The sequence below is a fragment of the Diplotaxodon limnothrissa genome, linkage group LG4 (assembly GCF_057381915.1).
Source record: "Diplotaxodon limnothrissa isolate DT_005_m linkage group LG4, D_limnothrissa_male_GT1.1, whole genome shotgun sequence".
Lineage (NCBI taxonomy): Eukaryota > Metazoa > Chordata > Actinopteri > Cichliformes > Cichlidae > Diplotaxodon > Diplotaxodon limnothrissa.
In genome coordinates this window covers 8,514,602-8,656,544 of record NC_140599.1, presented here as the reverse complement: position 1 = coordinate 8,656,544, position 141,943 = coordinate 8,514,602, and the positions used below count along the sequence as shown (strand labels likewise).

The following is a 141,943-nucleotide window of genomic DNA, read 5'->3' as shown; positions in this document are numbered from 1 at the left end:
ATAGTAATCCCTTACTCCAAAGTAAGTAAGTAATCCCTTACTCCACAGAAAGTAAGTAATCCCTTCCTCCACAGTAACGCGGTACTGCCCATCTCTGATCCTAATACTAATTAATTAAAACAGTTGTTAAAAATGTTTCTAAATTAACTTAAAATTGAGCTATGTGTATTGTTTATTTTTCCTGTAAACATGGATGTTTTAACATTAGAGTTTATGGGAATTCAACTGCTTTTAGTGCCAGCCTTGAGTGGAGTTGGTGTTTCTTAATATTAGAGTTTTGTTGGTATGAGAAAAACAACACATCTGTTACTCCAAGAAATACACTGCTGCATTTGTAAAATACATAGTGTAGTCATGTACACATTTGCCCAGCATTTAAAGCTCGCTTTTGGAAGGAGATCCAAATTCCTTTAGGGTTGTGTCAGTAAGGGCATAAAAATGAAATATGTGGAGCTACCCACTCTGGTAATCTCTTCTGAATAAGAGAGCTGCTGAAAGTAGCTTTTATTAATTGATCCTCCTATTAAACAAGTTATACTTGTTTAATCCTGTTCCTTTATTTCCATTTTTTATTTCTACTACATGGATCTTTGTCTGGTAAAGATCCCTCAGTCTGTTGGCATTATTATTAACCTTTTTCGATATGAATTAGCTGAAAGCTGAAAGATTTTTTTCATATGTGGAGATTTATTGTTTAGTCAAGAATTGCGAGTGAATTATAAATGTGACACGTGTACTGTGCAAAATCAGAAAACTTTGACAGACATAGCAACAGTATCCAAGTGGGGAAGGGAGTACTGGGCAGTCATTTTGGGTCAGGAGAATTAATCGGCCCTGAGAAACCCTGATATAAACTGAAGGCAGAGCTGTAAAGCAGGGTGAATGGGATCTTCACAAAGGGGGGAAGAAAATGAAGGTTAGTGTATTACTGCTCCCTCCTGAATGATTTAATTACTCCTTAGAATAGACGAACAAGGCCCTGGTGCCACTTCCGTGTGATGCAAGTATTCTAACAAATGTTTATCAAGTGAACCCTAAGTCCACTTCAGTGCCACTTTATTGTCATTACTGAGCCGCCTGCTGCCGCCAACATCGCCCTACCCCTTCCTCCATGGCAACACAGACAGACAGACAAACAGGAAGCAGCTGTTGCCAGGGAAACAGCCAGAAGGTCTGCAGTGCTACAGTGTGGCAGAGAGTGTTAGTGAGGTAAGAAAAGAAGAAAAAACTGTGGAGAGAGGAAAAGCATTGCTGTGGTGGTGGAATCTAATTAGTCTATGACAGAGGACAAAAAACAGAATATTTCCCTCTTCCAGCTTGTGTTGATGGAGTGAGAAAGAGTGTTTTTTGTGTGCTTCTTGTGTGTGTGTAAATATACTCACATTTGCGCAAATACTGTGGGCTACCTGCGTCTGAGTCTGGGAATAGGCTGACTGACGCACGGAATGACAGACAAGCTTCAGAGTCCTGGCAACCCTGCTATTTCTCCCACACCTCCCCTCCACATCACCCCCCATCACCCACCCCCACACCTCCTCCTTCATCTCCCATCCCTCTGCCTCCTCTCCACCATCTCTCCTCCACGTCTGTCTTCTCCCTTGGCATAAAGTGATTGCATATGGATCGTCACATAATCCGATTCTGTCACTGAGAATAGCTTTGCCTCCGCAGCCCTCCCATTTCATCCACAACGGGAATTCAGAGCACTTATCCACAGAAGTTAATGTGGACGAACCTTAGCATTCACCGTGTTAACAACAACAACAACAATAGAACTTTATTAATCCCTCGGGTGGGTTCCTCTGGGAAATTCGATTTCCAAAAAAGCACAGCACCGACAGAAGTTACAGAGTTATACACACACACATATATATAAATACAGAGACAATATAAATAAAATATACAAAGGGGATAAATAGAATAAATAGGAATAAAAATAAAAATACAAGTGAATTGCACATTTCAAGTATTGAGTCTATTGCACCGTTGACTATTTACAAAAGTATTGCACAGTGAGGTGAAGAGGCACTACAGCTTAGTTGTTCCCTCCTTTGTCCTCCTGTTTCCCCTCCCTCTCCCCTCCAGAGAGGAGTTAAACAGTCTGATGGCGTGTGGGACAAAGGAGTTTTTAAGTCTGTTAGTTCTTGTCTTTGGGAGAAGCAACCTGTCACTGAACAGACTCTTCTGGTTGTTTATGGCCGTGTGCAGAGGATGCCCAGCATTGTCCATAATGTCCATCAGTTTCTTTAATGTCCTTTTCTCTGCCACTGTCACCAGAGTGTCCAGCTTCATGCCGACCACAGAGCTAGCCCTCCTGATCAGTTTCTCCAGCCTGGATGAGTCCTTCTTTGCTGTGCTGCTCCCCCAGCACACCACAGCATAGAAAAGTACTCCAGCAACCACCAACTGGTAAAACATCCTCAGGAGCTTCCTGCAGATGTTAAAAGACCTCAGCCTCCTGAGGAAGTACAGTCGGCTTTGGGCTTTTTTATACAGGTACTCTGTGTTGCATGACCAGTCCAGTTTATTGTCCACCCACAGCCCGAGGTACTTGTACTTGTTGACCACCTCCACCTCCTCCCCCTCTATCTGAACCGGCAGTGGACCTGCTCTAGACCTCCCGAAGTCCACAACCAGTTCCTTAGTCTTTGAGGTGTTGAGTTGCAGGTGGTTTGTGTGACTCCATGCGACAAAGTTCCTCACCAGACTTCTGTACTCCTCTTCCTGATCATCCCAGATACACCCCATGATGGCTGTGTCGTCTGCAAACTTCTGAATGTGGCATAATTCAGAGTTGTAGCAGAAGTCAGAGGTGTACAGGGTGAAGAGAAGAGGGGACAGCACAGTTCCCTGTGGTGCTCCTGTGCTGCTGACCACTGTGTCAGACGTGATGTCCTTCAGCCTGACGTACTGTGGTCTGTCGGTGAGGTAGTCGGAGATCCAAGCCACCAGGCAGGGGTCCACCTCCATCCTGTTCAGTTTTTCTTGAAGCATACAGGGCCGGATGGTATTAAAGGCACTGGAAAAGTCAAGAAACAGGATCCTGACCGTGCCTTTTCCCCCATCCAGGTGTGAGTGGGCTCTGTGTAGGAGGTACAGGATGGCATCCTCCACTCCGACACCCGCCTTGTATGCAAACTGTAGTGGGTCCTGGGCATGTTGTACCTGTGGTCGGAGGAGGTTGAGGAAGAGCCGCTCTAGAGTCTTCATAAGATGTGACGTCAGTGCCACCGGTCGGAAGTCATTCAGCTCATTGGGCCGGTTCTTTTTGGGGACCGGGACGATGCAGGATGTCTTCCATAGGGCGGGCACTCTCCCCAGTCGCAGACTGAGGTTGAAGACTCGTTGTAGCGGCTCCCCAAGTTCAGCAGCACACGCCTTTAGCATCCTAGGACACACCTTGTCTGGGCCTGCTGCCTTTCTGGGGCGAAGCTTCCTCAGTTGTCTCCTGACCTGATCCACTGTGACACTGGGAGATGTTTGGGAAGAGGGGAGGGGGGGAGATGTCTTGCTGCTGAGAGAGGGATTGGAGGAGGGGGGTGTCATGGTGTCAGGAAGGGCTCGCTGTGGTAATTAGTTTCGTGGAGGCTGACACGGCTTTCACCTGTGAAATGGTGCTACAGAGCGGAAAGGCTGGTTTTTGGATCGACATTAAAGGGCTCACTCTCCTCTCTCACCGGTGACATACAATACAAACCCCTCAGAGCTAATATTAAGGCTACCTGACCTTGATCTCGTGCCGAGAAAACAAACAGGAGTCTATCAAAAGCACTTTAAAGCTTTGGGTTTATACACACACACACACACGAACATAAGAACATGAGATGTGAGAATCAGGTAGCATGGAAAGGAATCTCAAACAACATCATTTCTCATGTGATCTCCGTATCACCATGTCATGTATTACTGTATATAGTATCACTGATTCACAAAGGACTTCAATCAAAAGCATTTTTTTTCTTGCCCTTGGGAGCCGAGCGCTGCTTCAAACCACACAGGAACAGAGCTCAAGGATTTTTCCCCTTCTACTGGCAAATACCCTTTTTTTCCTGTCTTTGTATTTTTCCGTCTTTCTCTCAAACAGCAGCCGAACCATACTTTCATTTTTCCTCGCCCGGTCAGACTCCCCAAAGCTTTCACAATGGATTTACGAGAAAGGCCCCGAAAGCAGCAGCTCCCGTGGCAGGATGCCGAGCTCAATTCACTCCCGCTGCCACTTCAGCAAAGGCGACTGCAGCATGCTCCAAGGCGAAAACATTTTGGTGTGAACAGAGTTAACAGAGTTGTGTAGATGGCAGGACAAAACAGAAATAATTCACCTGACAGTAACACAACCTAACGCACCATCGGCACAGACTCTGTCAGCGGTGTGGCTGATGGTCAAGCAGATTTTATCAGTGGGGTGTTGAAGGCTCTGTTTAAATATATGTTCATCTTTTATTTTGAAAATAAATTATGTCTATCTGGGATGGGGTTTCAAGCTTTTTAACAGTTTGCTGAAAATGATAGCATGTCGAAGAAAAGCCACAAGATTTAGCAGAGAGATATCAAATTTATTTCACATTGTGGTTCACATACTTTCACTTTGTCTTTAAAAGGGGCCTGATCAGTAAAACCCACGTTTCTGTCAGTGTAAATAAGCTTAACTACACATTGAAACCCTGCGATAGCTTCATATAAGAAAAGAGAGCTGCAGTTTCAGCACTACGTCTTAGTTTTTCTACAAAATAGAGAAGTGCTGTTGTGATAAATTGAGGAAATCTTTTTTGAAATAGATGAATTAAAATCACAGAAAAAAATTCTGGCTGTCAGATTTTTGTCAAATCACAAAAAAATCTGCTTTTGTTTCATTTAATTATTTTTATTTATTCATTTATTTTATTGTTTTACTGTGGATATACTAGAATTTTCCATTGCAGACGGTGAAAAACAGGAACTACAGTTAAACGTTTCTCTGTTACTTAGCTACTGCAGCATAGTATGAATCACCATAATGGTCGTCTCAATCAGTAAGAAAAGCTGTACAACTCAAAAATATAGTTGGACGTCCAACATCTTTGCCCCTTTCAGTGGGCCAGATTGGAGTCTTTGGCGGGCCAAATCTGCCCCCTGAGCCTCATGTTTGTCACTTGTAATTTAACATGACAGCATGCTAACATCTCCTTATTAGTGATAAAACCATAGCATCAAATGATATGAAGCATATTTGTAAAGCATTCTTCAAATTCCAAAAGGAATTTCTGGGGAGGTGGAGCAAAAACATAGTTAGGGTGCACTGTAGAAAACGGGGATATCAGAAACAAAAACCAACCACCCACGTGGAAATTGGTTTAATATTCAGGAAGATGTAATGATTATGTTTTGACGTGACCTCAAAGTCCGTTCCGGCTCAATAACCCTCCAATGTGGCCGAATTAAAACATTTCTGCAGAGAAGAGTGAGCCAATTTCCTCCACAGCCATGTCAAAGACTCACTGCCAGTTCCTGCTGCCAAGGGTGGAACAACCAGTTATTAGCTTTAGGAAGCAATTACTTTTTCACATAGGGCCAGGTAGTTTAGATAGCTCCCCCCCCGATAAATTAAATAGTCATTTAAAAACTGGATTTTGTATTTACTCTGTTTATCTTTGACTAATATTAGAATTTGCTTGGTGATCTGAAACATGTAAGTGTGACGAATACGGTACGGCAGCATTTTTCCCCAGAAGAACCATATCTAGACCATCTTTTCTAATGCTTGTCATTTCTACCCATAGTTGCACTGATGTGACAATGATGATGTCACTGCCACTGTTATGATCATAGTTAATGATTTTTTTAGCTTCTTTTCCTCCACTACCAAGAATTTCACTATCTCCTCCTGATTAAATCCTTTGCGATGCGCTGCTGGACTTGACACAGGCACACCAGAATTTTTCAGTAGTCGAGTCATCACAGTTAAAGATATCTGCGTCAATGAACATTGTTGCTCAATCATTTCAGAAACCACAACCGATGGAAGTCGTGACCTCACCCTCGTTCAGGTTCGGGCAAACTAGTAGAGGAAGAGAGCTTTAAGAGTCACGGTACAAAGTTAAGTGTAGCGTAAATGTTTCCGTTTAGAAAGGAGAGCAAGGTTTAGCCTCCCGTTATAATCATCAGGCTGCTGAGACGTATTTTTCCAAGAGAAAAGAGTGGCACTAGGCACGTAGTCATAGACTGCAAATGATGGGAACTTTCTTAATCACATATTTACAGTTTTGTATTTTGCCTAAAAATGTGTGCACACAGCCTGGCGTTGTGTAAATCATGCGGCCACTGTACTTCAGAAGAAAATGACTCCAGATTACTTAATTACTGATACAGTAGGTGTGGCATGATCTCTTGGGGGTTTTTTTGTTTGTTTTTTTGTTGTTGTTTCTTTTTTTTGGGGGGGGGGGGGGGGTGACAAAAATACAACACAGCAATGACTTAATAAAAAGATTATAAACCATTCGATCATCTTAGCGCACCAACCGCTATTCAGCACGCGAAGATCATGGGTGCATCTGACCATAACAAAGTTATTTTTGGTGTATTCCATGACCGAGTCTGCTAATAATAAACACAAAGGGAAGTGATATCTTTCCTATTCTCAGCACCAACGTCAATACAAAGAGAAGGTCACCCATGTCATATGTCTTCCACCCTTTCTTTAAAGAGTCAAATAGTAAATGAATTATGAGGAGCCACCTCTTAGTTTTAATCTGAATCTACAACTCTTCTAAAGAGTTACGGGGTGACCGTGGCTCAAGGGGGTTGGGAAGCGTATCTGTAACCGGAAGGTCGCCGGTTCGATCCCTGGGCTCTCTGTCCTGGTCGTTGTGTCCTTGGGCAAGACACTTTACCCTATCGCCTACTGGTGTTGGCCAGAGGGGCCAATGGCGCGATATGGCAGCCTCGCTTCTGTCAGTCTGCCCCAGGGCAGCTGTGGCTACAACTGTAGCTTGCCTCCACCAGTGTGTGAATGTGAGAGTGAATGAATAGTGGCATTGTAAAGCGCTTTGGGTGCCTTGAAAAGCGCTATATAAATCCAATCCATTATTATTATTAAAGTAAACCTGCTGACAAGTGTTAAAGGGGTCCTATTATTGCTGATTTCCAGCTGTGTATCTTTAATCTGAGAACCATACTAATACAGCTTGGCATGATTGACAATTCACAAAGATCCATACTTGGAAATTAACCGTAATCAAAGACTTACACCAAGTCAGAGACAATATTGCAGGTGAACTAGTTTGCTGTGTACTGTATGACTTGGGTTTATGGGGTAAATATTTGTTTATAAGGAAAATAATAATCATAATAAATATGGTAACATGGTCAAAAAGGAGTAGGAAGAAGGATTAGCTCATTTAATCCCACCCCTTTTTGATATTTGGTAACTAATAATCATCTTCCTGTTAATGCTTTATCCAATCATAAATCCTCCCTTATAATTCTTTACATATAGTTGGTTTTATAACCCCAGTAACACACCCAGAGACGCATATTTACAGATATATATATATATACATACACATACATACACTTGTATGCTTACATAGTGTTTACCTTGCAAAAAAAAAACAACATATCTTTGAACAACATTTTTAACTGAGTCATGCTGATGTCAGTCTGTTCCACAGCTTCACTTTACACATACAGAGATACTTAAAGTGCTTAAAGGGCCTCAGTCATTACAGAAATGCTAATGTTATGTATGCAAGTTATCTTGCAGCTGTAGATACAAGATAACTTGTGGACTCGTGTAGCTACTGTACCGCCATTACCACTGTGGCTTTTATTTTAGCTTTCGCTATGAGAGGCATAAATATTCATCTTCCTAGATAACAAACTTGGGCAACACAGGTGAAAGCCCCTGTCTCTTTCTGTACGTGTGCTCTGTGAGCCAGTTAATGTCTGTCTTTTTCCTTCGCTGACCTGGAGGACCACCAGATGTCAGACCACCAGATGTTGACAGTATCTTGTTTTCTGAATAGCTGCCACTAGCAAACAGAAGGTTGGGGATGATGTGCTCACAGCCACACCTGTGTTCCTGAGATGACTCCTCATTGACATTACAGAAAGCCAACATTAGAAAAAGAAGAAAAGAGTAAATCCTGAAACGTAACCATTGTACCACTGGAAGGGTGTATGACAAAGGGAGAAACATATTAGAGGTGCTTCAATGACTCCTGCCTACTTTCTTAATCAATACAGCCTCTGAACAGATGGCAACACCTTCTAAATGTCAGCAGGTATGATTGCTTCTTTGCCTACTGACCCATCACCAATCAGACCGGCTGCTTTTCAGTTCAGCCCTCAGCGTTTTTTCTTCTTCTTTCTTTTCTTTAACGATACAAACATTAACAAGAAAAGAAAAACATATGAAAAATTAAGCAATGCATGGTTTCCAGTCGCTTTCAAAACACTCAACATTCAACAGCAGATGTGCTCCAAGTGTGTAAAGCAGTGAGAGCTGCAAAGTTAGTCTCCAGGTTATATTCTCAGTACACATCTTCTGAGTTATAAACCTTAATAAAAAAAAAATGCTGTTTTTAAACTCCCATAAGCATTTGTTACCAGTTTCACACATATCACACAAATCTAGAAAGATTTGATATAACATACTAAGTGTACTTTCAAGACACTCCTTTTGTCAGTAGCTTTGTCATCTTATCGTAGTCGAAATCAGTAGCGGCTGAGTGTTTATATTTCTCAATAGTTTGCTCTTTTTCCCAATTTTCTCAAGAAATGCTGCAATGAGTGACTGATTAAAAAAAAAAAAAAAAGTCCTTAACATTATGACCGACATGTCTTGCTGCCTTGTGGTGCAGTTTGTGGTTATACACTTGTGTCTTATCTCGTTTTGCTGTCTTTTTCTTTGTAATCTTTCTATCTATGCAAGATCTTACCATGCTTTGGGTGTTGCACAAATAAAGTTATTGACTTACTGATTGATGCTTCATATTTGAATGTTCTTCCATGATCTGGATGGTTGCCTGCAAATGGTGTTTGCAGAAAGCTGCTGGTTTCAGTTCATGCCAGAACAGTATATGCAAATCTACTGGCATAGATTTGAAACTTGTAGCAACCAGTCTGTCACATCTATTCATGCACCTAAACCTATATATTCACTGTGAGGAAATAGAACTGGAAGCGCAGACATGGAGTTGAACCCGAGCAGCTTTGAATCTTCTTCTGCTGAATTCCTCAAGACTGATTAAAGCAAACAAGATGCAAATGACCACAATTAGGAGTGTGAAAGCAAAGGGGGCTTTGAACAAAAAAATGCCAGTTCTATTCATTTGAAAATAAGTTTACACATCTATGAGATGTGCGTGAAACCAAAGGAATCTGAATACTTTTTGAAGTGGCTGGTATTAAGTTTTACATATAACTAACATGTTTTGTTTTGGCATGTTTTGTTCCTAATGTCCTTTTAAAATGATTCAGACTAGCTTACATCATCCAAAGCATTCAAACACTGTAATAAAAGCATTTTTCAGGGTCATCAGTGCACCTCTTGTCTGGGCGCACAAATATGCTGTTTATCTTCTTAGAACAGCACAGAGATATTCTAGGTCAAAAATAATGGGGATATTGTATATTTCAAGAGATTGTGTTTTGTTCTGTTTGTTGTTCATGGTCCTCTTTTTCCTCTTCTTTTGCCAACCGGCTGTCCCTCGCTGAGCCCAGTTCTGCCCAAGGTCTCTCACTGTTCAAGTGGAGTTCTTCCTTCCCACTGCTTAAAGGTGTTTGTTCATGGGGGATCATGTTATTTTATTGACATAAACGGAACTGTACTGAAAATAAAAGGATGCAGTGATATAGCTGCAGTATTGGGGGATTCTGTTTTCCTTAAGCTCGAATGTGTCATTGTTGGGAAAAAAAACTAAAATGCTCAGTAACACCTGCAAAACCCCAGGCTTAAAGCATTAAGGACGCTTGGAAGCGTTTATAATGCAGTTTATCATCGGTTATCGTGGCAATTTTCCTCTTGTAATCAAGAGAGTAAATACCAGCCATAAAAAGGTGAGTCAGCCATGTTGTTAAACCTGTTCTGAAAATCTGTGCAGCTCCACCAAATTTCATGCAACAGAAATGAATCACTGCAAGTCTTACATCCATCTTATAGTGGTAGCAGTGGTAGGTAGTCTCTTGAGTGAAAGTCCTATGCTTGACAACCTTCCAAAATTATCCCAAATGCCAAATCTTCTTGTTTACCAGATGCAGCTCCATGGATGAACTTGTTTGTGCAGCACATCCCACAGATGCTCGATTGGATTGCGATCTGGGGAATTTGGAGGTCAACTCAACACCTCAAACTTGTTGTTGTGCTCCTCAAACCATTCCTGAACTATCTTTGCTTTGTTGCAGGGTCCATTATCATGCTGAAAGAGGCCACAGCCATCAGGAAATACAGATTCCATGAAAGAGTGTACATGATCTGCAGCAGTGCTTAGCTAGGTGGTACGTGTTAAGGTACATGTCAAAGTAACATTCACATGGATGGCAGGACCGAAGGTTTCCCAGCAGAAGATTGTCAAACGCATCACAATTTCTCATAATGCATCCAGGTGTTCTCCAGGTAAATTATGCACACATAGCCCGTCATCCACATGATGTAAGAGAAAATGTGATTCATCAGACCAGGTCACCTTCTTCCATTGCTCCATGGTCCTTTTCTGATGATCACATACCCATCTTTGGTGCTTTTGATGGTGGATGGGGTCAGCATGAGCACACAGACTGGTCTGCGGCTATACAGCCGCATACACAACAAACTGTGATGTTCTGTCTATTTTGACACCTTTCTGTCAGAACCAGCATTAAATCTTTCAGCAGTTTAAGCTACATTAGCTCGTCTGTTGGATTGGACCTTCACTCGACCCATTACCCTGTCACTGGTTCATCACCGTTCCTTCCTTGACCACTTTGGATAAATACTGACCACTGGAGACCAGGAACACCCCACCACAAGAACAAAAATATATATATTTTTTTTCTTATTGTGTTCAAATATGCCATTGACTTGACTGCAGGGCCCTCTGATACCCTACGATGTAATCTATGCCATACAAGGAAAAATGTCCCAACTTTTTTATTCGTTTCTATTGTGGCTGACATAGCATATACATCATCACAGCCACAAGGTAATCAGCACCACAAGCATTAATGCTGGCAACAATATCGGCCACAGCTCTTCAAGATTAAGTCTAAAGCAGCCATAAGGGCGAGCCCAGACACCCTTCAGAGGAAGCTCATTTGTGTTGCTTGTATATGCAGTCTCATTCTTCGGTCACTGTCCCAAAGTTCATCAAAATAGATGATGGTCAGAACTTGTTCCCAACCTGGAGTAAGCACTTCAGCCTCTTTCCACTCTGCCACTCATGTCCTCAGACTTGGAGGTGCTCATTTTTTCCTAACCTAAAACCACCCCAGTGCAAGCTGGAGGTCACTGTTGACAGAAGTGCATCATCTGCAAAAAGCAAAGATGAGATCTTGAGAGCTTGAAAAGAAGACAACTGGACTTCTTGAGATTATCGAGGATGCATCGCCTCTCATCCAACAGGCTTCTACAGTGCTAGAACAACTGGTGGAGAGTCCCGGGTAATAAATCACTAGTTGGGGCTGTCCCAGATGCTCCTGAGGGTCGTCAACCCACTATCGATAATATGAGTTCTCACATGAGACAAGGTGTGAAAAAGGATGCAGATCATTCCCGTCACCCGGACTAATAGGTGATACCTCTGTGACACATTGCCCCACCCACCCTTATGTGAGCAAATAAGAGATCCTGAACCCATCACCCTCCAGCTGTGGAGGAGTTAAACACTCAGTGAGGACAAGCCTGACCCAGCAACACGAACTAAGGCCTTGCTGTGATTATACAGGGCCCAGGTGACTTTTTATGATATAGGCCATGCACTTAATGCTGTTTAGTAGCCAGAGCTCAATACAAGCTCTTAATCAGGTCCATCTAGTTTCAAAATAAAAATCTGGATTTTTCTCAAATTTCAAGTATCTGCAGTTTGAGTTGTATGACCTGAAGGCTCTGGACGTTGTAGGGCTGTCCTGGTTGACACGCCTCTGCAATGTTGCGTGGAGATCAGGGGCAGTACCTGTGGACTGGCAGACCGGGGTGGTGGTCCCCATCTTCAAGAAAGGGGACCGGAGGGTGTGTTCCAACTACAGGGGGATCACACTCCTCAGCCTCCCTGGGAAAGTCTATGCCAGGGTGCTGGAAAGGAGAGTTCGTCCGTTAGTCGAACCTCGGATACAGGAGGAACAATGCGGTTTTCGTCCTGGTCGCGGAACACTGGACCAGCTCTTTATCCTCTCCAGGATACTTGAGGGTGCATGGGAGTTTGCCCAACCAGTCTACATGTGTTTTGTGGACTTGGAGAAGGCATTCGACCGTGTCCCTCGGGGTGTCCTGTGGGAGGTGTTGCGGGAATATGGGGTGTCTGGCCCATTGCTACGGGCCATTCGATCCCTATACAACCGTTGCAAGAGCTTGGTTCGCATTGCCGGCAATAAGTCGGACTCGTTCCCGGTGGGTGATGGGCTCCGCCAGGGCTGCCCTTTGTCTCCGGTTCTGTTCATAATTTTTATGGACAGGATTTCTAGGCGCAGCCAAGTGGCGGAGGGCTTTCGCTTTGGTGGCCTCAGAATCTCATCTCTGATTTTTGCAGATGATGTGGTTCTGTTGGCTTCATCGGGTGAGGGCCTCCAGCTCGCACTGGAGCGGTTCGCAGCCGAGTGTGAAGCAGCGGGAATGAGGATCAGCACCTCCAAATCTGAGGCCATGGTTCTCAGCCGGAAAAGGGTGGAGTGCCCACTCCGGGTCGGGGATGAGTTCCTGCCCCAAGTGGAGGAGTTCAAGTATCTCGGGGTCTTGTTCGCGAGTGATGGGAGAAGGGAGCCGGAGATCGACAGACGGATTGGGGCTGCAGCTGCAGTAATGCGGACGCTGCACCGGTCCGTCGTGGTGAAGAGGGAGCTGAGTGTAAAAGCGAAGCTCTCAATTTACCGGTCGATCTACGTCCCTACCCTCACCTATGGCCACGAGCTGTGGGTAGTGACCGAAAGAACGAGATCGCGGATACAAGCGGCAGAAATGAGCTTCCTCCGAAGGGTGGCTGGCCTCTCCCTTAGCGATAGGGTGAGAAGTTCGGCCATCCGGGAGGAGCTCAGAGTAGAGCAGCTGCTGCTCCACATCGAAAGGAGCCAGCTGAGGTGGTTCGGGCATCTGACAAGGATGCCCCCTGGGCGCCTCCTGGGTGAGGTGTTCCAGGCATGTCCCACCGGGAGGAGGCCCCGGGGCAGACCCAGGACACGCTGGAGAGATTATATCTCTCGGCTGGCCTGGGAACGCCTTGGTATTCCCCCGGATAAGCTGGAGGAGGTGGCTGGGGAGAGGGAGGTCTGGGCCTCTTTGCTTAGGCTGCTGCCCCCGCGACCCGGCCCCGGACAAAGCGGATGAAAATGGATGGATGGATGGAGTTGTATGACATCAAAAGGTTAAAAAGCCTTAATCGTTACAGAATGTAAAGTAAGCATGTTATTCGTATCTACAGATCATACTTACTCTACCACAGCTACAACTGTGGCTTTTATTTTAGCTTTCACTCTGAGAGGCATAAATATTCTTCTTCCTAGATAACAGGTGAAAACCCCTCTCTCTTTCTCTTTCTGTATGTGTGCTCTGTGAGCCAGTCAGTGTCTGCCTTCTCCCTTTGCTGACCTGGTGGATCACATGGCTGTCTGACCACCGCAGTGTTAATGTCAGACCACCAGAGATGGTGAAGAGAAACAGGAAAAAAAAAACTTAATGGGAAAATAAAGAGGTGAAAAAAAAGTGCAGAGGGAGAGAAGTGCTTCATTCAGTTGATTTTTAACTGAAAATCGGCCATGTGGAGAGAAGCTGACTGTGCACATTTAAAAAGTAGATACTGTCCAATGAAATGGGACTGACCCAGCTTTTAATGTTGCACACCACCGAACAAAGTGGTTAACCAGGCTGAAAGCAGTGGCTTGAGTTGAGATAGTGATGAAGATAGCATGCCAAATAAAGGAATTGTTCTGTGTGCAGTTCTTTTAGTTTTGATGGCAGACCTGCAACAAACATTTACGATTTTCTCCATTAATCACTGACTGTCGCTGTGTTGGATCACAAAAACTGATATCACTATGAAGACTCACATCCATATTTTGTGTGTATTTATATAATTTTGTTTGCATATGTACATACATAACATGCAATATTAGCTTTACCCCTTATTTGAATATGCAAGATTATGTGTTTGAATCTGGGATGAGTCGAGCGATGTGGGTCCGTGTGAGTGAGTCGCAGTGAGTCATGGGTGAAAACCCAGAGTCCCCTATCATACGAGGTGGCTAACCCGCTGCTTTTTGAACAGGATATTGGAGAGTTGGAATTGTTCCTCTGGAATCTGTCTGCTCTCTATTTATGGCAACCCGCTGCACTTCCTCTCCTGGCACTAACCTGACTCACATGGATGCACCGGATTATGCTTACTGATCAGTCTCGGAGTTGAATGTACGTGATGATTGTTACAGGATGAGAGCCCTGCTTAGTTTAGTTACTGCTATGACACATGATAATGGTTTGGGGGGGAATTATTCCGCTCAGTTAACAAAGGCATGCTTTTCACTGTTAGCTGATGATTATTGAAGATGCTATCAGGGCAAGTGAGAAATGTTGCTAATAGATTTTATCAGCTCTGGCTAGGTACCATAAGCTAAGACCGACTTTCAGTTGCCTAAAATAGCACTTCACAGAACTGCTGTGCTAACCTAAGCCAACCAATATATTGACTGATCACAGCTCATCGCAAATAGTTTTCATGTATATCCCATATTAATAAAAACGTTTTTAAATTTAGAAATAGGGTCGTCACACAGTTTACCTTGAACTCCAATACCAACTATATTCTCAGCACAGTCTGCAGCACATGTAGAAGATTAACATCAAAACATGTTGTGGTGTCTGGACAAAGATGTTACCAACAGATTCTTCAAGTCCTGTAAGTTGTGAGATACTGAGCACTGCAGACTGGGAACTCCCCACAAGAGCTCCAGTTTTGGGGAAGCTCCCACTCAGATGTCTAGTCATCACAATTCACATTTTTCCTGCTTCTGACACATCAACTTTGAGGATTTTTTTTTCTTTGCTCCATAATATATCCCACCCTCTAACAGGTGCCATGATGAAGAGATAAGCAGTGTTATTCACATCACCTGTCAGTGGTCATAATGTTATGCCTGATCAGTATATATTGCTAGAAGTGACTTGTTGCGTCACAAAAATACTGTCATTTAAAAGGAATCTGTTACATACCTTTGCATTTAGCTGGTGCAGCCTGGTTATCTTGTGCAAAGGGTGTGTAGCCTACCTTTTCCCTGATAGCCCTGACTTTATGTTATTGCATAGCAAACTGATATTGGTAGCAAATTCCCAACAACAAAATGATTAATTTCTCTCAAAGTGACAGCTTTAACTAAAAACTAGCTCTTGCAGTTTTGAAAATTTGGCATCAGCATTATTCTTCTTTTCATCAAGCTTCTGGAATTATCAAAATATAAAATAGAGCTCCTTAACAGCTGACAGCATCACTCCAACACAAAATAATGTAAATACCACTGTCTGACCTTAACATGCTGACTGACACACCCACGGGATTGAATATATTTCACCACTGCAGCAACAGTTTAATAGAAACAGATGGTGTTTTGTATAAAGGCATTTGTTACACGATTACTAAAAATGAATTGTTACAAGTTAACAGGACTGGTTCTACTCTACCTGAGCACTCAAGCACCTTTTCTATGCTTTAGTGATTTCTATCTAACATTCACACTTTAATGCATCAGAGAGAAACTTGGGGTTAGCATCTTGCCTGAGGATATTTGGCAGACTCGAGCACCAACCTTCCAATTAGCAGAGATTAATAGTTGATCTGCTCTACCTCCTGAGCTACAGCCATCACTTCCTCCACAAGGAAAAAGTAATCTGATGGTACACTCTGCTTTGTAACAGATAACACTAAATACTGGAACTGACCCATTCCTTCTCTCTTTACTGTAAATCCAGACTACTCCCAGAGGACATGAAGGATATCGCTGTATATGATAATATCATGAATTTATACTTCATAAAAATAGTTTCAGCATCAGCCCAGAAAACACTCTATTAGTTGGTCCATTACTGTCGGTTCTATCACGACAAATATCATGTTATAAGCATAGGTATGTTACCATTTATCAGATGTCTTTTTGATATAATAAGAAATAAGACACAGTTGCTGAAATCTTTGAAAACCTAAAGCTTGACAGCTTTGCTGTGCCTGGTTACTGTTACTAGGATATAATCGGACAGCCCCTGTTTTGGGGAGAGGTTTAACAAATGATCCCATCTACATGGACAATTTACATTTCTCTTTTTCTCTCTCCTTTTTGTGTACAGTAAAGACACAGCGGTGGTTGCCAGAGAGAGAGAGAGATTGTGTGTGTGTGTGTGTGTGTGTGTGTGCGTGCGTGCGTGCGTGCGTGCGTGCGTGCGTGCTCATGTGGTAGCTGTGAACCTTTCGAGAGAGGAAGGAAGAGATTTTTAAAAAAAGACATCTGATTGGAGAGGATGGATAAACACGAACAGATAAGACTTTATAATTCCCTAGAGGAAATGCAGGCAGAGCCGTATGAGATTTAAAGAGTAAAGACTTCCTTTGGAAATGCCTTTTTACAGTCTTCATGTTCCCTACTGTTAAATCACAAGGCTCTACATTAATGACCTACACATGCACAGATATTACAATCATTATGGCAATCATGTGGCGTGCCCTCCTTCTCTCTTTCTTCCTCTCTCTCGTCCTCTGAATCAGCCACTCCAGGCCGCAGCTGCCAGCTTTTAATGGCTTCCAGATCTCCTTTTCTTCCTCCTTCCATTACTATTTGCTGTCTCTCTGCTTTTCTGCAGCGTCTCAGATGAACGGGCCAAAGTGGAAGTGGAAATCTGCTGTAGTTGAGCCAGTGAGTCAGCTTACAACGCACCCGTTTGAAGGGAAACCACAGAAAAGGTTGTTGTTGTTTTTTTACATATATATAAATATATTGTATATATTTCAAACGGAAAGTCTTGATGAGTGTATTTGTTAAATATGTGTGTTTATGCATAAGAACACTCATTCAAAGAAATGCTGTTGAGGTTATTTACATTTACTGGAAACTGATGGAAGATCGTGAGTAACTGCTGTGGGACAGGATTTGTGCAGACTTACAAACTGTGACATAAAGAGAACCTTATCTAAATTATTTCTACTAAAATAAGTTTATTTTTCACAGGGTGAGTATGGTGTCTAGTTACAGAAACCCAGAAGCACCTCTCTGCTTTCTTTTGGAGATGACATGGGATTTTTTGGCTTCATCAGAACATGACCTCTGGCATGCACTGTGGCGGTTTCTAGCTGAGTGTGAAGAGGCCAGCATGAGCGTCAGCACCTCCAAGTTTGAGGTCATTGTTCGCTGCCAAAAAAACATTGGATTGCTCCTTTTCGGTTGTCAGAGAGTTGCTGTCTCCAGGCCTCTTGGGGTCTTGTTCTCTGGTGATGGTAAAAGAATTAATGGATGGTTGTGGTGAAGAGAGAGCTGGGCTGAAGCGAAAAGATTCCAATTTACCAGTCAGTCTATGTTCAAGGAGCTCTGGGTAAAATCCGTAAGGATGAGACGGCTAAGGCCTCACAGAGCAACCACTGGTCCCTTTGGTACTTTTACTCCCCAATCAGTTGGAGAGTGGTTGCTCACCTTCAAAGTAAAAGTTGTGGCTTACTGTACAGGGAGAATACATCTGATTGGATCCCTTCCAAACTCATCCCGCCTTTCTACACAAATGAATTAGTTCTGATTGGATATTATCTTTCCAGAACATTTTCATCTAGTTTTTATTCACTGAGATTCATTGGGTGAATACATTTCATCATAGTTTTTGTCCTCGCCCATTAGTTTTTACATAGTTATAACTTATCGTCTTGTTTTCATCAGGAAAAAAGGTTGTTCGCAAAAATGATTGATCAACAAAATAAACACTCCCTTCTAAAAACCAAAGAAATCGCATGGAGGTTTTTCAGTGCAACACCCTACCAGTTTCAACTGCCAGCAACCACTTACCAAACGGTCGAGATATTTTACTTAGCGACCTGATCAATAATAGTTTGAGGTGTTTCGATATCTGACTGGAGGTCAGAGTTAGTTTCAGGAGTTTCAGAAATCTGGGGTGCTTTGTCAGTGCCTTCTTTTTAAGGTTTTCCAGTGAGCATGGACATTCAATCACAGCCCCAGATCCTACTGGAAGGATCAAACTGCCAGCGTTTGGGGACTGCCCAGGGGGAACTGTTGCCAGGATGGAAGTCTTAGGCTGGTACCATGTGTGTGTAAAGGGTATTTTTTTATGTCTGTTTATTATAACTTCTCTGAAGTGGATACACTGGAGAGGGAGAGGGGATTTTGAAGCTGGGGCACCATATAAGCTGTTGTTATGAATACAGTGTGTTATTGGGACTGATGATGGACAAACTCCCCATGACAACAACTGGCATGTCTGCTAATGGAACCCGACAGGTGACACAAAGCCAATAAGACCAACATGTCACATCTAAACCGGCTAACATAGAGCACACACACACACATGTTCAGATTTCAGGCCACATATTTTGCCTGTGCGCACGTAGTGCTTTTAACTAACTGCACAGACACAACACAAACAGCCTGGCAGCATACCACAACTGACAAAGGCGATAGACGCTTATCCGCAAGCACAAACACGGCCTTATATCAAGTGTTTGATGACATTTTGATGGTAACAACCATCTTTGTGAGGCAGGCCAGTTTCTACGACTGTTTTGATTACTCACTCTTAGTCATCGGCAGCAGCAGCAGCACCGGCAGCGGCAGCAGCACCGGCAGCGGCAGCAGCAGCGCTGAGGCCCCATGTGCCACATACCATGACAACCACAGCAGCACAAAGAGCCCTAGTAAGTAGGACTGAGGCCTATCAATCACGTGAGGTCACTGCGGTCCAGCTGAGAGGAGAGTGGGGCAGTCACCCTTTTGTTGTACGTTGTTGTGTTGCGGCTGGTGACATCATCTTTTGTGAAGTCTGTCATTAAAGAGTGATAAATGTCCTTTTATGTGTGTGTGTGTGTGTGTGTGTGTGTGTGTGTGTGTGTGTGTGTGTGTGTGTGTGTGTGTAACGAGTGGAGGGGAGAGAGGAGCTTGGTCCCTCGCGCTAAAGGGCCCCTAATAGAAGGTTTTGAGGGTGTTATTGTGCGGTGTGCAGGGGGCCAGCTGGGGAGAGTCCCCAACCACAAAATGATGTCGACGATCAGTTAGTGGGAAAGAGGGCTTTGATGATGACTGAGTGGTCACACAAAAGGGATAAATAAAAAAATAGGAGAAGAGAGTAGCGCAATAAAAGCTGTGGTTTTCTCCACAAGATTTTTTTCACTACTTTCCATTATGGTGCGCTCCTGAAACTGCTGCAAAAGCTCCTATTTTTAAGCACTGTCATCATTTTTACAAGCCTTCATCAGCATGTTATTGTCACACAAGATGAAGTTAAGCGAGTAATAAACTCTGTGCACGGTCAGACACATCCACTGACTCATCTCACCCACTGCATTTGACCCGATCGCTTAAAAACCTCCCGAACACACTCACACGCGCACGCCCACAAGAACAGGAACGCGCGTTAGAGCGAGCACAGGTTCAAGTTCTTGCTTGTATCATTTATTTTTTTTAACATTCTTTTTCCTAGCACTGTAAGCCTCGTTATCTCCTCGGGTTTCAAAGCGAGGCATCCGCCGGCGCCGACAAAGAGCTCTCGCGTTGGTTGACAGCCGTGCCGACAGCTGCAGCCCCCTACCAGAAGCGTACAATATGAGGCACTTGTCAAAACTTAAGAGGGGAGTCATTCAAAGCATGATGGGCCAATCTGCCGTGGAGGTATTCAAACTCCGCGGTGCGATGCCAAATGGGGGAAGAGTCGGCAGAAAAGAAAAAGTGATGACTCACCAAACTTCCCAAAATCCCCCTCTCCCTCCCCCTTCCTGGTTTACTGGAAATGGAATGCTGCTTTTTTGTTTTTTTTTTCCCTCCAGTCTCAGACGTTCATCTTCTTGACAAGCTGCGTGGTCAGGGCCTGGGTTAATGTTTGTCTGTGGGACTGTTTCATCCCTCTCGGTAGGGGCAAATCCGGCAAACGTGTTTAATTATGTGAGGCAGACGTGAAAGTTTGTTAGCGGTGCGGGGGAGGGCTTGAGTAGCTGGAGTGCTCATTTGTGAAACAGATAAGTCTTTGTGCCTCATCATAACCGGGCCTTTTATACCAGTGATTTATGCTGGTGAGGGTTTGGATTTACCAACTGCCGCATTAATTCACTGTTAATCTAAACCGGATAAGTGGGATCAGCTGAAACGAGCTGCTTAGTTTTATGTTTCCTAAAGAGATTTCAATAGACCTGACTGTTTTAAACCACTTTGGCAACTTTATAAGCCTTTTTGTTTGACCTCTATAGCATTTGCAGACATTTCTGATGCCTCGAGGCACAAACACACTGTTTACAAAGCACTTAAACGGTTATTTGAGATTCCAAATATAGAACAGCATACTTTCGAGGCGTACTTTCGAGCTTTTTAGAGCTTTCAACCACATCTCACTGCTATCATCAGCAAATAATGCAAGTGCAGGTGGCATTATTTTCCCCAAGTTCAATTTATTTTCATTTAAAAAGAAACATTAAACCTAACAGTTATCTCAGGGCACTGTGATATTAGGAAAAGAACGGTTGAAGATGCCTTGGGAGCAAGCATTTGGTGACAGTAGGGATGAAGAACTCCATTTTCAAAGGAGAGCTCCTGCTGAAGCAGACTCGGGGACAGTTGGGGGAACGTGTAGATTTCCATCTACACGTTCCCCCAACTTGCCTATGACTCGATTGGTCAGTGGCGTGAAAACGTCCTTCCTGGTCTTCCTTCAGTAGTGAACTTTGACCTGAATTTCCTGGATGCTGCCAGCAGTGTTTTTTCCTGCTGTTTTTGCTAATGTTTTGTTTCCCACAGATGCTTCATGAAGTTATTGTGATCTCATCCACCACTCAGTCATCCTCTCTGTGGCAATTTTGTCTTCAGCGTGCATGGGGTTGTTCTTTCAGATGTGCAGTGGTTTCTTTGCTTCTTTTAATTTCATAATGGCATTTTTCCAGCAAGTTTAATTTCACATCACCTATTACACAGCAAAATCTCCAGTGTTAAATTAACACTAGAGAGTGTCTATATGGGTCCACACCTCTGAGTGTTAAATAAAACACTGTTGAGTGTTAAATTAACACTTTTGACAGTGTTATATGTTTAAAAGTAACCTAGTCAGTTTTGAAGATTAACAATGGCTAACACTGAGCAGTGCTGATTTTCTAACACTGGAAAATAACTCAAAATGTTAGAAATATTCCAGTGTTAGAAAATCAGCACTGCTCAGTGTTAGTCTTTGTTAATCTTAACTACATTTTTTGTACCTCGATTTAAACAGATGAATATTTGGACATTGCTTGAGCTCTACATCCATTCTGTTCCAAAGTTTCACTCCACACACAGACACACACAAACTTTTCCTGGTAGTTCTAACTATCTGCCTTTTAAAGTTATTACATCCCCTCAAATTGTAACCTCCTTTATGTGTAAAGAGCTTTTGGATATTTTCTGGCAGTATACCCTTATTTGCCTTAAATAGGAGTTGAGCAGTCGAGAATTCAACTAAATCAATCAATTTTAATAGTTTTGACTGCAAAAACAAAATATTAGTGTGACTATAATATCCTACCTTATACATTATTCTTATAGCACATTTTTGTAGTATAGCCAGGTGATGCAGAGAACTTTTGTAATTATTGCCCCACACCTCTACACAATAAGTCAAGTATGGTAGGACTAGTACACAGTATAACAAAAACATTGCATGGCATTAAGAAGAACTTGGCTCTATTTATGATTGAGATACTTTTGGACACTTTATTTTGTATATGTCTGATGTGTGATTTCCAGCATAATTTGCTATCAATCATTACTCCCAAGAATTTTATTTCTGATACTACGTCTATGACTACACCATCTATTTTTATTACAGTATCTTCATTTACATTGTAATTCCCAAAGAACATTACCTTGGTTTTGCTCAAATTTATAGATAATTTGTTAACATCCATCCATATTTTTAATTTCCTTAACTCATTGTTAATGTTAAGTACTAGGTCACTATGGTCGTCGTTAGAATAAAAAATATTGGTGTCATCAGCAAATATAACTAATTTTAATAACTTTGATACATTAAATATGTCGTTTATATAAAGGTTAAATAGAGTTGGTCCCAGAACTGATTCTTGTGGCACTCCACAGCTAATGCCCAAATACCCCGATTCAAACTCGCCCATCTTCACATACTGCTGTCATAGTGGGTCCATTCTTCATCAATCGTAACCTCAAGGCCACTGGATATTTGAAATTGCTACATGATGATGTGTTTCCCTCTGTATGCACTGAAGCTGGCACGTTCCCTAAGTTTTTCCAGCAAGATGGTGTGCCAGGTCCGAGCATTCCTAGATGAACAGTTTCCTGGAAAGTGGATTGGTCGTCGTGGGCCAGTTGAATGGCCCCCAAGGTCTCCCGATCTGACCCCCTTAGACTTTTATCTTTGGAGTCATCTGAAGGCAATTGTCTATGGTGTGGAGATAAGAGATGTGCAGCACCTGAAACTACGGATACTGGATACCTGTGCTGGCATTTCTCCTGCGGTGTTGCTATCAGTGTGTGAAGAGTGGGAGAAGAGGGTTGCATTGACAACCCAAGACAATGGGTAGCACATTGAACACATTTTATAAGTGGTCAGAACCTTGTAAATAACTCATGAAAGAATAAAGTTACGTTGAAACCCTCTTCCTATTGGCCCACCCTGTGTGTGTGTGTGTGTGTGTGTGTGTATATATATATATATATATATATATATATATATATATATATATATATATATATATATATATATATATATATATATATATATATATATATATATATAAATAACGATACACATATATAAATAACGATACACAAAATTCACGGTTTGGTTCGATACTTTGGTGTCACGGTTTGATATTTTTTCGATACAAAAAAATGCTCATGCTTTTTTAATTTGTCATTTATTAAAATTACAAATAAATATTTTAACTCAAAAGTGCAGTTTTTAAATTTAAACAACAAATGCTGAAACAACAAAGTAATAAAAAAAATAAATCTATCTGATCCAGAAATCACTCATCTTTATTACAGAGAAATGGCTCTTTCCAAAATAAAAGCTATACGCTTCTTCTGGGCTATATTCTCAGCAGCATATTAAACATATCAGGTCCCCATAAGGAGAATCATGTGCTAACGGCTGTCTAAATGACTCAGGTAAAGTTTGTAGCATGCGTGCTTGTTGTTTTGTCTGCTTCCACTTGTCTTTGCACTAGGATGATGTCGGCGTAACTTCTGTCTTGCTAGCTTGTGCTGCACTCAGTGGATCTGCTCTCGACAGTGCAGCCTAGGCGGAGTAGTCGAACGCAGATCCACTGAGCTCTCAACACAGACAGCATCGTCAGAAGAAAAGTTGATAAAATAAATTAAATGTTTTGTATTGTTCGATACATGTGCATACCGAACCAAAAGCACTGTATCGAACGGTTCAATATCAATACGAGTATCGTTGCACCCCTAATATATATATATATATATATATATATATATATATATATATATATATATATATAATATAAAAACACCCAGCACGCCCCTGCGGGCGGTTTATCCTTCAAGCTCGGGTCCTCTACCAGAGGCCTGGGAGCTTGAGGGTCCTGCGCAGTATCTTAGCTGTTCCCAGGACTGCGCTCTTCTGGACAGAGATCTCCGATGTTGTTCCCGGGATCTGCTGGAGCCACTCGCCTAGCTTGGGAGTCACCGCACCTAGGGCTCCGATTACCACGGGGACCACCGTTACCTTCACCCTCCACATCCTCTCGAGCTCTTCTCTGAGCCCTTGGTATTTCTCCAGCTTCTCGTGTTCCTTCTTCCTGATATTGCTGTCATTCGGAACCGCTACATCGATCACTACGGCCGTCTTCTTCTGTTTGTCTACCACCACTATGTCCGGTTGGTTAGCCACCACCATTTTGTCCGTCTGTATCTGGAAGTCCCACAGGATCTTAGCTCGGTCATTCTCCACCACCCTTGGGGGCATCTCCCATTTTGACCTCGGGACTTCCAGGTTATACTCGGCACAGATGTTCCTGTACACTATGCTGGCCACTTGGTTATGGCGTTCCATGTATGCCTTGCCTGCTAGCATCTTGCACATATATATATATATATATATATATATATATATATATATATATAGATAGGTAGGTAGGTAGATAGATAGATAGGTAGGTAGGTAGGTAGGTAGGTAGGTAGGTAGATAGATAGGTGTGTGTGTGTGTATATATATGAATTATGGAATGCCGTTTAAGAAAATATTATTTATATTACAAAATTTCATCAGATGAACTATGTCAGTACTTTGTAGAGCTTTGTTTTTTGTGACAACTATTTTGCAATAGCTGTTAAAACTACAAATGGTACAAATAATTTGGATTCTGCATTGCGTCAATTTGAAGATCATATATTCATTCAGCAAAATTTCTATTGCTTATGAATAATGTTCAACAAAATGTTTCTGGGAGGAGATTATGCAAAATTCTTGAGGGAATTTATCAATCACTGATGGAGATGTCAACTGAGAGAACACTTCAAGCAGAAGCTGAAGCACATGGTATGGGTCATTATACCATTTTACATCTCAAAGAGGAAGGCCAAGATAAGAGATAAAAACACATTTCATTTTCACTAAGTATATTAAGAAGATATATGTGCAAGTTTCATTTTATATATGCAAGTTTCATTTTATATATTTAAGTTTCATGCTATATCTGCAAACATTGCCACTTTTTGTTTCCCGCCCACCACCGTGATGCCTTTAAAAGCTTCACACTGTCGTATTAATTGACCGAGAGGTTCAATATAGGGCAAAAAGGAAGGAAGGGAGAGATCGGGCAGCCCTGCCTTGTTCCCCTCTCCAGGATGAAAGAATCCGAAAGATCCCCATTTATCTTTATGCAGGCGCTTGTCTTGTTGTACAGAGTCTTTATTAAAATTATAAAATTGGGCTTGAAACCAAATTTTTCCAGTGCTTTGTAAAGAAATCACCATCTAACTGAGTCGAAAGCCTTCTCAGCATCTAAGCCCACAACCATAGCCTTGATTTTGTCCCTAGCTGTTTGTTCTAGTGCATGTAGTGATCTTCTTATATTCTCAAAAGTTTGTCTTTGCTGAATAAAACCAGTTTGGTCTTTGCTTACCTTTAATGTAGACAGTGCCAAAGAGACTTGTAAAACCAAAGAAACCAAGTCTCCAAAGCCTGAAAGCCTGTGAGCAGTCATTCAAACCAAAGGTCTGAAGCAACGGCACCATGATGCTATCCACCTACCTTCTCTGCCATCCACCAAAAATGTCGACCAACAGGTATGAGATGAGGTATGATTTTAGAAAAGCTTGCCATTACAAAATTGTGTTATTTAAAGTAACTAGTGTGTCATACTTTGAAAAAAAGAGGCTGCTAGAAAGAATTTGAGGAATTTGTAACCAGATCTTTGAAATTTTGTGATCATGGTAGCATATTTTACAATAAAAAACAATATAGTGCTGTAGTCAATCAGTAAACAATATATATAGTCTACAGTGATAAGGTAGTTCCAAGTATGTCTAAAGCAAATTTCTGTCATAATTGCCACTATAACAGGAACACGTACCTTCTCCCTTCCTTTCTCAGCCCTTAAAGGATGTGATGTCAACCCCTCCTCTCCCCAGATGGCTGTTTCCCATACAGCGGGACCCTACCTTCAAATGTCAACTTCACGAGTACATCAGTACTGACCTCGACAGTCAAGCTGTGATTTTGCAGTGTGATGATGATGCAGTATTTCTAACTGTGAAGCAGTGGGAAAATATCCAGTGCAAGCTGCTATGCATCCCCTTCTTTGCACGCTACAGACTATGGAAACCCTTCGATGTCTGGCACAAAAATGTTTGTGCCAAAAAGATAACTTTGGCCATGGAGTCACTATAAAAAAAATTGTGTTTTGTATTTCTATTTTCAGATGCATTGAAAAATTGTCAGATTTTTGGATATGATTGAACTATTCTGGTTATGTTGAATTTTAATTTGAAATTAACATGGGATTTTATTTGTATATTTGTATGTTTTTATATGTGTCTGGAAGGCATATATAAATAGGCAATAAATATGAAAACGCACCCTCTTTGAAAGTCAACCTAAAAAATGACGTCTACCTGCAAAGTATCAAGCAAAGCATCCGGGTGGTTTTACTGCATTGTTTTCCTTAGATGCCTGACAGCTTTGAATTGCCCTGATGTATTTTTCTCCTTCAAAAACCATTCCAGATTGTATTTGCTGCTGCGAACGTGTACTCACACATGTTTGAGCACTTTCTGAGAATCTATAAGGAGAATGAAAGTTTGGATTTGGATGCAGTGCTTATTAACTTATTACTTATTCCATTGAAATTTAAATTTTTTGTCATTATTGTTTTGTTTTTTGTTGTTTTTTTCCTACATTTTACTGTGGATTGTTTTTGGAAATTTGGAAAGTTTTTGACCATAAAATGTGATTTAAGGTCATCAGTCACACGCTCACCCAACTCGCTAAGAGGAAAGCTGAGGCCATAATCACTGACGTTCGTGAGGCCAAAGTTGAAGGACAGATCAGTCCCTCTACTACAGCTCAGCTGGTTGACTTTCTCACATTTCTGGATGAGATTGAGGAGACGGTGAGATGTTCCTGTTTAACAATTAAATGTGATAAACCAACAAAACACAGCAGCTTGTTTTCTTTTTCCTCAGCTTTCTTTTTCTGATTTACTCAACTCCATATTTCCATTTCTCGTTTTGCTAACAAAGAGCTGAAATCAGTATGCAAAATGTACGATCTGATCAACGTGCACTCAGTCCCCACACCACCAGAAATTCTTGCCATGCTTAAACTCTGTGATGACTTGTTAGATGATATCATGTGAAAGGAAGCGGAAGAATGGGATGCTACTATGAAAAGGTTTTGCAGCTACCTGAAGAAGGATATAAAGGAACTCAAACAGGAGAACATGGAAATCCGGTTTAAATTGCAGGTATGAGAAGATGATTGTTTTATTTTTAATTTTGTTGTTCTATTTCTATTTAGTAATTTTAACTAAAGCATAATTAAACTATATTTGGTATAATTAAAAGCTCGTGCATTTTAATGTGCAGGATCCACAAATTTTAGACATCAGTGCTGATTCATCACAAGTGCATCTGCTGTTGGGGGAGATCCAGATTTCCATAGAAAAGCCACAGGCCAAAGCTTCCTCCTGCACATCCTACCAGAAGAAATTCAAAGTACTCTAATTCTTTCAATGTAAACATATTTCATAGAAACTAGATCAAGCCATAAAAGTTTCGATGTGTGCTAAAAAAGTGATACAAAAGAGAACTGCAATTCGATTTGCATGCCATTTGGTGAAATAAATATTTGATCTCCTACACTCAGCCAAACTACTGGTTTCTATTGATTGACTGTGTGCACTAAGATTGCAATCAATCACAGATACTCCTAATCTCAACTCGTAATGTGCATAAAGCCCACCTGTCCACAGAATCAATGTCTTCCATTCAAACCTCTCCACCACCACTGCAGCTATCAAGGGAGATCAGGGAAAAGACTGTAGACCTGCACAAGACTGGAAGAAGCTTGGTGAGAAGATGGAAGAAATATCAAATGACCATGTGTGGAGCTCCATGAGAGCTCTTGGAGTGATGATAATCATGAGAAAGCTATTATCCCAAAACTACATGGGAGGAGTTTACTAATGATCTGAAGGCAGATGGGACTACCGTCACCAAGAACAGCACTGGTAACACACTACACCATAACATATTGAAATCTTGCACGTCCCCCTGATCAAGAAGGTCTTAAGCATGTCTCTGAACATCTAAATAATTCAGATAAGACCTGGAAGAAATTGTTGTGGTCAGATAAAAGCAACATCAAGCACGGGCATTAACTCAACCTGCCATGTTTGGAGGAAGTGAAATTCTGAGTATGACGCAAAGAACACCAACCCCAGGTAGAAACATTAAGCTTTGGGCTGTTTTTCTGTAAAGACAGGATGACATCACCGCATTGAGATGCCAAGGACAGGGGCATTTACACAAAATCTCTGGAATCTCTTTCCCTCAGCCATAACACTGAACAACACTGTGGATGGATCATCCACCATGACAATGACCCAAAACATACCGCCAAGGCAACAATGGAGTGGCTAAATAGGAAGCACATTAAGGCTACTGAGTGGCCTATCCAGCCTCCAGACCTTAATCCCAATAGAAACTCTATGGAAGGACCTGAAACTTTTAGTTCTCATACAACAGTCAAGAAACCTCTAAATCTCTAGAGGATTAGAGAGTTTCTGTAAGGAGAAGTGAGCCAAAATCTCTCCTGTGTGCAAACCTGTTGACCAATTACAAGAAAAAAAATTTCATGGATATTTGGATGATATTCTGTCTCTCTCCATTAAAATGAAACTACCATGAAAACAAGAGACTGTTCATCTCTTTGTAAGTGAGCCAATTTACAAATTCAAAAGGGAATTAAATTATTATTTCCTCCACTGTATAGCAAGTATATCCATACTATAAACTAAATGAAAATGTACTTTTCATTTTACCCATCGCTAGAGCACACTTCAACAACTGGACATGGAGCAGTTTAGTGCACAAGTCAACAAATGCAGCAAGTATTTCAACCAGCTTGAGAAGGGCCTGCCACGTAACAATATAGTTCCCTGTCTGAAGAACAAGGTGAACGTGATGATGCACAGAGTGGGTAGAAAAAAGTGTTATGAAATATCTGATATTTTTTGTGGCATACAGTAGATAATGTTGTCAGCAGTCTCTTTTTAAAATGATACCATATTACAATATGGGCTGAAAGTAATTCATTATTTTTGTGACTGCTCAAGTGTTATTTATGTGTTCTTTCTTTAGCTGCCTGTGATCGCTGATCTTCATTACCCATGTCTGAAACCAAAACATTGGAAGACCTTGGAGTCTTTGGTGGGGACTTCCCTCAATGTGGATAAACTTACCATAGCTGGTTTAGAGGAACTCAGTTTTTCATACGGCAAAGAGGATAAGGGTACTACTGACTGAGCACACAACAGATCCTAACACCTAATAAAAGTTACAGATTGATTAGAGGTCCAAAATCATATTTATCGGCTCATCATTAAATTGCAACTAGAGTTATTAAAATGCAAACTCCTTAGGAAAAAAACAAAAACAAAAAAAAACATCTAACACAATAAATAACTTTTAGGTTTCAGGACAAGCTTCAGAAGAGGCTTCAGTGGAGACCACATCTCAAAGGTATGTGGATTACATATAAATATTTATACAGATATTATATCTCAGTAAAAGTACTACAATAAAAATGACACTTACATATCTCTCTATTTAATATTATATCCCTCATTTTATACCCAAATATGAGTCAAAGTCACTCCAATGTTACTTGATTTCAGAGAAATCAAAGATAATCTATTCGTGTAAAAGGAAAGACACAGTTAGCTACATGTGCTTAAGCATCAGTGTGACATCAGATCAGATTTGCTGGGTGTAGGTGTTGGGCGTGGCTCGACACGCCAGGGTGCAAGGGCCCTCTCAACGCTGCTTGCAGCTTTAATTGTGTTTGTAACTCAGCTGTAATGCTGTAACTTCTAATATCTTGCCCATATGTTTCCAAACATATGGGCGAAGATCCAGCTGAATTTTCACCTCTTTAACACCTCTTACACCTTTGCACTTAAATCTTTGCAAAGACAGATTTTATGACCAACCACTGAGACTTCAGTACTAAACAAACAGGTAGTACATGACAGTGTTACCAAGAAAGCACTTTTTCCTTCGTCTGTAATCGAATATTGAATTTTAATTTGATTTGCTGTACATCAGGTGCCGGCACCAAGTGCTGAAAATTACGCTGTTTTCAATTTAACATTTTCATCTGGGTAATTTATGTGGATGCTTGTGGCGTGCATGTCTGTGCATGTGTGCAGCCTAATTTGTTGCCTTGCTTGTATGACTGAATCCGCTCTGATGTGGAGGAGGAAGGACAAAGCTTGGGGGATAAGCTTCCCTTCTTCTCTGCTCCCCCCTCCCCCAGTTCTCCGTTTCTCTCAGCAGTGATGAGGTTTACAGTGGAGTTACAGTCAGCCCGTACGCAGCAGTGTTGATTGTGGTGGACAGGTCCAGTAAACATTGCCTGCGTGATGCTGAGTCAAGTAAATTGTCACTGTGGGTGAGGAGCCAGGGCTTCACTCAAGCCGCACTTGTTGACAACCTCTATCTCTTTGCCCTCGAAGGCCGGCTGTGTAATTTAGGCTGGCAGGGCATCAATTAAGTTAGGCTGGCTGCAGAACACAGAGTGAGGGACAGAAGGGTGAGGATCGTTTGGGCGTGTTTGCTGGGAGTGTGTGCAGCAGAAGAATAGGGAAGTTGTGCAAGGTCGAAGGTGTGGTTGACATTTTTGGCGTGCATTCACAACCCATTAGGATCTGGTCTCACACCCAGCAAACGGTCAAGAATCGTGGTTTTTGAGATCAGTGCTAATAAAGTTGATAGGTTCTTATTTATTGTGGTCAATACTAAAACGGTGCTAACATGCAATTTAAAACATTTGTTGTTCCTGCTGTCTGTACTGCAAGTGGAGTGCACAACTTGATCTGCAACTAAGCAGTCTGCAAATTGAAGGATCACCACTTGATTTGAGCATTAAATTCAGTCAATTGTGCTGTCACTAAAATTGCATTCATTCTGTTTTATTTTTTTCAGGAAATGATGGAGAGGAGAAACAACTTTTGGTGCGTGTGAGGGTGTGTGAGCGTTTTTCTGTTTTCATTTTATTTAAGGAAATTTAAAAATGTAAGCCAGACCTTAAATCCTGATCTTGCAAAGCACTCGATCCAAACACAAATAAACCTTGGTAATAACTTCTCTAATTCTCTGGATTATTGACACTGATTGTCAGCTTTACTGGCATAACAGGACTTGCAGCAGGCGCAGTCTTGTTAACCACACACCCTTCCAATGTCAGTCCAGACAGCCTCCACCTGCATGACCGCTCCACCGAGTCCACACGCAGCATCCCTGTAGGACACACTATTTTGCTAAAGGGTGTGTGAAAAGGGTGTTTGTAAAAAGCAAACATGGTGTAGGAAAGGCTTGGCTGGTGTCAAAGAGGTGAAGAGTACTGCACGTTCTGCTATTGTTACAGTTCATCGTGGGTACACGAGGTGTGTTGGCAGGTTTGTGATCATGTGATGGGAGGAGCAGGCTTAAGAAGTGTTCCTCTAACCTGTTATTAGTCCAGGACGGTTATTATTGCACTTACGACCGCAAAATAACACCGTATTCAAACTCCTTTTAGCCACACTCCAAGATGGAATAATAGCTGTTTTTATATAGAACACATCTGATGACAGCAATGTGATGTTGGTCCTTGTAAGCAGTGAAATAGACGTGCAAATTTGCTGGCCTAAAAATTTGTGTATAAGAACAGCTGATGTTTAAAAGTGAGCAAAGCAGCTGTCGTCTGTAATTGAAACAGTAACGCAACACGGACTTTGACAAATACAACAACAGGGACTCATCACAGCTACAAGTGTATATTTCCAACACAGCTCAAAACCAAACTCAGACTATACGGTCATTTATTTTTATTCATGCTAGTACTATGAATGAATGAAATTCCCAGGAAATGGTGTATTGCCATTTGTGTTCCCCAGAGGATGAACCCTAATGACTTTGGCACCATCCGAGCTTTAACACTTCTGCCTAGACAGATAGATTTTTTTTTTTTTTTTTTTTTTTTTATTGCCTTTCTAACCTTCCATTTTATACATTTTGGCTATTCTAAAGTATCAAAACACTTGCAGGACTTCTGACTGACAAGTCATAAGTTTTACAGTCAGATCCCGCTTTTATACTGTCTGGTTCTAACCAGTGGCGGAGCGGGGGGGTGGCTTACTGGGCTTAAGCCCGGGTTGTTTTTCAGAAGCCCAGGGTCTTTTGGAGTGTAATTTTTTCATAGTTAGACGCCTGGCTGACAACTGTATAAAACAAAAACTACACACAATATTCGAAGCACATAGTGCACACTGTGGGAATTTACCACTGTGCGTAAATCCCCCCTTATATTGGTATGATCCGAGCTCAGGCACTAAGCGGGGCGGGGCAGCTGCTGCCTGCGAGTGCGCAGCCAGGCAGACAGAGGAGAACTGAAGTTCGACCAGGTACCAAAGCAAATCATTCGTACTGTACAAATAATGTAAATATGATGATGCATCGCGAAAGATTGATATCAAACTGATCACTTGACCCATATTACCTTACTTGCTCTTCCAGTGAATCAACAAATGGTGAAATGAAAAGCCGAACAACAACAATGCTGTTTCTTTAGAGAGTCTTAGCTTACATGTATGTTTATTTCATATTTTCAGTTGCTACCCTCCACGGCTAAATAAATGGGTTTCAGTAATGCACTGATATACAAGAATGGACATAAGGAGCTTCTTTCAAAGAAAACCTCTGGTAGTATTTTATATATTATGCTTTGTATGTTGTTCAGTATATTTCTATGCAAAACAAGTGGAATTTCAATACAATATTTATTAAGTTATGCAGGCTTGTTTGCAAAACAAGGCTAAATAATTATATAAACTTTTCTCAATCTAAATAGTGTTCTTTGATAGAATTAAAAAATTAGTGTAGTGCAGGTCTATGATGATTTTTTAGTGCTACTATCATCTAGTTCTGATTCTGGTTCTGTCTTGGTTAAGTCCTCAGTAGTCCTGATTTTGAACTGTTGTAGTCCTGTTTTAATTCCGGATCAGTTCTTGGTCTGCTTGAATTGGGGTTTAGTCCCTGTGTCTTGATACAGCCCTGATTTTGTTCTGCCTTGCTGCTTAATTAAAAACCTAGCTTAAGGTGTCCTGCATATGTGATATATTTTTTTCCTATATGAAGTCATTCTTTTTTGAACAAAACTCAAAACAGAGCCTATTAATCTTTCAGTCATTTCTACCCCCCCCCCCAAAAAAAAAAAAATCCCATATGCATACTACCCTTTAGGGCTAAGCCCCGGGTGTTTCAAATGTCTGGCTCCGCCTCTGGTTCTAACTAGCAAATATTAGCATGCTAATGCTACAATTTATAGATAGCAAACCCACTGCATGTTGATTCACAACAGTGTTAGCATTTTGGCCAATGCAATGTTGGTTTTCTGGTGCAAGAACAGATCATATGCAGAAGAGCTGAAGCCTTGGTTAGCGAGCTGTATTCATAAATATATTTATGTGTCTTCAGAGACTCAGACGACTGCAAATTAGTGCTATGTAAGCAAAAACTACATTTTCAAACCAAATCTAGACAACCACATCTTATTTACTATACACCAGCCCATATTATCTATTATTTATTAAATCATTTCATTAAAAAACACAAAATGCAACAAATAGTGTGATACAAATAATGTAGCAAGGTAAGGCTTAATAGACAGCAGCTAGCTACAGCTGCTGGTGTTTATCACTCAGGCTGTCATCCTTTAGTAAAAACCAAACAAGTGCTTAAAAAATCCCCTTATATTTTTATTGTAGGGGAAATTATCTACAGAGGCTAAATCAACTTTTGGTTTTTAAAACATACAAGTTACAAAGTTGAAGTTGGGTATTTTAATGTGGTGGTTTATGGGGACTTTAAAGGAGAAGGAGGAAGAGGAGGGAAGGATATTTGGCACCTTTGCAATGGCTTCATTTTTCAGGTTGCCACTAGGGTAAAGATCACACCTGCTAAAGCCACAGAACATTTTCATCGTAATAGTGAGAATATCAACATCTGTCTATGTCTGCGAGCTCACAGAGCTGGAGGTCCACAACTGCACCCAGTATGTTTTAGTGTGTGCTAATACTAGTGCTAGACACAGATTTTAAGAACCCACTAACCCACTATCCGTTTCTGCTGGTTTCAATGGAGTGCAAGTTGCTGTCTCATCCTTCAAGTGCATTGTGAACTTGCAAACAATGGAACCAGGTCTCACGTTGCCCAGGAGGAGCTGCGCACCTGATCCCCTCCAGGGGATTGGCCCTAATCACAGGGACACATGGAGGGACTCTCCCTGTGAGGAGGCACTTGTTGCCAGTCCACTATGACTCACTCACGCTGGCCATGTGCTGCCTGTTCGTGTGTGCGTGTGTATGTGTGTGTGAGGGAGAGGGTGAGGCTTGGAAACAGAAAGCGAGACTGAGAGAGGGACTTTTTAGAAACACAAGAAGGGAGCAAATCAAAAATTAATAGCACAGGCAGAGCAAAAGCAAGCAGAGCACACCTGTTTTACAGATACAGTGCAGGACTGTGAAGGGTCTCTGCTACCACACCACGGCTGATGCCTCCTCCTCGGAGCTTGACATTTACAGTGGGGCAAACTTGAAAAGAACAGAGTGGGGTTGCAGTCCCTGCAGTTGTAATGAGTCACGTTAACATTCAAGTGTGGAGGTCATTTTAGAGGCTGTTGCATAACATGAGTGAAAATTAGCTGCTTTTAAGCGGCACCAGCATAACAATCACTCAATCACCTGAGAGCTGAGCTGACAAGCTGTGTATTTTGGAGAAATGTGTTATTTCAAGAGTGGCTTATCAAAGCAGACACGTTTTAATGGTTCAACAGCCAGAGTTTATTCCCATGCAAGTGTTTTGAAATTTACACTCCCTACCGTGCTCCTGAGGCGAGTCTATTATTGAGTGGCTGCCTTTACCAAAGACATAAATCTGTGGTTAAAGACCGAGGGAGGAGACAGCTGATAAAGCAGGGAGGGATATAAATCTCTATTTTTTTTCCTTCTCTCTCTCTCTCCTCCAGTTTTACATGTCCTGGCAGCACGTACCTATATGGGTGACCTCATGTCTAGAGAGGGGCTTTTCTAATCAAACTCTGCACACCCTCTGTTATATCCGAGGCCTGTCCATCTGTGTTCCGCGGTTTTGTTGTTTTCCTCTCCATGTAGCACCTGGAAAAGCTGCAGGGGAAATCAAGTGCTGCCAACACATTCCAACACATTCCTGCTCTAAATGCCTGGGCACAGCCGCAAATTGCTGGCATTCTCCGATTTAAAGGTGCAGCAGTTTTCTTTGTCTCGCCACACAACATACAACGTGTTCTCATGTAGGCATGGGTGTTCACAATTTATCAGTAACTTAATGGCTAATGTATGACATGGAAGTGTATCCCAAATGTTAGGCCCTTATAATCGCCTTCACTTTATGATTTACAACACACGTGACACTTCCAGTTGTAATTTTACATTTTTTTCCTTATGTACAAGGTCTTGAATAATCAGACCCTATATTATCTTAGATGCGGCATATCACATCAATAAAGAGGAAAACTAGAATGGGAGATAAAGCCTTCTGCTTTCAGGCCACAATTCTGTACAACCAGCTTCCAGTTTGAATTTGGGAGACAGACATCCTCTCTGCTTTTAAGTTTAGGCTTAAAACTTATCTTTTGGATAAAGCTTGTAGTTGGGGCGTGACCATGAACCCTCACTTGGTTGCAATGCAATAGACCGAGGCTGCTGGGGGGTTTCCCATGTTGCACAGAGTTTTTCTTCTTCACTCACCTTTTTCACTCTCTGTGTTTATACACCACTCTGCAATTAATCATTAGTTATCAATACTCTCTGGCTTTCTTCAACAGTGTGTCTTTTGTCCTGCCTCCCTTCAGTTACCCCAGCAGATGGCTGACCCCTTCCTGAGCCTGGTTCTGTCGGAGGTTTCTTCCTGTTAAAAGGGAGTTTTTCCTTCCCATTGTTGCCAAGCGCTTATTCATCTGATTTTGGGGGTTTTCTCCCTAATGTTTTCTCCTAATATATAAGGATTTCTCCTTACATTTTAAGCACCTTGACACAAGTAAAATTGAATGTAAGTGAATTAAATGAAATGCAGCTTTTCCACAAATATTTGAATTACAATCTCAGTATAGTACACCCTTTTGTTTATTTTACATGATGAGTTTTTCAATCTCAGCTGTCAAAAAACTGTCAAAAATTGTTTTGGCTTGGATATTCCTTAGCATTTCTGAACATAACAAAACCATCAGAAAGATGTCCATTATTTCAGCTGGACATGGGGTTTACCGTCAATGAGTCATCGGCACTAAGCCTGTAAGGACTACTCTGGGGGATTAATTAAAGAACTGTTGCTGGGGTTGTTGTTGTTGTTGTTGTTGTTTTTTTTGGGGGGGGGGGGGTACAGAAGGTTGATAGAAAGGTATTTGTACTCCTTATGGATGTGCATATACGCTGAGGGGCCACTTTGTTCAACTATTCATTAGCATAAATGTGTAATCATCCAATCACTTTCCAGCAACGCAACGTGGCATCCTCTAAACAATCTGCTGAAGTTCAAAGTGAGCATCTGAATGGGAAAGAAATGTTATTTAAGTGACTTTGAATATGGCGCGGCTGTTGTTCTCTAGGTGGTTTGATCTGAGTATTTCAAAATAACTGCTGATCTGCTGGGATTTTCCCACACAACCATCTCCAGGGTTTATAGAGAATGGTCTGAAAAAGAGAAAATATCCTCTGAGCAACTGGTCTCTGGGTGAAAATGCGTTATTGGTGCCAGAGATCAGAGGAGAGTGGCCAGATAGGAAGGCAACAGTAACTTAAACAACCCTCATTAAAACCAGTCCATGCAGAAGCATCTCTAAAACCACAATACATCAAGCCTTGAAACACATGGGCTACAGCAGCAGAAGACCACATCTGATGCCACTCTTGTCAGCTAAGAAAAAGGAAACTGAGACTATGATTTGCACAGTTGCAGTAAAATTGAACAATGGAAGGTTGCAAAAATGTTGTCTGGTCTGATGAATCTCAATTATCTCAAACTGGTTTGAGATAATTGATAATTAAACTCGATCCAGTAGAGCGACTTTGAGATTTGATGAAACAGGAGATTCACATCATGGATATGCAGCCAAAACTCAGCACCGGCTATGTTATGCCACGTGTTAATATGGAACAAAATCTCTGAGGAATAGTTGTATTATGAGACAAAACAGTATTTCTTCACATGACAAAAATATATTTTTACTACTATAGCGATTTCTGTTCTAAGACTTAACTGTAACAACTTATTATTTGCAGGTGATAAACTATTTGACCATATTTTTTGTTATGACAGAGATGTGCCATATATTTCATTATGATGTATATTTTTGTTCCTGTTTTTTTAATTGTTGATTGTCGATTGGCTGATTAGACTCCTCAGCGGGTTGTTTACTACTAGCAGGGTCCTGGTGTTGATTTGTTGGGGGTCACACCCACAAATGTCTCAGACATGCATCTGTTTCTGCTGTGCAACAATAAATTTCCTATACACAATGTAATTATGTTCTGCTGCTGATTTGGTGATAAATGTGCTATTGTAAAGAACTGCTGTACAGAGTAGGTTTAGGGGCTCTAGAAATGCGTATTTTGTTAACCTGAATATTAATATATTTTTTTCTCACATTTGCATTTTAACGATTTAATATCAAGATAAACTTTTCCACACACATTGTCCACTCTGTGTTTTGAGCACTGGCGCTTGATTTGCAGTGCTAAATTAAGTTGGACATGTTGTCAGTTGAATTTGGAAAATAACCTTCTCGTGCAAACTCTCCCCCCACACACACACACACACACACACGTATACATCATTCTGAACGAAACAGGCAAAAGATCAAACCATCAAACAATAAGCAATAACTGACAGCGGAAATATGAAACAACTGTTGTTTCGATCTGCAATTCATAAGAAATTGAGATAACTGTCTTAGCAACGTCGTAAATTGTTTAATCATTGCACTTTAAGACTTTTTTTCTTTTTCTTTTTTTTAAAAGAGGAACTATCCTCATTTTTTTTTCCAAACAACAAAACCACAAACTTCAAAAAAAGAAATAATTACTCAATCTTAGCTGCTGGTCCTCCCACCTCCACCCTCCCAGTTCCCCCCAGAGGGAAGCAAGTGCGTCAATGGAGGGTTGGAAAAGAAGAGAAGTAAAGCCTTTTGACTTTCAGGAAGGAAACACATCTGGGGAATAAGGAAAGAGAGAACGGGTGAAAAGAGGAATTAGCATGGAGGAAGAGCAGCTGGCCAAAAATAGTCAGCCTCTGTTTGAGCCTTGCTTTGCCAGAGCCCCTACCACACCTCCTGCCACTTAAACATTAGTCAGCCCTGAACAAGCCTTCGGTGGGTGACTAACTTCTCCACTGAACCCCCCTCAAGTCATGGACTGCACTTCCTCCCAGGTGTCTTAATCCAGCCCAGGGTTGCTCAACTTGAGACCCCCGGTCCTGTCTTTTTTGTCCTATCTTCATCTTCCTTTGAAGTAAAAACACAAGTGCTCTTATAGGACTCAACTGAAGGGTGTGTGGGACTGGAGATACAGATCACTGTGGGCGGCCGGGAATAAGGTAAACAGTGATGTAAACCAGTGACATGATGCTTTACAAAATACATAAACAAAACAAAACCATGAAAAACTGAGATAACAGGAGTTAATATGATTGAGATTTAAGTTATTTTAAGAGAAGCCAGGGGAAGGGAATGAGTAAACATGTGCATTCCTATGGGCAGAAACCCATCTTTAAAAACAGGAACTCTGGTCAAGCAAATATGGTAAAGCCAGATGTAAGGCGGTGTTGTGACCAGACTGGTTTTGGATGGGAAGGACCGGATGTTTGACAGACATTTCATCTCGTCGCAGGTGTTCAAGTAGCACGGTGGACTTATTACACAGTAACTCACTAGGTTTGCCAAAGCAAACAGGAAGCAGTGGCAGAGTTTCACTGTGATTGGTCACTTAAGTTTGATTTGTGACGATGACTAAGAATGCAGGAAGGAGACGGAAAGGGACTGGGTGAATTTCAGAGTACCAAGGAGAGGGTGTACGTGAGTGACAGCATGGTAATGATACCAGAAGGAGACTTCACCTGCTTATGAACGACTAGAAACAACCATGACATTCCCACTCTTTAGCAAAACAAAAACAGAGGAATACCTGTACACGCTCCCAAAGGCTGGATCAAAAGTCAACAGGCTATATATAAAGAATTGAGCTACCATTATCCTGCTATTTTAAAATATGTGTGTTCATTACTTAGAAAGCATGTCTTATTGGATACATTTTGTATTAGAGCAGTCATGCAGCGTGGATTGTAGGCTGTGGCGTTGCCAGTTGGGCAACAAGCTGTTCTCTATGGCTATTTGTCAACTAGAGCCATCCAGTGGTGCTTTGAGGTAATCTGAATAGTACAAAAAAAAAAATCAGCGGGGCTTTCAGCAGAGACGCTGGACAGCCACTGCTGGAATTTTTTTAATGAAATGCAGCCGCTAACAATGAATAAATAAGCTGTTGCTAGTAAAATATGCCAACATATTGCTAATTAGTGCACCAGATAACTTCCCATTACAGGTAAACTTGTTTACAAGTGGATACAAGTACTACAGTTTCAGCATTACATCCTAAGACAAAGTCAACAACACTTGGCCTTGTCTGACCCTGTAAAAGTTGACTTTAGACATCTGAAATTAACCAGGAGCTTCTTTGTACAATAATAGTAGTAGTACATTTATGTGGTTGCCAATGTGGATGGACCCACATGTTTGATTTGGCACATAGGATGCCCCCTCCCCCTCCCGTTTATCTGGGCTCAGGCCCAGCACTAGGAGTATATTAGCTTTTCTTGAATTGGGATCTTTCATATGTAAGACCAATGTGTTAACAACAATAGAAGTAGTAGGAGATGTAGTGCTTTTGCATCAGTCTCAGTCCTTGGATGGAGTCCTGCCACCCATCCTCACTTCTCAACAAACTCTTTGCCTTGGCTTTTAGAAGCTCCTTGCCAACAGCAGTAGCCATAACTGGGATGCACTGGTTGGATCACAAGTTAAACTAGTTGAGAGTAAAGCACTGAGACTCTGGGGTTTATGTATTAGACAAAAGAACATGGTTATGTTGATTATATGGGACAACTAATTTATTTATATAGTTAAATAGTGGTGCCTGAAATTACAGTCGTGCTAGCATGTGAGTGCCAAGCAAAGGATAAAGAGCCGTCATGGAAAGGCTCTGAAGACATTGTGGCCATCTATGGCCCTAAATTTGCAAATTTGAGATCCCTTCTATAGCAGTTTGATAGGATCCAACACAGTTTTCCATGTGCAAGCAATTGAAAACAATTGGTTGATGGAATTTCTTAAATTAAAAGCTCCAGAAGGACAAACACATTTTGGTGCTTGTAAATGAAATAATACAAATAATATGCATAAATCTCAAAATGCAAAATGCATTCTTGCCTTTAAATGCTTGTGAATCTCAGTCCAAGTAGTAAAGGGGTGATCTCTTTCTATTTTTAAAATGTTAAGATACACACTAATATCAGAAAGAAGGGGGAAAGCGCTCATTTAGAAAAATAGGAGTGTGGTTATATAGAAAACAGAAAACAGTGTAAAAAATCAATGAAGTAAAATTTAAATGGAGAGCATAATAAGTATATTCTTGCAAATTAAGTAAGTTTGAGGGTACTGAAATATTTTTTGACACAGTTGGAAATTATGAGTCTTAACATCACTAGTACACTAGTTACTTAAAAAAAATTCTAATATATTTTCTGTATCATGTCTATCTAGCTACCTTGACCTGAACCCTACTTTAAAAGCTAATTCGTCAGCTCACTAGCATCCCCCGGCTGAATAAAGGGTAAATAAATTACACTCGGAGATGGTCAGCATTTAAGCAACATCATTATAGCAGATTAAAAGAAAAACAGCGTATTATCGCGATAATTACTATTTTTGACTGCGACTAGACAAGCTGACCCAAAATATAATCCATCGTCTTGGAAACGCTCTAATACGGAAGCTCGCGAGGCCCACAGGAGCCGAAACGCGAAGGTTGTCAGGAGCAGCAGGAGGAGGCCACGGCTGGACAGTGTCTGACGTGGAAAGTGTCAGCACTGAGTAAGAAACTTCGGGCCAAAACAAGCCTCGAGAACAAAATCCCCCCAGTTCTCTGTAAGCTCCTGCGGGTTTCACAGAGGACAGCACAATGAGTCTGGATAAGGCGAAGCTGTGTGATTCACTGTTAACCTGGGTAAGTTTGACAGTAGCAACATTTCGAGCAAGGCTAACCGCCGGCTAAGAGGTGTCAGCAGGTGTTAGCAAATGTGGAGAATTACGGCTTTACTTTTGGAAGTTGTGGGCTCACGTAATCGATAAGGGGCATCTTTACTGACTTGGTCAATTAAACGCTTGGTGTTTTAAGTTGTAAGCTAACTGTCACTAGCCAGCCGAGCTAATTGGCTTTGTGAACACATTGGAGGTTTGCTCCTGGTGGTCTGCTTTATCTCTTATCCATGTTAGCAAACTGACTGCATTGTCAGCAAATTAACTGCCAGAAAAACAAACCCAAATAGCTTAGTGTAAGCTGAGAGGCCTAAGGAGTAATGTTAGGCTATCCAACACAGCCACGTTATTTTCAAAGCTCAGAGCAAATCCACCTGTTTGGCTCCTTTCTACAAAGAGGTGTGAAGACTTGGACTGAACTAAGACACCAACTAATAATAGCATACTAAGCAGGGCTGTAATCCCCCATTGCTGCTTAGTATTTTTTTTTTTTTAATTTAAGTTATGTTTAGAAAGCTTGAGCAGCTTTACACAAAATCCCCAAATACATAAATCCCCCTTCTTTCTTTAAATTGGAAAGTTTTTAAAAATGATCTTGAGCAATTGTTCTTTAGACTTTCTGAAGGTCTTTCAAAGTTTCTTTTAACATCGGCTACTTTTTTACTCATTGTCCAGTCCAGTCCTCGTATCTGACCATTCTCAAAGAAATGTTTTTGTGTTTTTAAGCCACTCAACACTGACCTATGAATTATTCAAGCATAAAAAGACACCCAACTCAACGGATGAGCTAGTGTTGTCTACACAGACAAAATAGAGAACCAGTTTTAAATTGTATCTTTAGGCTTTACTAGCAGCAATATAACTTGTTCCTATTCCCAGTGATAACACAGGTTGACAGGCATAAAATGGTATTTATATAAAGAAGGTGATTCACTAAGAGCTGTTGGCTGAAAACTTCACATCTCAGCATGGTGTGCAGTGTGTCCTTAAAAATGTAAGGAAACTGAACAGGTCGCGGACAAAAGATGTATCAAGGATCAAAGAAGACTATATACAGCAGAGGAGCAGAATATAAAATCGTGGCCTTAAACAATAGAAAAAATTAGATGCATCAAGTTGACCCATCTACTGATTACTGATCAGAAATAGTCTCAGTGGAAATGTGGAGGTCAAGAAGCCATTCTTAAGGGAAGAAGGCAAGGACAGAAGGCTGAGCTATGCCAAAGTGGAACTGAATTTAAAATGGGTGGTAACAGATCTGGTGGAGTGAGTTAGAAAGCAGTAAAAATTCATTCTTTTTACTGCTTTTTTTTTTTTTTTTTTTTTTTTTAAATACTGTAAAAATTCAGCCTAAATCTGAACAAAATTTTGTTCAGATTTAGGCTGCTCTACAGAGGAGATCAGGAGAGAGTACAACAGTGAGACTCTACAGTCATCTGTAAAACACAAGGAAGGCTCTGTATGGTATGGTGTTGGCTTTCAGTCAATATTTTTGGGATCTTTTCAAAATTGATGGAACTATGAATGCAGAAAAGTGTAATACCATCTGGGAACCATCTAATTGGTAATCATTCTATTTATCAGTATGACAGTGATCTCAAACACCCTGGCAATGCAATGAAAGCATACCCAAATAGAAAAACACACAAGACAACACCATCAGTCATGGATTGGCTTCCCTAGAGTCCAGTCACCAAACATTAAAGCATTGTTCTGTTCAAGATGATTCCACAAATGGCAAATACCAAATATGTATTTTCAAGTTTGTTAGAATTGTATAAATCACGTTTTCCCCAATTTACATTTATGTTTGTCGACGTTTCAATAAATCACTGCACCCATTTTCCTAATGATTCAAGATTTTTGCACAGTGCTGTTTAGAATGGGGATATTAGATTCATTTATTTAATATAGTAATGTTTTCACCCTGGTTTAGTTTAATGTAATGTTGCTGTACATTAAATGTCAAAACATTGAAAGGTTTCTTTCTTTAATGACCAGCTCTTTAATGTCTTCACTCTCAGTTACAGACATTTCAGGTGCCATCGTGCAACAGCAAGCACGACCTGACAAGCGGAGTGGCCATTGCACATGTACTGCACAGAATGTAAGCACAAGCAGTATGTCACCAGTGTTGTTTCCACTAACTGCACGATTGTCTTCTGGAGATTCATTCAGAACTTACTCACTGAAATTTGCTTATCTGTATAATTTTGGATTGCCATTAAGTCCATTATCTATGCAAAATGTAGCCAGTTAAACAGTAAATGTTACCCAGACATGGCTCTGAATACCTCAGGCATCGGTGTGATTTTGTTTTTTTTTTAAATAAATAAAGTGATGTGTGCAGGCTTAATCACATCAACCAATTATTGGAAAATACACATTTGGAAAACAGATTTTTAATCAACCTATTTTAGCTGTAGCTGCTTCCCATGCTGTGTAGCTTTTAATGAATAGTTTTACTCTGTCATTGTGCCTGAAGGGACAGAAACACAGGGTCTCACTGCCCTGTGGTCTTGTTATCAATCTCAGTATCCAGAGATGTCGTCGTTACAATTCTCTTGTGCTCTCATTAACAGAGACCCTTCTTGGTTTAATGAGACATGGCTAGGCAGGATCAAGGAGGAGAGCGGGGCCAACTGGCGCCTCAAGGTAATTTGTGAAACAGCATGATATGACAGAACACCCTGTAGTTATCTAGAATGACTAAAATCAAAGATCTTTTTTTAAATTCTTCTGCTTGATTAATGAAAGTGTTACGATTGTAACCCCGTTTCATTCTTTCAGGTCAGCAATTTGAAAAAGATTCTGAAAAGCATGATGGAATATTATCACGATGTAAGAAACTTTTGCTGATTTGGCCTTCATTTTTCATGTGCTGCTTGACTCGAGCCTACCAGCTCACTTTTCTGTTTCGTGAACAGGTGCTCGGTCACCAGGTGTCTGATGAGCATATGCCAGACGTGAACCTGATAGGAGAGATGGGAGATGTCACAGAACTGGGAAAGCTGGTACAGCTCGTGTTGGGTTGTGCAGTCAGCTGCGAGAAGAAACAAGGTAGGCCTGTACACAAGTACATTTCTTCTGCTTTCATTTAGGAATAAATGCCTCATAATCACTGCTGAGAAGATATTTGTCAGCATGAAAACACAAAAACGCAATTCAGTGATCTCAAGTCATTTAGAAATGCTCACACGGACGGCAACTTTATTTAGACAACAGCTGTATTTAGCAGCTGGCCACTCACTTTATACCCAACTGCTTGCAAAGCATAATATGACATGACATACTATCATGGTGGCCAGATGGCCTTGTTTTCCTCCTCCATCCTTGAATAGACACTTTCTGGATTTTTTTTTCATAAATTTTTGCAAATGTTTAAAAAAAAAAATGGACTGACCTCTTGCCAACATAAACATTCATTAGGGGATTAGGAGCAACATTAGGAGACGTGGCTGCTGGTTAACTGCTATATATGGCAACTGTGTTGAAGCACAAGATTAAAAGGTGCTAGAATCAGCATTCTTGTTATTATAGTAAATACATTTTATTCTGCTGAGTTGTAGAAGTAAAGAAGATGTCTCACACTTGTGGGTTTGCTTTTCAATAGCTGGGAAAGGCAGTGACTAAACTGCTATGAGATCTAGAAGAAGGGAGGGGGAAACAAATTTTTCAAATGTGGAAATTAATTGCTGCACAACTATGCCAGTAATTGGCACAGAGTGTGCAAGTGTGAGCACCTCCTGAAAGTTTTCTGGTCTGCAGCATTTGGATGTGTGTTAACACAATACCACAGTCTTTCCAGTGTGAACATCCTATCAAATTCACCCCAAGGACAGACTGTTCAGCACTCAGAGAAACGGCAAATAACCGAAGATCTACATCTCAGACACTACAGAACTCAGTCAACATGTTAAATGTTGATGTTCAAGACAGCGCAATTAGAAAAAGACTAAAGGAGTATGGCTTGTTTGCAAGGGTTGCAGCAGAGAGCCTCCTTCATCTAAAAGGAACATGGCAACACAGCTCAGGTTTCCAAAGCTGCATCTGAAAAAGCCTTAACGATGTCCTTTGGACAGATGAGACCAAAGTGGAAATGTTTGGCTATAATGCACAACACCACATGTGGCGAATAGCAACAACCGCCTCACACCAGCTGATAGCACGGTGGTGGAGGGGTAAATGTTTGGACGTGTTTTACAGCCACAAGACGTGGTTAACTCAGTCATTGAGCTGACCATGAACTCCTCTGTATACCAAAATATTCTAGAGTCAAATGTGAAGCTTTTGACAGCTAAAGCTTAGCTGAAATTAGGTCATGCAACAGGACTCTGGTCCCAGACAATCTACAACAGAATGACTGAAAAGGCAACAACAACAAAAAAAATCAAGGTGCTGCAATGATCCAAAGTCCAGAGTTCAACCTGATTGAAATTCTGTGGCAGGACCTTAAGAGCTGTGCATAAATGAAATGCTCAATGAAATGAAATGAAGCAACACTGTAAAGAAGAGTAGGACAAAATTCATCCACAGTGATGAGAGTGATAAAGTCATACCAGAACTAATTGCTTCAAATTATTGATGTTAAAGGCTATTCAAGCTACTGCAGGATGGAGTGTATTAAGTGTTTGGCATAGACTGCTGCATAGAGTACTAACATAAGAAGACTCATTTAATCATACATGCATATACTGCAGGGGTGGGGGAACTCCAGGCCTCAAGGGCAAATTCTAGATCTGTCCTTGATCCAAAACAGCTTGTTTAAATGGCTAAATAACCTCCTCATCGTGTCTTAAAGTTCTCCAGAGGCCTGGTAATGAACTACTCATTTGACTCAGGGTGAGATCTAAAACCTGCTAGACCCTCGAGGCCTGGAGTTCCCAACCCCTGGTATACTAGATTGTTGGCTTAAGGTGGTTCATTAGTTATAAAGCTTTCCTTTGAAAATGAATATTTTTTTGTTCCTCATTTCACAAATGGCAGAAAGATCGACCCATCCAGATGTGCACTCTTTTTACTTCCTTCCTGTGAAATAAGCAGTGTTGGACATTTTGCATCTTGCATACAGAAATACACATTTATTAAACTGGTGATAATGATGGAGACATGTTGGCATTCTCAAAAAAAAATAAGGTGTATGCGGTGCTCTTTCTTCTTTGGAGAGGTAAATGTTGGTGGCTTGAAACAGAAAAAGTTGGAACAGTTGTTTTTCTCTCAGTTATGGTCTGATCAATTTGTTGACAAGCTGTTTTCCCGTTACTGATAACAGCTCATGAGACAAAAAATGGTCAGGTCAGTTTCACAGAAAATTGACTGTAAAGCTGAGTTGATTTTTACAGCAGTGGTTTGACTTTCATGGGAGCGTGTGTGTGTGTGTGTGTGTTAATCTGTATTTGGCTGAGACTTCACTGGCCTTTGTTGTCTTCTAAACGCAGAGCAAATCCAGCAGATAATGACACTCGAGGAATCTGTCCAGCATGTTGTGATGACTGCCATTCAGGAAGTGAGTGAGCCTCTTTTTCTTTCCTCTTGGTTTACCCTGATTTGCATTAATCCAATTCTTAGTCACGGTTAATTCAAAATCAAAGAAGTCTGGATAAACATAAGACTAAAGAGCATCCCACAGACCCCTACTCTATGCTATTTACAAAGATGCGTTTACTGTTATCACCACCAAAGGGACTGTAAAAACCTGGATCATCTTCCAAGGTTTTTACCAAACAAGGTTATTCAGAGAACCAGATAAATCTGCCTTTGGCAAAAGACTGTTATTTTATTTTCCCTGTGGTTGCATTCATTGACTCACTTTCCTGTTTTGTTTTAGCTCTTATCGAAGGAGCCGTCATCTGAACCGGGAAGCCCAGAGACCTACGGGGATTTTGACTATCAGGTAAAAACCCACAACATATTCATTCCCCTACTTGTTTTTTACTTAGATTTGCTACATCCTGTGTTTGTGTTTACTCCCCACTGCTTTGATCAGTGTCAAATATCCTCTGTCTGCACGTCTTTTATTCGCAGTCCAGAAAGTATTATTTTCTGAGTGAGGAGGCAGACGAGAAGGAGGACCTGAGCCAGCGCTGTCGACACCTTGAACATCAGGTTGGTTTACTAAACACGGTTTTGATCATACTTGGCAAACATTTGCTGAGACTTTAAAGATATAATCCTAAGATTTCACTTCAGGTCAATTTGGCAATCAAGTCGGTGGAAACTGAAGAGACACTCTTTGAGCACACATTGGTTCAACAAATGGTTTTGTTGCACAAGCATCATCTGATTAAGGCCAGTGCTTTTCACACAAGACACAGTAGAGTTACAGCAGTATGTCAGCAGTGCTGGCAAGTTTCTGTGCAACCCTGCTAAAAGTGCTTTAAATCTATCATTTTGGTCCTTCATGTCTTTTTCCTGTGAGTACTTGAGTATAAATTCCACTTTTGTTTAGTTTGAACTCGTTTAACAGGAGATGGAGCAATAAGCATGATTGAGTACAGAAGTACGCTATAAAAACACTGAGACAAAAACCATACAACACTAATGTTGCAGTCCACCTATACATGGCCTACATTTATTGGTTAAATTTGATGGGTGTACCAAGTTTGGATGGTTCCCACCTTGGCCGGAGGGGTGTACTATAAAGCAAGATTATTGGATTATTCAGGTTAAAATCAGCGTTTTCAATGTCTGGAAAGTGGCTCCCTTTTCCCTGGCTACAATACTCTGGTAACTTATGTTAAACATACAACCTGGTCCAGAGCACATTATGTTCCTAGTTGAAAGCGCCACATTTTTACTTATTCCAGCATGCTTTAAGTGGGATAGAAAATGGTATGTTACAGGTTGACAAATTGCATCTATAAACCCTAACACAGTGGTGTCCAAACCTTTACTGTTTAAATGTATAAGGTTTACAGTTTCAGAGTTGTGTGCAGCTCTCACGTTAGAAATAAACAGCGGAACGCAGCTATAGAATGAATTCAGTAAATATGAATTTACTTCAAGATGATATATTTACTACGTTGCATGCTTGTGATGATATCGAGTTTGTAATATTAACATTAATGTGTTTAATTGTAGTAGTAGAAGTAGTATAACATTTCATGTCAGACAAGAGAAAGTCTGACTTAACAAAGAAAGTTGATCGTCGCTTTCTGGGGTTTTAGGTTTAGGCTTTAACAGAAAGCCGGGCTTTTTTGACTTGCCTCATAGGACACCCCTCAGTTCTCACTTGTAAAGAAGATTTTGAGCTCAGTGTGTAAGAATATAAAGAGTGGATAGCAGAATAGCTGTTGCTGGGGAGAAATGGTTTGATTGCATGGAAATCTTGAGGATTATAACTTTAAGATGAGTCTCGGGTTTGTTTTATCAATCTTTGAGCTGTTGACTTGAAATTTGAAAAAATAATGCCATTTCATCTCTGCCTACCAGATTTACAGACTCTCAGAGGTTTAGTTTTGCTGTATTTTTTTATTTATTTATTTTTTAGAGAAGCATGTTGCGTGTGTCTGTGCCTGCAATTTATTTGTGCTCTGGCCTTTTATTGATTAGCCAGCCAAAGGCTTTGTTTGTGTTCCCTTGACTTGTTTTTGCACCACTGAATGTGAGCGGACTAATTCAGACTTTTTTCTTTTTTTTGAAAAAGAGGATCCCAGTCGATAGTTGCATAACATCAAGATAAAACTGACACGTTGCCTTGGGATGGAGCAGTAGCCAACTATAATTTGTACTGCTCCCAGCCCACCTGTTTGTTTACTTACTCGGCCCACGCATTAGGGATTAGTCATTTGTGTTGTTTTGAAAGCTATTTACTGTTACTGGTTTGGTGCTAAAGCATGCAATCTGTCCTTAAAGTTCAGTGTAGGGTTTTGCTGTATTCAGACTGGAAAGATATCCTGCAGGTAAGTATGCGCTCCCCTCTCTTAATATTGGAATGCAAGCTTGTTTAACTATGAGCGCCGTTCAGTCTGACACAAACATTTAAAAGTAATGCAGCTCTAAACCACAGCCGGCCCTTTCCTCAAACCAACCACCGTCATCGATGTAGATCTGTTCTCCTGCCGACTATTAATGTTACACATGTATTACTTACGGTCCTCAATGAGCTCTGCATACTCGTCTGCTCATATCATGAGGATCTGCTTTGAACCCTGGGGGTAAAGCTAACAACTGCACTACTGAGAATGTTCCATCTGCTTGAGATCATTGCACACCAGCTGACTAACACACATTTTACAAAAGAGCTTGTGATATTACAGCAAAGCATGTGTTTAAGGTCCTCTTTGCACTGAAAGTGGTGAGTTATCGCTGTTTATCTTGTTTTCCTTCATGAATCTGTTGTGTCCTTGCACTGTGGCTTTTTTGTATATAGGCTGGTTTTTTTTGCTGCTTTTTGTTATGCTTCAATCTCGACCTTTCCTCTATTGTGTCTCCTTGTCCTGTTTTTCACCCCTTTTTAAAGCTGTAGCTCACCTTCCGTCTCTTCTCTCTCAGCAGTCCACTGCACACTCAATCTTTACACCTCTTTTTGCAATGTTTGTGCTCCGTTTCTCTCTCCCACCCCCCTCCGACAGCTGTCAGTGGCTCTGGAGGAGAAGATGTCCCTGCAGGCAGAGACGCGCTCCCTGAAAGAGAAGCTCAGCCTATGCGAATCTCTGGACGCCTCCACCACTGCCATCACTGGCAAGAAGCTGCTGCTGCTGCAGAGTCAGATGGAGCAGCTTCAGGAGGAAAACTACAGGTACAAGTGGTACTTAAGTACTTAGGAAAACAACCCGGGGTTTATAATGAGTGTCTCAGTCATTAACTCTTTAAAAAGATGTAGTAGTAGTAGTAGTAGTAGTAGTAGTGGTGGTGGTAGTATAAAATTTCAGCCCTCGTTCATAACATATGAGTCAACTTTATAAAGACATGCAAATCAGATGCCGTTGAGTCAGCTGTTCCTTTGAGTGTCTTTCAAAGTGCATATCCAGTCATATTAACCACTGTATATCTCAGACTGGAGAACGGCAGAGACGACATGCGTGTGCGGGCAGAGATACTGGAGCGCGAGGTGGCTGAGCTGCAGCTACGGAACGAAGACCTGACCAGCCTGGCGCAGGAGGCCCAGGCCCTCAAAGACGAGATGGACATCCTCAGGTGAGAGCAGCTCGAACAGATCGAGTTCAGTTGATCATGAAAATGTAAACAAGCCAGTTAAACAGTGGTTATTATGTAAGGAGTGGTGTAGGCCTTTTTGCAAGCTCACAAGTTTGTAGTGAAAGAAACTGCAGAAAGTTGCGCTTTGTGGGCGTTTGGTCACATGGACACTAAGTGTTTGTGTTCATGCTCTGCAGGCTTTTTTGAATGCATTACATTCACAGTTTACAAGTGTTTTACATATAAAGGTTTTCCTTGTGTCAAAACGGGTAATTGTAAACATTTGCTAACAACTTCTGCTGAGCTACTACTTCAGGAACTGTGAATAAAACAACTGCCAACAATCAGAAGGTCCTGCTAGTAAATATTGTATGTGAATTACAGGGTGCAATGCTTCTTTTATTATACAAAGATTGTTTTAAATATATTTGCTTCTGTCCAACAAATTCAGTGTTTCCTTCTGTTTGAGTAGTAGTTGCAAAAAACAGTGGATGAGTTGAAGTTTCTTGGCATATTTGAAGATTGATCTCTGTAGAAGAGGCAAAAACTTTAAACAGTTTTGATCCTGAGTCCAAAAGTATCAATACACATACTAATACAGTGTTGGTAAATTCTTAATATCAAGAATGTTGATAATGACGAGCCTTTTCCTTTAAGTAGTAGTTCAAACTGATAATAGATGAACTCACAGAAGCAACCCCATGCTGCCCACACACAGATGTCCATTCTGCTCTCTCTGACATCTGTGTTGATAATACAAATTTTCATGCATTGACACCGGCTTGCGTCAGAGTACACATCTACATGGACGCATTGTGTTAAGTATAACTCATATTCCTCTGCTGTTGCTCGATGCCTCCCACGCTATGCTTTCCTTCCCCCTCAGGCACTCGTCTGACCGGGTGAACCAGCTCGAGGCGATGGTGGAGACGTACAAGAGGAAGCTGGAGGACCTGGGAGACCTGCGCAGACAAGTGCGCCTCCTGGAAGAGCACAACACTGTGTACATGCAGCGCACGTGCGAGCTGGAGGAGGAGCTTCGCAGGGCCAACGCTGTCCGCAGTCAGCTGGACACCTACAAGAGACAGGCAAGCTGTGCTTTTGCCTGTTCCTGTGCTGGGACATCCAAGAGATGCGAAACACATTCTGGCTCGTACACGTGTTTGGAAACCCTTTTCATTTATTTATTTATTTATTTATTTAAAATAGAGCACTCTGGCTGACTGTATGCTCTCTGACTTGTAGGCTCATGAGCTTCACACCAAGCACTCAGCAGAGGCCATGAAAGCTGAGAAGTGGCAGTTTGAGTACAAGAACCTTCACGACAAGTACGACGCACTGCTGAAGGAGAAGGAAGTGAGTCGGAGAGTATTTTTGAGAAATTAAAAATAAACAGTTTTTATATGGGGGGAAATGTGCACATGGTCTACAGAGTGTTTTTGTACACTGAGGCCCTCTCATTTCCCTCTCAGTCTAGTAATAGTTTTGATTTCAGTGATGACAAATGATGTTTAGATTGGCGTTTGTTGTGATCATTACAGAAAGCACTTCCCTACATGGAGAATTGTGTCCTGGTAGATACTGTACTATTCTTCAGCGGACTCCCACATCCTGTGTCAATTCTAGTAGCTTCTGCAGTCAAGGAGTGATTAATTTTCTCGCTTACTTGTGGGTGTAATTAGGAAATGTGCTAATATGACGTGGATACTTGTATTTGCTCTGTCTCTGTCTGGACTGCATCGCATCCAAGTCCAGATATAGAAAACCTGACGCTACATGGATCTTAAGGCCACTTAAGGTGTTTTGGTGTCCTTTGTTTTCCAGCGTCTGATCGCAGAAAGAGACACACTGCGGGAGACAAACGATGAGCTCAGGTGTGCACAAGTCCAGCAGAGGTATCTCAGTGGAGCAGGTGAGTTGAAAGCATAGGTATGGCTAGAAAACACCTAAAACAATGGGCTTTACTGAGAAATATGTCACGCACTGTTGGAGGAAAAAAATTAATAAAACATAAGGAAACTTGGAAGTTGGACCCTCTTCTTCCTTTAGAACAGCCTTAAATCTCTGTGGCACAGATTCAGGAAAGTGTTGGAAACATTTCTCAGAGATTTGACATGATAGCATCACACAGCTACTGCAGATTTGTCAGCTGCACATCCATGATAATCTCCCGTTCCACCAAATCCTAAAGGTGCTCTAGATCTGGTGACTGGACACTACTTGAGTACAGTAAACTCTGTGTTTAACTCATTCACTGCCAGCCATTGGCAGTGAATGAGTTAAACCCATTGACTCATTCACTGCCATTGACGGCTATAGACGTCAATGGCAGTGAATGAGTTAAGAATGGTGTGTCATCCTGCTGTAAGCAACCATCAGAAGATGGTCACACTGTGGTCATAAAGGGGTGGACATGGTCAGTGAGACACATGAAGAGACTACACAGATCACTCCTAATTAAACTAAAATCACTTTTCTTTCCCATTCAGATGTTCAGTCCACATCTACATACATAGATGCTTTTTGTTGCTGTCATGTGATTGGCTGATTAGATATTTTTGTAACTGAGCAATTAAACTGGTGTACCTAATAAAGTGGCCAGTGAGTGTAATGGTAATACTAAAGAGTGTAACTTTTTTGGGGGGGGGGATTGTAAACATTTACAGTGAAAAAATTTCTCAGGCTGAAATTGGCCTTTTTAGTAAACGTGGTCAAGTGTCCAGCTGACAGTGTGTGCGAGTCCTCCATCCAAATGCAGTCAGATAACAGTGGTTCTGGTTCAGAGGTCGTCATCCTCTGCACCGCTTACTAGAAAGGAAGCAAAGAACCTTCTAAAGACTGATTCAGCTCCACAGCCATAATTCAGTTTAATTTCTCTATCACAACAGTCGCCTCAAAGTGCCTCGTATCATATTTTTCATTATTGAGCTCCTTATTTTATTCTGTTAATCGTTTTAAATGTAGTTCAGTTCTATTGAATTTGGGATCTTCAGTGTGATTTCTGTGCAACTATTTTGTTTTAAGGGGGGGTTTGTTTGTGCTGTTTCACTTTATCAAACTGATTTGGGGTTGGGGTATTTTGTTTGGTTGTTTGTTGTTGTTGTTTTTGGGGGGGGGGGGGGGGGGGACACAGGAATTACTCGACTTTTGCGATGATTTGTTTGTCTGACTGTCTTTCTCTCTGCAGGAGGCTTGTGTGACAGCGGTGACACGGTTGAAAACCTGGCTGCAGAGATCATGCCAACTGAGATCAAGTATGTCTGTTTGCACATTTCAATGTTTTCTTTTGTTTGGTGTTTTTTAACCATAATAAGAAGGCCGTTTTATTTTAAGTCTACACAAACATGCCTCGGTGTAACTTTCACTCACGCACTCACTCGTGCCATGTGTACATTCTTGCTAACACAACCACAAAAGTTTATTTTTAGAAAGTGGACGTTGCGTGCCAAATGGCGACACATGGCGCGTTTGGCCTGGGCGTTGGTGGATAGAAGTTTCGTTCATGCTTCCATTTGCAGCCGCCATTCTCTAACCCGTTTATTTTATCCCCGCCCCTCTTTTTCCCTTCACCTCCTGTCGCCCCGCTCTTATCATTGCTGCTTTGACAGGGAGACAGTTGTTCGTCTCCAAAGTGAAAACAAGATGCTGTGCGTCCAAGAGGAGACCTACCGACAGAAACTTGTGGAAGTTCAGGCTGAGCTGGAGGAGGCTCAACGCAGCAAGAATGGGCTAGAAACTCAGAACAGGTAGGGGTGTGTGTGTGTCCGCACACTCTTCTTTCAGCAGTGTTAAATAACCAGTCTGCTTCTAGGCCACCATACTGTGCGTTCCTGGACATTAAGCTGGTTGTTTGGCTGATAGGAGGAGTGATATCTGCCTAAATGTCAACTCACCCTCTGGACTGTGTGTTCAACTGAACTGTGTGGGCTGGACTGGAGGATAGACAAGCAAAAAGCCAGATTGTCCCTCGACTCAGTGTGTGTGTGTGTGTTTACATGCCTGTGGGCATGTGGACATGTGGGTGGACTGTGTGTGTGTACGTTTGTGTGTGTGTGTTAGTGTGTGTGTGTGTGTGTGTGTGTGTGTGTGTGTGTGTGTCCATTGCAACACCAGGCCCAGGGTGTGGGAAGCATCCTCAGCAACAGTACCAGGAGGAGAGGAGTGGAGTGAGCATGCTCAGTAGAGCAGAGCAGTGAATGGCCAGGCGGCACAGTCGGTGCCTGCAGCAGATGTACAAGGACCCACTTGATACTTTGCAAACATCTTCCACCCACAGTAGCAGCAGCTTAATAAGTTTGTGTTGCATCTTTCACGTCTTTTACCATCTGCCTCTCTATAAACCCTTTTCCTTCTCTAGTCATGCCCCCTCCCCCACACACCTCCCTCCTTTTGTTTTTTGTTTTTTTCCTCCTTCTCTTCCCAACCTTTCCTCTCATTCTTACCCCATGTTTCCTTTATTTTCCTCTTTCCAAGGCTGAACCAGCAGCAGATCTCAGAGCTGCGTTCTCAGGTCGAGGAGCTCCAGAAAGCACTCCAGGAGCAGGACAGCAAGAACGAGGACGTGAGTAGAAAGACCGGTTTGCTTCTCATCTGCCCACTTCTGCTATTACATAACTCAACACAATCAAGCTGACAGAATATTGGCAGCATATACACAGTGTGCAACTGACTTTTTTTTTCTCATCAGTTTTACCTTGAAGAAGTGAAATATAAGATGCGAGATTAAATTCTAACCAACAAAGTCATTTATTATGTATATGCTCAAGTCATTGAAGGGTTTTAGCTGGCATGGTATTTATATGGCACACTGAGTATATTGAAACGATTAGTTCTGAAATCACTCTGCCTTTGAGGACCGCATTGTTTGTTCTCCTACTTTGATACATGTTGTGTGGGAATTTAACCCGTGTTTGCTGTGGTGATTCACCGGTAACGCCTGCCCCTCTGTGTCTGTCTCTCTCCGCCTGCCCCCACCGATCAACTCTGCCAAAATCAGGCCATCGTAAGTACGGCCCGCCCTCTCTCCAACTGGCCTATGATTTGACTTTGACACCTTGACTTTCACAGTTTTGTGTGTGTGTGTGTGTGTGTGTGTGTGTTTTTTAAATGTGCCGTTTTAAGTACAATGGATTTTAAGTTTCTTTCTTTCTTTTCTTCTTCTTTGAAGTCGTCCTTATTGAAGAAAAAGCTTGAGGAGCACCTGTGAGTATTATTTTTCTGCTGCTTACTGATGCCTGTCTGCCTTCTGTGCTGCAAACAAAAGTGAACTCACACAAGTGTCGATGTGTGTACTGTTCCAGGGAGAAGCTCCAGGAGGCCCAGTCAGACCTGCAAAAGAAAAAAGAGGTCATTGATGACCTGGAGCCCAAAGTAGACAGCAACAGTAAGGAATGTCATGTAGATGGTATTCAGAAGAAGTTCAGCTTTGTTCCTTTCCTAAACACAAATTTGTTTTTCCTTCTAGTGGCTAAGAAGATTGATGAACTCCAGGAGATCCTGCGGAAGAAGGACGAGGACATGAAGCAGATGGAGCAGCGATACAAACGCTACGTGGAGAAGGCGAGAACGGTCAGTGGTTATAGGAGTACTGCACTTTTTATTTCACACATTTTTAAAGACTTCGACCTTTTTAAATATCAGAAAAAATGATGTTCTAAGCTCTTTAAATTAATATCCTTTTGTGTGCAGGTGATCAAAACCCTGGATCCTAAGCAGCAGCCAGTGGTTCCTGATAGTCAGGCCATGATAAACCAGCTGATGGAGAAGGAGAGAAGAATCCAGCATCTGGAGGTATGAACCTCTGACTCTGAGAGACAAGTGTGCTTCCATCAGCACTGTAAATCCCACTAATGCATGATGATGGTGTTCCTTTTATACAGCATGATTATGAGAAGAGCAGGGCCAGGCATGACCAGGAGGTGAAACTCATCATCAGTGCCTGGTACAACATGGTGAGCGAGCGTGTAAATACACAAAAGCTCAAACAGGAACTACATCCACACCACCCAATCCCTCACTCCTTCATCTTTCTCTTTCCTCCGCCCTCTTTACCTGTCAGGGAATGGGGCTGCATCAGAAAGTGTCTGGTGAGCGGCTGGGCTCCTCCAACCAGGCCATGTCCTTCCTCGCCCAGCAGAGACAACTCACCAACGCAAGGAGAGGCCTGACACGACACCACCCGAGATGAGACACGGAGGCGTGACAGTTACCCTCAAATGAAAAGCAAAGTGCACACAAGGTGATCCATGTGATCTCTGAGTGTCTTTTGCCTTTTTTATGCCTTCACTGGGATCACTGTGCCTCAGTTTTGTCACGCTGCTGCTGCCCCCTGCTGGCTCTTACTGATATGAGAAGATTTCTTTTCTCCGTTGGGCTCCAGAGCAGAAGCTCTCTGCTCTGATTAAAAAGTAGGAGTTATAGGCCTTAAGAAGAGGCGACCTCACCTTTTAAGGTGACTTTTATTTCCCCTGTAGCTTCTTGGACTTTTTTTTTTTCCTTGAACATCTATTTAAAATCCTTTTTTATTTATTTTTTTATGTTAAACAGTGAAACAGAACTGGAACAAGTTTTGTCAGGTGCCAGTTTAAATGTGATAGATGACAGAGAAGTTTGACTACTCCAAGTGCTACAGAACAAAAGCTGCACAAGCTGTCCTCATACCTCCACTACAGCAGATCGTCACGTTCACTACATTTTGGGTTTTATGTGTTTGCTGAGGGTTTTTTTTTTTTTTTTTTTTTTTTTTTTTCTTGTAGCGTTTTTATTTTTAGTCTAAGTTTGAAGTACCTTTGGGAAAAAATGTAAAAATCAAGCGGGTGTGTAACAGCTTTAGTCTTGATTTCTTCTGTATTCTCTTTAAATGCTTTTTTTTTTTTTTTTTTTTTCCCCTTCTCAGCCTTAAATCTGAAACATGTCTTTTGTAAATATTTTCACAGTGTACACCAAAGCACTTTCTCTCTAGAAGGGTGGGTTTGTTCAGTGCCTCGCAAAAGTCTCCCATGCTAGCCCTTTATAGATGAGACTGAACACTGACATGTTTGCAGCGCCAACACTGTTTCTGTCACACTGCAGGTACGTGCTCAAGTCTGGTGATATGACTTTTGTGTATTTTTCTTTTCGCTGTTGCCTCTAAATATTATTTTTTTATTTTTTTTATTCCTATCCATAAGACCTCCCCCATCAGGGGGTCTGATTGTGGGTCGGACCCAACTGCACTCTCCACTTTAAACACAAAAACTGGATAACACTATGCGAGAGTCTCTAATCATAAAAACACTAAAAAATATATAAAACTGAGTCAGCTGATGTGCTGTTTGCCGCTGCTAGGTGTTGTTCACGGCTGAGCTGAGCTGGAAGGAAACGTGTTCTTCAATGCGCTGGAATTTTTCCTGTGACAGGAAATCGACAGCAGATTAAAAAGCCTGAGGCACATTTATCAGACTCTACGTCTGCCTTTCTTTACAACCGTTGATCAAGTTGTTTTTGTGCGTCCCATGTCAGAGCTGCTGTCCTGTGACTTGTACTTGCCTCTAACAGTTTGTGCTATGATCTACAAAGACCAGAGTCCTGCTGTTGTGTAAACACTTTTTACTTTTTTGTTCTACTGATTTTTTTTTTTTTTTTTTTAAGTTGGTTTTTATGGCGTAAAATTATTGGTCCACATATGCATGGTGTGAAAGGTTGCATCATGAAATGGTCTACTAGATTATAGCATAATGTACTTGGCACAGGGTTAAATTATTTGTAGTCCTCTCTGTTCTACTTTTTGCACTACAAATAAATGGGATCTTAAGTTAAAGATGGCATTTTGTGTTCTTCTTTTCAGTGCATTCAAAGACTCACTTTCAGTCCCTTCCGATTTAGACTCACCCAGAGAGGTCTGAGAAAGCACGCCAACCCAGGTTTTATCAAAGTGGGCCCTTGTTGTGGGTAGACTTTCATTCCGTCACAGTCCTAAAGGCCAAACCGATTAGTCAAACTTCTCACATCCTTTGTGCAACTGTCAAAACGGTGAAGGCATTGTTTATCCGTCGCACCACTTTTCCACAAGCACATCTCAACGGATTAAAGAGAGGTGGCACATTCAAACATGATGAACAACAGCACAATGTAATAGAATGGCATGTTTGGGGGGGGCTGTAAGATTCACCTAAGATTTGTTAAGTCTGTACTATGTAACAACCATGAACCAGTCCTGATTTCTTTATATTTTTCTGGGAAAATGGGAGATGCAGCAGATTAAACATTAAGGATTAAAAACAGTTTCTACAATTCAAACAAACTTGAAGTCAGTTTGTATGACCACCTTTATTCTTTAACACACCCTCAACTCTAAGGTAAGATAGCCACCCACTGAGACCCATTTTTCATGAGGCTTCAGTGAACTCAGATCCTGTGTTGGGTTTCCACTATTTTATGGTTATTTATTTATTGGTTAAAGCCTGCCACGTTGTCTTTTGTCCACCACATGTCCAGCTTCCACCCTCCATCCATTTTCTTCCACTTATCCTTATCAGGGTTGCGGCAGGGGAGTGCTGGAGCCTATCCCAGCTACCATAGGAAGAGTTCACCCTGCGCAGGCCCCCGTTTCCTTCTTGGAATCAACACAAAAACAAATAAGGTGTGGCTCAAGACTTTTGCACAGGACTGAAGTATGAAATAAGCTTGCATAATGTGAACTGATCAGCTTGACCTTTTAATACAAGTGTAAATTGAATGGATTAATGACAGTGCTCCTGACAATCCTAATCAATATCTAAAAACAATGAATACAGTGAGGTTTTATTTTAAGCGATATAGCACAGAGTATAGTTTACGTCACTGTCAGAGTGAAGGACAGAGTTCATGTTCGGCTGTGTAAACTGGGTGTATTAAATTGTACCGTGTCAACAGAAGCAGACCTGAGAGCCAGCAGTTTCCAGCCAACAACCGTCTGTTATGTAATTTTAGTATCAATTTCACTTCCGGCACAGCAGGAGGCGCTACACAGCTGCCACGTGATGTCACCAGAGAAAATGAAACATGGCGGAGCAAAGGTGACGGTTTGTGAAAGTTGGCGATAACTGCGAGAACAAATTTTGACCCTTCTTGTCTTTGTCGCAGGTGTTTGAACCTTTAGGTGAGCCGCAGCGGTATGCTTATACCTTAATAGGTTCCGCACATGAACTGGGAGGCTGTAGTTGAGTTTGTTCGTCTGCAGTGGTCTTACCGAACCGGGCATTAGCTGTTAGCCGCGTTAGCAGCTAAACCAGCGCCTGCTTTTGTTTTTGTCGGGGCCCGGGGATTGTGTGCTAGAGGGAGGGCTGACATTTTTAAAGCCTTTTGGCTTTTTTTTTTTTACACTTCGCCTTATTTTTCAAAGACCATATCCCCACACTGGACTGTGCAGCTGATCTATTTTTAAATAGACTTTAGGTTTTCGTATTGCACTGCGGTTGAGGCGTGCTGGCAGTGCTCTCCGCTAAGGCCAACCACACAACAAAGCCATACGTGTTACACAGCTAACACACAACAGACTGTGTCTGCTTGCCCAGGAACTATGGATCCAAAACGCGCACACGACAAACCTCAAACGAGCGGCGGCGGTGGCGGCAGCAGCGAGGACTCCAGCTGCGGGAGCCCCGCGTCCCCCTCGAGCAGCCCCGCACAGCCATCGAGCAAACCCCTGATGCCTGGGGGCAACGTGTTCGCTAACGACGGCAGCTTCATGGAGCTGTTCAAGAAGAAGATGGAAGATGAGAGGAGGAAAAAGGAGATGCAGCAAACAGGTGGAGATGCCAGAGCCACCGAGCAAGGACAGACACCAGTGGAAAAGAAGGCCCCACCCGTGACGAGCTTTGTAAGGGGTTTAGCAGTTGTAAGATGAGAGAGCAGTAGTTCCACTCACAGCCAAAGTGAAGCACTATGCACTGATACAGCAGGCTTACTGGCACCATAGTTAGTACTCTGATGGCTGACATGTCATTTTTATGAGTGTTTCATACATATGCCGGTGATTGTATTATCCCTGAGATATTTCAGTAAAATCACCCACAGTGATGGTGTAAAACAAACAATAGCTTAGTAAAGTGTAGGGATGATCCTCACTGATGGTTTCGCTGGTGGCGCGAGACAAGTGTAGACCTTCTGCTCTGGTGTAGTCTCCTTCATTGGCAGTCCACGTGCAAGAGCTCGTATAACGGTTTCAGTCTTCTATCCCCTAACCCAGGTGGGGAAGCGCCGAGGCGGTGTGTTCCTAAAGACCGGCATTGTTGCGAAGAAGCAGAAACAAGACACAGAAGTAAGTGGGATGGAAGGTGGCAATATTGATTGTGTTGTTCCCACAGGTGATAACCTCTGCCTCCTCCCCTGCAGGCTGAGCCAGGCAAGAGCGATGCTTGGTCTAAGTACATGGCTGAGGTGAAAAAGTACAAAGCCCACCAGTGTGGCGACGACGACAAAACCAGGCCTCTGGTCAAGTAGGCTCCAGGAGGTGGAAATGAAGTGCTTTGCTGGTGGGGGGCAACTACCTGGGACAACCTCAACGAGGGCCTGCCAATCCTCGCCTCCTGTACTATCAGTTCGAGTTGCCCTTCATTTTTACATCATTCACAAACTGCTTAGATTTACCCACCCCCTTTTTTTGTTTTTTTTTATTGTTTTTGTCTTGCTTGTTACTTGTTGGACTCTGTTCATTTGAGTTGATGTCAAAAAATATTTCAGACACTTGAACATTTATTATTGAGGACCTTTTACATTTTTCATGTCTGGTTTATTTGGGGTTTCATTAAGGACTAAGTTGATTTAATAGCTAAATCAAGGGTTCAATTAAATCTACACTGCCTATAATTGTGTCATGTTGTGTTTCGACATTCTCATAAATACCACTGTAAAGGCATCTGAGGAGCAGAGACTGTATGTAAAAGATGGCTGTTGTTTGCAGGTCTGAAAAGAGAAGGCAATGTTGAAATGTTTTAAGCCTGCCTTCTTTCTTGACTCTGCTTACAAAATCAGGTCTGATTGTATTTGCTTGTTAAGGATCCAGGGACACAGTTTCTGGGCTCTTGCCTTTTTACCATGTTGTAGTATTTTGCCATATTATTAGCCATAATCATGTAGCAAGTGTTTAAACAGAGTTTGATAAAAGTCCTGTGTTCCAGACACTCCTGTGCTGAGTAAGACTGCAGAACACAAGGCTTAAGATCAGGCCTTTTTTTAAAATTCTATTCTTTTATTAGATAATCCAAATTGTGTAGCAATATACGAATGGCTAGCCTTGTAATTTCAATTGGGTGGGGTTATCTCAGGCATTGTTTTGACTGAAGTTTGTTTTTGGTATCATCTTTTTGCTAAATGACCTTTGTCTTTGCCACAATATGTACTTTCATCCAACATGTTCTCTACTAATTGTATCTCAATTGGACCAATTTCCCTAACCCTTCCAGACATCACTATTTACTTTTTTCTTTATGCCCAAAATTACAGATGTGTTTTATTTTATTTTTAAGATAACTCCAGTCACTGCACAGTATATAATTTGTTTCCTAGCCATCTCACATTCAAACCTAATCTGTGGATGTCTGGACATTAAACCTGGGAGAGACGCCACATTAATCATTCTATTGGAGGCAATAAAAATAGCTAATGATGCTAACAGAGAGTTAGATCTGGGAAAACGAAATCAATTCTAATGATGTCTGCAAACACTTCGAATAGTGTATGGGCTCACTCTCTACTTCAGTCATACAGGATAAAACATGTTTATTTCACAAAGGATGGTCCCCATTAAAGCCAGAGCAGTGGATAAAGTAGGTACGCTGACTCTGCACAAGTCTGCATTGTCTTCAGCTTCCAGTCAGATCCACCTCTCATTTGTCACAGCTGAACACCAAGATAGTAATGGCCAAAAATGCTGTTTTATGTCCAGCTTTTATATACAGTCTATGGTCCAGGGGTCAACATGATATAGAAGCTTCAGCTTCATTTGACTTTCATAATGCAGCTTGAATGATTCATTTGAAGAGAAAGATTTTAATTAAAAGTCAGTTTGAGTTCTATACAGGAACAAATTTATCCAGGAATTCAAGTACAATTAAAACATGTACAGCTCTCTCTTAAAAAAAAAAAAGAAGCTCAAATTCAACAATTTGTTTACATTTCTTACAGGTATCAGTGATAATTACATTATGATAAAAACAGCACCAAGTAGACACACTGACCATGCATCAGAAAGGGAGCCATACAAAAGGCACACAGTCCCAGCAAGCACACACACACACCTCAATCAACTATAAATCCTATTCATTCATTCCTCCCTGTCCACAGTGATATAGGTCTATTGTGTAAACATTGGCAAACTGCATTTGCCATTTTATTTAACAGCTCAAAGATTTAAAAGTTGTCATTGTTTTAAAAAGGTTATTTTTAACTGGTAGTTGTGGATAGTTGAGCTGATCTTAAAAGCAAAAGTCTGTAATTCAGACCCCTGTTATGTGCGGTCTGTGCGTCCCGGCTGTCCCAACGTTTCCTCGTTTAATTGGACTGCATCAGCTGGGTCCGCTGGATCATAGAGTCTTCCTCTTAGCATCACCTCCCTGGCTTTGACTGACATCTAGACGGGAACAGCACAGTGTTTGAAATCTCAACAAAAACATTACAAAGAGGGAAGGGGGAAAAAAATTGTTTTTTTTAAAGTAAGGCATGCTGCCACCAACAGATGAGAACAGGACCGGACAGAAAATAAATAAATAAAAAGAGGAGGAGGGGGGGACAACCTGAGACAGAGAACATCAGACACTTGAAAGGAAAAGCAGAAGAGCAAAGGAGCAGGCTTTTGAGGTGGAGGGAGCGAGGGTCAGATTTTACCTGAGAAAGCGAGCTGCAAGTGAGGAGGCAGAGCAACCTGAGACCCTGACTGGAGGCTCTTATACAGATCTGAGGAGACAGGACAGGGCGACAAGAAACAAAGAGGGAGAAGATGGGAGGAACAAGTACCAACGGAACGGGGAGGTCAGAGGAGAGACGTGTGAGAGGAAGGAGCAGGAGGAGAAAGGAGGGGATAAAGGCAGAAGTGTGAGGCCAAATGTGAGATAGGAGAGGAAGCATGATGTAATACAGAATTGATGGGGGAGCAAACAAAAATGCAATGTCTTACATTAATTACAAAGCTTACATTTAGACACAAAACATGGTGATAAATGAGAACGCACTACAACACAAAAAAAGCCCTACACAGGAAACACCCACACAAAAGCAGACACACACCCCAACAGCCTCACACATACACAGTGCTTTCATGATGTCATATTGTAAAGAAAGCAATGCTCTTAGTTAAATCTGCAGCTGCCATCAATGTCAGAGTTGCACCTGGTGCATAATCTAAGCCCCCCCCCAGTACAATGAGCGCTTGTGACCTGTGTGCATCACTCACTCTGGGTCAGGGTGGAGAACGGTGGGTTGCTACTGGCTGCAGAGCTGCTGGGTGCCGTGTTGGAGCCTGCTGCACCCAGCGAAGGCAGGTTTAACAGTGAAGGGAACTGGAAGGGCAGGGACACAGGCACCAGCCCCCCCAGCATCCCAAAACCGAGCGGAAGAGACGAGGCTGAGCTGAGCAGATTGCTGCTTCCTGCCGCGGAGACCTGAGCAAAAAAACAGGTTAGGAGTGTTTAACAACAGGAAGAAAGTGGTTTCATTCAACAGATTCAGGGTTGAAAAATCCACCTGTGTACATGTGCTGCAGACAGTGTATCCGCACAGTATTCACAGAGCTTCACTTGGTCCACATTGTCTCATGTTACAGCCTTATTCCAAAATGATTAAATCATTTTTTCACCTTAAAATTCTTCACATAATGACAAGTGAAAAAATGCTGGTAGTAGCCAGTGGTACCCCTCAGCCTGCTGGTAGATACATATGGTATCAATTTCAAAATCCTACCTCGCCTTGTTCTCAAGTTATTGCGTTCACAAGCTTGTCAGGAAAACTTGACCTCTGACCTTTAGGTCGAGGTCACTGAGACTTTAGTAGAAACATCTGTCGTATCCATTTGAAAATCCTAAGTGACATTCACAAGATTTTCAGAAAACTTGACCTTTAGGTCGAAGCCACTTAAGATTCTTTTAGCAGATACACCTATGGTATCGATTTGAAATTCCTGCATCGCTTCGTTCTCATGAATTCCTCTGAGACAGGATTACATCGAGGCACAGATCTGGGGAAGGGTACAGATAAAATGTCTACAGCATTGAAGGTCTCAATGAGCACAGTGGCCTACATCATCTGTAAATGGAATCTGAGGAATCGGGGTAGAAGGACCTTAGTCAGTAATGCGACCAAGAACCCAATGGTGACTGAGCTCTAGCATTGCTCTGTGGCAGAAGAAGAAACTTCCAGAAGGACAACCATTTCTGCATCATTACAACAATCAACTGAATCAGTTAAAGGCACATGATGTTTGCCAAAAGCCAGTTAAAGAGTCTCAGACCACGAGGAACAAAATTCTCTGGTCTCATGAAACAAAGATTTAACACTTTGGTCTGAAGCATCATGTCTGGAGGAAACCACGCACTCAGCCAAAATAACAAAGAGGGGTTTCAAGATCACTCTGTGTGTTCTTGAGTGGCCCAAACTTGAACATGACTGAACATCTCTGGATCTGAAGATGAGCGTCGCTGCACAGCTATTTAATCTGAAGACACTTGAGAGGTTCTGCAAAGAAGGATAATAAGAAACTGCCCCACAATAGGTGTGCCAAGCTTGCAGCGTCATTCTCAAAAAGACTTGAGGCTATAATTGCTGCTTGTCATTATGCTGTACTGTATGCAGAGGTAAAATATGAAACTAATCCATTTTCGAATAAGGCATGTGAAGCACTGTGAACACTTTCCAGATGTACATCCTACATGTTTCCTTATCTAGCCATACTGGCACTACAAACCTGTGGCAGCTGAGAAGAGACGGATGACATTGGGACAGATGTGACTGGCTTGGCGCCCTGAGGTGTCCCGCCCCCAGACCTCTGGCGCTGACCTTGATTGGCAGAGGCTGTCGTGGGGGAGGCACTGGATCCTGAATGCTTGCTTATGGATGAGGTGTTAATAAGGCTGGTGTTGGTGCTGCTGTTGCTGTTGGGGGTCTTCTGGCTGCCTGGAGGAGTGTAACTGCCTTGCCCCGGCTTGTTCACTCCTCCTTGGGCACCTGAGAACGGCGGGCGGAAACCTGCTGGGCTTTTGTTAGGGTACTGGTGTAGGGACGGGGTTGCCTGAGACCTGGGACTTTGAGAAATGGAAGCTGAGGATGAGGTGGCAACGGTGACGATGGGGTTGGGTGTGCGGGGAGTGAGTTTGACGATGGGTGGGATGCTGCTGTGGGTGGACTTGGTGAGAGTGGCGTGCATAGGGGTGATGAAGTTAGACTGTGGTTGTGGCTGTGCTTGTACGCTGGGGAGTGTTTGCGAGAGGGAGGAGGAGGATTTACTCTGGGGAGTCTGGGGCAGGTGAGGTGTCTGAAATGTTTTCTGGACCGTGACTGAGGGCGATGAGAGGGTGTGTAGCCGAGGTGATGTGATGATCAGAGTGTCAACACTGTTGACTTTGTTATTATTGCTGCCTTTGAGGAGCCCAGAAGGGGCAGTGGAGACCCCGGTCTTTGATCCTGGTGCCACTAGTGGAGACGCAGTGGGCGGTGGACGTGGTTTAGGTGGAGACACTGAGGCAGGCATGTTGGCTTTAGTCACACCCACACTCAAAGGTCTCTGCGTGTTTAAAAGTAAATGTCTGTGCGCCTGCGCAGTGCCCTTAACAACCCCCATGCCATCCACCCTGACCAAGGGCAGAGGAGAGGACGTGACGGAGGGAGACCGAGACAAAGAGGTGGAGGATGACGAAGAGGTAGAGATGTAGTGAGGTGCTTTGGAGCTATTGGGAGTACTGACAGAGTTCTTTTTCTGCTGCAGGATGACCGGTGAGGTGTGGAGGCCGGAGGGGGTGGTGACAGTCTTGGGTTTATCTGGGGACGGGGGGCTGTCCCCCTGGGCCAGGCCCTTAGCTGCATTGCCAAGGATGGCCAAGGCCTGAGAGATGGAGTCCAGAGAGGGAGCCTCATCGAGGGAATCGAGACATATGGGCTCAGACGGTGACTGAGTCGGACGCGTGGCGACCTGGGCAGCAGGGGAGGGAGTGGCACCTGCTGAGGGTGTGGTGTGACGAACCCATACAGCCTCCTGGAAAATACAGAGGACACAAATATACTTTTAGCGACATTTAAGAGCACCGCCATGTTTCTTCAAGTTAATCTGAAATCATCATTCATATACTAGGAGTAGCAGGTGAAACACAACAACAGTATCACAATATTCTGCATGGCGATACTGTATCAATACACAAACCCAAATATTGATATTTTATCAAACACATTAAAATACAAGAGGGCTCATTTCACGCATCATGAGATAACGTTAGCCGAGCACCGTGAGAGAACTTTAACCTTATTGACAAAGTTTCACTTTGAAGAGATCATTTGCATAACTTGTGTTTTTCACAATTTACTGTCCAGAGTTTCTGCTCCAACTTCCAGCTGCTGTACAGTTTCTAATGAGAACACATTTAGAATCTAAACCTTTAAAAAAAAAAAAAAGAAAAAAAAAAAAAGAAGAGGTGTCAAACATAATGGCCAGAGCTGACCCAGCAAAGATTCAAATCTGGTGCACTTGACACAGCAGGGCATGCCGACATTTAACTATATTTGAATAAGTTTTACAGTTTTTCCTGTTGATAAAAACCTCCCCCATGGCTATTCATGCTACACCAAAGTAATTAGGAATAGCAGGACAGTCTGGGTAGTGCACTACCAGAACCCTTTTTGTAATTTTACATTTATTTCATACAAATTAGGTCCAAAGAGTCGTGCCGACAGATTTCTTTGGTTTCCCATAGCTGCATTTCTTTATGATGTAGATGTAGAAAAACTAAGAAGTATGGTTGAAACTATGCTTCTTTTTCTCATTTTAAGTTATCTCAGAGAGTTATATTAGTCACTAAAGTTCTTTACACTGACAAAAACGAGTGTTTCACTGGTCCAGCCCACTTTAGATCAAAGTGGGCAAGTGTAAAATGTGTAGCAGTCATCCCTTCTATATCAAGAGCCCTTCCATTACAAAGTCACTCTGCTGACAGATGGATTGCAGATTAACTTGAAAGTTCAACTAACCTTTGGCTTGGCTTTGGGAACAGGGAGCATCTTCTTCTTTGCTCTGGAACAAAATAAAATTGAATGAGTTATTAGAACAAATCAGTGATGAGAAAATAGGTTAATAGTAAGGTGAAAAACGTACGTGTAGCCAGTGAGATGACCGTGAGCCATGATGCTTTCTTTGAACAGCATCCTGCAGATGGGGAAATACAGAAATATGAATACAACAAGCACTAATATTAGGGAATTACTTCTTCATTACCATTCTATTTAAGCCATGATTGAAAACATACGAGAAAGATAGCCGCTATTATAATCACTGGACAACCACAGAAATCGCATTAGCTGCTGTCACACACCTGGCCTGCATCCACCCCTTAGGCCAGAGGGGTTTGACTTCAGTCTCCATGAAGGCTTTGAGGTAGTCTTCCAGAGACAGCGTGTTCTTGCCTTCACGCTCGTAGCAGGTTAGCTTCACCCGCACCAAGTTACACAGCAGTGACCTGGAAGGCAAACAGCATTAAGTTGACCTCTGATCTTGAGGTTGAGGTCGCTGAGATTCTAACTCGTCTGAGATTATTAGTAAATACACCTATACTATGAATTTGAAATTCCTACGTTGCTTAGTTCTCAAGTTAACATATTCACAAACCTTGAAGTTCACATCACCCACCCACCTGGCAAGGTGACGACATTACAATATACCATAAAAGGCTGATGGGTAAAAACTGGGGAGGATCTTTTAAAATGAAAAGCCACATCATGTTCATTTTACAGCAATTTTTGTTAAAATTAAATAAAAGATTTTTTGCATGTACTGCAATGTATTCACACACCCAGCACTGAGTGTGTGATGTTCGAAGCACTACAAAGTGTCACACTTGATGACTGCCTGCAGCTTTCCCTCTCCAGTAGCTTCCAGAAACACTGGGCTGGACCTGGCTGAACAAACACCTCGCATGATCGACAAACATGGCTTCTCATATGCAAACTGTGCAGATCCAACTACCAGAGGTGTCTTGATATATGATCAATGATGGCTTTTTTTTGTGTCCTAGAGTTTCCAGAGGCGTGGGATCACAGCAGATGCTCTCGATATGGATAAAGCGCCCTAGATCTCAGCTTTATGCCACTCAGAGCTACCAGAATGCACTGAACTGCTGAATAAAGAAAACAAGTAGAGTGGAAAGGATGGATCCTGTGAGCACAGAGAGGAAACTGACCTGAGTCTGTCATCCCACACAAACTTCTTCCGAGGCCCTATCACCCTCTTCCCCGGCTTCTCCTCATCGTCATCCTCCGAGCCATTTTTCTCTCCCTCCTCAGACTGCTGCCTGCGAGCAAAGAAACAAACATTTTAGATTAAGGAAAAAAGATATGTGAGCTCAGAGTAAGAGCCCAGAGCGAGTCCTTACTTTGCAACTTTGGCAATGCAGTCCATGTTGTATCGAGCGATCTGCTCTGGCATCACACTGCACACCGCCAACTTCAGCTTCAGCAGGGGCGTTCGTAGTCGGTCATCCTGGACAACGAGAGAAATCAACACTCATAAGGACAATACAGAAATGAATAATGGACACACAGACACAAAAACAACAGCTTTTGCACAAATGCAGCAGTTGCCTCATAACAGGTTTAGCCCATTTTTTGCGACTGTTGTCAGTCCTGCGTGAACACCCAAGCGGGGGATAAGTGTGGGTTTGCACTGCCTACACAGACCCGCAGTTCACCCACAGCTATCCATTGTGGGTGCATATGGGCATGTTTGCTGAGTGTGCTGAGGAGAGCATCATAGCAACACAGATGCTAAATGTACTGCTGTGGAGATCAACAGCAAAACATATTCTGGCCAACAAAAAACAAGTCAGGGCCTTAAGCTGCTGTCGGTCTGCTCTTTGTGAATGAACTGAAGCGGCTCTCTTATAAAAAGTTTTAGATGGGACCACCGTGTTAGCATCTAGCAGGGTTAATGTCACTAACATAAGGTAAGGTAATGTAATGCTTTAATCGCATGCACACAGGTCAGAGCTCTGGGCAGAATGTTATTCTGAGGGACATCCATGAACTGAGGAAAACCTAAGAGCTGATTTAGAACAAAATGAGTAGTACTGGGTGTGTTACTCTGCGTTTGGGCTTCAGTAGAGTTAAACTCACTTAGCTTTTTGCTCCATTTGCTGCTGTTGCATTTTGATACAGCCAAATTCACACTAAATCTGTCTTTGTGAATGAATGATTAAGCAGTTGTCAACACTGGGGAGGAAAAACTCCCTTTTAACAGGAAGACACCTTAGGCAGAACCAGTCACTCATAGAAGTGTTTTCCTGAAAGAAGAACGTGCAGCAGCTGTTCCAGTCTGACTTAAAGCCACAGACACTGAGACTGGTAGAAATGGTGCTCATAGCATCTTCACTAAGTGGAAGGACATGGGACCTTTAAGTGATGTCAAATGCAAATCGTAGACCTCTTGGGATCCCGTTTTACCAAAACTCATTCTAACAGTAAGAACACTTGCTGCCACACACCTGTATGTTGAGGCTGAGCTTCTTCAGTCGTTTGAGCAGAGCATCTTTATTGCAGGGCACAAAGGCCTCCAGGTGAGAGTAGACAGCTGAACGCACCTCTGTGGGCTGCTCCTGAACCTGCAGCTCGATGCTGACACACACAGAAACAAACACAAATTTACATTTAATTGATTTTATACAAATTAATCCGCACTAATTCAAAATGAAGGAATGTACTCACTCCAGTAGGATGTTATTCATGTCCAGTGTGAAGAATTTCTTTCTGCCCTCTTCATCAAACAGACGGGACGCCTGTGACAAACAGACATCGCAGCAGTGAATAGGACTGGTTATGTAGGCAGTCTACTTCACATTTAATTTACACTCTTACTAACAATTATTTAATAAAAAAAATAAATATGAGCTGGTAGAAGGCTCATACCGCCCTCAGGTCTTCAATGCGTTTCGCGAGTGGGTCTGGAAGTCCGCAGGGCAGAGGAGGAGGGGTAATCACACTGCTCTGCACCGCCCGGCTACCTCCCATTTTGTGTCCCATCCCAAAGGAGCCGTTCTCCCCCTGAGCCGGGCTGGAAGGCTGAGGCGAGTCCAGCATCCCAAAGTCCAGGTCACCCATCATGTCCTGCAGTAAGTCGTTGTTGGCCGAGCCGAGCAGCGACATCACAGCAGGGTCTGCGGAAAGGTCGGCCATGTTGCACTCGTTGCTGCCAGCGGCCTTGGGATGGGTGTTCAGGAGCGCACTGTTGGTGTTCGGCACTTTGGGGCTAGGTCGCGGCAGACCGGCGGCGGCCATGTTCTTCTTGCGCATCTCCTCCTTTTCCCTGGTGAAGCGTCGCAGCATGTTGGCCAGGTGCAGGGAATCCTTCATCAGCTTCTTCCTCTTCTTCTTTTCTGGCCGGTTTAAAGCTAAAACGCTGCCGAGACCAAAGAAGCACAGAGAATAAAGACGTTTAAGGCACAGCGTTGGGATAAGGTCTGTGGTTACAGCAGTGTTTCACTGACATCACTGGACAACAAATTCTTACTAACCGTTTAGTATATTGTAATTAAAGTGGCATAAAACGGAACTAGCCTCCTACCCTCCTTTCAGCCAATAACAGACCAGAACACACAAGTACTACAAAGAAGTTTAGGCCAAGTACTGCTTATGCCTTCTGGGGAAAAACTAGTGGTAAAATAAATTATATAGAGGACTTTCACCTCAGAAATTAAAGTTCAAGTCCCATGTAAAAGCCAAAAAGTAGTGTTGAACTATTTTTAAATAAATGAATAATGTAGATATTCCTTTATTTGTCTGATGGGACGGGCACAACGAGGAGCAATGCTTATTCTTAAACGAACACCTCATGTTAATTTATCTAAGGAACGAATTAGCTACTTACTGAAATAACTATAATACAGGATTACAGGTCAAAACCTCACCCAGACTTTGGTACTTTGTTTTTTCGGGGTTTCTTTTCCTCCAAAATTCCACCATCTTGCTTTTTCCGTCGCTTTTTAATCACTCGCTCTTCACCGTCTTTCATCTTCTGCAGATAAGACACAAAAGGTGAAAAAAGGCACAGAATAATACAAGGAGCAAAGCAACAGCTTTTCTTTTTAACTATTTGTTCATATACAGAGTGCACAGAGAACCAAGCACCTACCTTGAAATGATTATCGTTTCCAGCCGCGTTTTCTCCCTCAGAGTCAGACGCAGCTCTGAACTGCAGAGTGCCCGTGTTGATGTAAAAGCCTCCATGTTTAGTGGTGAGAGAGGCCGGTACCAGCTCATCATACTGAGGACGGGGTAGAATTACAATTAACTGCTTGTTTTCTTATGATGCAACAGTCTTCTTCCCACGGTCAGTCTTCCAAACGACTACACATAATAATACTAAACTTTACTAATATTATTCTCAGTATTAAAGCTTATATATTTATTTGTTTAATGTTTTCCCTCTTATCCAGTTTCTTTTATTCTTCTGTTTCTACTGCAGATCAAAAGCATCCACTGACAAAAGGAAATGAAGCAAAGCAAAGAACCATGACTTTATATTAAAGTTACTGTAATTTCTCATTATTATTTTAATACAACATGAATGTTTATCATCTTTTTACTACACTTATTTTTTACTTTCATTACAAATAAGGTCGTTACTTATTTTAATCTTTGGCAAAGAGACCTGAAACGTAACCTATTCTGATGAACGCCAATAAAGAAGATTAATTTTTTTAAAAGAATAAACTCACAGCTTCTGAATTGTCAATGAAGGGATCGGTTTCATCGTAGCCGTAGCCGATGTCAATGAGATCCTGCATTCTGTCCTTTTTCTTCTTCTTCGAGCTGCCGCCCTGCAAATGGACAGTAAACACAAAGATCACAAAATATTTAAAAATACAACAGAAACACGCAACAATAATCACCCACACAGATTCAGCTGTAACCACAATATGGACAGCAGAACCAGCGCTTCAGTACAGGGAGGCAGGGGCGCTGCTTGTCCCGCTGTGGTACTGGGGGTACAGGAAGCACCAAACATGGATCACAATAAACATGAGACTTTTACTTTTGAAAAGGACACTTCATCATCCAGAGGACCCTGTGGGGGCCTTTATGGCTGAAAGAAAAGTCATGCTCAATCATCCAGGTAAGTAAATCTCCAAAAGTTGATTCTGTCTCAGACTGAAGAAGTCACTTGGATGAGTGACGAAACGTTTCTCCCACTGAAAACGCTGCGTCCAGACGAACAGAATCAACTTTTAGAGGTTGAAAGAAAAGGTTTGCAGCTCTTAACCAGTTCGAATCATGTAAGCTAAAAGAGTTGTCATGCCAAGCAAAACTAGGAATACATTAACTGGGAAAAAAATATTTACTTAATTTAAAAATGATATGCATGCTCAAACACAAAAACCAACACGTGTGTGTAAGTAAAAGCCTGTTTAACCTCGTCTTAACTGCAGAAGTCACCTGGAGCAAGAAATTAAATTAATAATGTTTTTTTTAACTCAAGATTATTTATTAGATTTCTAAATTGTCTGTTAGTTTTAAAAGAAAACTGTATACAGAACAAAATCCTACCAGTCACAAAATTTAGAAATTATTTTTAAATTAATTTAACAGAAAAGATACAATCAAACACAACAGCACACATATCAGTGACTCTTCAACAACAAGACATCAGAATGTTTCTATTCTACATTGTTACCATTTTGTAGAACTGCCACTGAACCATCGACCTGTGTGAGTTTTAGTCACCTTTTGATTGGCCGGTCAGTCAGTGGAAGAAAAACGGCGCCACTGTAACTAACTAAAACTGATCTAAAACTAGGTATGGTAAAATAATAATAACAACAATAATGATGATAATAATAGATTACTAAAATAAAAACAAAAATTAGACTAATCAAAAACAATATTGTGCAATTGAAATCGTTTCTACGTTTAGAAAGTTCAGTCTGATTATTTATTGAAACTTAGGATTTCTATGACAGTAAATCAACCGCTGACATAAAGCAGTCTCACTGTGCCCTCTATTAAATAATGATGTGAAGGAGAAAAAAAAAAAAAAAACATCTCTCATGCAAATAAAAACTAAAACTGAAATTAAACTTTTCAAACAATAAAAACTAAAAGTAAACGAGCAAATTCTCTCTCTCTTAGAACCAATTCAGAAATGCTAAATTATGATAACTCAAACTCCAGAGAAGGTCTCTCAGTCACATTATCATTCAACTCCACTGACCCCTGCGGTTATTAGATAGCAGGCAGCCAAACAGAAGGAAGGGACATCCAGGACAAACATTTTGCTACCATTCAACAACTTCAACTTGAAACCTAGCATTCAAATAGCTAGAATTTCCCTAACATGACTCTGACGTTAGTCTCGTTTCTGGCTGTTGTGAAATATTCAGAATCGCCACTAATTTGCATGTTGTTATGGAGCCTGCTTCATTCCCGTGCTTGTAAAAGCCAATATTAGAAAAGACTTGTTATCAAGTGATAACATAGCTTTAACACTGTTTCTCAACCCTGGAACTAAGCCTACATTTTTGAAGCTTCCAAAAATTAGATTTTTAAACCATGAAGGGTTGAATAATTCCTCAAACGCCTGACTAGCAGTCAGGCAGGAAACGCTAACATTCTTCACGTTTTACTCTAGGGTCTTTACCTTACAACATAAAGCGACTTTGGACGACTGTTGTCCTCAACTGGTGTTATGCAAACAGGCCCGAGTTTACTTTGCTACTTACATATTTGCTTTCAAATTTTCTGGCAAGCTCTTCTACCTCCCGCCTCTCCTTCTCATCATCTGCAAAAGGGTCACTGGGGTCCAGCGGAGGAGTGAGTCCTTTGGGTACAGCAGAACCCACGGGCTTTACCTGAGGAACACCAGGATAGCAACTTGAATCGTAAATACGTAAGGCTGACAACAACATCAACGTCATAATCGCACCTGGCAATACATGCAACCTGCATAAAAAATAAAAATAAATGAAAAAGTAGGGAGGTTCTCACTACAGCAACTCTTTGTCTTGTGTGGATTAAGTAGGACACCTCTATATCGGTCATAACATAAGATGTAGACATAGGAGTAACAAGATAGGATGGTAATAATAAGAGGGTCCAGTGTCCCTGACACTTAAAATACTTCAGCCTGCATTCAGACTGCGTTTTTAAACTGCACTGCTTCAAACTCTCCAAAATCTATCTAAAGGTCATAATAAATAAATACATAAGGAGCATGAACATCACGTATTTATGGGCTCAGTGTGATCTACTTTATTTGCAAATCCTGTCAGACAAAAGTTCAGCAGCCACAACAACAACAAAACAACAAGTGCAACATGCACGCGGGTTCACCACCACCGGAGTTGTGCCCCCCCCCGCTAACACCACCGTGTCTGCCTCTGCTCTCCTAACCTGAGAAAGAGATGAGTGGACCAGCTCGCCGTAGTTGAACTCGGAGGACCCTCGCTCATTCGGCTCGCTCAGCGTGAGGCTGAGGCGGACGGTGGGCTTCTTCTCCTCCCTCTGCGCGTCGCTACCTTTCTCGTTGCCGAACAGACCTCCGCCACCCCCTGACCCGACCGCACTCCCACCTCCATCTTTCCCAAAAGTGATGTCGACGGCCTCATCTTCGCGGCGGCGTTTCTTGCTGGTCTCCGGGGTCGGCGGCGGGGTGGTGTTGAGGGTGGAAATGGTGACGAACGGCACTTTCCTCGGCTCTGCCATTTGACGCTCTCCTTCCGACGTCCGGGCACACAAAACCTGGAGCGCCACGCTCCTCTCAGCCGCCAGTGGCAGGGGAGCTAAACTGGAGATGGTCGACAAGTAAGAGCTAGCTAGTTGCTCAGCTAGTTAGCTTCCTCGGAATGAGTGCTGCGGGCAACACAATGACTTTTATCGCTCCTCGGCCCGTTTTAATCCATACAGTATTATCCCTGGAACAGCCCCCGTCGCCTACGAGTGACTTAAACTGCAGGAAATCGCAGTTTTGACAGCTTCCATGAAATTGGTGGTTAGCTACCGCAAGGAGGATTCTGAAGTAGCCATCTTGATCATTATTATCATTATTCAGAGGCTGGGCGTGCATATGAAAAGAAAGCGGAAGGCAGAGAGGAAGGGGAACCGCGTTTGTCCAATGGCAGCGCAGAAACACGCCCACCTGACAGACTAGCGCGAACGTGGAGGAGGTGATTGTTCTGAACAGCCAGGATATCTCAGCTGTTTACTACAAAGAGAAAATATAATAATACATTTAAGTTATATCTTTAGGCACTTTGTTGTTTTTCATCTTAATGACTCTTTCTAGGTGCTGCACACTAGACAGCTTCTTCCTTTGTCCGACTTTATGTGTCCAGGGTTTTTAATCTTAATCTTTCCATAACGCTTTATTATCCAAGTCCCTTTCAAAACTACGTGTTTATCTCTCTGCTCCCGTGTTTTTCTCTCAATCGCATTTATCTTCAAAATCTTTGCATTTCTTCTCCATGGACAGATTTATTTCCTCATATTTGTTGGTCTCAAACGTCTTCTCCGATTTCCGGAGGAAAAGAATTTGTAGTTTTTCCGCTTTTGACTGTTGCATCTCTTTCATTTTTAAACTTGGCAGCCTCGTCCTGCTCTTTTTTTCAACGATTTCTCCACCAGGGTTAAAATCTTAGTTTTAAGCCGTTTAACTTCATCCGTGAGACGCCTTTAATTTTTCTTTCGTTTTTTCAGGCTCATTTTGGAGTTGCAAGAAATCAGGTTTAATGATATGAGACATTTTTTAATTGATGCATGTCGTTTGTATGAATTTTTAAGTATTAATTTACTAATATTGTGCTTCACATATTATCTGCGGTGTCACTTTATAGAATGGAATGTCACAGTGTGATGAGCACAGAGCATGCATGTGTTTGACTAAAAGACATCATGTTCTAGTTGTTTTGAGGCCGTGTTGTGTTTTAGATGCAATTGTGCCTTTTTTATTTTTTTTATTTTATCCTTTTGATTGTTTGTCGTTATCTTTCTCAGTAAAACTGTGGCAGTTTTCACTGATGGTACTTTAATTTGTGTACTTTTTCACAAGTAAATCTGGAGTTACTACTGATTTACTCCAATATTAAATAATCTGTATTCAGATTTAAGAGTACAGGAAAATTTATTTGTCACTGAGTGGTTCTGCCTCAGCACTGGACAACATATATTAATGCTTTATATTATTTCTCTCAAATCAAGTAAGATGTACAGAGGACTGTGTCAACACGCTAGGATTAATTATGCCATTTCTTTACACTTTTGCAGGATTCTCTAATATGGACTGTACATCATTAAAATACTGCAATTTCAGTAAGTATACACATTTCATATAATCATAGTCTGTAACTTTATTATTGGCATTAGCCCAAGTAATTAAACATTTTAGTTAGTAAAGAAAAGAATGGGCATTTTGATTGTATGTGCACCATAGTCTATGTAACAAATAACCATATAGCCCAATAACTATATAATAAGGTGGATCCAACTTCAGTTTCACACTCTTCGTTTATCAGAAATACACTGCTCAAAAAAATAAAGGGAATACAAAAATAAGACATCCCAGATCTGAATGAATGAAATATTCTTATTAAATACTTTGTTCTTTGCATAGTTGAATGTGCTGACAACAAAATCACATCAAAATCATCAATGGAAATCAAATTTAACAACCCATGGATTTGGAGCCCCACTCAAAATTAAAGTGGAAAAACACATTACAGGCTGATCCAACTTTCATGTAATGTCTTTTTTTTTTAAAAGTCAAATAAAGCTCAGTAGTGTGTGTGGCTCTATGATCTCCCTGCAGCGCCTGGGCATGCTCCTGATGAGGTGGCGGATGGTGTCCTGAGGGATCTCTTCCCAGACATGGACTAAAGCATCCGCCAGCTCCTGGACAGTATGTGGTGCACTGTGGCTTTGGTGGATAGAGCGAGACGTGATGTCCCAGATGTGCTCAACTGGATATAGGTCTGGGGAACGGGTAGGCCAGTCCATAGCATTAATGCCTTTGTCTTGCAGGAACTGCTGACACACTCCAGCCACATGAAGTCTAGCATTGTCTTGCATTAGGAGGAACCCAGGCCCAACAACACCAGCATATGGACTCACAAGGGGTCTGAGGATCTCATCTCGGTACCTAATGGCAGTCAGGCTACCTCTGGCGAGCACATGGAGGGCTGTTCAGCCCCACAAAGAAATGCCACCCCAAACCGTTACTGACCCACTGCCAAATCGGTCATGCTGGAGGATGTTGCAGGCAGCAGAATGTTCTCCATCATGTCTCCAGACTCTGTCACGTCTGTCATAATGTGCTCAATGTGAACCTGCATTCATCTGTGAAGAGCACAGGGCACCAGTGGCAAAGTTCCCAATCTTGGTGTTCTCTGGCAAATGCCAAACGTCCTGCACGGTGTTGGGCTGTAAGTACAATCCCCACCTGTGGACATCAGGCCTTCATCCCACCCTCATGGAGTCTGTTTCTGACCGTTTGAGCAGACACATGCACATTTGTGGCCGGCTGGAGGTCATTTTGCAGAGCTCTGGCAGTGCTCCTCCTGTTCTTCCTTGCAGCAGGAGGTATCAGTCCTGCTGCTGGGTTGTTGCTCTCCTATGGCCTCCTGTAGCTTGATTTCACAGAAGTGTGATTGACTTGGAGTTACATTGTGTCTTTAAGTTTTCCAGTTTTCTGTTTTTTTTAGCAGTCGATAATCAAAAGTGTGTTACATGCTTAAATTTACACAGAAAAGTCAGAAATCTACTCTTGTTCCATCTCTGTTCTGTCCTCATTCTCCATCTCCCTCTCTGTTCCTCTCTCCCCCTCTCTGTTCCCCTCTCTCTCTCTCTGTTCCTCTCTCTCCCTCTCTGTTCCTCTCTCCCCCTCTCTGTTCCCCTCTCTCTCTCTCTGTTCCTCTCTCTCCCTCTCTGTTCCTCTCTCTCCCTCTCTGTTCCCCTCTCTCTCTCTCTGTTCCTCTCTCTCCCTCTCTGTTCCTCTCTCTCCCTCTCTGTTCCTCTCTCTCCCTCTCTGTTCCTCTCTCTCCCTCTTTGTGCTGACAATCAAGCCAAACACCAACATCATCAAATATACAGTTGAAACCAGATATTTACATACTCTCCAGATAAAAACAGATACTTTTTAATTGTAACATCAAATCAGACTAAATGTTTATTTTTTTAGGTTGATAAATATAAAGAGTAAAGAGAGAAACTATCTGTATTTCTTAATTGTAAATGGCACCAAATTGTATTCAAAATTGAGCCACACTTATGGAGCTCCACAATTCTTTTTCTGGTGTTTTGGTTGACATCTCTTGATTTTCCCATTTCAAAGAAACAGGCTCTGTGTTTTGCCTTATATGCATCTGCAGGTGTGCCACAAATTTACTCACATGGACTCTACTAACCTATCAGAAGCTTCTTCAGCTCAGAATGGAATCATCTGGAGTTTTCTTATTAATTAACAACTTAGTGTACATGTACTCCTAATTTTGATGAAAGTGATAAAAATAGACAGATCTGTCTCTCTTTATTCTGACATTTAACTAATTCAAAAGATATTTCAATATTTATTTATCCAAAACAAAACAAGTTTACTCTAAATTGATGTTGTACAGTAAAAAATGTTCTTGTGTTTTCCATAAAGTGTCTGTAAATATCTGGTTTCAACTGTGAATATCCTGCTGTGTATTGAAGTTCCTCTTGTTTTGCATAGAAATATACTGAACAACATACAAAGCATAATATATAAAATAACATCTAACAGAGTTTTTTCTTTGAAAGAAGCTCCTTATGTCCATTCTTGTATATCAGTGCATTACTGAAACTGATTTATTTAGCCGTGAAGGGTAACAACTGAAAATATGAAATAAACACACATGTAAGCTAAGACTCTCTAAAGAAACAGCATTCGGCTTTTCATTTCACCATTTGTTGATTTACTTGAAGAACAAGTAAGGTAATATGAGTCAAGTGATCAGTTTGATATCAATCTTTCGCGATACACCGTCATATTTACATTATTTGTACAATACGAATGATTTGCTTTGGTACCTGGTCGAACTTCAGTTCTCCTCCGTCTGCCTGGCTGCGTTTCTCTAGCAGCGCACTCGCAGGCAGCAGCTCCCCCCGCCCCCTCGTGTGATTCGAATATTGTGTGTAGTTTTTGTTTTATACAGTTGTCAGCCAGGCATCTAACTATGAAAAAATTACACTCCAAAAGACCCTAGGGTTCTGAAAAAACAACCTGGGCTTAAGCCCAGTAAGCCGCCACCCCCCCGCCACTGGCCTGAACTATAGAACATGTAACATAATACCCACTGAACAGTATCAAGTTCTTTTTAATCAAAATTAAACTTATGAGAAAGTAGACCCCTTAAACACAAATCAGTGTGATAATAACTGAAAGCATCTTTGGGAAAACTAACATTTCCACGTATGGTTGGACACGTCAGCAAACTGCCGTTCCCATTTCCCCAGCCAAATATAAAGAAATAAGTGGTGCAACTTTTAATGATGCCACAGATTCCCCTTATTATTTTTCTGGGTATATAATCCAATGCATTTCATCCTACTCCAACCTAGTCAGGGAAAAATAACTGCAGGGGCCCTTTTACTTAAGGTTAGGTTAGGTTCCAACTGGCTAGTGAAGGAATATGACCCACTGCAGGTGGAGCTGCAGAAAACCGGGGTGTAGTCTCAAACAGGAAATGTTTACTTCACACATGAAGGTGCTACAATTGGTACAACCCATTCCACATTCGCAAACCACTAAGTTTTTAACATGCAATAGATTTGGTATGATTAATGCCAATGCATAATCTGATTAGCCATTTTTTTTAATTAAGCCTAGTCCACTGGATCTTTAAATCACAGCCAATATAAAAAGCAGTGAGGTGCAGTTAGACAAAGAAGCCAAATAATTTCCAGTCTACCTGTATTGCGATGTTATGATTCAATGAAGTCTTATTTCCCACAGCTGTATTCATTTTGTGGAAAACCCATCAAAACACTGACATTAGAGTCTTCTTAATTGGTTATTTAGTGCATTTTTCGTTACTTTTAATTGTAAATATCAGATGAAACAGCAAATCAAAGTCAAAGTGTAAAAAACACTTTATTGTTGACATGAGCATCAATTTTAAGACCAGTCAGAAGCAGCGCCACCCCAGTCAGAAGCCTGAGCAGTGGGTGCTGTGGACCAATCCTCTGTGGCAGGCTGAGTACTCCAGTCTTCACCTAGAATGGAACAGGAAAAAAGGTGTTAAGTTCAGAGACTATAACAGCACACATGATACACAAAGGTAATGAAGATCCATATAAAAACTCACCAGTATAGACCTCACCAGGCTTGACAGGGGCAGGTGCTGTAATAAAATCCCAATCAAGTTTAAACCATTAAGTGTGAAAAAGTGAATGAAAAATCTTACACTGCATTTACAAGTTAAACACAAAGCAGCAAATCATCTCACCTGCAGGGAACTGCTGAATGGGCACAGATGGCACTGCAACGCCCTCAGACCAGTCAGCCACCTCAGGCTGGGCAAACTCAGGTGCAGGGGTGGTCCATTCGCCCTGGAACTCCTCCTTTCCAACACCAGCCTTCTCAGCAGCAGCCTGCTCCTCCTTCTCAATCTACAAGCACATAATAAGCATTAGTGAGTGTATCAGCAGGATGTATGCCTCATGCACTTGGTTCTAGCCACTTCAGTACTTTTAGATAAGTTGAGTGTGCCAGTCATACCTCTTCAGGGTCCCTGTAGAAGTACAAATCTGGCATGACCTCCCATGGGTGCTCCCTGGAGATGGTTCCCCTCATCCTGAGGACCTCCCGGGCCAACATCCACCACATCAGACCCACAGAGTGGTGACCCTGAAACAGACAAATAGGGTCAAATCCAAACCTGTCGGGGCTGCACTGCGATTCATTACATTCAAAAAGGCATAAAGCTGTAGAAAAGAGTTTGTGGCAAGACCTCAACTCCAATTCCCTGGTGTGGTTCAGAGAAAAGAAGTTGGCGATCAGGCACTTTTATTTAGCACACATTCTACACCACACACTGCACAGACAAAACAGCAGGGCTCTAGCTGTGTGTGCAAAGACTCATTCGTCATTGTTTTAAACTAACTGAATTTTACCTTGTTGTTACAGGGGATGGCAATGTCCACATATCTCAGCGGGGAGTCAGTGTTGCACAGGGCAATGGTGGGGATGTTTACGTATGAAGCCTCAGTCAGTGGCTGATGGTCAGCACGAGGATCTGTCACAATCAGGAGGCGGGGCTCCCTGAAAGCAGCCTGGATCTGATTGGTGAATGTACCAGGGGTGAAACGACCATGGAAGGTAGTGGCACCAGTGGCAGAGGCGAACTTCAGCACTGCTCTCTGAAACAGACAGTACAGGTTTTACTTGAGATCGCAACAGAAATAATAACTTAGATTTTTTTTTAAAAAGAACTGTGGCTCAGGTTACTATCAAACCCCATTCATGGGACAGTTGTCCTTATGGTGTTAGCGAATCCCGGCCTGATTACTCTTGCACACTTCCGACACCTGAACACCAACGCAAGTGCCAGGTTTTAACAGTGTGCACATAACAACAATGAGTCAGTTTTACCAGAACTTTACCTGGCCAGTGTTTCTGGAAGAGATGACACACACATCAGCTGGGTTCTCAATGGCAACAATGGCCCTGGCTGCCAGCAGCAGCTTCTCCCAGGTCTTCTTCAGGTTAATGATGTACACACCTAGTGAGCAAAACACGACAAGTTTTGTCATTTGCATGTAAAGCCGCAGCAGGGACAAAGTAATCAAAAAGCTCCATCGTCATAGCACAGATGACTGCTACACCACTCACCGTCGCTTTTTCTCTTGTAAACGTACTGCTCCATCTGGAAGTCCAAGTTGGTACCTCCCAGATGGGTTCCCGCTGCTAGGAACTTCAGCACATCCTCCTCCTTCATTTGAAGGACATCCAGACCTCCGGACATCGTGACCGCTTTCCCTGCGTTACGAGTTAGTGGGAGAGCTGTGGGGAAAAAAGTAGACTTAGAAAAACTACAAGCTGCAAAAGAGACAAAATAGTACACCCACGACCAGACAAGAAGCATCCAAAAAATTAGATTTACATCAGTGCATTTCTAATCAGACACAAAACAGCAAAAACCCATTGCTGAGCACAAGAACAGTAGCTCTTAGCAAAGTGAAGATGCTCCCTTAGTGTGTGCTCTTGCAGCAGGCCACAACGGAGACATGTTCACCCCACAAACGCGCATGTGTCAAGTCAATTTAGCCTCCGGATTAAATCATCAGCCATTTAGGGAGCGCAAACGATATGCAGATCTCGTTAGGAAGGTCGGGAAAAACATAACTACGAGGGGTGAAGGCGCAGAAGCTCGTATCTTACTTAAAGGAAGCTAAGCAGCAACGCGGGGATTAAGTTGAGGTATCTTGGATGCGAAAGGCCACTTGGAGCGTAAAAAGTCATGATAACTCATGTGTATGGTTGCCATCGTCTTCAGATATCAATTACAATCATATGAAATCTCGTCACTGCCGCTGTTCATTGGATGGAGGCGAGGCGCACGAGAAACAGAGGAAGAGCGCGTGTCAGCAGCTAGCATGTTAGCTACAAATGTTAGCATCATGAATGCGTTGAAAATTAAGAAAATTAGGGCACGGTAGTCTGCGCCTGTCTACCCACGGTATATGTTCTTTGTCCTCGGTCATAACTTTACGAATTTTGACTATTTCTTTCGATTTAAAATGACTAAATAGGCCGGTTTAAACTCACCACGAAACAACGCCGTATGGAAATCTGACCACACGGTGAAAAAGAGGGCGCTTGAAGGAAATGACGTTATTTTTATACCAAATTTCCAAGCGTGTGATTGGCTGGTTAAACCGAAGGCGGGGAGGAGGTAAAAAATGAGAAACATCCGCATTTTCGCCACTAGGTGGAGTTTTAATTCCACGTGCTTCAATGGTAGGAGCAGAGGTAACCAGAGGTGGGCTCACGGGTCGGATGGGTATCCCATATTAAGACAATGGAGATGGAAAGACCATATTAAGACAATGCTGAGACGCTGACTTCTCGGTGAAAGACTGACCTGTGTTCCTAACATATTTGCCAGAGATAAAGTGTTCCAGGCAAAGGGATATGTACACGATTGTGAAATTGTTTTAGTGAAACGTATCTTGTGTGTAGAGAGCTCTGCTGTTGTTCCCTCTTTGAAATGGTCCTATATTTGAAATTAAATTACAATAGATTACCGAGGCAATACACAGACAGAACAGACAGCTGATTAGTTTTCTGTGGGACCAATGGGCTCACCGAAAAATGGGGTTTGGGTACATTTCAAGGGCATTAGAGGTGATGGACATGGGCCAGATGCCTGAGATGTTTTGGAGCTGTTTTCTGGGAATGTGACCTAAATGACTGGGTAAAAAAGGTGGGATGTCAACACCCCTCACAATCATTGGATTTCCTTTTTTAAATAACTTCATAACCAAAGCAGTCCAACACACATGCAATAAAATATTTTCACAACCCCCTACCAAAACAAAAGCCAATTCTCATGGCTGTAGAAAAAAGGCACAAAACAAAAACAGACTCTGAAAACAGTGCCGTGTAACTTGAGAGCACCAAATAATACATAACTTTAACAAACAGCATAATTGGACATAATTCTGACATAAAGTCAAACACTATAAGTCGCTGACTCTCAGCTTGTACATGACTGAAGTATGCAACTTGTTAAAATGATTTTTAATATGATGAAGTATTTCAAACATGATCGATCACCCCTAAATATGAGTGGAAAAGTCATAAATCAGGTCTGTTAAGTGTGTTCTGTATATCATTTATAGATGCTGATCTACAAAGCCAACAGTTTTCTAAATTCATTAATTCAGTTGTTTATTTCAGCCTAAATAGCCTTCTTACTTTAGACTGACAGTGCTACACTCTTTGTACCGTCCTATTTCATGTCGTGCCACCCCTCCCTGTGCACTGGTACAGCGCTTATCTCTAACAGCCCTCATGTTCTTGCAGTGCGTGACAATATTCTGAGCAACAGCTTTGTAATCATTTAAAAACACTCCTATTTTTTTTTTATAGTTTTACACCTGAACTCTCACAGCTGATTATTCTTTTATACACCTCAGTTAATGAAAGGAAAGAGTACACAGTCATGCATGTCAGGGGCGTGTTCTTGTGTTAATAGTACTCTTATTTTTGTCAAGCTGATCTGAGCACTAAATTAAGAAAAATATGTACACTCACCAGTCCTTTTATCAGACACTGCTTGTTAACACAAAAATATCTAATCAGCCAATCAAATGGCAGCAACAGGGTACAATTTGTCTGGGCTCACCAAAATGAGCAATAGAAGAGTCTGATTTGTCTGTTTCTTCTGCGCAGTCTGATGGTAGGGTCAGAATTTGGTATGAAAAGCATGAAAGCATGGATCCATTCTGTCTTGTGATATGAAGGCTATTTTCATGGCCCCTTAGTACCAACTGTGCATCATTTTAATGCCACAGCCTGTTGTTACTAACCATGTCTATCCCTTTATAACCACAGTGTACCAGTCTTCTGATAGCTGCTTCCCAAAGGGATAACACACACCATGCCACACATTTCAACTTTTCATGAACATGACAGCAAGTTCATTGCACTCAAATGGCTTCCAGTCACCTCATTATGGAGCAACATCTCTGAGGGAGGTTTTCTGCAACCTGTTGCAGAATTAATGCCGTTATGAAGGCAAAAGGGTCCAGCCTGGTACTAGCTTAGGTGCACATAACAGAGTAATCAGTACTGAACTCGAGCTTAAAATTCAGGCATGACTTTTGGTCCATCCATCCATTCGCTTCCGCTTGTCCTTTTCAGGGTCGCGGGGGGCGCTGGAGCCTATCCCAGCTGTCATTGGGCGAGAGGCAGGGTACACCCTGGACAGGTCGCCAGTCTGTCGCAGGGCTAACACATAGGGACAGACAACCATTCACACTCACATTCACTCGCACATTCACACCTAGTGGCAATTTGGATTATCCAATTAACCTATCCCCACAAGCTGCATGTCTTTGGACGGTGGGAGGAAGCCGGAGTACCCAGAGAGAACCCACGCAAACACGGGGAGAACATGCAAACTCCACACAGAAAGACCCCGGCCTGATGGTGGAATTGAACTCAGGACCTTCTTGCTGTGCGGCAACAGTGCTAACCACCGTGCCACCCCTTCACCCATTCACACACTGGTGATGGCAAGCTACATTGTAGCCACAGCCACCCTGGGGCGCACTGACAGAGGCGAGGCTGCCGGACACTGGCGCCACCGGGCCCTCTGACCACCACCAGTAGGCAACGGGTGAAGTGTCTTGCCCAAGGACACAACGACCGAGACTATCCAAGCCGGGGCTCGAACCGGCAACCTTCCGATTACAAGGCGAACTCCTAACAAAATTAACACAGAGATGAAATTTTCCAATAACTTTATTTTGTTTGACATGTTTAAAAAGTGAAAACGTCTGCATGAAAAACCACTTTTAACAAATATCAAAAAACTCCAAAGACATTTTAAGGCAGATGAATTTTTGGCAAATGCACGTGTCAAGTGAGCACACACTTAAATAAAGTATCAGAATATAAATAACACTGTTACACATGGAGACTCACAATCTTGTCTTTAAGAAGCTCTCTAGATTTTGAACATATGCTGAGGTTAAAGTGCATAAGTCTGGGCTTAATCTGGCTCACTGCCTGTAGTAGTCATGGGCTGAGTCATTGCACACAGCATGCAAACATCTGAGGCTTTGGAAATCCCACTCAGACCAGGGTTTCCCTGCCATTCAAAGAGTTTTAGAACACTGTGGAGAGACACAGACATTGTTTCTGCATACAGTCCAAATCTTATTTGTAGCCCTACAACAGCCAGGCTAGTGTGTAGTGAACATTTCCCAGTTAATCTGCACTCAAAAGCATTTGATCTGCCAAGTTTAACCTGCAGATTGCGAAGACTCCTAAATATGTGGAAGTGAATTTACAACAAGAAGGAAGAAACCATTTGTCACAAAAAGCCCCCCAGGAGCACACGCAAAACTCTGAAGGGATTTCTCAAACATGGTCCAAATAGTTGGAGCAAAATCACCAAAGTTTGTGTAATTAGTAGTGCAGTAGAAAAATATCAGAGCATTTTTGTATCATCTTGAAAGTCTTTTTAAAGTTATATTGCACATTCTGACCTTCAGACACACCCAGTAAGACACTAAATGTACAGGAGACCTCCCACATGTCTCTTAGACTCTGAGTGAAATCGGTCACTGAAAGCTTCTGACACGCTAACGAGCACTGCAGTAGTTCCAGTTCCTTCCTGTGCGCTCATTCACTGCAACTCCATCTATATCTCTTCTTCCTTTTACAACATTTTCAACATTGATCACTTTCAGGACTTCAGCCCAATGTGCGCCATCATTTGTTCATAAACGGTCCACGCCATGGCCGCCATCATGGTCCTCCTCAGAGACCGAGGAACGGCCCCTCTGAAGAAGCCCTGGAGTCCATATTCCTTAGAGAGTGAGAGCAAAGTGAGGCATGCAGCTGATTAAAACCAGCTTATTCAACACGATACATGGAACGCAATTTTAAAACCACAGCAGAGCAAGAAGGAAGATTGAGACAGCTACCATATAGATGTATCTGATGGCCTCTGCTGTCTTGAGTTGCGGATTCACTTGGACATGTGTTTTGACCACATCAGCAGGCTGAGTGATGAGGGAGGCCAACACGCCAGCCAGAACCCCGCAGCTGAAGTTAGCCACAGGAGCCGCAGGAGACGTGCTGATCTCTAAAAGGAAGATAGGCCAGCATGTGTATTTAAATGAACACCAAGAAGAACTCCAAATGCGAATATTTCTCGTTCTTAAGCTACTAAATGTCTCTCTGAGTCCATACTTACCTTTGGGGAGTGAGGCTTTGGTCTGGCTGTAGAACATGACGTAGATGCCGGAGAAAGGAACGTCTCTGAGGAGAGTGGCCATGAGGCCGGAGAACAGAGCCGCGGGACCTTCAGTTTGGCACACGCTGCGCAGAGCCCCTATCACACTCCCGTAACTGTACCTGCCACACTGAAACACAAAGACGTCTGGTTCAGTTCATGCATAAAACAGCACAATATGAACGCAACGCTAAAGTGAAAGCACGCTGCACAGGTCAAACAATAATATCAATGAAGTAAACATTTGTCTACATATATGTTTTCTTCACATACAAGCTGCACAGATGCATTTTTGTTTTAAAGAATTTCTTTCACTTCAGAAGAATAATCAATTGAAATTATACCAAATTCTATCTATTTTTTTAACACAGTATTATAGAAACATATTCTATTTATTTTAGGCTTTTCAAAAAATCTTATATTCATGAATTACTTCATGTAAGTACACGCAGAAGCTCTGGGGTTTAGCTCATGTGAAGAGAGGGTATCTGACACACCTTTTTCACCCTTCTTCCACATACAATGAAACGACTGAGCACCGCCTACTTCAGTCAGAGTCATTATCAGAGTTACACGTGACTGAGGTCTATAAAGAACAGGCTATAAAACACATACACCAAAAAGGCAACACTGGTGCTATGAATAAAGCAACTGAGAAATATGCAGCAGAAAATCTACACTGCTGTATCTATAGTTAGTACGCGCTGACTCAGCAGGAAATCCATAAATCACTTATCAGCACTAATCAGCGAATACACAGAGCCACGAGACAATTTTAAACCTAAACTGAATATAACCTGCTCCAGACAGATTATGTGTTCAGCACCAGGTTTCCATGGCAACCTAGAGAGCCACCAGGTGACATTGAAATCTCCGACTTGAAGTTCGACATACCTCACTAACCAATTAACCTCGCTTCGTAGTACACCCCTCTCTGGACACTGCTTACTTCAAAACGTGTCTTGACGACAGTAACCGGCAGCATCACTACCCCCGCCACCGTCCGGGCTCCGCCCCCCAGCAGCACAGCCTCCGCGGCCCCTGGGCATCTGTCCTGTAAGAAGTGCTGCTTCAGAGAGTAGTAGGTGCTGAAGTAGATCCCAACTCCTGGGATGGTCCGGACGAAGGACTAAAGGAGCAGATGGAGGAGAGAGACTGTCAGATGCATGGTGGCTCACACAGCAGGAATTTGTGACTAAATCTGTACACGAGGTAGACTCGAGTATACAGAAGCTCTAACCGGTGAAACTCCTTTCCAGAGTCCCAGCAGCCTCTCTGTCCGCACCACACTGAGGAGCACCGACACCATCCCCACTCTGCCCGAACTGAAGAAACAATACAGGCATCAGATAAGATGACCGAAAGCCAAAAACAGTCAACGCTGCTGCTATGTGTGCGGCCTATAAAGGTCAATCAATGTCATGCTTTTTGAGTTCACCCAGTCAATAAATAAATAAAATCAGCTTTTGGATCTTATGAGACAGGAAAGCATGCGACACTGACAACTGTGCATGCACACTCACCCAGGCTGCACGCCGGTCTGCAGAGTCTGCAGACGGGTCTTGACCAGGTCGAGAGGCTGGAACAGCAGCGTGGAGCAGGTTCCACTGAGGGAGCCACACATGAAGGCTTTGATGGCCGGGTGCACCTGAGGGTTGTGGGGGAGGGGGGCAAATTTCATTTGCATTTCTAGTTAAAATCCTGACTGTCATGACTATGCCTACAGAGCATATTTCTGTCTCTTTAATGCACACTTACAACAACAAACTACTTAGATGTAATCGCCACGGACAGTGACTCTATTAAACCATGTTTATATTTTGTAAATAAATAATTTAATACCACTTCAATATTCCAACCGTCTTTTCCCCTATAACGCCCAGCCTCACAGTACCATTCACATGTGATGTAACAACAGAGTTTGCTCCCTCAGCTTAATGACTCAGCAGCTCTTCTTCACCTTAACCGCCGTCAGACTCTTAGACCGTGGATTAGTTAATCAGTATTTCCAAAAGTTATCAGTCAGACAGGACGCCCTGATCTCAAGTTACCTAATAAGGATGTACGCACTGATAAGGATGGAGCTTCTGATGTAACAAAACGGAGATCTAATACTCACCACTAAAAGTTCCATGTTTCTTCTCGAGGGTCACTTCTCAAGACGTTTTTGCAATACACTAAACCTTCTGGCTTCCTCCCCTCGTTGCCGTCCACTGAAATGTCTCCCTCTGATTAGAGGGAGAAAGAGGAGTTACTCACACTGGCCTTCCAGGAGCAGGGATGGAGAGATGGTGAGGGAGCGCAGCTCTGCTGTCTGAATGAGGGGACAGTGCGCACACAGAATAGATAAAGCTTGCCTGACCAACACCGTGTGTCCTATTTGCCCCCACCCGATACACAAGGCCACTCATTAACTGACCAAAGATCAGCATGCTACAAATTAGGATAGACCCGGTGCATGAGACACTGCTGCGTGTCCTTCACGAGACTGTGAAGAGCGTGAGCGAGTACGTCAAAAGTAAAGACTGTTCGCACTTGTTTTGAGCACAGTGTCCAAAAACAGTTCCACAGTGTACATAAGAGACACAGCTAGCGCTGGAAAGCCCTGTGAGCTGGCATTCTGCACTTAAGTGTAAGCAAAGAAAACACTGGCTGTCCTTAGAAATAAAACCCTTACATCACTGTTTGCATTTTTTTCAACATAAGATGTTGAGATGATGAAATACAGCACAGGGTGATAAAGAGAATGAAGCACCATCAGGTAGGAGGGAGAAGCATGCATAAAATTAATAGGAAACAAACAACTGTAGACTGTGCGGTGATCTCATTCTCAGGAATATTTCAGCACACACAATTACTTTAAATCTCCAATTTCTATGTGTTCCACATGTGTGTTAAGATTCATTTACTGTCTATCCAGGGCTTCCAAGCAGGCTGCTTTGATGAGCAGAAAATAATAAGCACTTATTTCAGATGAAAGAAAATTAAAATACATCGAAAGCAGGCTCCAAATGTGCAATGTCCAAATTAAGTCAAGAGCCAGAGACATATAAAACAAGTTATAAAGACAGAGATATAACACTGTTTGATATGCTAAATAACATTAAAAATAAAAAATAAAAGAAGTAAAGAAGACCGAGGAGGGATCCTTGTGGAACATCTGTACTACTGGGCTTTCAGACTAAAATCTAAGGTCTGAAGATAATAATGTAATTTCATCTACATGGAGCTAGCACACATCCTTTCCAGTCGAATTTACTGATTTTACTTGAATCACTTAAGTCATGCAAATCATGCAAAGTTGTGGATTTTATGCATAATAAAAACGCCAAAAACAAGATACTGTAACCCAACAATCTAATTACACCAACAGTTTTTATAATCGTGCCAAAGACCAGATGTGCTGATTTTTGTGTTTAAAATACATTTCGTCTTCCCACTATGGCGTTTATATTGAAAAGGGGGCCTACTTCAGGTGTCTCCTTCGACTTTCCGCAGGACTTCTGACAGATTAGCTGACAACACGTTTTCAAAAACATTTTTTTAAAAAAGAGCGCGTTGATGAAAATCGTGTGTGTAATGTTGTGTATTGAGGCTCTGCTGAGCTCTCCCTCTAACGCACCTTTAACTATAGTCCACCAATTGTTTTTCTCTCCCCGCCGAAGTCCAAATAAATAACATCAACGAAGTTACGCTTGAGCGCAAATTCTTCTAATTGACTACTCTAAGCAGGGCGAAGACAAACCTCACCACCACTCCCCACTAAAGAGCTGCAATGTACCACCAAACCTGACAGCCGCCTCTCTATCTCTCTGCGATAAGCCCAAACCGGCCGGTTCCTGTTCTCAGACGCAGCGTGTCGAAACTACGCGGAAGCACCGCCCATCTGCGATACAGCCTTCTGATTGGTTAAACAGCTTCTGGCTGTGACGTGCGCAAGATAAGGGCGCCTCTCCGGGAAGCCAGGGTGAGTAAAAAGAAAAAAAGACTATTTTTTAAGTTAAATTTAAATTAAATTACTAATTAACTTAAAAAAAATTACAATGTATTTATTTGAACGGAACGAAACATGTTTTGAGTTTTTATTGAAATGAAACTATACCAAATAAATTTAAAACAAAAATGAGTGAGGTAATTTCCCCCCTAAATTAGAACCAAGTCAATTGTAGGATAGATAGTATAATAAAAAACTGAAATACACAAAAGTACAACTAGCAGTCATTTAGCCAACAGCAGTACTTGTAGCATTTTCACAGTCAACTGTTTAGGACTCTAATTTACACATAACCTTTCTCTCCTTTTAAGTTACCGTCTATTAGTGTCTAAACTAGAAATAAAATATCTTTCATCCACGTTTACTCTTACTCAGTTAAACCGGTTCTGACCTGCTTTTGCTCCTCCTCACGAGCATGATGGAAAACCCTGGCTGCCGTCTGCTGGTGGGGACGCAACACTTTATAAATAACAAATGTGATCCACCACTGAGCTGTCTGGTTCTGACCTTCAAACTTAACCCTTGTTCTTTCAGTGTGAACTCTGATGTAAACAAAAGAGTAAGCATTAGGGGGAAAAAAAGAAAAAAAAGAAAAGAAAAACGCAGACAGACAACACGTGGCAGTTTAGAAAGCATCTTTAATCGTAATAATTCCAACATTTCACAACATGATTTCCATTCCAGAGGTGCAGACAGAAAAACATTACAATAATCGAGATGCAGTTTATTTTTTCTCCCCCCCCTTTTGGATTTCCTTTAAGTGCGAAAGATGTGATTGTTTAAACTGTGAGCCGTAAGTCTTAAGTTACGACACATTCCTCTCACTTTCCAGCAGTGTGAGCCAAAAGCTACCTCGGGCACAGCTTGTTGGGGTTTCTCCATCATTTAGACACAGACTGCTCGTTTATCTGATACATCTACTCAGAACCTGGCGTATATGACATCTTAAAGGCCAGTCAGACTTTAGCATACAAGTGATAAATTACAATCCGTATCACATGAATGTGCCTTTGGTTTGTGATAAAAATCAGCAACTTCTGTCAACAAGCTGTACCCTGAGAATACAGTGTGTGCTGTGAGTAAAGAGACTACCCCACCACCCCATTTAAACTTTACCCTGAACATTAGCAAATAAACAAAACACTGATGGGGATAAACAGAAAAATAAATGACCCTGCCCAGGAGACTTCTGCTGCATTTAAGGCCTTTAGTGTGTGTTGGCTGTGTGCGCACACATACTAAATTGGGATGTGCACCGTGTATTCAAAACTTTCAAGCTTTGTGTCAATGAAACACTCAAATGCAGTGGTTTATGATAATATCTAGGCTAAAATGCCCCCCCTCCCCAACACAACCCAAATGCAGTGCTAAAAATCAGGAAATTTCAGCACAGTCGCAATCAAATACCTTCAATAGATTCACAAGTTGCCAATTTGTTGCTTGAAAGCCTTCAAATTTAATGTTTCCACATGAAATGTGTGTAACAAAATGATCAAGCCCAAAAAGCATAGTCACGAGTGCTAACTGCAGCTAAATTGCTAGAATACATTTCAGCATATAAACCACCTTTATAGACCAAGGCAAGAGCATAACAAACACGAAGCACTTCCTTTCTTAACCGTTATAAAAATGTCTGCATACAAAAAAGAAAAAAGAAAACCCAAACTATTCTATAGATTGAGATATTACTTTGGTCCCCTTCCAGTAATCTGTCTTCATTTATCTATACTTCTTTTTCTTCAGTTAGAAAAATAGATCCTAAAGGGACTATTACACGTGGAATGTTTCCTTATAAAAATATTTTCATTTTTCCAAGAGAATGAAAAATTAAGCAACAGAGAAATTTGCCCCCCCCAAAAAACAAAAGTGTGTGTTTGTCAGTATGGTGATTGTCCCAGTTTAATGGCGTCTGGTGTGTGTGTCTGCATTGAGAATGCATAGATCGTCACTGCGAGAGAGAAAGAGCGAGATCAGATGTTAATCTGCATCCCTGTGGCTAATCTGGACAACATTTGTATGTTTGCGTCTCCGTTTTGGGAGTTACAGTAATGTGTGCTCATGTGTGTTTTTGGGTCTATTTATGGTGTAATTTTTAAACGAGTCGAGAGGCGCAGTTCATTCAGGCTTGGGCTCGGGGGTTTCACTCTTCACCTCGCTCTCCTCCTCACTATCACCGCCGCCACCACTGCTGCGAGGAATGGTGCGGCGTGTGGTGAAGGGGAGGTCACCACGCCTGAAAGAGAGAGAAAGGAATTTATAAATGAGAAAAAAAACAAAAAAAACAAAAAAAAACAAAACAAAGAAGACATAAGTAATGTGTTTTTCAAACTAAAGTGCAATGTCTACAAAGAAATGTAAGAAAAAAAAATATTAACAAATATATTAAGGCTTATTTTGCAAATGGTCCCTAATTGACCATTTGCAAAAAGACATGATTTACCCTAATGTGTGAGGGTAAATCATGTCTTTTCTGATGTGCTCTCCTCCTCTACTGGATCACCCCAGGGTTGTTGCCTCTCTCCCCTTCTGTTCATTCTGTACACAAATGAGTGTCGCAGCAATTTCACAAACAGACACATCCTGAAGTTTGCTGATGACACAGTGATCGTGTGGGGGACGAGTCAGGCCATGGACAGGTTGTAGATGATTTTGTGAATTGGTGTGATGAGTCCTTCCTCTCACTTAACGTGTCAAAAACTAAAGACATGATTATTGATTTTAGGAAGTCCTCTTATAGCTCATCACCCACTATCATTAAAACTGCCGATATTGGGATCGTTGAGAGTTATAAATATCTAGGTGTGGTACTTGACCATAAACTGTGTTTTGAATCTCATGCTGATGCCACTACTAAAAAGTTCAACAAAGACTGTTCTTTTTAAGGAAAAGAGATCTTTTAACGTCTCATCTGAGATGTTGTCCTTGTTTTATAGAAGTTTTATCGAATCTGTGATGTCTTTTTGTATCGCTGCCTGGTTTGGTAACCTGACGGTGAAGAATAAGAATCTGTTGGGACTTCTGGTAAAAACTGCTAGCAAAATTTCAGGGCGCTGGCAAGATGGACTTTTGGCCATTTACAATAGAAATGTGCTTAGAAAGGCTCATTCTATTATTAATTGTGTGAACCATCCACTTCACAGTGAGTTTGAGTTGTTGCCTTCCGGCCGCCGTTTTAGAGTACCTCCGAGGAGGACTAAAAGACTCCAGGTCTCTTTTATCCCTACTGCGTCTTGTCTCCTTAATGGCAAATAATTGTCCTTGAATTTTCTATCATTATTATTGTTATTATTGTTTTATAGTATTGTTCTGTTTGTTCTTATCCTCCTGCTGCTAAACTAATTTCCCCTTGTGGGACAATAAAGAAATTGAATTGAATTGAATAATTGAGGTTCAAGTCAAAACACTATCATGCAAAGTAAAGCGAAATGTGGAGATTATAGTCGTTTCAAGACAAACTGCCACAACTGCTAAATGGCCCTGTGTAGAGTTAGCAGATATCTCATCGTGTCTTGTGATATATCCTCATGTTTATTGCATGAGCGTGTAACCGTCAATATCCTGTCTACTATGTCAAATCCAAATGGCTGGCACAAGCAGAAGAGGGCAGCTGGGGGGAGGGCAGGTAGGCAGTTTGCCTGCTTCCTGCACTTTCAGCTGATCTGTGCAGGACTGCTACAGCAAGCTCAAGATGAGTATATATCTATCTTCTTAGTTAGCGTATTATCTGTCTTGTTAAGGTTGGTTTATAATGGAGCACTGTTTAAAAAAAAAAAAAAAAAAAAAATTTCCCCCAGGGATCAATAAAGTATTCTGATAATAATGAAAGCCTCTGCTGTGTTACAGGTGCTTTTCTCACCTGAGCTTGCTCTTGAGGCTGTTGACTTCACGGTTCATGGCATCAGCAGACTCTGTGGCGTCCTCCAGCTCCCTCTGAAGTTTTCTTCGGCTGGCGTTGGCTCTCTGAGCCTCCTCCTCAGCCTCCTCCAGCTGACGCTTGAGCTGCTTCATGCGAGAGTTCAACTTGTCGACCTGAAGGAGAAGAGAAAATATAAATAAATAAATAAAAACAATTAAAAACTTTTGCTTGAGCCCAGATAAAGTTAGAAGCACAAAAACGTCTCCCTTTGATGAAGGCTACAAAGCTAATGTCAAAATAGATCTGATTTCGATTTGGAGCATTACATTATTTTCAATTCATTTAAATATTTGACTTGTTGCATAATGCACAGATATTCATAGTCATCATTGTAAATACTCAGAAAAGCCACAACAGGGAGACAGAGTTTACTGTAAAGAAACTCTCACCTGGTCCTTGTACTGCTCGGTGTTGCGCCTCTCGTCGTCCACCTGCAGGATGACTTCTTTTAGTTTCTTCTCGCTGCGTCTCACAAGTTTGGTGGCAGTCTGCCTCTCCCTGAGCCACAAACATAACAGTCAGACAAAAGACACTTTTTTTTTCTAATATGGTCATCTCAGGCCCCACTAATCTGTGGATCTAACCTATTTACAAGAGATAGCCAATCAGAAGAAAGCTGGCTTAGCTGGAAGCAAGTCTGAAATAACAATTGTGTCCGTATGGTTCCGCTTCAGTGGCTTTTACCTGGTTTCTATATCCAGCTGTTCCTCCAGCTGAGCAATTTTAGTCTCCAGGGTGGCCATGTTGGCCTTGTACTTTGACTTGACCGTTCCCTCGAGCTCCTGCAGCTTCAGTTTCAGCTCCTTGTTCTGACGGTCGAGCTGGGAACGAGCCCCCTCGACACGCTGAGAGGTGCTGCGCTCTGCAGTCAGCTCCACGTTCATCTGGTCAGTCTGAATGTAAAAATTAATCAGTTATTTCCATTCTACATATTAAATGTTTAAGCATCTTTAGTCATCTGAACTTCAAATCAGAGTCTAAAAATGTTTGCATGTGTATACAAACCTGAAGCATTGCCTTCTTCAGCCTGTCGTTGACCAGCTCAGTGTTGCACTGCTCCTCCTCCAGCTCTTCCTCCAGCTGAGCAATACGAGCCTCCAGTCGCCTCCTCTCCTCTGCAACCTGAGCGCTAAAAAGAGGAAGGAGGGAGAGCAGAGATTAAATATGGCACAAGTAGAGATACTGAACACTTCTGGTCTGCTCATTTTACTGATGACTGAAGTCTTACTTCTTGGCGGCTTGGTTATTGATCTCATCCTGCAGCTCGTCTCTCTCCTGCTGGGCCTGCCTCTTTACTCGCTCTGCAGCCGCCAGCTCCTGCATAGCAATAAACAAGAAAATGCAGTGAGTTAAAGTAGATCACAGAGCAGGGGCACAGAACACAGAGGTGAATGAGTGAGTGTATGCCAACCTCCTGCATCTGGAGCATGTCAGCCTCCATGCCCTTTAGCTTCTTCTCAGTCTCCTTGCTCTGGGTGAGAATCTCATCTCTGGACAAGCGAGTGTCGTCCAGCTCCCGGATGAGATCTTTCATCTGGGCCTGAAGACAAAAACACGAGAAGAGTCAAAAAGCTGAGACCAAACCCCATGTTTCCTATTCAAAGATCAGATATAAAAAGGCAACACTCACCTGAAGTTTCTTCAACTGTTTCAGGGCCTCGTCACGGTTCTTGTTCGCCATGTCGATGGCTGCCTCAAGCTCCTTCAGGTCCAGCTCCAGCTTCTTGCGTCCAGCCACGGCAGCAGAACGCTGCTTCCTTTCATCCTCCAGCTCCATCTCCATCTCTCTCACCTGAAAGGCACGTCGATTTGATCAAAGCCAAGAAAAACTACACGTTCCTCTCCACTGATAACTTTTAAGCCCAACTTCAACTCATTTCTGACTTTATGCTACCGGGTGCTCATTCTGGTTCTTCCTGAAGTTCAACCAGCTAGCATTGAGACCTAATCAGAACGTTTTTAAGGTTGTAAGTACTTTTTCCTCCCGGAACAACTAAAAAATGCATTTTGTTATGAATTAGCAACAGCCGCCTCCTATTTACCCCCTCCTATTCCCAAACTGCCAGATTGTTGGTCTAAAACGCACTCGCTTTAGTCATGAGAATCAGAACACGCCTGCTTTCAACAATGCTGTACCTATATGTAGCAGCTAAATGTTGGATGGATGAATATTTGTACCTGTTTAACCAGTGCCCTCTTCTTCTCCTCTCCCATCTCATCGCGTCCTGCCAGGTCTCTCTCATACTGGGCTTTCATGGCCTGCATGTTGACCTCCAGGCGCAGCTTGGCGTCCTCTGTGGCCTGCAGCTCATCCTCCAGTTCCTCCAGCTGAGTCTTCATCTCCTCCAGCTGCTGCTCCATTGCACGTTTGGCCTTCTCCAACTCGTGGACCTGCATATAAGAACATTTATGATGAAAACCGAACGATAGACAGCACTGGAGCAGAACATACCTCTACAGAGAAAAAGAAATGTTTCTTGACTTACGTTCTTGCCAACATCATCCTTGGAGGATACGAGGTCCTCCATTTCGGCCCGCAGCAGCTTGTTGTTGCGGTCCAGCTCTTCTTTCACCTCTCTCAGGGCTTCCAGCTCCCGGGTTAAAGCCAGTGTCCGGGTCTCCTTTTCTCTGGCTTCAGCTTCAGCTCTGTCACGCTCCTCTGCATAGCGACCAGAGATATTCTTCTCCTCTGCCAGCATCTACAGAAAAATCAACATGCAGCAGTGTTTTTATTTTGCTTTTCCTTCCACAAGACATTTTAATGGCTCTCTTATCTTGTGTATACTTGGCCTACCTGGTCAAACTTCTTCTGCTTCTTCTCGAGGTTGGACACGATCTGTCGGAGGTGGTCCTGGTCAACCTGCAGGTCATCCAACTCTTGCTGGAGACGCGTCTTTGTTTTATCCAACTTCTCGTAAGCGGCACATTTCTCCTCCAGGCGCTGGTTCACTCCCTCCAGGTCCCGCTGAAACTTCTTCTTTCCCTCCTCAGCACTTTCCAGAGAGCCAGCATCCTGCTCCGCCTTCTTCTTCAATTCAGCAAGCTGAGGGGGGGTAGGGATAAAGTCATGTCAGCTGTGTGATGGATTTGCGATTCAAACGACTGTGAGCTCCCACAGAAAACTAAATGCAGGTATTCTTTGCAGCAGGTTTGCGTCCTGCAATGTGAAGAAGTCGATGTTTTACCTGAGCCTGCACTGTTTGGAGCTGCCTCTCTACGTTCCTCTTGGCTTCTTCCTCCTCCTCCAGCTGTTCTTTCAGGTTGTTCTGTTCATCCTCGAGCTGGCGCAGCCGTGTGTTGACTGATAATTTCTGGCGCGTCTCTTCCTGCAGTAATTCCTGTTGAAATGACGGACAAGCAGAGTTACAGCAATGTTGTCACAGAGTCAGATGTTTATAACAGCCAATACTTTCATTTTTAAATATTTCTGCTAAAGGTTGCACTAAAAAGCTCTTCATACACTCTTCTTTTGTTAAGACTTTTAAACAACATGATTTAATGTGAAGCCAGTGTCTTCACAGTCAAGTCCGTCTGCTACAGTTCAACTTAAAAACTTCAAAGATGACAAATACTTCATTGTTATAGTCTGGGGCTTTTTATCCCTTTAAAATAAAGACTTGTATTCATTGTACTTTCCCTACATGTCTTAAGACTGTACATATTAAGTAGAAACTAACAAACTTTAACTTTGCAGAAGATGTCTTCAGGTTTAGTCTATGCCAGTTTGCTCAAGAGTGATTATTATAAAAGAAACTAACAACAAAAGTATTAAACACTGTATTTGTTATGCATGCTTAACATCTGTGTGGCAGTGTACCTGAACGTCCTGCAGCTGGGATTCTACAGTAGAGCAGTCTTTGGCTGCCTTAATGGACTTGCCCTCCACCTCACTCAGCACGCTGTTAACATTCTCCAGTTCAGCCTGTGGACAAAAGAAAAAACAAAAACATGAACCACTGACAAGGACACACCATCACTCAACACTGAATTGTTAATCCCTGGCCTTCTATAAAAATGCAACTGCGATCATTCTGACAGCTCTCAGAAGGAATCACTATATCTGTTCTTAGCGCCTTCTAAGATTTGTACCTGCACTTTTGAGAGTTTCTCAGCCTGCTCCAGCCTCTGGCGCTCGCTCTCTGAGTGTTTGAGCTGCAGCTCCTGGACCTGGGCTTCGGCCTTCTTCCTGCGATGTTCTGACTCTCCTTTACCCTGCATCAGAGTCTGCAGCTCGATGGACAGCTCATTCCTCTCAGACTCCAGGGCCTGTTTGTTCTTCTCCACAGATGCTTTGTTCTGTAGACGGACAGTCAAACTGTAAAGGAAACTGACAAATGAGAAAAACTGAATCTGAATACCAGCTCTGAAAAATTACCCTCTTAGCCTGCTCCAGCTGCTCATTGAGCTCGTCAAAGGCCTGACTGTGTTTCTGTCTCAGGTCAGCAAGCTGCTGTTCGTGAAGTTTGCTTTCGTCATCAAGAGTCTTTTTAAGCTGGGCCACCTCGGTCTCACGTTTGCTCCTATGGAGGAAGAGGAGAGATTAGTCGACTTGTCTAAACACCACCCAACCAGATGTGTTGAGGTTTAGCTGTTATACTTGCTCCTATACTAATGTCTGTACCTGAGCTCTTGCTGAGCGGCAGTGGAGTCCAGAGTGTCCTCTAGCTCAGTCTTGAGGGCCTCCAGCTCTTCTCCCAGATCCCTGCGGTGTTTTTCTGCCTTGGCGCGGGCCTGCTTCTCCAGCTCCAAGTCCTCTTGGAGCTCGGAGAGCTGAGCTTCCAACTCACGGATCTTTTTCTGGGCCAGGTTCTTCTGTGCAGCCTCTTCCTCAATCCTTAAAGGGAGGAAGAAGTCAGGAAAAAATAATTAGTGAAGAATTCCTAAATACACTGTTCAAATTAATATTTTTTAATCTGCAGGGCAAACATCTTAAGTGTTTACACAGACCTGGCCAGAGCTGCCTGGAGCTCTTCTTCCTTCTTAGCCAGCTGGGCACGGAGCTCAGCAATCTGGGCCTGCAGCTCAGAAATCTGATCGCTTGTCTCAGTAAAGTCACTCTCCATCTTGCGTCGGTTCTTCTCCAGCTCCTGACGCTGCTTCTCCTCCCTGCGCAGACGGTCTGGCAAAAAAAAGAAAGAAAAAAGAAAAAAAAATTTAATTACAGGGATGGAGGGAAAAAAAGATGCTGTATTACACACAAGTTGCATGATGCTCTCTGCTACTTTTGGGTTTTCTTCTCACCCTCCAAGTCTGTGATCATAGCCTCATGTTTGGTCTTGAGTTTCTGCAAGCTCTTGGATTTCTCCTCCTCCTCTGCCAGGTTGGTGGTGGCCTCAGAGATCCTCTCCTCCAGCAGCTTCTTCTCCTGTGCTCACAACAATGGTGAACAATATGAAACTATTAGTTTAGTATATTATCTTCAGAACAAATTCCTACTGTGCTTGATTTACACAGCTATCGTTTCCAATTCATCCATCCTGACCTTCATTAGTTTGTTGTTGTGGTCATCTAACACCATAACATCCTCTTCTATCTTCTTCATCTTTGCTTCCATGGTGACCTTCTCTAGCTGGAGCTTCTGTCTGGCTGCTTCCTCCTCATCCAGCTGCTGCTCCAAGTCCTGTGTGCAGATAAATGACGAGTTGGAGATTTAACATGGCAATACGCCCTCCATATTAAGATTTAAATTACCATGTTTTGTTTTCCTGCTTACAGAAATATTTTGCTGCATCTTTTTCTTCTCCGTTGCCAGGTGAGAGGCACGCTCCTCCTCCTCCTCCACTCGGGCCTCCAGGTCGTGGAGGATCTCTTCCAGCTCCTGCTTCTTGGCAGCAAGACGGGCTCTCATTTCCTCAGCTTCGGCACAGAGTTCTGTTTCTGCCTGAAGCTGCTCCTGCAGGGCCATCTTCTCAGCATTCAGCTACAAGCAACGGGAAATAGGTGTTTAAGAGACAAGTTCAGAAAAAAATGTCACCTAAAAAATTCAGAGCGATGTTATCCCTCATCACTGAATTCACCGCCTATATTTAAATCCTCTAATAGACCAAAACTCTGTCTCTTTCTGTGAGTTTATCTGATCCAGTTTATTGCTGTCCACCTGAATAAGTTCAGTTTCAAGTCGACTAGCTGAGCAGTTATTTTCTGGCATGACTTTCCCCACATGAGATGCTTTGACAACATGTGTAAATTATAGCTAAAGAAATAAACCAGGGTCACTGATAGAAGCCCTGCAACAGTGCCAGAAAGTGGACGAATGTTCGAAGTTTACCTGCTGGTGTTTGTCCACCATTTCCCGGATCTGCTGCTCAGCATGAAAATGCTTCTCTTTCACCTTATTCAGCTCTTCATCCTTGGCCTGCATCTCCTCCTCCTGCCTGCTGACTTGGAGCAGAGGCTTCACCTGAGGACAAACAAATGGGAGATGTGAAGAGTAAGAAAAGCCAAAACAAGGAGGAAAATTAAAGAGAAAAAAAAAAAAAAAAAAACAGAACAAGTGCTATGAAGTTGCAGAGAGGACGCCGAGGCTCACCTTGGTGAAGAGCCTCCACCACTGCCAGTTCCTGAGTTTAAGATAAGCAGCGCAGTTCCTCTGGATCACCCTCATTGCAGTCAGCTGCTGCTGCCTCTTAGCAAAAGCCCTACAAGCAAACAGCAGAGTCACAACTCATATTCTCTAGAAGTGTAAAGTAACACACTTAAAGACAAGAATTACACTTTATATGTGTAATCTATATAATGACAAAAATGTTCTTACTTGCGGGCCACATAGCCTCTGCACCAGGCCTGGAAGCTGATTATGATGTCCGTGATCTTCATGTCCCTTTCCTCCTCCAGGTGAGCCAGGACTCCTGCTCGGAAGAAAACTTTGCTCTGGCCAATGCGGTAGAGGTTGGGATCCAGCTCCAGGCTTTTGATCTGTGAAGAAAGGGAATGATCAGTCACTCCGGCAGAGGAAGCAGGCATTATAAGGGTGTGATTAGAAGTTTAAAGCCTACTTACCATGAGCACACAGGCCTGCTTTCCATCCATGAAGCCCTTGGGAATAGCATTGGGGGTAAGGATTTCATACCTGAGGGAAACGCAGGTGAAGAGCATATTGGGTTGTTTTTAAATAAATTAAAATGTGAAAAAAACAAACAAAAAAAAAAACAAAAACAAAAAAACAAAAAAAACAACCCAGTGGGAACATTTATAGTCTTACCTCTGTCTGAACTCCTGGAAGACGATGCGGTTGGGGAAGCCCTGTCTGCAGATACGGATCCCCTCAAGCACACCATTACACCTCAGCTGATCCAGAACCAGGTGGGGGTCCAGTTTACCAGCCTGAGAAGAGGAAGATTTGCTGATTAAGAGTATGCTCTATTCTGCATATTAACATCTCTTCCTTTTCCAAGAGGAAAGACATTTGAGCCCCTGTTGGTGTTTCAGCTGCAAATGAAAATATGAGAATTGGGCCGAGTCGATCTGTGACAGCTTTAACAAAAAAAAAAAACCATGACAGGTAAACCTGGTCAGAGTGCAACAACTCCTGGGTTCCTGACTCAAAATAAAATGTGCTCAGTGGTGTATTCTAGTGCAGACGTAACTGACAAACTTTACAATTGAACAACCCCATCTGCTAAGCATTTTCAGAGTTTCAGTTGCAGTGGCAACATCCAGTCAGATGCCCACGTTTCTGTAGTACCTTCTTCTCGTGGTTAGGGATGATGCAGCGAACAAAGTTGGGGTTTGTGTTCCTCAGTGTGGCCATCAGTTTGGACAGCTGCTCCTTGTACAGCTGGCCCACCGTGCGGAACATCCCTTTACGAGTCTTGAAAGCGCCATGCATCTCAGACATGCCAGTCACCTTATCTAGACCCACTATGCTGTCCACTGAACGAGGGGGGAAAACAGAAAGGAGAAGACATTATGTACAAAGTCAGCATGATTTGAATATTTCACCAGGCAAACTCAAATCAAATGCACATCAAAAAGGAGAATGAATATGAGCATTGTCTCTCCACCTCCTCTTGGTAAACACAACAGGAGAGAGAAGAGGTAGTTCACAAAACCAGCACCAGTGAAACGCCACACAATCACACACAAAAGTGCATGTGGAGAGGGGAACAAATCAGGAAGGAGGCTGACAGAGGGAGTCGCACAAGGCCAGTGAAGTGTGGAAAGAACACACCCAAAATTTAAAGAACAAAACATGTATAAAGTGCAGTGAGTGGAGAGAGTTCATTACTGAAACTGACAGCTTGTTGCTTTTGAAAATGTGTGCGATGACTGATTTAAATATGTATGTGCCTGAGAAGGTGACAAACATTGGCGGTTGCAGTGGGCATGTACTTTTGTGGTGACATTAAAAAACACCAAACCCATGCAGGATATACCCATTGCTGCAGTACCCATGACCAACACCAGGAGTCCCCAAACAACACTATCACACAGAGGGAGAAAAGGAGAGTTCAATGACAGAGCAACAAGTGGCAAGACCACCAGAAGATTTTGCTACTGCATACACAGCTGATTTTAGAGCAACACAAAATACACTTTTGGTTGATAAAGCTGGGAGAACGAGGGGATGAAAACATTTTTGAGAAAGAACAGGACCAAGAGGAGGAAGAAATACTAAAGAAATGAAAGAAACCTTTTTTCACCTGGATCTGAGTGCAGAATAGGAAAACGCTGATAAAAATAGGCTCTCTGACAATTATGTACCTCTGAGATGCAGTAAAAGACAAAAATGAGAAAAAGTGGGGCCACACAGGGGAAGGAATGGAAGGAAAACCACCAACGGGATTTGAGGAAAAAAATAATTTAAAAAAGGTAAAAAACAAAGGTCCACACACCAGACAGTAAGAGAGAGAAAAAAAAAAAAAAAAAAGCACTATGAAGCAACATGATTATATTCCCATATCTTAGAGGGGCAGCGATTCCTGGGTTAAAGGCAAAAACAAGGCATCTGCCTCGACTCACCATCCTTCCAGAGCTCAGACACAAACTTGTCTGTGGACTGGTTGAGCAGTGAAGCCACATTGTCATTCAAGGGATCCATGTTCTTCAGCAGCCATTCGCCTGCCTTGTAGTCTACCTGTAGAGTGACACCAGACAGGAAGTGTCAAGTTTTTGGTTTTTTTTTAATGATAGAAATATGTTGATGTAAACAGCATAATGAACTAAGCGATGTTTACCTTGCCAGCATAATGGATAATGCAGAAATCTGCTTCATCCTTCAGTTTCTTGGGCTTGAAGAATTTGGGATGTGTTCCCTGCTCCTGGAGCACCTTCTCCACAAAGCTCTTGTCTGTGGCCTTAGGGAACCAGCACTCCTCATCCAGCAAAGCCAGGATACCCGGGGGGCTGGCCTGGGACAGACGAGAGCACATGAGTCAAACCAACAAAGACGCTCAGAGGACCAACATAGTTACAGCAGATCAGAAAACTCACTGGCTTCTCAATGAGTTCGATACAGGGCTGCAGGTCGAGGCCAAAGTCAATGAAACTCCACTCGATGCCCTCCCTCTGGTACTCCTCTTGCTCCAGGATGAACATGGTGTGGTTGAAGAGCTGCTGCAGCTTCTCGTTGGTGTAGTTGATGCACAGCTGCTCAAATGAGTTCAGCTGGAGACATGGAGGGAAAGAAAATGCTTAAGAAATCTCGTGGGGCTGCATGCTGTTACAACAGACGGCCATGAACATGAGTGCTCAGCTATCACATAGCTGATATACAATTAATATACGTTAATTATACAATTATCTGCAGCGAGTGTGGTGCTTGATGGAGAGGTAATTATATTTTTAAAAACTGCCTTGTGTGTTTACCTCGAAGATCTCAAAGCCAGCAATATCCAAGATGCCAATGAAAGAGGCTCCCTGTCTCTTGGTCTTGTCGAGTGCTTTGTTGATCCTCATGACGAGCCAGCGGAACATCCTCTCATATGTGGCCTTAGCGAGGGCTTCCACGGCAAACTCTGCTTGCTCCTGAGTCTGAGCCTTCTGGACATAGTCTCGACCCACCTTGATTCTGGGTGACAGGATGGCCCTGGTGAAGTCTGTGACATTCATGCCCATGAGGTGGCATACCTTCTGGGCAGCTATTGAGAAAACGAGGGAAAGAGAATGAGTAGTGCAGGATGGAAGAGTGACATTTTAAAATTAATGTGCAGAGTGCTCGCTTACCTGTGTTATCAGGCATGGAGGCTTGGTCTGTATGACGCTCCTTCTTAAAGCTCATGTTTCCAAGCTGCAGAACAGATGCCACCACCTTCAACAGACCTGCACACGGAAAACAGCAAAATTAATTAACATGGCAAGAGTTACATTAAGCTGGTAATACATAGAGACACACATGCACAGAAACAAAAGCTGTCGTCTTACCAATTTGCTCATCCTCTGGAATACCCATGATCCTGAAGGCGTCCATGGTCTCTGTGAACAGATCCTTGTCCTGCTGGCCCGGAATTGTGACGTTCCCATTGGAAAGAAAACGGTAGTTGTTGTAATTTTCCAGGAGGAGATCACCTGAAATCAAACAGCAAAGGAAAAGTTAAAAAAAAAAAACAAAAAAACATCAAGTCACCAAATGCTTGAGGAAACTGCACCATCTTTAAACAGAGATTTTTGTTTAATGTGCTGCTTACTGCGCAATTTGTCTCCAGCCCCTGTGAGCAAGTAGTAGAAGATGTGAAAGGTCCTCTCTTCTTTGGCCTGGCGAATGGCACGAGATTTCTCCAACAAGTCTAGAGGTCGGTGTGTCAAGGACAACTTCTGATACTACCACAGAAAAGCTCTTGAACTGGTTTAAGACTTCTTTAGTAATAATAACATAAAAGGCAACAACCTGACAGCATTAAGGATACAAGTTTCAATATTGGCACCAACGATGTAACCATTGACATCAAAATTGATTCTGATGAATTTTCCCTGGTGGTGTGGAGGAAAAAATGTTTAAGTGAAAGTGGTATTTAGAAGAAATCATAAACAAAGGCTGTAGCAGTTAATTCTTACGAATCTGGAGGAATTGTCATTTTTGACAGTCTTGGCATTTCCAAAGGCTTCTAGAATGGGGTTAGCCTGCAGCAGCTGCTTCTCCAGCTCCCCCTAGTGGAAAGGAACAGAATTGCAATGCAAAACATAAGACGCAGGTACATCCATACAGGTAATTTCTCAGCCATGGATTCATATCTAACAAGACCATAAATCATTAAAATTAACCTCTTAAGCCCCAACGCCTAATCAATCTCCTGCCTTTTGCCCCCGTATCTGGGGTCGTTGGGGCTTAAGAGGTTAATCTGTGTATTGTGAGGGCTTCACATGCTAATCTGACATTTACTATAAAGTTACTTATGATTACAAAAAAGCAGAGGCGGGCGTTTTGCATATACCCATAATATACTTACATCTGAGACGGCAACATAAAGAACAAGACATTTAAACAAAAAGCGATAAGATTGATACCACATACACACATATACATACACCAGCAGCACACATCACACCCAAGCATTTTATCCCAACACGCAACGACATGTTAGCGTTTAAACTGACAAAGACCCCAAAACCCTGAGACTGTCAATAACCCGTCACCTGTTATTCAAAGCAGAGGAGTCCAGTGAACCGCAAGCACAAAACAAGTTGTCGTTTCTATTTCAGTACTTTAATAACTCTTTCCTTCAAAAAAAACCCCACATATACACCATGCTTAATGCAGAATTTAACCTTTGAATTTTAAGTCAATCTTAACCAGTTCTCATATTATATCACTGTCAGTTAGCTTTTTATGAAAGCAAATGGTGTCCCCCAGCCAAATGAGTACAACTTCCTCAAGTGCATGTTAGGTCATTACACAACATGTATGCAGCTTAGGATATCTGTCCAAGCAAAAAAAAAAAAAAAAGAAAAAAGAAAAAGAAAAAAAAAAGCGACTTTGGAATCATCGGCACATACAAAGTAGCAACAAAACCTGTGAAAAGTTCAACCAGACAAATGTAAATACATCCATCATAGCAAAAGTAGCTCAAGCAAAGACCCCACCCTCTTTATCCTGCCATTGTCTGGCTGAATTTTTCACAGGAACACATACGGCTGCCGCTGAGCTGCAAACAAACTTCCTCCATACTTCCTATTGGCTGGCAAGACACGTAACCCCTGCCCTTGATACAAAGTGACTCCCATAATAGTGCGGTCCAGCGAGGGGGGAGAGAGAAGAGGATGGGCGTGGTAGAAGGAGGACTGTGATGACAGAAGCAGGTGGGGAGGAAGAGTGAATGAAGGGGGAGGGTTAACTCACATGTGACAGGACCAAGTTGTTCTGTTGATGGGAGAGAGAAATACAACAACCTCAAAAAGGGACGATAGATGTGGTTTTCAGTAAACCCCTGTGGGTGGGTTTTAGCAGCATCTATCGCAGCGCTGACAGGCCAGATAACAGTAGTGTGACGTAATGCTTGACTGCTTGGCAGAGTTTTATTTCTACTGACAAGTTGCAGTAAAAAGTGAAGTAAACCCAAACACATAGTAGATTAAGTTAGGTCTCTGGTCTATATGAAGTGTGACAGGAGGGCCTGAATGTACACTACTGTTTTCTGTGCCTGCAGGGTCGTTATTTTCATTGCCACACATTTTTCCTTGATGGTCTTTCTGTGCAGCTTTACCAACAGCAATTTTGCTCTGTTTCCTGTAGAAAATGAGCGGCTTGAAGGCAACAATGTAATGATTGATTCACAATCAGATAGTGTGCATACTAATTACAGTTAAAATGAAAATAAGTAGATCCAGGGTGCACGGAGGAAAAGGATGATTACTTGAATTTACAGGAGTAAAACAGCTGGGAGTGAAGTGAGATGAATGAATGTGATAAACAATGGAGGTCTGAAGGTTCGAATGCAAGTATCAGCTGCAAGACTGACCTGATCTTTTTTGGTCTTGTGAGAGGAGGCGATGTGAGCGAGATACTGGATGACCTTCTTCGTGTTCTCTGTCTTACCAGCACCAGACTCGCCTCTACAGACACAAACAGGAGAAAATAAAATAGTCAGTGGACTGATTCAACACTGAGAGGACATCTTCTGTAATGTGACCACTGTTGATGTGTTCATCATCTATAACTTACGTGCACAGGATGGACTGGTCTTCACGATCTGCACAAAAAAAAAGAAAAGAAAAAAAAAAAAAAAAAAAAGAATTGAATATGTACCCACTGAACAACAATTCTGCATATACAAAATGAACATAAGTTATCGTTACAGTGCAAGACGTTTTTTGTCTATACGACAGGAAGTTCATTGACCACAGAGAGGAAATGAATATCTGGCTTCCTGCGACAGTGAAGACGTGCTTGGGTCTAAGTAACCTTTTTTAATTACTGCAGCGCCTCCTCAAATGAAGAGCATTGAAGGGACAGAGTGTAGCTTGGGTGGACTGAACAACAATATGCACAACAGTGGCCTTAACGTCCAGCTGCTGTGGTGCATGCAGGAGTAATTAAAACATACAATACAATTGCTATGCAGGAAACACCGAGAACTGTCTCGATGGTAATTCACAGAGTCGCAAAAAAACACTGCATAATTATGTGACACGGCAGTAGTAAGAGGGGGGGGCGGCACAGGAAATCTGCACTAGCAGAGTTTTGTCAGGAAATTTGCTCAACATAATGGCTGTAAGCTACTGTACAGGCTCAAACATGGTGTAAATTCATAAATGTTGAAAATTTATTTTATATCCCATGTGTATATTTCCAATGAGTGAGCAACAAATTTTATTAGCTTGAGCTGAGAGATTCTGATGGCACAAGCTGGAAAAGTGCAATTCTCAGAGGGTCTCAAACAACATTCTGCAACCAGTGGTCCCCTGGGTCTTCCATGCAGAGCCAAAATACAGAGTACTCTTATACCCTGCATTCATTGTTTAAAAGAAGTAATGACACAAACAATCAGCCAGTGTTGATCAAAGCTGTGCCACTCAGAACACCAGTTTCACAATGTTATGTCTGGGAATGTTAGACAGGAACTGTATTTTTTTGGTGTGGAAATGTTCGAGAATTTCAAACATTTAACAGCAAACGAAATATATTTTCATGATAGCACGTCGCCACCACTTCCTTTTCTTTAAATGCCGTCATACAATTCTCATCTCGACAGGCAGCTGGGACCGTGTCTTACCCTGCATCATGCTTCTGTAAGCCGTGTCAGTGATGGCGTAGATGTGGGGTGGCATTTCATGCCTCTTTTTGCCCTTGTACATGTCAACGATCTCCTCTGAGTAGATGGGCAGGTTCTTGTAGGGGTTTATGACGACACAGAAGAGGCCAGAGTATGTCTGCAAAGTGGATAAGAATTAAACAATTAAAGAAGCGCTCTTCGCCTGAACTGGAGAAAGAAACCTGTGAAACAGACTGGATGTGTTTATGTGATCAGAGATTTGCATCCCTCCGCATTACTGAATTAATATAAATGGCCAGTTCGCATTAAAGGAAAGGGCTTCCGCAGCTTCTCGATAACAAGGACTTCCCATCTTCAGTTTAAAATTCTCATGAACTCTTATTTGTAATCCTCCTGTGTTATGGAATATTAACCCTACCCTGCTGCAAGTTTAAACTGATGACTGATCTTGGCATTATAAAAAGTACAGCTATTTGAAAAGCCAGCCAAGTCATATACACAAAAAAAACAATGTTTTCTCAGAGTCAGACATTAAAATTCCCTGTTTATTCATTTCTATAAAACTAATAAGTCATGTATCTTGTATATCTGGACTCATCTCTCCTCATAGCATAACAAATAAAGTTGTTGTTTTGTTTTGTTTTTTTTGTTTTTTTTTTAAATATTTCGCATTCCTGAGCTGCCCTCCCAATTTCTTTGTACCAGGCATCTCTCCCTCTGTTGTACACCCGCGTTCCCCTGGGAGATGGTCAATTTCATGACTACAGAGCCTGGAGCCACTCAAACCGACCGTAGCCTGGGTCTCTGGAGGGAGGGGTACAACGGGCTGTGTTGATATGACCGGGTCACACATCACAGAGTCAAAGAGGCCAAAAATCACTCCCAGCCCAGATGGAGTAAATAACATTCATTATGGGGGCAGCAAGAGCAGTTACAACATAATTTACATTCCATGTTCATCTCTGCCAAAACTGTTTTTCATATCTCTCACACTCCCAACTGTATTGTTCCCTACAGCTTCCTGTTTACAAGACTCCGAAACACACACACACACGGATCAAACAAGAGAGACAAAGTGGGACAACACTGAGGGAGAAGACTGCTGAAGTACCACTAGTATGTTAAAAGACTGTTCACATTCTTTATAAGAAGAGCCGGTGTGTATGATTTGTCATTGCACTGGAGCTTAACAAGATAATTAGGAGGTTAGACAGGGTTCAAGAGTAGATTGTTTTCTATAAGCCAGTGGGGAACAGCTATACTCTTCCTTTTTCCTGTCATTTGTTTTCTATAACAATAGCAACCTGGTTAACGTTTGACATGATGAGGCAAGTCTATGAGGAAGTAATCCCCACGAGCTAAAAGCAAAGTTTTCAGAGGGTTTCTTTTTGTGGTTTTTCTCCTGCTCTTGGGTCTGTATGATGTCAGTGACAGCAGCCATCCCTAATATGGTCATCTCATGCACACAGCTCTGGCTGTGGGCGCAAAAGCCACACCCAACTGCTGATCAGACCTTTTGTTTATGAGGGTAAGCCAATCAAAACAAAGCTTGTTTTTTTCTTCAAAGGAAGAAGAGCTGAAACAGCTCGCTTCAGGCAGGATGAGGTCAGGCGCTGCACCAAAGCCCAGTGTAATAAACTATTCTGAACTGTGAGTCATAAGTCCGAGAATTAAAACAGTTTGATGTGAGCATAATGGGTCCACAGTCAAATAGTGAACATAATGATTGCAAAATGTATTTTCTTTATTAGAAAATAAGCACATTAGTGCATCATTTAATTGAATGTCATTTTCAATTGCAGCTTAAGCCTTGAATCTTGCAAAGCTACTATAATAGGATCCAAGATTAATGATATGTGGGTGAATATAAATAGAAATCACATCTAGTATATTATTGTGATGTTAGATTTCAGCAGACAGAATGAACAGAGCAACAGAAGGTCAGTGCTCCATACTTACATATATAAGACCAGAGTAATATCTCTCTTTCAGGTTATGCAGCACGGATGCCTCATTCAGACACGTGAGCTCGGCCATGTCCTCGACCTTGCTGAACTTCGGGGGGTTCATCTTCTGGATGTCATCCTTGTTCACTCGGATCTTCTTTCCAGAGTCTGCCAGCTCCACAACGCACTCGTCGCCGTGCTCCTCCTTGATGGAGCCGGCCTCGAACCCCAGGCGCTCCGAGGGCACCCATACCAGCTTCTTGGAAGCCCAGTCAGCTTGTGCCAGTGGGTTGTTGACCACATTACGGTCCACGTACAGAAACTTGTCTGCATCCGACATGGTTGCTGTTTTACAGAGAGAAAAAGAAACATTGCTTGTTGTTAGCGGTGCAGGGAGATTAGTGTCACACTAAAATCTAATGAGCAGTTTCACATCTTCAAAGAAAACTATTACATGCAATTTCCTGTTTAACTCCTTCTCTATTTGGTATCCATCTGTCTACACGTGTAATCTCCGAGGAATGCACAGGTCACCACTAATATACAAGAGCAATACGGCTCTGCGTTGACATAAAGGAAACAGTTCAAACAAGGCTCTGTTACTCCGAGGCTAAACGCTGTGAACACCTAATCAAATTTCGAGTGGCAGGGAAGAAACATGTGTCTGGATCACAGAGACAGCAGTACCAACAGGGGGGGCCTGCAGTTTGGCTAACTGCTCCAGTACAGTCTTTTACTGGCTGGTCATGGTGCTCGTTTGATTTTAGAGATAAACTGGTTGATGAATTATAGCGCTTATCAAGAGGTTTCAGGAACTAAAGGAAAAGTCCCTTTTCACATTTCTGCTTGATTGTTTTGGTTTATTATTTAGAGTAAGTTGAAATGTTTGTGTGGTGCCACCCACATACATGTCATTCGTACTTTCCCCTTTCCAATAGACACCGAGTAGTCACCTTGAGGCCCATCCAAAAACGCCTCCTCTCTCACTAATGCGTTGCAAAACTATCAAGTAGGAGGAGAGCTACCAAGTTTGATAAAACTCATGAATTATAAATGAATACAAAACAAATGAGATTCACACTGAATGTTGCAGTTCACACTACACACAAGTGCATACAGATAAACATCAGATCTAATCATATAGATTGAAATCACTGCTCAGCCTAGTCTATACACGCTTATAAATAACAGCTTGCTGACAGGGAGTGCTGTGGTTTAACCCATATGGAAAGTGACTAGACTAGTACAACCAGTAAGGCAAGCGCAAAAAAAAAAAAAAAAAAAAAAAGCACGAGCAGGCTACAGCCAAACCGCCCAAACAGTCAGTGCAGAGACGCTGTGAGCAATTAACCGAACGTAGTTTTCTTTCACAGACACCAGTACCCCCAGCCTTTACTATCTAAATGATCATTCCAGCACAGCGGGAGACCCACACCAATTTTCCCAGCATCACCAGGGTTCTTGGTCTTTTCTAGTGTTCCCTCACCTCTAAGGGTAACCAAGCACACAGACAGTTTGCATTTGCTTGGTCACTCATATGCAAACGTCAAGAAAAACACAGGTAGTCATGACTGTATCTAAATGAATATATAGAGGCAGTCAAGTTTTGATGAGAGCAATTTCACACTGCAGGTCCAGTGGGAAAAGGTTCAAATTACTCATGCTCAGCATAATGAAATGCTGCTTGTACACACCACTGATTTACAAGTCTTACATTTCCAGAGCCTTACAAAAAGCCATGTGCATTTTCCTTTAGCTGTAAGCAGTTCAACAGCAGTGTAACTTCACAGCTCACACATTTCCCCCTAAAGCCCCAAATTTAGAGATGCAGTGAATTTGTGTATAGTTGCTCTTGCTTTACAACAGCGGAGACTCTCAGCCAGAGGGACACAACCTTTAAACTCTGAGGCATTCATAAATTGTTCTCAATGTGACAGACTCTGGAGGACCTAAACCAAAAAACTACTAAGATACTAAAGTGCTGCTTGTTCCAGCACATTAACCCTGAGCTCTGAGAAAGAAAGCAGAGGCATTCTTCTCATGACCCCTGCGGCTTCATGTCCTCTATCAACACTCTGTCAGACTAAGCCACAGCTGACGTCCATCACTGTGCACCACGCCCACTAGCTCATCTGTGGTCTACAGACCCCATCCTCTAATAGAACGTGGGGCAAATTTGTCCTGCTTTCTCTCTCAGTTGGCCACAAGCTTCCTCCTCTGCCTTCAGACTCCCTGTGCACAATCCTAACACCAGCACCCACCCTTCCCCTTTTGTTTTCCAGTCTTTTCAGGGTCACATTCCTCCCATACTCACTCTTTATCAGGGAGAGACAGCATCTAAAAGCATTCCACAAATTTCTGTCCTATATACCTCTCCCCTTACATCTTCCTCAAACCCATTTTCTATGGCTTCTTCCTGTCACATTAGCATGTCAAGTGTGCCTTTAGGGGTTTCACAAACATTGCTCCATACTTTTGAGAGCTCTTCATTCCTTGTAGTGCATCTCTGACAGTGCTCCCATACTCCTTTAAAATTCTTTTGGCCATTACTTGCCCCTCTACATTCAGATCACTTGGCCCCGTGCAGAGTTTGTATACGAGCCATAACTGATTATAATCCCTGCAGCTTTGTTGTCTGGCAAAAACAAGAAGTGAAACAGAACACACCCAGCACTCTGGTTTGTTTTAGCTTGCTATGATTCAAAGGTACAGGGAGACATGTTTGCCAGGCCACTATAAAAAGTATCAAATAATCTTAACAAATACACACACCATCTGTTGCTGCAGTCACGTTGCTTAAGGATCAAATACTTGCTAGTTTATTCATTTTAAATTAATGTTAACCAGAAGTCTTTCATACGAAACTGCAGTTTAGACATTTAATGTATGGAAACTGCTGCAAGCAGTTGTTTTTCTTACCAATTAATCCACAGATTCTTTTTCTATTTGTTCATTCCCACTTAAATTATGTCTGACTTACTCAAAATGTTTTTGTCCTAACCACATAAAGTCAGTTTACCGTCACCTATAAAAGAAAGAATCAGCCAAGCAGTAAAAGAGGACTAAAGTCCAATCTAACAATGACGTCTGCCATAGTCCGACTCACATGCCTGACACAGATAACTGTGACATACTTCAAACTAGCTCTCCAGAGAGCAATGAGGTCTAAAATTACTCCCAGTAGCTATTCTAGCTTGGCAAGGCCTGTTCTATATAGAAGGTAGAAGACGAGGGATAAAGAACAGCCAATTTTAGACCTTCGCTTTTCCCCGTAGAGCTTAACAGTTACAGTAAGTCTTGGATGTTGATTTGACATTGAGATAAAACACTGTGCATTAAAGCTCATGAAACCCACCCCCTGCTTGAGGATCACAATTCCTGTTCTTGAAGCCCTGTTGCCAATGCATCCATAATCCTATAAGAATCAAGCGTTCTCTGAATCCCTGTCTGTGGAGTGACACTTGGCTGCAAAAACACCATCTATTCTGCTTAGCCTGACTTCGACTCATCTAGATTTTCATAACACAGATTACTTATTAAGTGATTACATGGTGGCAGACACTTGGACAGTCATCCTGAAACCAGCACGGCACAGTTTTATGGGCAATGACTGAAAACCCATTCAAAAAATATATTTAAATAAAAAAATAATCAGAGTTAGTTAGCTCTACCCCATTAGACAATCTGATTGAAAGAGGAAGAGGAACCAAAAGACAACACGAGGACGAGAACAAAGGCCGGTGTGCAAACCTACATCACAGAGCAGTGTGGTTCCAAACAGAGGAAGCAATGCAGGAGCCAGGACCTTTAGAAGTGCAGGAGGAACGAGGAAAGGAAAAGGGAAACATAACGTTTAGAAAGAAGGTGAACTCAAGACCTTTAAAACTGAGACCCTCGATTCATCAGTTCAAAACACCCGTCTTTCTTTTCCACCTCACCAAGTTACAGTTTAAAAAAAAAAAAAAAAAAAAAAAAAAAAAACTGGAGTGGTGACAACCTCCGCCACAGCTTGACCATGTAAAGTCAAACCCTCCTGCTCCAGCTGAAAGGAACCCATAAAACCAGCTGTGCTGAGCTGACATTGGCAGGATTATTAATAGAAAGGCAGCAAAGTCAATAACACTATACTCCCACCAACAGCATCTCATCACAGCATCCCACTAGCATAAGCTGAGCCAAGCCTGCTCGTCCTCAGTTGCCTTTCTCATGCTGTGGACATTGTTTTGCCCCGTTGACACCCTTCATCCGTTTATGTTCCTCATTCCAACAAATACTACTTTGTCTATTTTTACTGCATCAATGCCTCCTCTGTCATAGCTTTACTGCATTCGACCCCCTCACAGTTTGAGCTGATCACTGCGAGTCTGCCCTCTCATGACATGAGTGTGTGCCAGACAGGAGCCGCTAAGGTACTGAGCCAGTCAGTCAAAATTCATTATGGGCTTACACGTCAACTCTCTCTACTTCCTTCACCCTCCTCCTCTGAAAGTGGCACAAGGGTGGGGCAAGGAGAAGGGAGGGGAGGAGGAAAGAGGAAATGACAAGCTGAGAAAACTATTTTGCCATTTGAGGAACTTGTTGTGTGCGAGTCTTTCGAGGAGAAGAAAGGTGGCGCTTTTCTTGAGCCCATGCTGAGCAGATCTGAGGACTGAGGAGTAAATTAAGCCCTGGCTGGAAAAATAACCACACTGCATGACAGACCTACATCACTTTCCACATTACTTTTCACATTCCTGCCCCAACCAGGATCAAATTTCACTGCACTGTAAGCTAGCCACTGCCATCTACCACTTGCAGCTAGGGGCCCCTACAACATCATATGACCTCAGACTTTAGTCTGACCCCCCACAACCTTTTCAGATGAGCTAGTGAACTTCTTCACCAACACCACAGTCATGTTTAAGTGTGTTCATCTGAATTAGATTTGACTGATAGCAAAATAGTGGATGTAACAATTGAACTATGAGTGTTTGGGTATACCTGCCTTCATAAATTTAGTGCCAAGCAGGCCCTTTTAAACCATACACTATATGCAGAGGCACACGCAGCCACCATTATGTCACCTACTGGTTATGAGGTTCTGTTGTGAAGATCTTGCTTGTGCATTTTGGCCATCAATTTTTTAATATCATTATTTTTAAACTAGAAATGAAGAACGAGAGGTGATTTTTTTGTGGAATCCCCATGCAATAGCTTTCTCAGACTTCTAAAGTAATGCATTTGTTTTCACAGACAGAAGGTCAGGCCCTTTTGAGCATTAGCACAAGAGTACAGATTTAATGCACTTGCACAGTGACTTCACTTTTCAGCTGATGGACTGTATACCGAAGATGGACATACTTTTCTACTGGTCAGCAAAGAGGCAACTCCTTTGGTTAACATAGAAAGTAGTATACGTTTTCTTTTTAGTTTCTGAATGGACGACACCAACAGAGCATAAAAATATAAAGAAGTGTATGCTTGGCATGGCTTACATGTGTAGGTAGACAGATAAGCTACTATTGTCTCTCAGTTTCTTAGTCAGATCCACTCAATCGTGCACATTTTAAAACACCAAGACGGTAAAGTCGCAACACTACAAGGCTTACTAACCAAAAGGTGCGATCACACTGCAAAATTCATCGTTAATATTACAGTATGAGCTCAACAACTACAAATCATTCTAGCTGACCTTTTCAAGCACTTCTTTTACTTTAAGTTAACTCTCTTGCACTTGATCACAACACAAGTTTTTACCGTGGAGACAGTGCATATTTAAAAAAAAAAAAAAAAAAAAAAAAAGAATTGGAGAGGGAACATGATCTTTCCACATACTGCCTCAAGTCAAGCATTTCAATGTTACTTTTAAGTCATCAGTTTCCAATACATCAATTTCACCTCCACCCAATCCAAGCAATAGTTAAGATTAAATGTTGATTTAAAATGATAGACCATTTGAAATAGGTCATCCGCCTGACAACTGCAACAGTTTCAGGGTCACAGAACAAATTTCACAGTTATCTTTGAAACAACCACCCTGTTACACCACAGCCCAAACGACTGGTTACTTCGCCTGCCCTTTTAGAAAAACACTCCAACCGTATTGACTATGTGATAGCTCACAGATCGTTACGTAAGCCTTTTAATAGACAGTGAAAGAATGCAGAAGGGAGTTAAGATACACATTTCTGTTTGTCAGCAGCAATCTTTCTTAGGAGGAAAGCTGCACTGGAACAGCTACGCATTAGATTTCTGACAGACACAGTGAAGGAAATCTGCTACTTTTATAGTTTCACTTTTCGTATGTTCTTATACATTTAATTCTACCAGCAGAAAGCCTCCATCTGCTGCTTCTACTTTGTGGATTGCCATGCGGTTTGTCTCAGCCTTATCACTTGTTATCGCTACTTAGGTCACTCCCTTTGAGAGATTCAGACAATACAAAGCTGTCTTCTTTTTAAAAGAAAAAAAAAATCATCTCATAAAAAGACACATTAACAGTCTTTGGAGAACCACATGACAGTCTGACAACCTGGACAGCTGGCATGTAGTCAAATTTTGGATTAACATGTGAATAAACTGTCCAACGGGAATCAAATATTAGGCATATTACTCAGCACATTTCAAAGTTCATAGTGCAAAACTGTCTCTCACTTCGTCCCGAGTATCAATTGCCTTTCCGCACAGTTAAAACAGGTGTGTAGGTCACACACGCCCACCCAACCACGGACAAAGTACATTTAGGTCATATGCAGAAATGCAACTGAGCTTTACTACAGTCACGGCAGATTAGAAACCTTCCCTGTTTCAGGCCTTTTAACCTCAACCCAGCTTTTGTCTTGGTTCACACTGAAAAACGTACGTTTACATGAATAAGTAAAGCCTGCTAACTAGAACTTTGAAAATGTTTTTTTACAAGACAAGATTTTGGACAGCCACTTCAATAATCCCAGAAAAAAGAAAAAAAAACCAAAAACAAAACTGTATGATCATTAACTGGCACTCTGAGAAGGCTCAACTGTATGACTGTAATCTCTAATCAAACAATACCTCATAATTAGCGTTACTGAACACAAAGAAGCACCATCTGCTGAGCCATTGCCACAAGGAGGCATAAGTCAAGGTCTGTCCTTCAAGACCTGAAATCTCAACAAGTCTTTTGTTTATGTAGACTAAGTCAGAGCACAGTCATTTCCTGCCATTGTTGGGCTCTATTGAAACCTCACAGGTGTGTGTGTGTGTGTGTGTGTGTGTGGGGGGGGGGGGGGGGGGGGATAATAAGAATAGGAAAAGAGACAGGGGAGGTAAAACGAAGAACATGCACTGTGAACAGAGGTCACAGAGAAAGGTCTGATAAGAAGACTGACACAACAAGGAAATACAAAGCTGTTTAAAGAAAGAAAGAAAAGAAAAAACCCACAGTCTGCATATCCTTGAGAGTAGTCGGGTCAACCACTAACTGAGGCAGAGCTAAATTAGAAGAGACATTCAGGAGAAAGCAGCAGTTTGAATGACTTGAATTAAAGGCCAGCATTAATGACATACTGCATTCAGACTCCACAGGCTAAAATCTGTTAATGTTTGATACTGCCTTTAATACATAAAAATGAATTTAAGCCAGTGTCGCTCGCAGCTGACACTGCTACATACTGAGAGAGGATACGATCGGCTCGGCTATGCTTAATGAAAAAAAACAAAAACAAACAAACTTGGCAATCTCCTCTGACAGGAATGTTTTGTTTATATTTGTGAATCTTGTGTCAAAGACACACACGATTTTAAACATTACCATTTTACTGAGCATTAAAACTATTTCAAGAAAAGTTAAAAGCTTAAACCAAAGTAAAGTCACATTTTAGAAAGCCAGAACCTTTTTTTTCATCAGACAGGTTTCATAATTAATTCAAGTATGCCCCATTACTCTCAGCCCTAAAAAAAGCCCAGCACATATTCCAATCTGGTTTTCTTGGCGATCTAAACTGCAGGAATTATTGCACATGCGAATGTAGTTCAAAAAGGCAGAATAGGAATACCTGACATTTCTTCAAATAACACTGAGACAGGGTAAACGATCGCAATGTGCCAAATAATGTCACACTGCCCTCTCCACAGAGCAACAAAAGCAGGGGGCCTGCAAATAATCTTCCCCAGCTGGGACATCCACCCTTCAATGAAATCTAAACATCCACAGGCAAGTTCCCTCAGACCGTAACACTCTGAAAAGACTGAACAGCCTCACACACCAGCACCCTGTTCACATTTTAAAAGAGGCCTGCATTCAATTTTGTCAGGACTACGGTACATAACTGCCGCCCCCCCCCAGGAGGGCCTCGAGTATGGACATTGCTGACACATGAATGATGGAATGTAACGATCTCTGCAGGGGGGCTCCATAACAGCACCGAAACTGGCAATGGGAGAGGAGAACTGGCCTCCAGAGAAGATGTTGCACAATGTATTAATTTGCCAAAATGACTCTTGCGAATAACAGGATATGACATACAACATGTCACCCCATGTGACCCTTCAAGCATCAGACTTTAAGCACATGACTGCTGCTCTCAGGGAGACTCATCCGGAGAAAGGTCACCCTGAGATGCCATTTATAGAAGAATTCTGCACAAGCTGTGGCTATTCTTCTGCTACTACAATGACTAATACTGATCACTGCTCAGCCTGCAAGCATTGTTACTGTAGTAACCTTGCACTGTGGTTTAAGACTTTCTTGGCAGAAACCAACTGATATGAAATAAGCGTTTGTGTTTAAAAGCAAAAGGGTGCCACGCTGCCTCCCTCTGAGACCACTAACACCTTCTACAATGAGAAGCAGGTTTGGGTGGAGGAGTGCCAGAGCTGCTGGGATGCCCAAGTCTGATTTGATGCAGACTTTGTGCATTTCTTCCCCCAAAATGCTGAACTTTGGTGTTTGTCATAGCCTAAATGACTATCCACAGTCCCTGAGTGCAAACAACTATGCGTCATCTAACAGATGCAAACAAATGATACTGACAAAGCACATCACTCAGGAGGATGCACACTGGTATGACATGATTGGTCCTGATTTGAATGGAACACTGAAAATCTGTGATTGGCCCAAATGTTGCCGTAACATGCATGTTCTCTTTGAGCCTGAACTAACTAGAGATGCTTTTTTGTAATCTGTGCTTGCAGATCAACATTTCCACTGCAGATGCATGCACGCTTTGCCTGAGCTTGAACTCAAAGTTTCCCGTGATGACTTTCGAGGCTCTAAAATTACATGGCGTCTCATGTTTTACAGTTCGTAAAGCCTTTAGAGGTAAATTTGGGTCACTGGGTTGCACAAATAAAAATGCACTCAGACTGAGCCGATACCGAGCCCTTCCAGCTCTTATGTAAAATGGAAAAAGTCACGCTGCCCAGCTAATGTTCATCAGAGTGGACCGCACTGTAATTACAAGACAAGCCTGGTCATTTTAAGCTGGCACTGCAGGAACCACTCTGACTTAACATCTGGCTCATCTACATAACAACCACATCTTTTATCATCATGCCCATCTCACGCTGCGAAATACTTCCTTCTGCTTCACCCCTTAATGACTTTAGATCCTCTATGTGGATAACATTCACTGCATTTTTTACATGAATCTCTATTTTCGTTCTTCACTATCTTGGCCTGGAATAATGCTGACTGGAAAAACTGCTTTCATATCAGGCAATCAATGAGTGTATGAAGAATGAAACCTTAGCCTTACTGGAAACCCATTGGACTTTTATCTAATGAGATAATAAACGTTAAGTGCCTCCCAGGTGAACTAGAATATTTTAATAATAAATCTATCTAGAAATATGTACTTCACATAGTACAGACAATCACATAATACAAGTTAAGCTTCTGAAACATCCATATTAGCCCACCTATGAGTTTGTCCGACTTCTCTATGCCTCTCCCAAAAATCACAGTAAAATGTGTTCCTCATGTCACCATGTTGGCAGTAGCAGTGCACAGACATGCAGGTGACATGGTTTAGTATGGGTAAAGCTGGTCAGTGGCGGAAACGCTCAGCTCGGCGATCCACTGACGTCACCCTGCCAGCCAGACATATCACCGGCTCAGTGTCTGTCTCCCACCGCTACACACCGATAAGTTCAACCACCACAAACTAAGCATTCATATCTTACACCGAGCCGGTGTTCGGATAGCCTGAACTTCCACCTCTTCTCTTCAGCTCAAACTCTCGCCCGGCTTTTTTTTTTCTCTCTTTTTTTCCTTCCACGGTGCCATTCATTCAAGCGAATCACTTCCTGCCTCTACCGTTAAGACTTTTAGCTTCTCGCGAGCTGCCACAACGCTGAAGCTGTACTCTGAGACCTACGCTTCACATACTGCACACTCACTCGTGTATTAAAAGTTTATGGACAGTATATTATTTGAATATTAAAGTGCTGTGAAGTTAAATAAAGCTCGGGTTAAAACTCCGACGGAGGTCCCACTCCACCCAGAGCAGCTTGCTCTATTTGCAGCCCTGAACTAGCCAAAAAAGAAAAAAAAAGGCCCTGCTTCCTGGTTCACTGCACTTGCTGCGGCTACAAGCGAATTGCACGAGTTAGAAACGAGTACATGGAGAAAGCATGGCAGACAAAAGTGTTCAAGAAAGAAATTACCTGCTTTTGGGGTGCAGGATGCCTTTTTTAAGAGGGTGGCTAACAACAACCGTGTGGCTCAGTCAGCGTCGCAGTGAGACAAACTTATCTTCCTGTCGGCAGCAGCTTCGAAGAGTTCAGGCTAAACTACAGAGCTCGCTTCCTCCACTTCAGTCAGTCGCTCTTTCTATCTTTTTTTTTCTCTCTCTCTCTCCCCCTCTTCCTTTTTCCCTCCCTCTTCCACTGGCTGGTCTCTGGTTTGCGTAATTTTAGTCAGCGAACGGCCCGCCGGAGCCTGGGGTGGGGTTCAGGATGAGGCGGGACCCAGCTGTCACATATCCGCCCCCTGGCCAATGGCCGCCGTCCTTTGTTAATCCTCGACACTTTTGTCCAATCGGCTTCTTCTAAAGGCAGCACAGGGCGGAGGGGTGACAGCGAATAGGCGGGACAAAGAACAAAAAACTGAACTTGAAAGCGTTGAGAGGAGGGAGGAGAGACTAGAGAGGTTACCGATAAAGCTGTGTTTAATGAGAGAGGTATGTGCATGCTAAGGATTTTTATGACCATATAAGTACCAGTCACTCTCAGGATGAACTGCATCACTCAGGATCTCCCCTCGTGTGTCAGCGAGGTCTAGTCTGCCCTGAGCGCCGTGCTAAACAACTAGTACGGATGGCTCCAGATGTTTGATTTCGTTTCTGCTGTCAGATAGCAGACAAATCATGCACATGCAGGCTTGCGTGCTACTCATATTACTAATCTGTCTGTCTCTTTCTTTTTTAAGGTGTAACAAAAACTCAGGCAGCGGTTTCTTGAAACTCTACACCCACCTCTGTCTGCTTAAACACATAAGATGTATTAATATTGTGAAGCACTCCTCTCTGTAAATAGGCTGTCTCCACTCTAAAAGGAGGTCAGGAAGACCAGTGTGCAGCTGACCCCGACTTTGGCAGCATGGTTGCAGAGGGCCTTGAATTTTTCACTGTTAACCAATTTTTAAAAACTCAGTCATCCTGTCACCATTACATACAAGCAATTTCAGCCTATTGGCTCCTGCTTCCACCAGAGGGATTTTTTAAATATAAAAACTTTATCCACACTTTCCCAAGCTCTTAGATGCGAGAAACCAGGTGTTGTGGATTTATTTTTGTGATGCATTTAACTAAATTGCGTAATTTAAAATGCAATTACTCTTTTAAAACTTCCTCCTGCACCTGGCACCATGGCCAGTCCCAACAGATCTCCAGTTTTTTTTCTCCAGTGAGTTTATTGAAATGCATCCATCCACCTGTCAGATATGAGATTAGATCTGAAGAACAAACACGGTGTAAGATAAAATTCAAAACAGTTATGTGACTTTTCACTCGCCCAACAAGTGAGACGAGCTTCATGATCAGACGTGTTAACACTGCATGGGAACCGTCGCAGGTGATGATCTAATTAGTGTGAAAGGAGAGAAATACATGTTGACATTAGTTTTCACTTGGCTGTTAAAACTAACGTCAACGTTGCCTTGTGGAAAGAAATGAAGGATAAAGAGAGAATGAGGGAATGGAGAACAGGAAAGCAGGAATGTGGTAGGAAAGGGTGAATGATGTCGAGATGAAAGTCCTGTGTTACCGATGCCAAAGTCTACGCCGGAGAATGGAAAGTACAATATGAACCTGTTTACTTCAAGCAGCCCTCTGGGTTTCAAATCGGGTGATTTGGGTCCGGTTTGCTGAACGGGCCCTGAAGGCACAGGGCCAACGCACATGCCACAACCAGCAGGGAGACGTTAGCAGTGGAAAATAAATGTTTTTTCACTTTCTCTGTGTCCCCATAAAAATGCCATTGGATGTCTTCACTGTCTGCTTTAAGGGTTTGTGTTTTCACTTGAATTTATCACCCATCGTTTGTGGACCCTGACTATTATGCTTTGGCTGTCAGTATATGCTGCTGCATTGGTGGATGCTCAAAATGACCAAAGCTTCCAGTAATGCAGGTTTCAGGCTCTTTTTTATTGACTCTGTATGATGTCAGTGAGAGCCAGAGTTATTATAGTTTCCCGTTTTCAAAAGACTTTTATTTAATTTAGTTTAGTTTCAGTTTAGTTTCTTCTTTCAGTTTAGTTTTTATTGTTTGAAAATGTTCCATAGGATTGGATTGGATTAGGATGGATAGATAGATAGATAGATAGATAGATAGATAGATAGATAGATAGATAGATAGATAGATAGATAGATAGATAGATAGATAGATAGATAGATAGATAGATAGATAGATAGATAGATTTATTTTCCAAAATTTCATAAAATTATTTAATTTAGGTTTAATGAGCAACACAGTGGTGCAGTGGTTAGCACTGTTGCCTCACAGGCCGAGGACTTTCTGTATGCCATATTCTTCCCACCTCTGCGTCGGTACTCTGGCTTCCTCCCACAGTCCAAAGACATGCAGTTGGTGAGGTTAGGTTAATTAGTGTGAATGGTTACCCGTGTCTCTGTGTTAATCTTGCAACAGACTGGCGATCTGCCCAGGATGGACCCTGCCTCTCACTCTAATTACAGCTGGGATAGGCTCCAGCTCCTCGTGACCCTGAATAAGTAGAATATAGATGCATGGATAGTTTTAATATTTTTCAGAAGATTATTTTTTAAGTTTAGTTTCACTTAATTATAATAAGCTTGATAAGAGCGGATAACTCTGATATGGTCATTTCAGCGGTAGTGACCGGGCACTGCCCGTCTGCCTGCAGCGAGCTCCGTTGTCAGATGGAGGCAGTGTACAAAGTATGTGGTACAACCGGTCTGTGGGCCACTCTATGTGCTGTTGTTGCTCTGTCAACTAACCGCGGAGAAGAGCGAAGTTATTACATACAAATAGCTGAAGTGAAACCGAGTTTCAAAAACACTGAAAAGTGTCACTGCAGCCACCGTCTGTCTTTTCAAGCTTTACTTTTGATCCTTGAAGAGTTTTTAGTTTTTTCCATGGTTCTCCCTTGCCCAGTATAAAGTAGATAAGGATTATTTTGAACCGTGATTCATCCAAAGCCACTAAATCAGCACAACAGATCCTTATTTATGACGAAGTGCTTGAGGTTAAAGTGTCAGAGCTGTGGATTATAACCCGAACTGCACACTTTTGATTTAAAGCAAGTTTTTCTACTAAGACAAGTCTTTCTGTTTTTCCTGTTTGGAAGTAATCCCTGATAAGAGATGGCAACACAAAACAGATGATGGCATTCTGAAGAGAAATAACACATATCTATATATATATTTCAGCACAGGTATACTTGAACTACACATTCGCTGCACAAGGCAAACTATTATGCTCATTTATCCCTAGAAGTTGCCTTATATTGCAGCAGGGCCTAAGGCATGACAGGAATCTGCTGACAAACACAGGAAAATGGCATTTTCAGTACAATGTGTGATTTATGTTCGCTGCGTGTCACTATGAGTGGAATGTGTCTGTTTGTTTTCCTATATGTTTTAGCAGCTGGGTATCGCATGTATGGAGAGCAAAATGCTGACGATTCAGCGTGTCTGCATGGAAAAATCAATAAGCCCCCACATCCCTACTTTACTAGGATGGACGGGAAATATCTGAATTTTCAGCTAAGAGGTCAAAGGTCACGTGTTACTTGAGAGGGACCAGATGCCAAAAGAGGAGAGGGGCAGAGGCGAAGACAACAGGGGAATAAGCAAGAGAATCAGGCTTCTGACATACAAACAGATCTGAGCTCAAAGCACATTTTGTAATATGACAACAGCTTCTCATATGATAAGAATCTTGGATCTAAAGGGGAAAAAGAGAAGCAAACAGAAGTGGGAAGCAAAATAAATGTGGGATTAAAACATAGCAGAATTACCAAATATGGACAACTCTGACCTCACCATCTCCCTCCCTCCCTCTTCCCTTTCTCTCGCTCATTCTCTCTTTCTCCCCCCCTTCAGTTGGTTGTAATAGCAGCAGCAGGGTGTGTCTGTAATTCAGGGTGTGTAAGGCCATTATATCATCCAGTCAGAAAGAAAGGAACTCATTCAGTGACGGCACGTTAAAAAGGGTGCTCTGTTAACTCACTGACCACTCTTGGAGTGTAACCGCTTGCGTGAATTTGTGTGTGTGTCTGTGCCCTCAAGCAACACACGGGCCTACATGTCTGTACATGCAAAAGCTCAGATGTAGGTCAAATAATAGAGCAAACAAATTTACCTCTTGTACTCATTTCCTACTCCACTCTTTCACTCCTGAAGTGTACTAGAATCACAGTTCGAAATAATCCTTATCAACTTATCCTGGCTGTTGACACAGGCCCTCAGTTTTATTTATATAGCACCAAATCACAATAACTCCCGCTTCTGTATTATTGTAATGTAAAGACCCTAAAATAAAACAGAGAAAACCCCAACAATCAGCGAGCAAGTATTTGGTGACAAAACTCCCTTTTAGCAGGAAGAAGCCTCCGGCAACAGCCAGGCTCAGGGAATGGCAGCCATCTGCGGCAACTGGTTGGGGGTGCGGCGAGGTAAAGGATGTCTTTTTTCGTATGTCTTGAAACAAGCTGTTTGCGTCTCCTTCACCCTCCCTTTAAGGCCGACTTTCTCCCTATTTGCTGCAGCTTGCAAACAAAAGGTCTGAACAACAGGTGGGAGGGGCTTCAGCGCTCATGCAATCACTGGGATTACTTGCACGTACATTGAACTCATTGGCTATTTTTATGAGGAGCTTCTGCCATTTTAACAGCACATATATGACAGAAAATCGGGAAACCTCTAATAGGGCCACTTTATTGCTACTGTCTGAGCCACATCCTCTAGCTCTAACCGGTCAACAACACTTATTACAGCGCATGCGGTTTGTTCATCACCATCTCCCTGTCTGCCGAGACTATGTACCCAGCATGCTTCAGTTAACACAACCTCTTGACATAGTTAAACAAAGTGTTTGTTTGTGTGTATTTGAATAGCACGAACCGCAAAGAATAATTAAGAGCTTCCTCAGCTTTTATGATAATGCAATAATAAGCACCGGTGTGTCCAGTGGCTATTTATTCTGTCTTTAGTCTCACCCTGGGTTCCAGCTCCGCCATCCTCCTTTTTCCTTAGCAATCAGTACACAGGAAGGAGTGATAAGACACATGTTGACTCACAAAACTAGGGAATGTGGAGTAAAAGGGAAAACAGGCACAGCTCGTCTTCCTTTGTCCGTCTCTCTCCCCCTTTGTTGCGTTGCTGATAAGACAGCATCCCTAATACATGCTAAGTCCATAAGGTATTGCACTGATGGGAGTGAGAGAAACAGCAACAGTGGCTGCTTTGTCTGGAACAGAGCGCAGCTCTAACAAGGTGGAGAGGGTGTGTGTTTAAAATATAAATACAGATATGTATTTACTATAAACACAGAATTCTCAGGCCTGTGCCAGATCGGCTCTTTCTCCCATAAGCACCTCACCCAAATGCACACACAGGGCAAAAGCGTTTGGCTCAGAGACAAGCGATGCCATTTCGAACAAACAGAGAGCGAACATTAGCAGTTTGGGGCTCTAAAGTGGGACAGACTCACTGCAAGAATTCTGGCAACTCTGCCTCTTGCCGTTTACTCAGCAGCAGCCGCCGCTGGCTTCCCCTGACTTTTTTTGCCTTATATGGTCACAAGAGGTGGTTGAGTGAGTGTGAGAGAGAGTGGGAGAGAGAGCGAAAGAGAGAGAGGGTGGAGGTGTGGTCTATTGTTTTTCGCGGAAGACGTGTAGGGTTACATGTTGGTCTTTAACCTCTGGTGGCTGTCGTCATCTCTTCAGTCACCTCTTTTCCTCAGTCTGAAAGTATAGGAACTGCATAGGAAGTCATGTGGCCCGGTTGCTGATTATCTGAGGCAGAAGGGGACAAAAGCGGCTGAAATGGTAGAACATTCACAGACATCTCAAAAACTATGCAGGAATGTCTTTCATCCAGCTTACAACAATTGTGTTTGTACATCTGGGCGTTTAGCTTTACGCACACCTGCTTACATAATGCCAGTGGAATTCCTCCCCCTCCTCCTCCCCCTCCTTTTTAAATAATACAAAAAAAAAAATCACTTGATCTCTGATCTGGCTGCTACTGAGTAACTATCAGTGAGCACATCCTTGGGCTTCATTTGCAATGACCTAATCCAAACCAGGACCCGCTGAAAGTGCAGATGACAAATGATGTGACTTTAATGAGCAGTTCTGAAGGCCGTCACTATGATTCTGTCAGCTGTGGGCTCTCTGTAATGACACGCCAGGATGGGAAAGCAAGCGGCCAGGGCTGGGCATGTTTTCTGCTGAGAAAATTACGAGAGATAGAGACGATGATGAGAGAAGGGTCTTTCTAGGCAGGGCAGGTCATCTCCTGTCTGCTTTACCACGAAGCACTCAATTCTTTGAATGGTTCATTAGTGATACAGACTTGCCTCACTCTTGCACTCCAGTCTTTATTGGGCAGGCCCCTCACATTAAAAGTGTTTATATGAGTACAGAAAGTAACATTTTACTTTCTATCCCTCGTCACTGTGAGGTGCAGTGCTACGTAAATAAAGAAATAAATAAAAGCAAGCCCAATCTTACTACTCTGCTGTTAATCATTAACCACATCCAGTGATAAAACAGCTATTTATTACTTTCTTTGCTGTCACCATAGCAACTTACAAGCAAGCAAAGGCTGAACTCACACTCATTCGGACTGGAGAGAGGTAGATAGTTTATGAACAGCACGAATGTGACAGGCTCGAGGGTCAGAGTCCATCTGCCAGGTCGCAGCACATGTCGAGAACATCTCAACCGCGACAGAGGAGGGAAAGGTGGCTGGGCACGGTACGGTACTCTGGCCCAGGTGCAAGAATGAAAACATGCAAAGGTGAAAATTAGAGACACAGACGAGGAGGCAGACACTGTTGATTTGAGGGGGTGACAGAAGGGGGGTAATTTAAGTAGAGGGTGGTGTGTAGGTAGGCATTTCGGTAAAGACTGGATTGTAACAACATGAGTAACACCTGCATGTTCAGACAGAAGGCACAGGGAGATTTGGGGGGATGACGCTGGCATAATACAACTGAAAATCCTCCAGCTCACAACAACAGTCCTTTATATAGTAATTTAAGACCCTGTAACATTAGAGAATTCCCAACAATCCAACATCCTCCTAACTTCCTGAGGGCACAGGTTAGTGGGATCCGTATCCACAGATCAGGAACATGGATGTCTGGGGATACAGAAAGGAAGGGAGAGAAAGAGAGGACAGAAAATAAAAGAATAATGGCTTTTAATGATGTCATATAAATGCAAAGGGAATGAAAGCGAGGAGAGGTGCTCAGTACGTGATACCAGGTCCCCCAGCAGAATCTCCTGATCCAGCCCAAAACATGTGTTTATCCAAAAAAAAACAACAACTAACTTTTAAGACTAATCCTGAAATCAGAGAGGGGGTCCATCTCTTGATCCCAACCTTTAAGCTAAGCCATCCCTCCCATTCTATTCTAGAACTATGGCACTAACAAAGCTACATCCTATAGGTACATGATGAAGTGTAAAGACTGCGAGTCGAGTATAGATATGTGGTCTCTCGTGTTAATACTCATTAGCACCTCTTGCTGCGTTGTTTTGGATCAACTGTAGGTTTTTTGGGAAGCCTTTGGAGCAACCTGGCAATGAGGAAATATAATGTTCCAGTTGGGAATATATTCCAGCACCGTGTAATTATTTTAAAACAAGAAACATAAATTGAAAACAGGCACTGGGTCAAAAACAACACAAATGTTAAAAATCAGCTCCCACACAGCGAGGCTCCACTTCTGTCTACAACATGGAAACTGATGTTTCCAGCACTCCGGCCCTTCGTCACTTTAGCATCACCATCTTTAGAGAAGAAGGTACATTTGACTGGTTCCTTATTTCCACAGCAGACGGACATGTCCACGTTTCTGATTTGGCACAGATTTTTATAGCGATACCCCTCCTGAAGAAACCTTCCTATTTATCTGGGGTTGAGAGTGTTGCTAGGTTAACAGTAGCCTGCGACTCCCCGTGGCTCAGGTTGTGTCACCTCCTGGAGATGAAACCCGGATGTTTCATGTTTTTGATTCATGTCATAATTATTAATTTCTGGTCCCTTAAGTGCCAAGTCTTTGGAGACTTGTGGGGGAGAAGATTCTGACACAGACACTGATGATGACTCGGACTTCAGAGTTTAAAGGATGTGTCTTTTTGAAAACTGACCCCAAGGTTCCCAGATAGGCGAAGTAAGGAGATCCAGAGCTACTTTAACTTCATCCATTAGGTAAGGAAAGCTTAATCCCCTTTAAGTAAAAACAACACAAATATCCATCTGGAGCTTATAACTGCATCCCCCGGGTGCTGTAAAACCAGCTGAGGGAGGGAAACTATGGTATTGCATCAGTGTCATTAGGGACAGCACAGCTCCAAGCCTTTGTCTCCATCTCAACCCCACACACAACCACAAACAATCCGTATACACAACATCTTTTTACTCCTTTATTACTTCACTTGGTCATGTTTCTGGTACACAGAGTTCATTTTAGTAATAAACTAAAAATCTTCATCGCAATTCCCGCTCGACTTCAGTTTTACAGTCAGGAACAGGAGAGAAACACGTGCGCCTTCCTTTCTCACAGTATTAGGCATAACGGTGTAAAATGACTGTGTGCGACTCTGTGATGTTAGAGAAACGTTGCCCTCGTGTGGACACGAGCAGGATCTACATGTAACACTGTCACCAACCTCATTCAGTATTGTCAGGTTGCAAGTTAAATTCCCTGCACCGCGAAAACTATAAATGTTCATCCAACATTGTACACAATGAGTGCAGTAGAGCACATTTATTTTCCATCCAAACTTAAGAGTTTTTACAGAAAACTGTTACACACCAGCTTAGCGAGAGTAGTCACATTATGAAAGAACGTGGAACTGCTGCAAAATGGAGCACACACCCATCGCTTGACTAGTAACAAAAAACACAAGCGGGAGACAGAGAGAGAGCCCGAAGAGACAATGCACAGCTAAAGCAACATGTCAAGGGATAGGTGTGAGCATTTGAGAGTCTGCCAGCTGTAATTGTGGTTAGGTTTTGTTTACTTAATAGTGATTGCTAAACAGGCTCAAAATGGCAGCCCAGGGCTCGCCGGCCGTGCCAGAATCAGAGAGAACAGCATGAGAATGACGATGGTGGGGGTATGGCTGGGTGAGGACAGGTGGATTTCATTGTCCAATGACTTTGCTGACAAATGAGTCCAGCTCATCATCATCTTTGATCCCCACAAAGTGATCGACGACGTCACCTCCCCGCATGGCGATGACTGTGGGAACAGCAGAGACCTGAGGGCAGACAAGGCGGCGCATTGTAAGACAGAACTAGTGACACTTTGACTTAATAAAACATCATATAAATATGATGATAGAATTCTACATCCAAGCACAGCAGAAATTAACCAAACAGGAGGACAGGAGTGCCATAAAGATATACTTAAACTAGGTCTCACCCCATATTCAATGGCCAAATCTGTGTGGTCATCTATGTCAACTTTTGCCATGGCAACGCGACCTTTCTGTTTTGCAACAGCTTTCTCCAACCTTGGTCCGAGGATCTTACAGGGACCACACCACCTAAAAAACACAAAACAAAAGGAGACAAACAGTATTAACTTATTTTAAACAAAACAATAGAGCTCTCTCCCACAGCACACATTAAACTAGTCAGAGAATTAAAAGCACAGATGTCGTTAACACCAATTAACATCTTTCAGTGCAAGGGCGTAGTTAGACTTTGAATACTAGGAGAAGCACAGGGCAAGAAATGCACATAAAAGCTTGTAAAAGGAGCCGGTTTAAGGACTTGGTATATTGCATGCTGGCTCACTGTAATGGCATGCTGGGAAACCTGATGAAAATGGGCCAATGCTTACACACAGTTACACTTTCCCAGCATTAATAAATAAAAACTCTGAAATTCTGAGGTAGAAAACAAAACTGTGCCATCCTCACATCTACCATCTGATGACCTAGAAACTAAATGAGGTCTGCAGTTTGTTTTAACAGACCTTTCTACTGAAGGATTGTTGATTTGATAGACAGCACTAGACTGTATTAATCCTTCTTGTTACAGCAGCACAAGGGTCAGAAAGGAAAAAGTGAATCAGACATATATTAGAAAGTAATAAAAATAAAACAGAAATCAATAAAGTATAAGATTAATTTATACCATGTAGAAGTTCTATGTACTACATAAACCAAAAAACATGTCACAGACATTTTTCTGATTGGCAGGTATTTCTCCTGTGTGGGTACGGTACAGTGTGACTGCAGCCAGGATGAAGGATCTGTCATTTCAGTGACTTTAACAGAAATCTGATGCTATACGATGCATCCTTACTGCAGCAATTTCTGTAACTCTGTTGTTCTAGTTCTGGCTGCAGACTTCACTGTTTGTGCACTTCTAAGTGTTTTGTTCCATTTTAAGGCTAAAGATCAGAGTTCACGTACATACACTTACATCTGGACCAGTCACCGCACATTTACGTCGAGGTCCTCTTATGCTCACAACTACTAACTGCACAGTAGTTGGAGCCAATAAACAAAAACAAAGGACCGACGATACTACTTCCAAGAGTTATTAGGACCATGAAAACCCTGATGCAATCAAAAAGTACCAATAACACAGCAGAGCCCGAGCTAACAGCCTTTTAAAGATTATAAAATATGAGTAATAATGCATCGTGTACTTCCCTGACATCATTATAACTGGACAAGCCCCCCCCCCCCCCAAAGAAAAGCTTTGAGATGACTGTGTTGAAGAATAAAAAGGTGGCTATACCAAATACTGACTCCATTTTTGTTTCACATAGTGTATTTTCATATATATTTGCATGTTTCAATAAAGCACTGCATCCATTTTGCACTTTCCTAACAACATGCAAAGAAATGAAGGGAGACTCAAAACCTTTGCACAGCATCGTATTACAAGGGAAAGGAAAAGTAGGGCAGAAAAAAAGTCCCCAGTGTTATTTCAGTAACCGCTGTGAAAGAGAGCTAGTATTTAGTAAAAATGTCTTGTGTGAACAAGGCCTGTGGGCTGTATTAATGACAAACAACCTAACAGCTGTGAAGATGCACTCCTATCTGTGAGACATGCTCTGTCTACTGTGGACTTTTGAGCAGCTGTCGTGTAAGCTTACAGGACTTGAGAGTTTAAGTCACCACTGTACATGTATATATTTTTAACAGCACATGCTGTATGTAACACTTGCAGTGTTTTAAAGAGGCGGGGCAGCTGTGGAACAAGGTCTTTTCCAAGGAAAGCGTGTACAAACGCAGCCAAGCGTCAGCAGATATTTTGACTGAACTGAATATTATCTACATTTGCAAAGCAAATCTGTATCTGCATAACTGCAAAGAGCTTTAGCACCAAGGTGACCAGGGTGGGACTGTTTTTCATCCATTTATATTATCCCTAGTTTTATTTAATACGTCCATACAGTCACTCTCCTTGGGCTCCCTGAGGTACTCACTGTGCATGAAAGTCCACTAGCACGGGCAGTTCGCTGTTGATGACCCTCTCTGTAAAGTCCTCGCTGTCCTGCACATTGAAGGAGACTTCTCGGCGGGAGGTGTGAGGCAGGGCGCGAGGCAGACTTCGTGACGGGGAGAGGAAGGAGACCCGGGTTGTACTGGACTGAAGGGATGTGGAATAACAAGAGGAAGCAACGGAGGCAGTGGATGTGGGGAGGCAGCGGATATCGTTCACAGACAGTGTCCAGAGTCTTCGTAGCACGAGCCTGTGAGCCATCTTTGCACAACAGGCAAAGATACAGAAGATAAGTGTTACTTATTCTAATATTAGTATTGCATTTCAGATACTTCTGATTATAAGATTAAAAAATAATAAGAAGAAATGTATCCAAAACCGCTATAGGTCCCATATGTTTAAAAGTAAACATAATGAATCCACTCTTAAACCCTGCCTGAGCTTTACAAACTGGCACCAGTTACTTGTCAGGACTAAAGTTAGAGATATATGAATTACATGGTGACACCCACAATGTTTATTTCCAGCTCCATAATTTCATTCTTGACTTGTACAAAAGTAGTTTTGCATAATTTACTATTCTAAATAACATTTTTTTTTTTTAAAAATAGGCTTAAGATCCTTTTTTCCCCCCTTATGCTGCACTTGGTATAAACTGTCGAAATAGTGATACTCCCAGTTTATCCAGTACCTGAAACAAGGTATTTAAGCTCCTCTTCCTTTAAGCCAGTGGTTCTCATACTATGCTGTGGTGTTCCTGCTGGGGCACCTAATCAGTGCACATGGTGCAGGTGGGGCATGGATAAAGTGTAATAAAAAACAAATAAATCATATTTATGTGTGAATGTGAGTGTGAATGGTTGTGTCTATTTGTTAGGCCTGCGACAGACTGGCGACATGTCCAGGGTGTACCCTGCTAGCTGACAAAGACTCATTCACACTGATTGCAACATGTTGGCAGTCTGTCTGTATTTATATGTTAGACAACAGTTATCCCCTAAACTTCAACAATCTCTCTCAAAGTGACTGCACTCAGTCCAAATCAGACTGCAACTGTTTGCAGAAAGGTTACGTCCCATCAGGTGACCTGCGCAATCAACTTCTGATCAAAAGTGGTTGTGTGGTAACCATTTAATCACCACCAAGTTGTAGTACATGAAAAAATTCAATACAATCACCAGAAAGTCACCCGTGTAGATGTAAGGAGGTTGCTGTCCTATTTTTGTTCGTGTGACTGAGCCATTAGCTTGCTCTGCATTAGGAGGCATCTTTGTAAAGCTAAGTGCAACCAGCGTTTGATGGTTTATCAGTTGGGCTGATTTAATGCAAGTTTGCTCGGCTCATCTCATGACGTGAGCCTTCTTGTTCATAGTATTTTAATTTTTTAATTCATTTATCAATACTTGCTGTTCCTGTATCAGTGCAATAATGCAACACAAAATATCACAATACAATGTTGTATTAACCCCCCCACCACACACACACACACACACACACCTCTACATGAGAATGGTGATATGACCTGCTTTCTTTGACATCATATTGTCATCAATGCTGTTTGAACTGAGGTTTTGGCTCCCAGGGGGATTACCTGTATATGCACAGACCTTTTTATTTGTAACTTTGGCCATGTTAAATATAAGCATTCGCCAACAAATTCAGAAAAAGCACAATAGGTTTGCTTTTAACACATAAGTAAAAAAAATAAATTAGCTAAACCAGGTAATGGATATTTTCTTATGTCAGCAAATTGCTCATTTCAAAAACTGGAACTACTGGAAATGGTCCGTGTGGTTTAAGCAAAGGAGCTGTCTGGATAGATGGGATAGGAGGCAACAAATACTGGACTGATTTGTATTCGTACACACCTGACACATCTGTCAGGCAAGTTGGAGAAAAAAGTTCAAGGAATAAGATAAGATAAGATAAGATAACCTTTATTAGTCCCACACGTGGGAAATTTGTTTTGTCACAGCAGGAAGTGGACAGTGCAAAAGTTATGACGCAAAAATTAGAATACAATAAGAATAAATACAGTACACAGCTGTACAGAATAGAATAAAATAATATACTATATACAGTAGAATAAAATAGAATAATCATTTGGACTGCTTTTAAGGAAAATTATATTTTTTAAAAAAAATCAGTAGTTAGAACTTCTGTAATGCTACTTTCTGGAGGATTTTAGATTCAGTATTATTTAATTAAATATCAGGATCTCAGCTGCTGGCCCAAGAACAAGCGCTGAGGTCCACTTGGGTTTAGATCAGGGGTAGGGAACTCCAAGCCTCGAGAGCCGATGTCCTGTAGGTTTTAGATCTCACCTTGGGTCAACACAAATTAATCAAATGATTAGTTCATTACCAGGCCTCTGGAGAACTTCAAGACATGTTGAGGAGGTAATTTAGCCATTTAAATCAGCTGTGATGGATCAAGGACACATCTAAAACCTGCAGGACACCGGCCCTTGAAGCCTGGGGGTTCCCTACCCCTGGTTTAGATGATTATGACATCTTTTCTCCTTTTTTGCAGAAAAAACCTGCAACGTGCTGTGTGCGGGAGAAATAATCACTTCGAGTATCCTCTATAATACACTCACAGCTGACATTGTTTTGAATCACTTAGTGAAAAACTTCTAGTCTCACACGGTTTAAGCTCTCGAGCACGAGCTGTTTAATGAAGAATCAGCGCTAATTAACGTGATTAGGGCTCGTGAGCGTCATATAACGAGTGACGTGAACAAACGAGTTTATTGGCAGAACACACTCAGCCACGTTGCCTTGTTGAGAAACACTTTCTTAATCCCACGATGGCTAAAGAGCTTTAAGTATTCAGCATTTCCCCACTGAGAACGGCTCACTCCCCTCCAGCTCTCTGAGGGGTTTTCTCGGCCTGACATCTTGTGTTTGACGCTTTTCTACCGGCAGCTCGCGTGCTCCATTAATCTACGTTACGCATGAGTTTGCCCTCTTCGTCCTTCTCCTCCTACTTCTCCTCCTCTTCCTCCTAAACCTTCCCCCGCCGCTGCCTCCTCGCGTAAAGCAGCACGCGAACACCGAAACCGGACACTTTGAGAATAACACGTTCTCAAATGTCACACACATTAAAACACGCGCCCGCATTTTCACAGCTTACCTCGCTTCTTCTGTCGGCGCTATTCTTGATCTTGGCCTCGCGGACCAATGAAGTACTTCCGTTTTGGTGCCGCAGAAAAAAAGGGAACGTGCGGCTTTTCAGACGACACAGATCAGTGAGTGGCGCCACCGGCTGGCCAGGTTGGGAAGCACAGGGTCGGATTATCAGCGTAGCATACTTTTATCTACTATATATTAACCTGACAGCTAGTTTTAGTTGTAGTTTATAGTAGGTCTATGTTAAAATATAATTAGAAGCATCATTAATATTAATATTCATATTAATATGAATAATAATATGAAGAAAATTCATTAGTAAAGATTAGCAAGTGTAACTTGTAATTTCCAGTAACAAAGTTTGTATGATGTTTGTGTAAGATGTTTAATTAACCATCCATTTACTAAACAGAGAAACAGCCTGTCTATGAAAAAATAAAATACACTAAAAATAAAATAAATTTGCTATTTATTTTTTATGTATTGTATGTATTTACGTAAAGGTACAATGAAAATAAAATGCTATTCTATTACTGAGCTTAAAAATAAATGCTGCTGCTGGAACTCAAAGACAGACATGACTACTTTAAAAACACCTTACCTTAAACTTTATGTACTTGTCAGTAAGAATGCTGTAAGAAGCACAGATTGATTCATATTTCTGGCGGAGCTCAAATTGAGCAGTCCATTTCTAATGACTTGCAGCACAATGGATTTTGCATATTGTGCAAGATTTGACTCTACACTGGTCTGACACCGCAGGTAGAGTGCATTGTCCAGCCATCTTCTTTCACTATTGCACTATTGCAGAGCTAACACAGAGAGGCAGATAACCATTCACCCCCTACCAACATTCAAGAGTTGCCAACCAACCTCATCCATGCATGTCTTTGGACTGTGGGAAGAAGCTAGAGTACCCAGTGAGAACCCATGCAAGCCGGGGGCGAATATGCAGACTCCATATAAAAAAGACCACCTTGCTGTGAGACATCAGTACAAACCATTGCACCACGGTGGTGTTGTTGGATGAAGTCTGTCAGACATGGGCAAATGGTTTCCCTTGTTTCTAATCACTCTCCTAAGCTAAGTACACAGTCAGCTTCCAGTGGCTTATTTACACAGACCTGACTCTAAGTCTCTCCAAGGCTTCCCAAAATGTCCACACAATGAGACAATGAGCAGAAAAATATAGTTTTAGATTAAAACCTCTGTGGAGAAGCTTTGCTCCTGTGAGCCATGTCTGCTAAGAAGCATCATCATTCCTGTAGTTTTATATAGCAGACACGTCCATGCTTCACCTTCCTTTATTTTTCACATTTTATCACATCAAAAGCCACACTTCCTCCAGGTGGACACCTTTTTTTCTTTCAGTGGAGGGTTTTCCTGATCTGATCAAGGATGTAGACAGATCAAGGATGTAGACAGATCTGTCTACGGGCCTGTTTGAACAAAAGCACTGACAGGAAAGCAGGACTGTCTTCAGCTCTCGGATCTCCAGCGCTGTTTTGCAACATCAACCGCCTGGGCTCTTAGCCAGCCTAGCCCTGCACAAACTGCTCCACTCTTTATTCTGCAGCTCTGGAGCCGTGTTGCCTGCAAACACACACACCCCTGAAGCTTCAGGTAGCCAGTTGCAGGTGTCAAACATACGCCAGGAAACCATGTGCAAACAGCGATGTGCTCAGAGGTTCAGTCCAGAACCACACAACTGGATGCCATTGAGCCTGAAGTGCACTCAGATCTCCACAGATCAGGGGTTTAAACATAAATGTTTTCTCTAGTTTTAGAATGCCCTGAAAGACAAACTGCACATCAGGACAGTCCATCTCCAACAACAACAACCAGTGGGAGAACCAGAGGTTGGCGGGCCAGACTGGTGACCCCACTTCAGACATCAGAGGAGCCTGCGGTTAAAGGAAAGACGCAGCAAAAGAGGAGAAAGAGGAGAAGAGAGAAGCAGAAATATATCATGCCATGTCAGATGTTTCTGACACGATGTCTCAGTGAGTCAACAGAACATCTGGAACAGGACAGATGTGATGAAAGGGAGGAAGTTTCTACAAACCACTGCACCCAGGAATCTATACCCATCTTGGCCCTGATGGTCTCCCACACACATTTTTCCCCAGGATGAATGTATCTGTTGATAATAAAATGTTCCTGTTACCAGCCTGCAGAGCTTTCTGAGTGTATAACCGAATGTAAATGTGTATAAATTTTCAATTTGTTGAGATCATCCTCAGTCTTATGTTAAAACCTCAAAGGATCAAATTTAATATACGTATAGTAGCTGTAGGCCTCTGTGGAGTGTGTATGGATGACGTCATCACTGCGTAGCACTCCCCAACAAGAAGCCACTTTGATCTTAAGTGGGCCGAACATGTGAAACTGCCCTTTCTGTCACTGTAAAGATGTTGAAGTACACATTTAGAAAAACATAAAGTGCAGTTTCAAAAGTACTGTCTCAGTTTTTCTATATGATAACGAAATAGTGCTGTAGTAAACAAAAGAAATCTATCATCATAGATAAATAAATGTATAAAACTGCAGAGGAAGTTACGGTGTGTTTTTTATTTCCTCTGTGGACTTATTGTAAAAAGTAGACATTTATAGTACGCAATGGAAAAAACAGGAACTTTTCTGTGATTTAACTCTTTATCATTTACTTCATTACTTTGGTTTCTAATAAATGGGCACGGGGGAGTACAGTAAAAAAGTCCAAAATTGATGCCTTCCTATTCATTTCTCAAAGCTGTCAACTGGAATCTTTGCTGGGCCGATTCTGGCCCCAGGGCCTTATGTTTGACACCCCTGGGCTAGCGCCTCTGCTCATATATGGATCTGGATTTTTTTTCCCCTATATATCTTATTCAGAAAAAGACATTTTAGGTTCTTAGTTTGTTTGATCTCAAGTTTTCTTTTAACATCATGTATCCATTTCTCCAGCAGAGGGTGCTGTTCATAGTAGCCGGGGTGGGATGTTGATCAGGCTGAGGCGGTTGGGGCCTGAAACAGAGCGTTGCTCTGTGTGTCAGGACCAGAACACATGAGCCTCAGTCCCGCTTACCGCTCGTTTCACACACACCCCGCCTGCACATGTTTACTCTCAACCAACCCAGACTGTTTGTGAGTGAGGCCCTTTTTTCACCCCCCTCCCCACAAGCCCTCTCTTCCTGCCAAATAAACATTGCACCGGAAATTGCAGGGATTGCTGGGATTTTTCAGGGGGTCCTGGCAGAAAGGAGGAGACGACCAGAACAAGGCTCCTCTCTGTGACACCTTGGAGGTGAGTGGTAGGATGCACGTGTGAGGATGGGGGATCCAGAGTGGAGGGCGTGACCCCTGCTTTAGGTGGTTGATGGGTGTTATCATTACGATACAAACAGGTAAAAGTGACCCAGTTTCCTGTGACACCCTCCTCGACTTCAGGAAGACCAGGAGGGTGTGCTAAGTTAGACCTCAGTGAGCTAAAGGTCAGGAGGGAAGTGATATTCTTGTGACCTTCAGTGGACTCTGCCGTGGATCCAGTGACGGTGCACCTGACCATTCTCCTCTTCTCGTGGCTGTTTATTCCCTCTCCTATCTGCACAAGCCAGCAGTCGAGGGAACACAACAGCCGCCGATGGAGCCGGGCTTTCATAACAGCCCCCTGACAAAGCACACATGAATGGCAGGGTGTGTGCCCTTTGCGTACACAGAACGCTCCCCTCCCGCCTTTGTGTGTGAGTTTTGTCCCAGCTCGCTTCCCATAAATCCCAATGTCTTTACTTGATAATAACAGCCTGGAAAAGCACACAGTATAAAGCCTGTTATTGAGCAGATTGCACCACAAAGATTATTCCACTTGATGACCTTCTGTTTATCTCAGTTAGTGTGAGAGAGTATCCTCTGTGGACAGTCACATATTCTACAGCTGGTGAGCCATCACATTTTAAACACTCTCGCCGCCAGCCTGTAATTAGGATTCTCTGCCTATCCACCACTTCTTAATTATGGTCAGTTAGATCAGATGCATGGTACATGTGCTGTATACACATATGCAGCAATGATATAGCACCAAAGGAAGTTCAAACGAACGCTTTCTCATTTTTCACCGAAGGTTTGAGCGCGCGAGTATCTTTAAACTGAGCAGTGCGCCGTGTTTACAGGACGACGCGTACACATCCTGGTGTGAGTGTGGCTGTGAGACCATAAAGCATGCCAAACGGTGGCAGGCGTGTGCTTAGAGGATGCATGTGCCTGGATGTACACGCACATACGGGATGACGCACTTGACAGATGCATGAAGCGTGTGTATATGTGTGTGTGTGTGTGTCTATGTGTTTGTGTATATAAGCTCCCTGTCTTCTTTTCTCAGCTCTGCTCCTATACCGATCTATGATTCTGTGTTTGGGGAGTCAACAGTAGAGTTCCTGTCCTTAGTTTAAAAATAACTTTGGGACTTAAATTCCTTGCCCCCTTCTCATCCTTGCTAACTGGTACTCTCCTAACCTCGCTCTATGCTTGTTTTTCTTTCCCTTTTCTCCTGTTTTGGAACAGTCTGTACCCTTGGTCTCTTTTTTTTCTTTTCTTTTTTTTGTCAGTTATCCTAAATCCGTCTGTGGCAACAGAGAAATGCCTCAAATTACCAAGGGACCGCTAATAAAAAATTCTTTGACTTTTCCCAAAGACAGCCCTATTTCTGTTACAGTTTTTAAAAAAGAAACAGGGTTCTCAAGATTAATAAAGTTAATATACATTATATAAGCAAGATCTAGAAACACTGCTGCCTACTCTGGACCCAGTTCAGCCAAATGGACTGGCTTAATTCTGAGAGCGGTCCATCAGCCACAGGCTAAAGAGGAGAGGGAGCGTTCGGTTGGCAAGGGT

General features: G+C 42.3%; 7 protein-coding genes, 1 non-coding gene and 1 pseudogene across 12 annotated transcripts; 3 read left to right on the top strand and 6 right to left on the bottom strand.

Annotated features, from left to right (window-relative positions):
* Positions 1-25,648: 25,648 nt before the first annotated feature.
* On the top strand, positions 25,649-29,403 carry LOC146633215 (dynein axonemal heavy chain 6-like; annotated as a pseudogene).
* An 11,850-nt stretch (positions 29,404-41,253) lies between these two features.
* On the top strand, positions 41,254-57,326 carry hook2 (hook microtubule-tethering protein 2). The gene is made up of 22 exons (XM_085351387.1): positions 41,254-41,447; positions 43,504-43,586; positions 44,062-44,134; positions 44,270-44,320; positions 44,407-44,539; positions 46,918-46,985; positions 47,307-47,372; positions 47,504-47,584; positions 50,053-50,219; positions 50,477-50,617; positions 51,504-51,705; positions 51,863-51,973; positions 52,442-52,529; positions 53,805-53,871; positions 54,226-54,363; positions 55,091-55,178; positions 55,785-55,819; positions 55,918-56,000; positions 56,082-56,185; positions 56,306-56,407; positions 56,497-56,568; positions 56,676-57,326. Exons 1-22 carry the CDS (start codon positions 41,403-41,405, stop codon positions 56,802-56,804), a joined length of 2,127 nt encoding a protein of 708 aa, XP_085207513.1. The 5' UTR covers positions 41,254-41,402; the 3' UTR covers positions 56,805-57,326.
* A 2,316-nt stretch (positions 57,327-59,642) lies between these two features.
* On the top strand, positions 59,643-61,547 carry trir (telomerase RNA component interacting RNase). The gene is made up of 3 exons (XM_085352074.1): positions 59,643-60,455; positions 60,825-60,896; positions 60,971-61,547. Exons 1-3 carry the CDS (start codon positions 60,156-60,158, stop codon positions 61,076-61,078), a joined length of 480 nt encoding a protein of 159 aa, XP_085208200.1. The 5' UTR covers positions 59,643-60,155; the 3' UTR covers positions 61,079-61,547.
* A 1,217-nt stretch (positions 61,548-62,764) lies between these two features.
* On the bottom strand, positions 62,765-75,839 carry LOC146633212 (ubinuclein-2-like). The gene is made up of 17 exons (XM_085352073.1): positions 75,206-75,839; positions 74,536-74,664; positions 72,535-72,636; positions 71,949-72,080; positions 71,725-71,831; positions 70,727-71,216; positions 70,526-70,596; positions 70,306-70,435; positions 69,199-69,305; positions 69,007-69,117; positions 68,143-68,286; positions 67,926-67,976; positions 67,802-67,844; positions 65,532-66,815; positions 64,026-64,233; positions 63,461-63,529; positions 62,765-63,206 (listed from the first exon to the last, which is right to left on the bottom strand). Exons 1-17 carry the CDS (start codon positions 75,515-75,517, stop codon positions 63,160-63,162), a joined length of 3,537 nt encoding a protein of 1,178 aa, XP_085208199.1. The 5' UTR covers positions 75,518-75,839; the 3' UTR covers positions 62,765-63,159.
* Positions 75,840-80,840: 5,001 nt separating this feature from the next.
* Positions 80,841-83,637, bottom strand: rpsa (ribosomal protein SA). Its single transcript, XM_085352072.1, has 8 exons — positions 83,595-83,637; positions 82,659-82,829; positions 82,430-82,548; positions 81,941-82,186; positions 81,546-81,674; positions 81,274-81,436; positions 81,133-81,168; positions 80,841-81,040 (listed from the first exon to the last, which is right to left on the bottom strand). The coding sequence occupies exons 2-8, from the start codon at positions 82,789-82,791 to the stop codon at positions 80,943-80,945; spliced, it is 924 nt and encodes a 307-aa protein (XP_085208198.1). The 5' UTR covers positions 82,792-82,829; positions 83,595-83,637; the 3' UTR covers positions 80,841-80,942.
* On the bottom strand, positions 82,257-82,395 carry LOC146633211 (small nucleolar RNA SNORA62/SNORA6 family). Its single transcript, XR_014906174.1, has one exon. It is a non-coding gene; the product is annotated as a small nucleolar RNA SNORA62/SNORA6 family (small nucleolar RNA).
* Positions 83,638-86,309: 2,672 nt separating the features above from the next.
* slc25a38a (solute carrier family 25 member 38a) lies at positions 86,310-92,201 on the bottom strand. 4 transcript variants are annotated; one of them, XM_085351384.1, is made up of 7 exons: positions 92,184-92,201; positions 89,322-90,112; positions 89,039-89,123; positions 88,748-88,927; positions 87,760-87,928; positions 87,488-87,648; positions 86,310-87,369 (listed from the first exon to the last, which is right to left on the bottom strand). In XM_085351384.1, exons 2-7 carry the CDS (start codon positions 89,483-89,485, stop codon positions 87,247-87,249), a joined length of 882 nt encoding a protein of 293 aa, XP_085207510.1. In that variant the 5' UTR covers positions 89,486-90,112; positions 92,184-92,201; the 3' UTR covers positions 86,310-87,246. The 4 variants fall into 4 exon arrangements, with proteins under 4 accessions (XP_085207510.1, XP_085207509.1, XP_085207511.1 ...); XM_085351383.1 differs by lacking the exon at positions 92,184-92,201 and adding an exon at positions 91,421-91,612; XM_085351385.1 differs by lacking the exon at positions 92,184-92,201 and having other exon boundaries at positions 89,322-89,446; positions 89,918-90,800.
* Positions 92,202-92,416: 215 nt separating this feature from the next.
* On the bottom strand, positions 92,417-122,650 carry LOC146633208 (myosin-9-like). Of its 2 annotated transcripts, XM_085351380.1 has the most exons (41): positions 122,425-122,650; positions 111,815-112,146; positions 109,856-110,012; positions 108,805-108,832; positions 108,602-108,695; positions 107,983-108,003; positions 106,701-106,793; positions 106,553-106,616; positions 106,334-106,432; positions 106,071-106,214; positions 105,873-105,968; positions 105,516-105,787; positions 105,141-105,314; positions 104,885-105,058; positions 104,670-104,784; positions 103,393-103,580; positions 102,910-103,031; positions 102,708-102,777; positions 102,463-102,623; positions 102,238-102,346; positions 101,977-102,108; positions 101,422-101,628; positions 101,191-101,328; positions 100,950-101,073; positions 100,656-100,827; positions 100,330-100,542; positions 100,084-100,228; positions 99,798-100,004; positions 99,526-99,630; positions 98,894-99,046; positions 98,503-98,751; positions 98,195-98,407; positions 97,887-98,099; positions 97,339-97,500; positions 97,120-97,248; positions 96,937-97,025; positions 96,714-96,837; positions 96,393-96,601; positions 96,098-96,206; positions 95,649-95,821; positions 92,417-94,025 (listed from the first exon to the last, which is right to left on the bottom strand). In XM_085351380.1, the coding sequence occupies exons 2-41, from the start codon at positions 112,139-112,141 to the stop codon at positions 93,908-93,910; spliced, it is 5,892 nt and encodes a 1,963-aa protein (XP_085207506.1). In that variant the 5' UTR covers positions 112,142-112,146; positions 122,425-122,650; the 3' UTR covers positions 92,417-93,907. The 2 variants fall into 2 exon arrangements, with proteins under 2 accessions (XP_085207506.1, XP_085207507.1); XM_085351381.1 differs by lacking the exon at positions 107,983-108,003.
* An 8,897-nt stretch (positions 122,651-131,547) lies between these two features.
* Positions 131,548-137,135, bottom strand: txn2 (thioredoxin 2). The gene is made up of 4 exons (XM_085352071.1): positions 137,079-137,135; positions 133,927-134,204; positions 131,902-132,025; positions 131,548-131,737 (listed from the first exon to the last, which is right to left on the bottom strand). Exons 2-4 carry the CDS (start codon positions 134,202-134,204, stop codon positions 131,621-131,623), a joined length of 519 nt encoding a protein of 172 aa, XP_085208197.1. The 5' UTR covers positions 137,079-137,135; the 3' UTR covers positions 131,548-131,620.
* Between the last annotated feature and the right edge of the window lie 4,808 nt (positions 137,136-141,943).

What these genes read in the sequence shown, in the direction of transcription:
- hook2 (XM_085351387.1), top strand. Translation starts at nt 41,403, where the DNA reads ATGAGTCTGGATAAGGCGAAGCTGTGTGATTCACTGTTAACCTGG. An exon ending in GTCGACACCTTGAACATCAG is followed by an intron (nt 47,585 to 50,052) that starts GTTGGTTTACTA and finishes CCCCTCCGACAG; the next exon opens with CTGTCAGTGGCTCTGGAGGA. An exon ending in CTTCAGGAGGAAAACTACAG is followed by an intron (nt 50,220 to 50,476) that starts GTACAAGTGGTA and finishes TGTATATCTCAG; the next exon opens with ACTGGAGAACGGCAGAGACG.
- trir (XM_085352074.1), top strand. Translation starts at nt 60,156, where the DNA reads ATGGATCCAAAACGCGCACACGACAAACCTCAAACGAGCGGCGGCGGT. An exon ending in CCCCACCCGTGACGAGCTTT is followed by an intron (nt 60,456 to 60,824) that starts GTAAGGGGTTTA and finishes CCCCTAACCCAG; the next exon opens with GTGGGGAAGCGCCGAGGCGG. An exon ending in AGCAGAAACAAGACACAGAA is followed by an intron (nt 60,897 to 60,970) that starts GTAAGTGGGATG and finishes CCTCCCCTGCAG; the next exon opens with GCTGAGCCAGGCAAGAGCGA.
- LOC146633212 (XM_085352073.1), bottom strand. Translation starts at nt 75,517, where the DNA reads ATGGCAGAGCCGAGGAAAGTGCCGTTCGTCACCATTTCCACCCTCAAC. An exon ending in TCATTGACAATTCAGAAGCT is followed by an intron (nt 72,081 to 72,534) that starts GTGAGTTTATTC and finishes CCCCGTCCTCAG; the next exon opens with TATGATGAGCTGGTACCGGC. An exon ending in TTCCCAAAGCCAAGCCAAAG is followed by an intron (nt 66,816 to 67,801) that starts GTTAGTTGAACT and finishes TGTATTTTCCAG; the next exon opens with GAGGCTGTATGGGTTCGTCA.
- rpsa (XM_085352072.1), bottom strand. Translation starts at nt 82,791, where the DNA reads ATGTCCGGAGGTCTGGATGTCCTTCAAATGAAGGAGGAGGATGTGCTG. An exon ending in TCTACAGGGACCCTGAAGAG is followed by an intron (nt 81,437 to 81,545) that starts GTATGACTGGCA and finishes ATGTGCTTGTAG; the next exon opens with ATTGAGAAGGAGGAGCAGGC. An exon ending in GCCTGGTGAGGTCTATACTG is followed by an intron (nt 81,041 to 81,132) that starts GTGAGTTTTTAT and finishes GTTCCATTCTAG; the next exon opens with GTGAAGACTGGAGTACTCAG.
- slc25a38a (XM_085351384.1), bottom strand. Translation starts at nt 89,485, where the DNA reads ATGCAAATGAAATTTGCCCCCCTCCCCCACAACCCTCAGGTGCACCCG. An exon ending in TCTGGAAAGGAGTTTCACCG is followed by an intron (nt 88,928 to 89,038) that starts GTTAGAGCTTCT and finishes CTGCTCCTTTAG; the next exon opens with TCCTTCGTCCGGACCATCCC. An exon ending in TCGTCAAGACACGTTTTGAA is followed by an intron (nt 87,929 to 88,747) that starts GTAAGCAGTGTC and finishes TTTGTGTTTCAG; the next exon opens with TGTGGCAGGTACAGTTACGG.
- LOC146633208 (XM_085351380.1), bottom strand. Translation starts at nt 112,141, where the DNA reads ATGTCGGATGCAGACAAGTTTCTGTACGTGGACCGTAATGTGGTCAAC. An exon ending in TTATCCATTATGCTGGCAAG is followed by an intron (nt 104,785 to 104,884) that starts GTAAACATCGCT and finishes GTCACTCTACAG; the next exon opens with GTAGACTACAAGGCAGGCGA. An exon ending in AGCAGGCCTGTGTGCTCATG is followed by an intron (nt 102,624 to 102,707) that starts GTAAGTAGGCTT and finishes CTTTCTTCACAG; the next exon opens with ATCAAAAGCCTGGAGCTGGA.
- txn2 (XM_085352071.1), bottom strand. Translation starts at nt 134,204, where the DNA reads ATGGCTCACAGGCTCGTGCTACGAAGACTCTGGACACTGTCTGTGAAC. An exon ending in CTAGTGGACTTTCATGCACA is followed by an intron (nt 132,026 to 133,926) that starts GTGAGTACCTCA and finishes TGTGTTTTTTAG; the next exon opens with GTGGTGTGGTCCCTGTAAGA. An exon ending in ATTTGGCCATTGAATATGGG is followed by an intron (nt 131,738 to 131,901) that starts GTGAGACCTAGT and finishes GTCTGCCCTCAG; the next exon opens with GTCTCTGCTGTTCCCACAGT.